The 144,179-nt window shown below is 36.3% G+C and overlaps 1 protein-coding gene across 3 annotated transcripts; it reads left to right on the forward strand.

The window, feature by feature from the left end:
- Positions 1 to 955: 955 nt before the first annotated feature.
- On the forward strand, positions 956 to 104,684 carry LOC149575114 (protein CURVATURE THYLAKOID 1D, chloroplastic-like). 3 transcript variants are annotated; one of them, XM_089814972.1, is made up of 6 exons: positions 956 to 1,267; positions 47,412 to 47,632; positions 47,919 to 48,026; positions 48,261 to 48,332; positions 48,418 to 48,484; positions 104,421 to 104,684. In XM_089814972.1, the coding sequence occupies exons 1-5, from the start codon at positions 1,093 to 1,095 to the stop codon at positions 48,475 to 48,477; spliced, it is 636 nt and encodes a 211-aa protein (XP_089671098.1). In that variant the 5' UTR covers positions 956 to 1,092; the 3' UTR covers positions 48,478 to 48,484; positions 104,421 to 104,684. The 3 variants fall into 3 exon arrangements, with proteins under 3 accessions (XP_089671098.1, XP_089671097.1, XP_089671096.1); XM_089814971.1 differs by lacking the exon at positions 104,421 to 104,684 and adding an exon at positions 48,901 to 49,185; XM_089814970.1 differs by lacking the exon at positions 104,421 to 104,684 and having other exon boundaries at positions 48,418 to 48,663.
- The last annotated feature ends 39,495 nt before the right edge of the window (positions 104,685 to 144,179 follow it).

Below are 144,179 nucleotides of genomic sequence, written 5' to 3' on the forward strand. Positions count from 1 at the left end.
ATTATGGCTAGGTTATGGTTTAGGATTGTGGATTAATTTTTTGTTAGGGTTGGGGCTTACACCATGTTTAGGGTTAGGGTTTAAGTTAGTGTTAGGGTCAACATTGGGATCATGATTAGTACTAAGGTTAGGATTATAATTTATTGTTATGATCATAATTATGTTTAGGTAAATGATTTTCATCACAGTTCTAAGGATAGGGTCAAGGTCAGGGTTAGGGTGAGGATTTAGTAATTTCTCAAATTCTTAATATGGTTGACTTATACCATGGTTTGGGATAGGGTTAGGGTTTAGAGTTATGGTTAGAACTATAGTTAGGCATATGATTTTCATCATTATTCTATGGTTAGAATTATGGCTATGGTATGAGCTTGGTGTTAGGACTATGTCTAGTGGTAGAGAATATGTTTGTGAAGTAGATATTGGAAATATAAGATGAGTGATTGAGAGGGGAGGGGTGAATCAATTACCACTAAAACAATTCCAAATCTCTTAGATGTCAATACAAACTTCTTATTAACTCAAATCCTTGCATAGCTTGGTTAGAACTAGATATTCACTATAACTTGATTAACAAAATAATCTCGAGATATTAATGTGTATTAACCTTTAGTAGTTTAGTTTTAGAAATATAAAGCATTAAACACATATACGCATGTCTACATATACGCATATACGTATGTATACATATACATATATACATATATACATACATACAATATACGTAAAATTATGTATATATGTATATGCATATACATGTCTACATATACGTATATGTATATATGCATACATACAATATATGTAAAATTATATGAATTATATAAAATTAATTCTTTTTAAAAATTAAATAAATAAATCGTTATCATTGATGAAAAACCAATTTATTGATGATGTGTAAGTGAGAGAAGTACTAAGAAATTGAAAATGATATTTATCAAAACCTAATCTTGATTTAAATCACTTTGGCTCCACTTCCATAGGATCATCTCCCAGGTTAGCCAGGTAGCGTGGGAGAGGACAGCATTCCGTTTCTGGCGAACTGAATTCATAACTTAAAATCCCTCAGTTGTGTAGATTATACCAGCGATAGCAATGGCTTCTTGTTCAACTTCTTCCCCAATTTGTTCCCTTTCTCCATCTTCAGCGGGTGCAACTGCAAGAGCAATACCAGTTGTTCAATCCGCCTCAATTTCACTGCACGGGAGGTCGAATAAAAGAGGCCTTTCACTTTCTTTAATGCCCACTCTGTTTTTTCCCTCAAAACCAGGTTTGTATTTTTCAATTTGCTTTAGTACACTCTTTTTCTTCTGACTTGTATTGCTGCTCTTTTCAAACAAAATTAGTCCATGTCAGAGGGTTTCTCGTAACTTTGAAATGAGAATATATAGCAGACTGGGATGGACTGCATTGCAAAGACCCTTGTTATTGTTTAATTAAATATGAAGTTTGAATCTATAAAGTGAGAAACTGAGCAACTATGAATTTGAATTTAGGAGCTTGGAAACTTTTAATGAGTTTTAGGAATCTCGTAATTACAAAAATTAGGGTAATGAAAGTTCATGGGCATCTTTACGCTGTTTCAATTACTTCAGCGATTGCTTATCCGAGTGCCCAATGTTTCAGAGTTAAATGATGAAACTCAAAACAGGCGTTGGTTTCTATATCCATTGTAATTGAAATTATTGTTCGTGTTGGTGTCTAATTTATTTTGGCTATTTCATGAAAGATCTATTTGGATGCAACTGTGCTCAATTCAATTAATTTAGGGGTTACTACAAGATTTCGAGCAAAGAGAAATAAACTTTCTCAAATTGATTTTGGAGCTTTAGAGAGGCTTATTCCTTGTTGGATACTGGCATAACTCTCAGTCATCAAAATGCATAACGAAATGATTGTCTGAAATTTTTATTCTAAACTGATAGATCTTTAAAGATAAAAAGTGGTTCTCAAGTTGGACCAGCTATAACTAAATTAGTAGTTTGAAATGAGGGTGACTGCTTATATGTTTTAACTTTTAATCACTTCAAAAAATGCTATATTAGAGCTATTTATCACAAGAGGCTTAATTAAGTGGCGGCGAGGTGTGGAGTGTGTTAATAAAAACTATTAACTATGGAACTAATGAATGCAATTAGAATACAAAACAAATCAAGTATATGGCCAACATAGAAGAGTTTAATAACAAAATAAAATAATTTTATTATTTTGATGCAAGTGTACTCCACTCACACACATCCACAATCAGCAACACCCGTCTTAACAGCAGCAATTGATGTAGGGTACTGCTTCATAAACACTTTTAAAAATTGGAACACATAGAAACACAAGTTGTTTTCAATGAAACTTTATCTATAAATCTTCAAGCAAAAGGTTATAAATCTGATATTACAGACTAGAAAGGGTCTGAAGACCTCTTCTAAAGTAGCAAGGCCTGTTGTACATCAGAAATTGCAGTCATACATGATTGGGTTGGGACCATGAAGGAAAACAATGCACAACTATGCAACTTATCTTCAATCAAGTGCTAACAATCTTCAATCGGGTGATCCATTGGGTGGAGAAGCTTAACCACTCCAACTTGTAGCAGCCATTGCTGAGGAAGACAAATTCAAGATCACTTTGGTGGTGGTTGAGGATGGAGTGTACACATACAATCAAATGTCAATCAGCCTGCTCAATGCCTTGACCACCTTCTGGAGGATAATATTGCATATCTTCAAGAAGATGTTGGAGTGTAGCTTCATGGCTTTTTTGGATGAGTAGTTTATGTACAGTGGATAGGAGATCCACCTCATGATACTAAGGGAATGTATGGAGAGGTGTTAGAGGACACGGTTGGCCCTCAATCCAAAGAAATGTTGGTTCATGGTGCAAGGCAAATTACTTGGTCATATAGTATGTAAGGAGGGATTCGAGATAGATTTGGACAAGGTAGTGGTTATTATTAAGATGGAGAGTTTGGAGGATGTGACAGAGTCAAAATCCTTTGTTGAACGCTTTATTGTTGGAGATTAATTAAGAGCTTACACAAATTTTATATTAGTTGGACAAATTGACAAAGAAGGGTGAAACAGTTGTGTGGGGAGCAGAGCAAGAGGAGGCATTTAGGGGCTTACAGTCTAGGTTGGTAAGTGCACCTATCCTAGCATATCTTGAATGGGATAAGGAGTTTCCTATATATGTGGATGCTTCCAACTATGCCATTGGTGCCCACTCTGGCACAAGTTTGCGTGTAAGGATTGTACTACCCCATTTTTTTGCCAGTCAACTACTTTCCAAGGCTAAGTGAAACAATAACACATTAGAGAGGGCAGCACTGGGCATGGTATAGTTTATGAGGAGGTTTGGGTATTACTTGTTGGTGGCACACTTTACCTTCTATGTAGACTACTAGGTGGTGATGTACCTAGTAAACAAACCAATTATCCAAGGAGGAGTGAGTAGTTTTTTTTTTGATTGGTAATACATATTTTATCGATTTCAAAAAGATTGATTACAAAGCTACTTACATTGGCAGGTTTTGCTTTCCCACCCCCAAAAACCTACTGAATTTAAGCAAGATTTAAAAAACAACCCAAAAAGCCCATAGTGCTAGCAAGAAACAACATAATGCAAACACCATCCCATCCCAAGAACCATTGACCCATACTAAGCAAAAATGGGCATGTTGAGGAACAAAGACCAGACACTAGACATCAAAGTAACCAACCCGCCACCCCCTCCTTGGAGAAGTTAGGAATGGACAAGCCACGACGAGCCTCCTAAGCATCACCACCACCACCAACCACACTGCCACCCTCGTGAACACCACCATGGCTCGACCGTTTGGAAGGAAATTATCGTGAGGGACAAGATAACCATCATTGCACAAAGGGGTTGTTGACTTCATTGGGGTGTGCTTCATCTTTCTCCTCGTCTCAGCTTCCAATTCCAATCTCTCCATTTCCATTTTTTTGTAGAAAATCTAAAATGTCCCGCCACTCCTTTCGCACATCCACCATTTGCACCACTATTAGACGGGAGGAAGTCCAAATGACCAAGAGTTGCAATTCCTTGACACTACCACCAATTAGTTGCCATGGACCTTGATTCATGTGTAGGCCTACACCCACCTCAGCCCTACCTACAATCTCCACAAGTCCACCAAACCATTTGGGTTCCAAACACGCATGAGCCACCTGTAACGTCTCTTCTTTTGACAAACTAACCATCAAAGCAAAAGCGAGGAACAACGAGGAGATATCCAAGTTGATCCTAGGCCGTAGGTTAGAGTGGGAAACTCTTCTCCCAACATCAAACACATAGCCTCCCAAAACTCCTCATGATCAATCTTGAACACATTCCTAATTCTGTGCACATAAGTTGCCCCCTAGAACTAGACAATTGACTTGAGGATTCCAATGAGAAATTAGCCTCCATACACCAAGAAACCCCAAAACAGGATAGAGCACTGGTGAGAACACAACTCCACCACCCCCACAAACCAACCTTTGAAGGTTAGTGAAGCCTCTAGAAACAATTCCCATCACTAAACGTGACGTGGAGACATCAAATCACTCAATACTATACTAAATGCAAAATCAAAGAAAATCTTGCACCGTACATCACATGTGCTGCCACCTCACCCTCAAGGCCTCACCCATCGTAGAGACAATAAAAAAGTACTCCCCCCACCTCCAAATTCATAAGCCACCCAATGTCACATCATTAAGATGATCGAAAAATGATTTAAAAAACACCCCAAGAACCTAAAAAAGTTCAAATTTATCCACCAATGACCCTTCACCCTGACATTAGCTATTTGTCTGCGATTGTGTTGGTCTCCAAAGAACATGGGACACTTGAAAGTCAACAAATTCATCAAGAAGAGCATGAATCCTTCTAAGTTGCTTATTGAGATACTAACTATACATCTCATCTTTTGCAATGCCACTCACAACAAGTTGTGAATCACCTTCTAGATGAAGCCTTTGAACTCCCAATTTTTTGGCCACGTGGATAGCCTCAATTGCTGCCAAACATTCTGCTTCATTATTTGTACCATCTACCAACCTTTTGGCACCAAGAGCAAGGATACTCCCATTCTCATTGCAAGCTACGAAACTAGACACCAAAGGACCAAGGTTGCCCTTAGAGGTGCCGTCAAAATTAATCTTAATCCATCTCTTCTCTGGTGGATGCCATCTTGGTTTATCTACACCATCTTGTAGAGGTTTAACCCTCTGCTTCCCATTAACGGGCAAGTGAGTAGGTGGTTACTCCAATGCAAAAGTTCACCTTCAATATTTTGGTAAGATCTGGAAAGAGCCATATCATAGCAGAACAACTCTCAAGGATCAAGTCTAGAGAGACTCCAAAAGCGGTTAATAAAGATTTCCTTATTGCCCACCTATTTTGGATAGCTTGTTGCTACCTTGCTACGAAAACACTGGTGAACACCTATCTACCTCCACATGTTGGAGGGACATGCTGCTAAGTGAACAAAAGAAGTTGGCCTAAAAAAGTAAGACCTTTCAACTCATTGATAGGTTGTCATGTAAGATGGGTTTGAACCAGGTGTTACAAAGATGTGTGATGTAGGAGGAGATTCTAGGAGTGTTAAAGGAGTCACACAAAGGGTAATTTGGAGGCCATGTGATGTTGACGTTTCATATCAGAATTGAAGATAAACAATGGACAAAATAACTGAACAAAAGACAACAAATTATCTAGGGAAAAACCTTCCTACTCGAGGGGAAAAAAACCCAGCCACATAGGAACCACTTTATTTATGAAAGAGTGGCAAATATATATACAATATGCCCAAAACTAGGCCTAAATCAAAGCAACGATCATCATCCCTAGGATTTGAAGACAAGAAATGAAATGTGCTTTGATACAATCATTCAACAAAGAATATCAATCTATATCAGCAAATTCCTTCTTGAAGAATATAAAACATTGCTTGACCCTTGATTGTCTTGCCATTACAAAGTGAATACCCTTCGTTGTCTTGACCCTCCACTTTCGTCACTCTTGAGTCTTGACTCTTCAATGTCTTGTCCCTTCAAATTGAAGATCACTTGATGGCTTTAATAAAAAATAGATTTTATATATATATATATATATATATATCAAATTGGGAGAAAGATGTATTTGAAGCTATATGTTCAACACTCCTTAGCTACGGAGCTATCTTTCTAGATATCCATGTCATGAAATCTCTCAACTTGACACCCACAATGGCTACACCTATTTGTGGAAAAGATTTTTATCACAAAATCTCTCAACGTGATAATGTCATAGAATCACTCAACATAACGTTCACCATGGCTACTCCGATGTGTGGAAAGAAATATATACACAAGCTCACATCATAAAGTCACTCAATGTGACATTGTCACGGAATCTCTCAACATGAGTTCTACTGTGACTACTCCCATGTGTGGTGATGGAGCCTTATTTTTTGAGTCTTCTATTATGAACCTTTTATATCCTTTTTTTTGTTTATGTCTTGTCTTTAATACTTGGCAAACAGATATCCTGGGGGACATCAATCTAATAAATGAGTTTCTTGCATTGGGCCTTCCAAAGAAAGGCATACCAGCAATAAAAAGAAGAATAGAAAACCAGTAAAGATGAGAGAGGGCAGACTAGCTCAATTGACAGAAGAGAGGGACTTCCATGTTGTACAGGCAGAGGTTTCTCATGGTGTGGTCAATAGATTACGAATTGAAATGTCCAAGTGCAATTTGACACAAATACAGTGATAGCATAAAATAGATGCAGAAATGAGAGGTCAATATCAAATATCAGAAATATATGTACTCAGATGCAATCCTACAAAACACCAGTAAGCCTTCCGAAGATGAGCATCTGCCCCCGGAGGTGCAAATACCAAATAATATGGTATTGTAGTGTCAAACACTGTGTGTGATTCCAATTTTGCAGAGGTAATCAGACCGACCAAGCCGCTGTTTGTGTATATTATATTGCCTGATCCAATTATAGTAGGGTCTGCAAGTTGTCTTATGCACTTACAAGGATCTTTGATAACAATATTGCTGTGATGTAGAAGTGATAATGAATGCGATCGAATGAGCTTTGAATTTGAATTGTGTGTGTAATTGTGAATTGTTCTGGAGAATAGATGTCTTCATTCTTTTTATCCCAGACCAAGTTGTTCACCATGTATGGATTATGGAAGAATGCAGAAATTGGGTGTCTTACAGTCATCTGCACAGCTCTTGGAATGAATGTGTGATCTAATGAATTCAGTGATTCAGAGACTTGTGGAATGAACTTGACACACAAATATTGAAGCTGATTGATTCACTATGAAAGCATATGATGTTGTGACCTCTTGAGATCAAATGACAATGATGTAATTGCCACTGCTCACCGATCCAATTATTATCGAAGGCACTACAAATATCTGAATAAATATGATTGCGATATCCGATCCGAGTATCGCAATATATGCACAGGGATTGCTGGCTGTAAGATATGTGCTGTTGTCTGTGTATCGATGATAGGATGTGAAGTTGCACCACAAAGATAAACCTGATAAGAATGACGATGAATCTACTGATATTCCAGTTCGTGTGGCATTGACACTTTCTCATACACCAAACTATCCCGACGAACCACCACTTCTTGGTGTGAAAAGCTTGCAAGGCATGAAATCGGATGACTTGAAAATGTAGATGGGAATGTTGAATGAGCACGGTGGATATTGCATATCTTGGATGCTTTTCTTCATAGTCATTCGGCCAATTGAAACTCCCAAAATCATTCACGACATTCACGATAGCAGTAAAATAATTCCGTGATCCATAACATAATATGCTCTCAAGGAAATCAACATTGGATGGAGAAAATAGATGACTTCGGACTAAGAAATTGAGAAAGATCAGAATCCTTGAAGCAACATACTTGCCAGAAGCAAGTATCGTAAATGAAGACATGCATATTTTTTTATGGCATATCTGATGATGAAGAGCCTTGTGACAAAGGGCATGACAAGGAGGAGCAGTATTAAATCCGCAAATCCCTTCTACTTGCACCCAGTGAGGTATTGATGGTTGGAAATGATAAATCGATGACTGTAGATGGGAAAACGACAAATCCCTGATAAGAAAAGATCAAGGAGTTGCTTTTAAAATATTAATTTCAAAAGAAGTCAATTGCCCATTCGGAGAAGACACGATATCATTAGAGAAATTCTAATTTAAAGGAGACAATATAATTTAATTATTAGTAATGAAAAGTCACCTTCACTTATACAATCAAATATAAATAAGAAGTGAGAGAAATATTACAAGAAGAGCAAGTAATGAGGAATATAAAAGAAAAATAAGTAGGAGTAGATGTTTTATGTAGTATTGGTAGATTGGATATTGTAAATGATGCACAGATTATTTGTACTCATTTTTCTAATTTAAATGCAAGAGCCTTGTTTTTCTTATTTATCTTGAAAATTGAAGTTCAAATACTTTGTTCAGATTTGTCCCCTGGGATTATTGATTTTAAATCAATTGCAGCTAATGGTGAAGAAATTGATTTCAATACAAGTCATTTTGATTATCAAAATTTGCATACGAAATGTTGTCTATGTAGATTTTGTCTAATTGGTTCTCCCAAACAAATTAAATTCAATTAGACTAGGGGTTGTGTTGTCAATCAAAGTTTCAGTCTACAGAGTAGTGGATGGTGTAGCATTGTCTCGCAGGGTTGTACATAAGGATCTGGAGAGAGTTTGACTCTATTTTCCCGATGCTGGACAAGGGACTGGTCAGCAATTTATTTCGTAGAAGTGGGTTGATGTTTGAGGCCTTGAAATCTGTGTTCCACGGGGACATGTCCCCTATGGTTTTGGGGTCGTACCCATACCGAGGATGAAACAGGGACGAATTTTGGCCGTCTCCTAAGTCATCCCCTTTTTTTGCGAATTTGGAAACCTCCCCGAAACGACCAATTTTTTTGGGTAGGAAACTTGGGGACAACCAATAGTACCAGGGAGGGTTTTGCCGTCCCCTATCCGTCCTCGAAACTGCTGGCCATCCCCTTTTTTCCAGAGTATCTGGTAAAGGCAAAACACCCCCAAAAAATCATTTCTTTTCTAAGTTTTATTGTCTGCGCGACCCCTAGACGTCTTAAAGACATATTAAAAATATGCAACCCATATTTGGTCCATTAAAACACTAACTCTTCTAATCATTTTTACATTTCACATACTTGCTAAAAGGAAGAAAAAATATAAGAGTAGTAGCAACAGTGAGGAAAGATTGCATTTAGTATTCATGAACTATTTTAGTTGGACTTCTCTTTATTTCATTCTGATTTCAGCATGATAATTGGAGCCTTTAGGCATTTTGATTTTTGCTATATATGTATGTGATATTGTTATAATGGAAGTACTTAGTATTTGCCATTTGATGGTATTCCATGTATTGATCTTCTAAAATGTTTGTGGTGAATGGTTTATCAATGTTATGATATGCACATTTGAATTATGTCTCTCTATATAAAAAAATCCCCTATGTTTTTAATCGTCGTCCCCTAAGGTCCCGTCCCCTAAATTTTGGCTTTGACCCGTACCCGTATCAAGAACACATTCTTGTCCCCTAAAACGTCCCCGTCTTGGAAACTCCATGGAGCATAGCTTGAAATTCAATATTCCACCATATCCATAACTCATAAACACTTTTCCTTTCATTTAAATAATATTCAGTTCACAAGTAAAATACCAAAGCATTCATATAATTTCATTTTGAACAAGTTTTAAAGATTTTGCCAACTTAGAATTGACAAAGTCTAAGTTTGCTATAGAAAAGCTTCGAACCAAGCCACAAGGGTTTAGGGAAGGTTTACCCGCCTAGGTTTAGCGAAGCGTAAAGTGCAGAGGAATTAAATCAAGAGATTATTCCCGTTTGTTGGCCAAAACTGATTGAGTAATCTTATTAGAGAATTAGCTAAGCTCTTGGATTTCCAATCTGTGGTTTTGGGAATCAACAAATTGGCAATTCCGCTGGATAGAGTTGCTCACAATACACATTGTGAAGTTACCTAGAATTTCAGATTTCACAGATCTGAATCAAAGAGAAGTTGTATCAATTTGTTTGGAAGTGAACTCTATTGGAAGCAAGAACCTAGAAGATCAACAAATCAATACATTCCTCGAAAGAGGTGGTGACTCTATGCAATAAGATTTCAGTTGGTAACTCTGTTGAAGGAGAAGACTCAGAAGGAAATGGTAGATAGTTTCATTGCAAATGTATTAATCATTTGAAAGAAAACCTTTTATTCCAGATGGCATCAGGCCGTTGTATCTCAAAAGATTTGATTGTAAACCTAACAAGTTGTTCCCGAAGCTTTCACAACTTGTACCAAAGTTCCATGGAGAATGGGATGAGTCAATACTTCAACATTTGGATGCGTTTTATTATTTATACATTCATAGAAGATTGTGAGATTTGTGTAGAAGATTAGGTGATGAAGCTATTTGCCAGGACGCTAAAAGACAATGCAAGACAAGCATATGAATCATTACCTACACAAAGAATCTCATATTGGAAAGAATTTGAACATTGCCTCCTATATGAATTTTGTGATGTAAGCAAAAAAGATAACATGTGTTATGAACGAGATGAAGGCCAAAATTGCAGTATGGAGGAAGATCCTAACATGTCTCTACTAGATGCATTTTTCAATCAGGAAAGATATGAAGGTGAATCAGCAACACATTTATTCACGAGGATGACAGGCATTTATCTTCAGATACCATCAAACCACATGCTTCCATACCCTGATTTGAAGCTTCTTTTTTCAGATATTAGAAGAATACGATGAAGACTAGGAAAAATATACCAAATTGAGACAAAAACATAATGCTGTTTCAAATTTGAGTGGAGAAGAATTTTTCAATCTACAGGAATAAAAAAGTTAATGGATCAGCACATATTCTGGGGGTACTAGATGAAGGAGATGATAATTTCCAGGAATCAATAGTGAAGATGAAATAGAACAGCATACGACATATGAACAGGAGGAAGTTTCAGATGAAAGCTCTCATGGAGATATGCTCGAGTTCTCTATGTTCTTGAATCCATTGTTTGAAGAGGATCTTCTATGCAATCAAGTCCATCAGCATGATGATGAAGATAGCAGGCCTAGTGATAATTTTGAAGATAATGCAACTAAAGATATGTGTGGAGTGATGTGTTCAGAAACTGAGACATGCATTAATGAGGAGGAGCTGTATCAAACATGTGAAGATATGCTGAACTCAGACAGACACAATGAAGAGGATGTGTTGAAGAATAGTTCTGAAAATTCTCCTACTGTCCCATCTAATCAAATTCTTGATAAAAGAGAAGTACTATTTCCTGAATATGAGTTATCTTCAAAACCTTTTTGTGAGGAGAAACATCTGGAGTATGGAACAAATTGTGTACAAGAGGACAATCAAGCAAGGAGGATTCGTTCTAATGCTTTTGTAATTAATCAAATACATGACCATAAGGATCTTTCATTCAGCAAGGACCACAACACACCTAATGACTTCTCAAAGGCTAAACATAAGTCAGATACCAAACAATGCATTGATGAAGTGGAACCAATAAGTATTATTAATAAGGATGATGCACCTAATACAGGTTTGAAATATGGGCAATAGACTGGGAAGATGAAGGAAAAGCACATGTTATGCAATGGCCATTTTATGGCATTTGCTAATGGATCTGATTATACTAAGGAACAAAATAATACCATTATCAGGAGAAATAAGCTGTTGGAAGATTAGAAATGGGTGTTCGATTGAGGAAAGAGTCAAGGTTCACTTTGGGGGGGCCTGGGGTCAGCCAATTTCACTTTGCATCAGGGTTGAGTAGGGTACATGGTCTGCTTCTCCAGAGATAGCTGGAATCTCATTATGGCCGTAGGAGGTGTATGTCCCCCATAAGAGCCACTGATGGATCCCTATTTTTTGAGTCTCCATTTATGAATCTTTTATATCCTTTTGTTGTTTATGTCTTGTCTTTAATACTTGGCATACAGATATTGTGGGGGACATTAATCTAATAAATGAGATGGTTGCATTGGGCCTTCCAAAGAAAGGCATACCAGCATTAAAAAGAAGAATAAAAAATCAGTAAATTAAAGAGAGGGCAAACTAGCTCGAGTGACAGAAGAGAGGGACTTCCACGTTGTGCAAGCAGAGGTTTCTCATGGTGTGGTTAATAGATTACATATTGAAATGTCCAAGTGCAGTTTGGCATAAATACAATGACAGCACAAAATAGATGCAGAAATCAGAGGTCAATATCAAATATCAGAAATATATGTACTCAGATGCAATGATACAGAACAGCAATAAGCCTTAATAAAGATGAGCATCTGCCTTGGAAGGTGCAAATACCAAACAATATGCTATTGCAGTGCCAAACACTGTGTGCGAGTCCAATTTTGCAGAGGTAATCAGACCGACCAAGTTGCTGTTTGTGTGTATTATATTGCCTGATTCAATTATAGTGGCATCTGCAAGTTGTTTGATGCACTTACAAGGATCTTGATAACAATATCGCTGTGATGTAGAAGTAATAATGAATGTGATCAAATGAGCTTTGAATTTGAATTTGAATTGTGTGTGTAATCATGAATTGTTTTGGAGAATGGATGTCTTCATTCTTTTTATCCCAGATCAAGTTGTTCACCCTGTATGGATTATGGAAGAACACAGAAAGTGGGTGTCCTACAGTCATCTGCACAGTTCTTTGGAGTGATCTAATGAATTTAGTGACTCAGAGACCTGTGTAATGAACCTGACTCACAAAGATTGAAGCTGATTGATTCACTATGAAAGGACATGATGTAGTGACCTCCTGGGATCAAATGACAACGATGTAGTTGCCGCTTATCACCGATCCAGTTAGAATCAAAGGCATTGCAAATATCCAAATAATTATGATTACGATATCCAATCTAAGTATTGCAATATATGCACAGGTATCGCTGGCTGTAAGATATGTCCTGTTGTTTGTGTATCAATGATAGGATGTGCATAAATCTGATGAGGATGATGATGAATCTACTGACATTCCAATTTGTGTGGCATTGACATTTTCTCATACACCAAACTCTCCTCACGAACCAACATTTCTTGGTGTGAAAAGATTGCAAGGCATGAGATTGGGTGACTTGAAAATATAGATGGGAATGTGTAATGAGCACAGTGGAATAACCTGGATGCTTTTCTTCATAGTCATCTGGCCATCTGAAACTCCCAAAATCATTCACAACATTTAGGATAGCAGTAAAATAATCTCGTGAACGACAACATAATATGCTCACAGGGAAATCGACGTTGGATGAAGAAAATGGATGACTCAGTCCAAGAAATTGAGAAGGATCAGAGGTCTCGATGCAACATACCGGCATGTAAAATCTTCAGTCATGTTTCATTGTTTCTGAGTGCATCTATAGTGATGACTGCCAGAAGCAAGTACTATAAATAAAGTCATGAAGATGGCGAATGTATAAGCACCTTATTTTAAACAGCTATCATGTAATGAACCTCCCAAACAAGCATACAGGAGGACCAGCATGGTCGAGATGAAGGGAGAATATAATCAATAAAAGCTTTCAAATACAATAAAAGGATACTTCATTGAAATCCTTTGTATTAAATCTTGTTGTCAAGTCGAGCGGTGAGTGATCAGGCACATAAATTGCCCATCTAAAATCCTTGGTCAAGGTAGTTAATGGCATGCTTGCCACCATGATCACCAGAGGTTAGGGTGCTAGCAGTTGTAAGATAGGCTGATTGGAAAGTGTCCATAGTCTCAACAGCTGTTTAGTCGACACTCTAACACCAAGATGCTTAGTGGCTGGATAAGGGTGTCCTAAGCCAACTCCCAGGGTAGGGAAAGCCTTTCTCAATGGAGATTGTGTGGGGATACTAAGGGTCCGTGGTTGGGAGGTTAAGCCCATGGCAATGCTTCTCCTCTCTTCCAGATGCCAAGGCTTGTTCAACTCAGTGTCATCAACTGCTTATTCTCTGGTAACCTTTTCATGTTTTTCGCATTTCATTTGATAAACATGTTGCTTCTATGTATTTGAATAATTCCTAAAGTCAAGAGTTAGATTAGGAAATGCAAGTGAAATGGTAGTTCATAACTGAACATCATGCGAATCTAGTAGTTAAATGGTTGTTAGTTCCTAAGTATTTGGAAATGTAAATTATAGTTAGCTCGTATTTCCATTTCATGTGGAGGAGTAGAATAACTGATTTAACTGTATCTCTTTTCTTTTGGTTAAGATTGTGATGTTATCTCTTTTATTTAAAGGTTAACTAGTTTCAGAATTTTACCTTGTTACACAGCCGCCCTGTAGGGGATTGGTAGGAGGCAATATAAGCTGTCATCTTGCTGGATAAACTGTCCCTGATGTTCCTTAAGCCTAACTCATTAGATCTTGGGAATGCCAATGGATAGGCTAACGGTCCGCCATACTTAAACTGTAATGTCCCCTTGTAGAATAGGATTTAATAATAAAAAATAAAAAATAAAAAATAAATTAACAATTTGTAATAAATTATAATGTCATTTATTATTAACTATATTATCAAAATAATAAAAAGTTAATATAAAGTCTTAACATAGTATAATATAACATTATATATTGATGAATGAATATAATAATATAATGAATGAAAAATAAACTACTATAATATGATCAAATATTAATGTCGATAATATAATAGTGATCAATAATAATATAATTATAGCATGAGTATAACATAAATAAATAATAATATTTAAAATATAAATAGTTAAATTAATTAGTTATATTGTCATAGTCAATGCATGGTCAAGTAAATGGAAAATTAGTACAAGAATTGTGGTTATAAGGAGAGACATGTCTCTCTAATCAAGAGACGTCACTGAGATATATATTGGAATAGATTCTCACGGGGATGTGATGGCATACCTTGTTACTTATCATGGCTGATAGAATTACTTGGTTCTTAGTATATCTTGGAGACTTTAGTGTTTTGTCTGGGGCATTAAATAAATATTAAATAAGTTGTGTTCTATACCTGTGAATATAAGTGAAGAATATTGTTTATTATTATCTCAAGCTTGAAAATCCTTTAGGTGCCTTAAGTATGAAGCATAAGGAGTTCTTTGTTTGAGTTTTTGATGATTGACAAGTATTGGCATTCCACTCCAACACGTGTCAAATTTGGCAGTTCAAACTATTTCAAATGATGCCTAGCTCTCTTAATGCCATGAGTTCCCAGGGCGACAATCATTTAATATCTAGCAGCAGATATAATGTGAAGGCTCCTGTATTGGTTTTCCTGTGAAGGTTGACTTCTGGCCAAGATACAAAGGATATCTAATCCTTCAGAATTTGAAAGATGGGAGTTGGCTCTCTTCAGACGCTAATGAACACAGTTGGGTTTTGCATATGATAATAAAATCTGTTTAATACAATTAACAGATTTGAACAATTAAATGATTTTAGAGTACCTATTCTTATTATCTGATTACTGTGATGAATTCATAATATGCTATTGTCATATAAGTCTTTAATCCTTAGTAGAGCAATGTGAGCTGAAAGCTATAATACATTCTTGGAATTGAGACTGCAATTACACTTTCATAACAACTGTTTGACAAAATGCATAAGGGAACAACTGTAATTTCTTGTGAAGAATGGTAAAGGATCTTACACCCAACAAGGGTCATTACACTATGCTATTGTTGGTGTGCCTGTAATGTGGTTCTTTCCTTTATCTTGAGTCTCGTTATAAGATGTTCTCTCATAACAGAGGTGTAAAGATTGGGTGGGGCTTTCCAGGTGTTGCTTGGCATCAATATATCACTATATGCATGCTGGCAACCAAGGGTCAGAAATATTCTGTAGCTTCTACTATCATTTTCAGTATGTAATAACAAGATTTTTCCCTATTATGTACGGTGTGTGCAAACTATATATCCCCAATAGCAATGTCCAGAACTGTTCCTGATTTAAAAAAGAAAAAGTCTTTGCATAAATCTGTGAACACATAATGCGAATATTCCAACGCAAAACTGAAACCTCTAATTTCTAATCATCCAAACTGTTGGAAAAAATTCTCTGAGGGGGAAAAAAGTGAAATTTTGGGTCACAATTCAGGGAGGGACATTACATGTAATTGTTAGGAAGGGAACATTACGGTCCACTCTTTCCACAATTGCTTGTTGTTCAGCAATCTCAACTCTGGATGCTGTAGAGTCTACTCATTCTCCCATGGTGCATTCTCCAACTAAAAAAATTCCTTAATGACTCTTTTATAAGTAGTTTTCTCTCTAGAGTTTATAATGGCCTCTAAAATCAAAATCAACTTCCCCTGGTCATCCAGTGACAATTTTGGCGAGGGAACTACATTGTGCCTGAGTGCCTTTTGGAGCCTAGATTCATAAAATGCATTATGTATTTTTCTGCCAGTTGGTATCTGAAGCTTGTATCTGAACTCTCCAATCATCCTGGTAACTTTAACAAGACCATAGCTCCAGGCTTAAGCTTCTCTGCTCCACTCTTCTTGAGAGTAAACTGTTTGCAATGTGAGCTGAAAGCTATAATACATTCTTGGAATTGAGACTGCAATTACACTTTCATAACAACTGTTTGACGAAATGCATAAGGGAACAACTGTAATTTCTTGTGAAGAATGGTAAAGGATCTTACACCCAACAAGGGTCATTACACTATGCTATCCATAGTGTGCCTGTAATGTGGCTCTTTCCTTTATCTTGAGTCTCATTATAAGATGTTCTCTCATAACAGAGGTGTAAAGATTGGGTGGGGCTTTCCAGGTGTTGCTTGGCATCAATATATCACTATATGCATGCTGGCAACCAAGGGTCAGAAATATTCTGTAGCTTCTACTATCATTTTCAGTATGCAATAACAGGGTTTTTCCCTAATATGTACAGTGTGTGCAAACTATATATCCCCATTAGCAATGTCCATAACTGTTCCTGATTAAAAAAAAAAAAAGTCTTTGCATAAATCTGTTAACACATAATGTGAACATTCCAATGCAAAACTGAAACCTCTAATTTCTAATCACCCAAACTGTTGGACAAAATGTTCTGAGGGGGAAAAAAGTGAAATTTTGGGTCACAATTCAGGGAGGGACATTACATGTAATTGTTAGGAAGGGAACATTATAGTCCACTCTTTCCAAAATTGCTTCTTGTTCAGCAATCTCAACTCTGGATGCTGTAGAGTCTACTCATTCTCCCATGGTGCATTCTCCAAGTGAAAAAAATTCCTCAATGACTGTTTCATACGTAGCTTTCTCTCTAGAGTTTATAACGGCCTCTAAAATGAAAATCAACTTCCCCTGGTCATCCAGTGACAATTTTGGCGAGGGAACTACATTGTGCCTGAGTGCATTTTGGAGCCTAGATTCATAAAATGCATTATGTATTTTTCGGCCAGTTGGCATCTGAAGCTCGTATCTGACCTCTCCAATCGTCCTGGTAACTTTAAAAAGACCATAGATCCAGGCTTAAGCTTCTCTGCTCCACTCTTCTTGAGAGTAAACTGTTTGCAATGTGAGCTGAAAGCTAAATACATTCTTGGAATTGAGATTGCAATTACACTTTCATGACAACTGTTTGACAAAATGCATAAGGGAACAACTGTAATTTCTTGTGAAAAATGGTAAAGGATCTTACACCCAACAAGGGTCATTACACTGTGCTATCCTTGGTGTGCCTGTAATGTGGCTCTTTCCTTTATCTTGAGTTTCGTTATAAGATGTTCTCTCATAACAGAGGTGTAAAGATTGGGTGGGGCTTTCCAGGTGTTGCTTGGCATCAATATATCACTATATGCATGCTGGCAACCAAGGGTCAGAAATATTCTGTAGCTTCTACTATCATTTTCAGTATGCAATAACAGGATTTTTCCCTATTATGTACAGTGTGTGCAAACTATATATCTCCAATAGCAATGTCCAGAACTGTTCCTGATTTGAAAAAAGAAAAAGTCTTTGCATAAATCTGTGAACACATAATGTGAACATTCCAATGCAAAACTGTAACCTCTAATTTCTAATCATCCAAACTGTTGGAAAAAATTCTCTGAGGGAGAAAAAAGTGAAATTTTGGGTCACAATTCAGGGAGGGACATTACATGTAAATTTGTAATTGTTAGGAAGGGAACATTATGGTCCACTCTTTCCACAATTGCTTGTTGTTCAGCAATCTCAACTCTGGATGCTGTAGAGTCTACTCATTCTCCCATGGTGCATTCTCCAACTAAAAAAATTCCTTAATGCCTCTTTTATAAGTAGTTTTCTCTCTAGAGTTTATAATGGCCTCTAAAATTAAAATCAACTTCCCCTGGTCATCCAGTGACAATTTTGGCGAGGGAACTACATTGTGCCTGAGTGCCTTTTGGAGCCTAGATTCATAAAATGCATTATGTATTTTTCTGCCAGTTGGCATCTGAAGCTCGTATCTGACCTCTCCAATCGTCCTGGTAACTTTAAAAAGATCATAGATCCAGGCTTAAGCTTCTCTACTCCACTCTTCTTGGGAGTAAACTGTTTGTACAATTGAAGCCTCAAATATACCATATCCTTATTCTCAAAACTGCACCAAACCCTATGCTGATTGGCATATAACTTCCGTTGATTTTGTGCCTATTGTAGGTTCTTCAAAGATTTCATGACATCCTCTCCTGCAATAAATCCCTTTCCTTAGGCACTCTAATATCTCCATTCAACGAATCCATGAAGTTGGGTGCTTCATATGCATACAAAGTCATGAATAGTGACATATAGATGGAAATGTGATAAGTAGTATTTTAGTAATACTCACCAAGTTGCAACCATTTAAACCGAGTTCTCTAGTATCTTGACACAGTTTTTGAGATACCCTTCCACCCCGTTGTTTACCATCTTAGTTGTCAATTTATCTGTGGCTAGTAGCTTGTGCTAGGATTGAGCCCAGGCCCATTCAGTCTAAAAAGCTCATGCCAAAAGATGCTTAGGAACTTGTTGCTCCTATCACTTACTATGCACTTAGGCGTCCAATGTAATCTGTAAAGCTCCTTGAAGAACAAATTGGTTATCTGTGCTGCAGTATATATTGCTGAAATAGCAATGAAATGCACAAATTACGTAAACTTGTCGAACTACAATATATATGCAAAATTTGCCTTGTACCTTAGGTAGCCACGTAATGAAGTCCATGGAGACATATTTTGGTTTCTAATTGGAAAGGGTAAGGGCTGAAGTAGATCAACTGGATAAGTATTTTCATTCTCATTTTGCTGGCAGGGGCACTCTCAATATTCTTAAGGGCTTCATTCTTCAATAAGTGCTCTAATTGAAGAAATCCGAGTGACCAGCCATGGGGGCATCATGAAAAGTCCTCAATATCTTCACATTAAGAGGTGAAGTGGGCACCAAATGAATCATCTCCTTATAAAATATCAAATCATTAACCAGAAGAGTGTAGTTGTTGTCATAAATTGTGCCCTCTATGATTCCTTCTGCCCAAGAATTGTTAGCATACTTTGTTGAAATTAACTTTCTTCAATTAGCAGTAATCTCAACCTGAGAACACTAGTACGCCTCTTAGAAAGTGCATTAGAAAGTACATTCTTTTTCCCTTTAAAGTTTTGCCTAGAAAAATAGAGATAAACAGCAGTAAGGAAGAACAAAAATAGATACAAAATGACACGAGATTATCTTGGGAAAACCCTTCCACTTGAAGGGAAAAACCCAGCAACACCACAAAAATATCAGTTTTATTGATAATAAAATGTTCAAGTACAATGCTTTCACTTGATTGTTTTACAATACACTATGCAATTACATAGATAGATTGCAACGAGACTCTTCAAATTACACCCAAAGATCTCTATAATATCCAAATACAAGACTTCATATTTAAAAACACATGCCTCTTCGCATGTTTTTATATAATGTTATCTCAATATTATCAAAAATGTCTTCTTCAGCTGAAGATGACCCTAACGGTCATAGTTCTATTTCATGGAATCAGGGATAAAGATCTCTATCGCAAGTACAATCCTGAACACTCCCTCCTAGCAAGAAAGAGACCTTTAGTATGGCAGGCCCACATAGTTGCAGCAAAAAATGTGAATGATAAATTCTCTTAAAAAACATGTTACCTCTGCATAACATAATTTACCATAGTTACTTCACAAGCTTATAAAATTAAAATAATGGAGTCACACATGACTTTCCCCATGCTTACTAGTAGAGGGTGGAACGAGGGCTTTCACTCTAGACTTTTCCAGAGAAGAATGCATTTACACCATTTCTACTCGAATTAAAGTAACATATATAAGAATGACTGAGATTCTCTCTCAATAGAGACTCCCTCTGAGCAGGGACGACTTTGATCACCACAATAAGATAGCCGATTACAATTGGACCAAACAAGAAGCAATTACATTACCGCATAAGCTTGCAAAGACATCTCTCTCTGTCACGTAACCTCTCTCTGAAGTTGGAAAAATCCTTCTGCATCATGACTATATACAACATTCTCATATTCATGAATATCTCATCATTTCATTTTGCAATGAAGAGAGATTAATCATAATTCATAAAATCAATCTATCGACAAGAAATATATAGAGATTAATGCTTAAAAGGGGAAAAAAACCACTATTCCCAGTGCTGTAACAGATATTCAATAATCATAGGATACTTATCTCATCACACAGACTTGTTTCCATGTTAATTCACCAATGTTTTTAACTTAGCTATATCAGCAAGAGCTACGTGTGCTGACACATCATATGCAAGATGCCAACAAGGAGCCAAGGCAATAACAATTTAATTATCTTCACCTTTAGAAATTGTCTCCTCGTCACATAATAATGCTCAAAATGAATAATAATAACTCTTAAAATTGTTCCAACTTGAGAATTTTATTCAACCTCTCAAAATAATGGATTGCCTGCACGAAGAAAGTGACATTCGAAGGGAAAATAAACTGGCGCTCACATGAAATGAGTCGATGTGGCTAAAAAAGCTGTCATCATATTAAAATAGCCAAAGATGAGCCAAGACAATAAACCGGTAAATGTAGAGAGAGACTGCAGTGCTACTATCAATCGTGTTGCCATTCCTTTCTTTAATGACACCGAAGAAATCGACATGGCAGGAAGAGGCACATTTATGCTTATGCTATGAAGATCTTTGGAAACATCGATGATATTGATGTAATCAAGGCAGATGGAAGAAATACCAAATCACAGAGCTAGGGCCACAGATATCATATAACTGAACTCCATCAAAAAAAACATTCTGACATAAGAGCTATCGCCAAGGTAGGACTCACATAAGATGGGGCTATCAGATCACTTCCAGCCATCTGCCTCGGTGTCCCACAGCAGCCTGTGAACCATATGTCCCTGTCTAAATCTGACACAAATACACTAATCAATATTTGCTATGGTGATTGCATGATTTGTCCAAATGGAAGAGATATCGATGATACAACCTGCATAGGTGCAAAGAGAAGGTGAATGACCATAATTACTTCATAAAAATATAAACTTGAAAGTACAAGGAAACTAAGGACGACGATTGTTTATCGCTCTTCACCATCTCTAAACGGTGACCAACTTCTTTTAGCCTCTTCCACCGCATTTGTTTTGACTAAAAAATCTTCTGCATTACTAGCAAATTGTTGTCTAATGATGAGCAAGGCAATGCACACAGAATGAAATCTTGCTCTCTGACATCTCAAACACAAAGTTGAAGACTTTATAAGAAGAGTCAATAAAACAAGTGTCACAATCATAATGAGAAAAGAAGACGTCTTCGCGAGCCACGATAAGAGAAAGATGAGGCTCAAATGTAACTTGAGATAAGGAACAACTGCAAGTAATTGATCTTCTCTCATAGCTACATAAAATTAACACTTATGAAAGTTTCATCAGATATACGAACTAGAAGAAAAAAGAAAAAGAGACTTCATTGCTGTTATCAAATGTGGCTTTAGTACCGTTAAAGTTTTGCCCAAAAAATAGAGATAAACAATAATAAGAACAAAAATAGATACAAAATGGCACAAGAGATTATCTTGGGAAAATGCTTACACTTAAAGGGAAAAACCCAGCCACACGACAAAAATATCACTTTTATTGATAATAAAATGTTCAAGTACAATGCTTTCACTTGATTGCTTTCCAATATACTAAGCAATCACATAAATAGATTTTTATGGGACTCTTCATATTACACCCAAAGGTCTCTACAATTCTCAAATATAAGACTCTTCATATTTCCAAATGCGTGCCGCTTGGCATGATACATGTTTCTATATGATATTATCTCAAATATTATCATAAATGTCTTCTTCAGCAGAAGATGACCATAACAGTCATATCACTATTTCATAGTGATAAAGATCTATATTACAACTACAATCTTCAACACCCTTTACAAAATATATAAAAATAATAATAAAAAGAGAAGATGAGTATGCATTATTAAAAGTCATCACAATATTCATTTGAGGGAAGTAGGAGACGTATGGAAGTGATAGTAAGAGTTTGCATCCCCCTTGGTATCACAAACTGACTCAAAAACCGTACAACCAACATTGGGAATAAATAATTAAAGTTGGCACTGTATGGCTAGAGAAGCATACACCATAGAAGCCTACACTGTATGGCTAGAGGAGCATACATTGTACAGTTAACAGACTGTATGCCATATTTTCAAGCGTCTACATTCATATGTATGCCAGTAGCCGCAACTTGAAGGGTCGTTTCTAATAAATTTAAGTGTCATTAGTAATTGATGTGTTGTGGCTAAGACGATGAGGCATTGTTGTTTCTAGAGTTGAAGAGTCCAATTGTGAAAGTAGTCTTTTGGTTTTACCGTGACATGTACTTCGGGGTTATGAAAGATAAAGTGAATGATGATCGTTCTTGGTGACAATACCGTACGAACTGGGTAGAAGAAAAGAGCATCACCGTATAGATACTATACGACATCAACAAAGTATCAAAAGGGAAAGAAATTAAGAAACTGTACGACCCTGAAGCCGAAGCATAGACACTGTACGACTCCTACACAATCATACAAAATACGTTCTAGGCAAGGAAGAACATCGTACGACCAATTGAGGAAGGAGAAATACGCCATAACAAAACACTATATGGACTCTAGGACCGCACAACCATACGTCTCAACGAGCTTAGATAGCCACCATAACATGGAGAGTGAAAGCCGTACCATCGTATGATCATATAGGCACTAGTCACGCATAACTTGGGAAGACAATGCCGTACGACAGTACCAACATTATCTTTATTGCTCTACCATCATTTAGTGCCAAATAAATGCAATATAGTAGAAGCCACTGTACTGAGCAAAGGGGATATGCATTTCACAATGACATCTCGAAAGGAAACATTGTACGAATTGTGCAGAGGAACTAAAGGGAGCCGTACAAATGATATAGCCGTACCATTCAGCCATAAGGAGTTGTACGGAGTTAGGAGGTATGACAAACCTAATTGTTTTTCTGAAAACAAAAAGACAAGAGAGAAGACTGTTACGTAGTCAGCTTGGAAGAGAGTGTGGAAGAAGATTCAACTACTAGTAAGAGGATGTCTTCGAAATGTGAAGACATTGCCTTCAAGCATCCGTGTTGTAGGAGGCACAAGCACGAACAAAAAGAAGGGCAAACAACCAGCATAGGCATTGACTGCAACAATGCAACTCACAAAAACATACCTTTCGAAGGCTTGAATGGGGTAGAGTGTAAGAAATGCTGGTAGGATACTTGCGATAATCACTCGGTAAAGAATAGCATCAGAAAGGCATAGGTAGAATGGGCAATCCGAATGTTAGTTTTTTGCATTCGTGATTATGAGGGCTTTCTGCAAATGATGGTAGACACCTATGATCGGTTTTCTAGAACCAACTCTTTTTGGTACCTAGGGCAAGACTTGGTAATTTCCTTCAGAGCAACAGATTTCACTAGGGTATTTGGCATACTCGAGCATGCACAGGGGGGCAGGAAGATTGATGGCAAATTGAAGAAATTGAGTCAAGAGGTGAAGGAGACATCATTAGATGACACCAGTGAGACAGAGGAAGAGGAAGAGGATATGGAGGATGACAAAGGGGTTGAAGTCATTACGGCAACACTATTGCTATTCCCACGACCTACCCTCTCAACGACATCTCATTTGGCCCCTGTAGGTACGCATATTCCAGGTTTTGGATAGTTCAAACAACCCATAGTGACGACCCTTGTCACAGTAGTGGCTCAGCCAGTACTTGTAGGGATCCCGACCATTCCGGAGGTAGTGGCTACATTACAGATAGTCTCGCCCATCACCTCCTACAACCTTGCTAGACGAGGTGATGTAGATATCAATGTAGGAGGTACCTGGGAGTTCGAGGGCACCTTAGGTTCAACTAGAGGTTGTTGGTTTAGATGTTGTGGTCACTATAGATACTGTGTTATTGGCTACCAATGAGGGTACTAGTAGGTTGAGTGCAACATAGGACTTGAATATGTAGGACTCGAGTGAGCAGGACTTGAGTGTGTATTTGAGTCGGAGGTTTAGCATCAGACTAGTAGTGCCAACATTTAGTATCCTCTCGCCTATGAGAGAAGTACCCCAAGAGGTGGATCCTATAGCTCCACAGGAGGAGAGTCACCTCACTGGCGCAGTTGAGATACCACCTCCACCTCCACGGGACATCATTGCTGAGAGGATGTTAATGTAGACAGTAAGGGCCACACATGAGCAACCCACATCAGGCCCCTTGACAGCCATGGGGGAGGATGTAGAGGCATACCTGGCTGACATGGTGACTCGAGGTCGCCAAATAGCGATTTCTGTGTAGACATGCACTGGAGACAGTGGTGCAGGTTCTATCTTTCATGCGAGTTGGTTGCCTAGTTGCATCAAAGCATATTGTAAAAACAATTGGGAAACCAACTTACATAAAAGATAGAACCTGCTCCAACTCCTGCACCATTGTCTCTAGTGCGCATGTTAGTGTAGAAATCACTACTTGGCAACCTCGAGTCACCATGTCAGCCAAGTATGCCTCTACATCCTCCCCCTTGGTTGTCGAGGGGCTTGATGTGGGCTGCTCGTGTGTGGCCATCGCTGTCTCCATTGCCTCTAACATCCTCTCAGCAGTGCTATCTCACAGAGGTGGAAGTGGTAGATCAACTGCACTAGTGGGGTGACTCTCCTCTTGTGGAGCTATAGGATCGACCTCCTAGGATACTTCTCTCATAGGCAAGAGGATACTAGATGCCGATGCTACTGGTCTGGTGCTAAATCTTCGACTCAAATACGCACTTAAGTCTTATACTGCACTCACCCTACTAGTACCCTCACTGGTAGCCAATAATGCAGTATCTATAGTGACCACAACATCTAAACCAACAACCTCTAGTCAAACCTGAGGTGCTCTCGAACTCTCAGGTACTTCTTGCATTGGTATCTCCATCACCTCATCTAATAGGGCTGTAGGTGGTGATGGGTGAGATTGTTTATAATGTAGCCACTGCCTCCAGAATGGCCGAGATCCTTGCGAGTACTATTTGAGCCGCTACTATGACAGGGGTCATCACTCTGGGTTGTTTGAACTGTCCAAAACCCGAAATGTGTACCTATAGGTGGCCAAATGAGATGTTGTTGATAGGGCAGGCCGTGGGAATAGCAACAGTGTCGCAGTAATGACTTCAACCTCTTCGTCATCCTTTTATCCTCTTCCTCTTCGTTCATGTCACTATTGTCAGATGATGCCCTTGTCAACCACTATCTGTATTCCCATGTTTTGAGCTTGCTTCCAACTCCTGCTTGGGTCACTTTTGCCCGACCGTGGCCTTCTGCCCACTTGGTTTGTCTAAATGCTTCCACTGCATGATGGGTGGCTTGCGTGGAGCGAGTGGGTCAAGCTTGATCTCTAGCCTGTCAAGGGGGATTATCCATGCCGTAGCATTAAGGAACAATCCAATGGGGTAATGGGGCATGTAAAATGTCCTGTGTTGCAGCGTCATGAACTTGTACATGCGTTCCGCAAGTAATGCAACCTAGTCATACACCTTCTTGTTCATGATCCCATTCATCATTGCTACTTGTAGGAAGGAAATATCAGGCGCGTGATTTGATCTCGTGAGCCTACTTGTAACCAAGTCCATGAGGCAGTGCCATTGTCCTTCTTGAATATTAGACTTTTTCATTCCTATACCTTTAGAAGTTTCTATCAATGCTTCTTTTTCTGGTAGACACAGTTCACCGCACAAGTTCTATCAGGCACGCTTTCGCCTCTCAACTCAATTTCTTTGGTTTGCCATCAATTTTCTTGCCTCCCCGTGCATGGTCGGCTACGCCAAATATCCTAGTGAAGTCTGGTGCTCTGAAGGAGATTACCAAGTCTCACTCTAGGTAGGAAAACATGCTGGTTTTGGAAAACCGGTCATAGGTGTCCACCATCATGCCCAGAAAGCCTTCATAATCATGAATGCAAAAAATTGGCGTTTGGATTGCCCATTCTACTTGTGCCTTTTTTATGGTATTCTTTATCGGGTGATTACCAGGGGTATCTTGTCACCATTTCCAGCACTCTACCCCATTCAGGCCTTCGAAAGGTATGTTTTGCAGTATGAGTTGCACTGTTGCAGCCGCTACCTGTGCTTGTGTTGGTTGTTTGCCCTTCATTTTGCTCGTGCCTCCTGCAACACAGATTCCTGAAGGAAATGTCTACACATTTCAATTCATCCTCTTATTGGTAGCTGAATCTTCTTCGAACTTTTTCTTCTAGGCTCTGTTACCAGCCGACTCCATAATTGTCTTCTAGTTTGTCTTTTTGTGTGCTAGAAATGGCTAAGGTGTTGGGCGTTTTGCTTCAACTCTTCCGTACAACTCCTTCAGAAGGCTCCTGATGGCTGAGCTTGTACAACTCCTTTCCCAAAGTACGGACCTTGTTCCTCTGTTTCTTGGTTGTGTTTGGAAGCAAGTGAAAACTAGGACATGTTGGTTATGACTGTATCTCCTTTTCCCTAATGTACGACAGGTATGGTACAGTTCACACCTTGCTTTAGGAATAGAGCTTGTTGTATGGTCTTTCTTTGGACGTTTGCTCGGATATTTCAACACTTAATATGGCCGTACGGTGACCCTTATAGATCATAGGGTGCCTTTAGAATGCCATTGTAAATACCGTTCAGATGTCTTTTGAATTGGCTGCGCAGTGCTATGTCCAGGCCTTATGGTGTGCTCCTTTAGTCCTTTCTACATAATACTTACAACCATTTCTCTTGTTGTAGACAAGCCCTACAGTACACTATTGACCATAAATGATGTTGTACGACCTTATCGACCCTGCTCGTGCCTCTAAACAATCCCGTACAACTTGTAGGCTAGAAGACGATGTTCTTATGGGATCGATTGTTTTGCAACTCACTCTCTTCTGCATATATGCGTAAATTGTACGACCGTACAACCTTATAAACCATGCCTAATCCTTTGATCAATACCGTACGGTATCTACCACACAATCTTATAGACAAGACCTCTCCCTTGGCAACAATATTGTACAACCCCTTTTTTCAATTCTGTATGACAAATACCCTGGATATCATATGTCAATTAAAAGTGAATGTTTCTTCCGAGGCCGTACAATATTTCAAGATGGCCCAATGTTCTCTTCTCTTCTCATTTTGGCTGTACAGTTATACGTCATGAATTTAATTTGTACACTATAATATCTGTTCATTAATCTCGCGCATTTGGTTTCAACGGAGGGACTGAAACTGGAATTTAACTTTCTCCATGAATTCTCTCATCCGGCTAATGATTCTCCTAACACCAATAATCTTTGCCAAATATATAGTATTACAATTATTAATACTGTTTATATATATAAATATATACATGTTTTTTTTACATACTATTTGAATCCTTCGTTCAGCTGTCATCATCTCCCCAAGCTTCATTCCTCTAATGGTATATTTTTAGCTTTGAACCATTTACTAGGTCGGTCACCTCCTTGCTGTTCAACATCTAGAGCTTGATCGCTTTGTTATCACCAACCTCATAGATCTTATATGGTCCAAGCCACTTCACTTTGACTTTACCCAATTTGATCTCATTACGCTTGTTATATTTCAATACGAGTTAGCCTAGTTAGAATTTTTTGAGTTTCAACTGCTTGTCGTGCTAGACCTTGTGTCTAAGCTTTGAAATTTTTGTAGCCCATTGTGCTTGTAGTCTTCATTCGTCAAGCTTGTTTAGGTTATATAACCTCTCCCTGAGACTCTCCATGTCTCCCAACTTGTTTTCAACTGCTATTCGTAAGCTCAATGCCATAAACTCTACTGGTACTACGGCCCCCTGACTATACATTAACTGAAATTGAGTGTCTTGTGATGACCTTGTAGGAGGTACAGTAAGCCCATAATGCTGATGGCAACTTCTCTTCCCAATCTTCACTTTCAACACCGCACGATTTATAGACTACATAAATCAATATTTTGTTTGTTGATTCTGCCTATCCATTCGTTCTTGGGTAGTACGGGCTTGAAAGTGAATGTTAGATTTTAAATTCCATTGTAACTAGTCTGATGACATGGTTGACAAAAGTGCCCTTCATGGTTGCTTGTCGGTTGAATTGATATGCCATACCTTGTACTGATTTGTTCATAGATGAATCTTGTTGTACTGAGTCCAGAGTTATTTGGTAGGGCCCATGCCTCTACCCACTTTGTGAGGTACTTTGTTGCTACGACGATGTATCGACATCTCTAGGCTTTGCTTACCTTCAGGGGTTCAACAAAGTCCAGTCCCTATTGTTCAAATAGTTTTTGCGCATGTGAGGGGTTTAGGGGCATAAAATCCCTTTTTAGTGGCTTTCCGGCTCTCTGACATGTATCATATCCAACGACCCACTCCTTGGCGCCGTTGTTCACGGTAGGCCACCACAATCCTGCGAGTAGTATCTTGCACGCAGTTGTGTTTGGCCCCATATGTCTGCCTATGGGCCCTTTATGTGCTTCCTTTAATACTCGGTATTTCTTCCTCTAGATCACATTGCCGAAGGTTTTGATCAGGCCCCATTTTGTATTGTGGCCCGTTGATTAATTGGAATGTTCGACTTCTTAGTATGAGTTTCTATTTTTTGTTTGGTTGCATTTCCCTAGGGAACTGACCTGTTGAAAGATACTCTCCAATACTTGCGTACCACGATGGAACTACGATGATCTGAAACAACTGTGCGTCCGAAAAGTCATTGTTGACTCTCTCAAGTGGCTCCCTTGACTTGATTTTGGAGAGGTGGTCTATGCTCATATGACTTTTCCTTGGCCGTACGACAATCTTAAATGTGAATTCCTGTAGAAGTAACCATCTACTTATCCGTCCTTGAATGATTGGTTTATTCACCAAATATAACAAAGCCTGATGGTCTACATAATACATGAACGAGTTTACTAGTAAGTAGTGCCTAAACTTTTGCACTACATATACCATTCCAAGAGTTTCCCTCTCAGTTGTGCTGTAGTTCTTTTTTGCATTCGACAAGAGTCTACTTGCAAAGTAAACCGGGTGGTCTAATCCATGATCACCTTTCTTAGCTAGTGTTGCTCCGATGGTGAAATTTGACGTATCAACATGTATGTGGAACTCCTTGTCCTAGTTGGGATAAGCCAAAATAGGTGCTGTGGCTAGTTGTGTTTTCAATCCTTGGAAGGCTTCATCTTGCCCTGCTTCCCATTTGTAGGGTTCTCCTCTGCAAGTTAGTCTGTTGAGAGTGTTAGGATTAACCTTAGATAGAAATAACAATTACATGCAAATATAAACAATATCAGGAAATAATAAATCGCATAGAAGAGAACACAAGACACCAAGATTTAACATGGTTCACCCAAACCGTGGGCTATGTCCACCAAACAAGAAGTCCAATATTATTACGATCCAGTGAAAGTCATCATTGACTCTCTCAGGTGGCTCCCTTGACTTGATTTTGGAGAGGTCGTCTGTGCTCACATGACTTTTCTTGGGCCATACGACAATCTTAAATGTGAATTCTTGTAGAAGAAGTAACCATCTACTTATTCGTCCTTGAATGATTGGTTTATTTACCAAATATAGCAAAGCCTGATGGTCTACATAATACACGAACGAGTTTGCTAGTAAGTAGTGCCTAAACTTCTGCACAACATATACCATTGTGAGAGTTTCCCTCTTAGTTGTGCTTTAGTTCTTTTATGCTTTTGACAAGAGTCTACTTGCAAAGTAAACCGGGTGGTCTAATCCATGATCACCTATTTCTGCCAGTGTTGCTCCGATGGTGAAATTTGATGCATCAACATTTACGTGGAACTCCTTGTCCCAGTTGGGATAAGCCAAAATAATTGCTGTGGCTAGTTGTGTTTTCAACCCTTGGAAGACTTCATCCTACTCTGCTTCCCATTTGTAGGGTTCTCCTCTGCAAGTTTGTCTGTTGAGAGTGTTAGGATTAACCTCAGATAGAAATAACAATTACATGCAAATATAAACAATATTAGGAAATAATAAATCGCACAGAAGAGAACACAAGACACCAAGATTTAACGTGGTTCACTCAAACCGTGGGCTACGTTCACCAAACAAGTCCAATATTATTCCGTTCCAGTGATTACAACTTGATTACAATCCGTAATCCCTTACACCTCAATACCGCTGCAAGAAGCAATTTTCGCATCACACACTATAAAACAATCCATAACCCTAAGCCCTTTTGTACAAGTATTTTTATTGCATTAGGGTTAAAATTAGTTACAACATCGGCCATAAAATGCTGATAAAACAGCCCCAATTTTTTTTTTCTTGGGGGCTTCGTCCTTGAACCCCCAACGGCTCGTCCTTGAACCCCCGATAGCTATGGCCTAACGGCCCCGACAATGTTGGGGTTTGCCGCCCCCAAACTGCCGCTCAAGGCCCAACCTCGAGCCCTGCCGAGGAATTATGGAGCATGTTCAGCACTTCCCTGATCAGTCACCACAATCTAATAGAGAGGGTAAGATATTTTGACATAGTTTTTAATGAACCTTGAGTACCCAATGTGTCCCAGAAATGATTTTACTTTGGTCACGTTCGTCGAAGGTGGCATTTCTAGTATCACTCGAACTTTATCTAGGTCTGTCTTCAAGCCTACCTTGCACACGATGTGTCCCAATAGTTTTCCCTTGTGTACCATGAATTTGCACTTCTTAGGGTTTAGTGCTAATTGTGTCCGTCTGCATCTCTCCATACACTTCTTGAGTACAGTCAAGTCCTTGTCCTCCGCGCTGAAAACTGACCAATCGTCCAAGAAAGCTTTGAAGTTTCCTATTGACATCTTGTCGAAGATGTGCAGCATGATTCTTTGAAACATTGCAGGAGCATTACATAGACCGAATGACATCGGTTGTAGGCGTAGATTCCATCTTCCACCACAAAGGTTGTTTTGAGCTTATCTTCCTCAGCGATGGATAGCTGATTGTAGCTGGAAAATCCATCTATGAATGAGTATATTTCGTGCCCAACAACTTCCTCCAAAATGCTATCAGTAAATGGTATTGGGAATGGATCCTTAATTGTTACTGTGTTCAAACAACAAAAAATCATGCACATTCTTATTTGAGTGGTATCCTTTTTCAGTGATATCACAATTGGAGACACCCACTCACTTGTCTATACTCGAAAGATAATGCCTGCATTGAGCATTTGGTTAATCTCGTTTGTGACCTGTGCGACATAGTTTTTATTCATGCGGTATGGTCGCTTCCGTACGGGCACCGCTCCTTGTACTAGTGGAATTTGATGGACACATAATTCTGGTGACACTCCCTTTAGGTCTTTGTATGTCCATGCAAAAACATCCTTGTACTCTATGAATATTTTGAAGGCCGCTTGCTTTTAGTATAGGATTCCAATCATCTCCCACAAAAATGTATTTAGGGTTGGCCTCGTCTTCTAAGTTCACAGTCTTCACCTTGACTTCTTCATATTTAATAGGTTTCTCATTGCTGAATGTATGCGCAGGTGTTTCATCTATCGGTGCCTCCTCTTCCTTGACTTCTCTGTATTTTGTCGGGAATTCGTTCTTTTCATCTTCCTTATTTGCTTCTTTCATCACTAACATGTGACAACTTGAGAAGAGTTCACAGTCCTCCATTTACTAATGGAGTAGGCCATTCACCGAGTCTAAGTCGTCATCATCGGATCCTCCTAGTTTTAGGATTCCTTCTTCGTTGGGTTCCATCCTTTTCTTTCCTTCGTCGTCTCCTTCGCCTTCAGAGTCTGATTACTCGACATCTTTTCCCACCATCTGGGTGTGTAGGTCAATTATGAACCTGTGTCCCCCTCTTTCCATGGAAAGAGTTCCTTTTCCAGTCATGTTTCACCTTTGCTTGTACCAAGTAGCCCCTTTTGAGGATGGCATCGTAACCTTTCCTTTTTAGTAGAATGACCACAAAGTCGAGTAGGAAGGGTTGTGTCTTGATTGTTATAGTCTACGCCATTAAAGTCGCGAGAGGTTTGATTCTATGTTGGTCGGCGCTAAGCAGTTGGAATGTAGGTGGCCATAGAGTTGGTTGACCCAACTTCTTCCACATTTCCTTAGGTAATACATTTACGCTCGACCCTTCATCTAGGATGGTGTTCGTTAGGATGGTTCCGAGAATACCCATCTCAACTACTGCAGGGTGCCTTCTTGTGTTCAACGTGAGTAGCATTGAGTCTACCATGGTAGTTCCGCTTCTACCGTGGGTGTTCTTCCTTGGTTTGTCCACCGCCTTTGGGGATGGTGTCATGTTTAAGATTGGTGTTCGTAATTGAGGCATTGCAAGGAGAAGGTCGTTTAATTTCATAGGAACCTCAGCTTGCATTACCTGCCATATAATGTTTTGTTCTGCTTGGTTCCTCCTTGAAATACCCCTAGCGTCCTTCATTTGCATTCTTTCAGCCACCGTCTCTTTTTCTATTTCTGCTTTTGCCTGTTGCATCCTTTTCTTCTCCTCTTCAGGATCAAGGTATGTTTCCTTTTTTGCCTAATGTTTCTTCCTCACATCTTTCTATAGTCAATAGGTTCACCTTGGGCTTAAGGCATTTCGAGTCATTGTGGTCTCCAGGACTACACATCTGCACAATAGTTCTGGTGTTCCCTTCGTAGTACAATCTCTAGTAAAGTGGCCACATAGATTGCACGCACAACATTGTATCATTGGCCATCTGGTTGGATTGTATTGTATTCGACTACAAACCCTGTTATTGTTGCCACCTCTTCCGCATCGGTTGTTGTTTCGATACCCTCCTAAAGTTTCCGCATCATTCATAGTCCATATTGTTTCACATATTTTATAGTGTCGAACTGGGTCGAGCGTCCCGTCACCAGTAAATTTAGGTAGTTTCTCCTTCGGTCTTGCCATTGTTATCTTTTGCTTGGTTTCGTTTAACTTATTTGCATGTTGCGCACCTACGTTGTTCAACGCACCTGCGTTGTTTTGCGTACCCATGTTGTTCTATGTACCCTCATTGTTCTGCACAACCACGCTACTCTGGACAATTGTGTTACTTTGTGGTGTGAAGAGTTCTTCTAGAAGTGAGTTTGTTTGATTATTGAGTTGTATTCGTTCGTCTGGTGTATGGGGGACAAAGAGTTCACCCGACGCTTGTGCTCCTTTAGCACTTCGAACCATGCTGGTTCCTTCTCTTCCGTCTAGATTCTCTACCCTTGGCATATATAGGTTTAAAAACTCCTCCCTCATCTCTTCAACCAAATTCAATCTTTTCCGTGTCTCCTTGAGCAAGTCCTCCATACTTCTTGGTTGGTTAGGCAAATGCACTCTGTCAGTCAGTGCTCCTGTGGCACCATCTTGGTGCCTGTTGGTGAGCTGTTAAAATTTCTGCCTTTGTTTTGCCTGTTGTGTGAGGATTAATGCTTCTCATGCTATGCACACATCATCCTTTTATTTTATTTTGATCTTTATTGAGCAAGTTTGGCATTAATCTTTGGAACACATCTTTGATACTAGGTTTGACAGGCAACAATGCCAAATGTTTATCGTATAGGGTAAACAGATAGTTATTGTATTAAGAGACTAGAATATGACACAAAACAAGATAGGTTTTTGTTCATAGAAGTAGAGTATACAAGCACGGGTACAATAATGATTCCTAGTTCAATTTGGACAATGTACATATATATCCCGAAGGGGTGACTCAACCGTCACACAACCTTTTTAGACACTAATTAATCTCTTCACTTGTGTTTAGACTTTATCGACAACATCCTTGATATATACCATGTCAAAATCATATGCCTAGAGCGTACTTACTTTTGCTACCTATCATTAAGATCCTTCTTTTTCATAGGGTACTTGATGTTGTTGTGGTCCATTTTGATAATGAACTTAACAGCAACTAGGTATGGTCTGCATATGGCTAAGGCATGAATGATGGCCAACATCTACCCGTCATAGCCAAAGTGGCTCCTTTTCATTCCTCTCAATTATTTTATATGGGGTGTTTCTCTTCAAGTCCAATCCATTAACTTGAAGCATCACACTCCAAGTCAATAGATTTGGAAGAATCTAGTATTGCCAACACAACATGTAGACATCAACTGTTTGAACTAGTTAAAACACTTCGCCGCTGATTCAGAGATTCAAAAGCGTCCTTCTTGGTCATGTCCCTAAGTGGAGTTGTTGTCTATGATTAGTCCCTAGAAAATTTCATGTAGAACCCACAAACCAATGAACCACTGAAGCCATCTGAGATTTGTTTGATTAGCCCATTCAACAATGGCCTTGATCTTCTCAAGATCAACTCTCATCCCCCTTTGCATTGATTATGTGTCCAAGGTAGAGAATTTCTATCATACCAAAGTGACACTTAACTCCATAGCATATATAACTAACTCTCCAAGAGACTTGAGACCTCCTCAAGATGCATGACGCTCTTCTCAAGTCTCATTGAAAATCAAGATGTCATAAAAAATATCAATACAAACTTCCTTAATCATTTCCTAAATACCCAATTCATGCAACTGTAGAAAGTGGCTGGTGGATTTGTCAAACCAAAGGGCATCATCAAAATCTTGAAATGTCCAAAGTGACATCTGAAAGTTGTCTTCTCTATGTCCTCTTTCCTCTTGTGAATTTTATGGTACCTTGATCTCAAATCTATCTTCAAAAAGCAACGAGCACCATGCAATTCATGAATCAGCTTGTTGATCCTAGGAATGGTATGCTTGTTTTTTACGATCTTATCGAGTTTTCTAAAATCAATTCACATATGCATTGTCTCGTCCTTTTTCTCCTCTAATACCATCACTGATGCAAAAGGATTCTTGCTGGGTCTAATGTGTGTCACTCCAATAATTCCTTAATTGCCTTCTTTATCCTTCCATATGTCTCTTAGAATATCTATAGGGAGTGGCAATTATTGGTTTTGTACCCTCCACCTCTATAAGATGCTTTTCTCCCCTCTTTGGTGACACTCAAGTTGAGATACTCTCAAATACCCTTTGATGCTTGGATAGAAACCTCTGAATATTAGGATGGTAACTGCTCTTTTGCTGATCTGAAATTGTAGGAACTATAGGTATGATATAACAAACTACTACCATTCTACTTGATCATGTTTAACCATTTGTTCCATCCTCTTGAGTGATACACCTCTAGGCCTTCCATTTGATATCCCTCTATCTTCTTTTCACTAGATTTGAACCTCATCTCCAACTTCTGCAAGTTGAAAGGAAATCCCACAAGAGACAGCATCACACTATTTTAATATCACACCATTGTCTCCAATAGGACTACTGTAATGTCCCCTTTTGGAACTTCCTATAAGAAATCCTGACAAAGTATTTATATTCTTAATTTTAGAGATTACATCAGATTTAAATTTTAAAAATAATCTTATCAAACTATTCCACAATCAAGACATGGTTTTGTGTGTCAGAAAATTATTAAAATATAGGAGGAACCATAATAGGGTGCCCTGTTACCCAAGTAGTGGGCCTCACCGTTCGCCCTCATTATCGTTACCTCTCTCCGATCATCATTTCCAAGAAGGTACCTTTGTATGATGTACCCTGGGATATCCCGTCACCGTAGGCCTTACCCGGTACCCGTAGCCTTTATCCGGTACCCTGAGTGATGTCACCCAGTCCATTCCACTGCAGGCCTTATCTCAAATTGGAGAATCATGATCTTGTCAGTTTTTTCAAGAATTATTTAATTACTATTCTAATGCCTCATCTAATAGATTAATCTACTCAGTCATTCTCAGAAATATCAATTATCAATATTAATGTAAATTCTTGCAATTGAAAGATTGATATTAATTCATTTATCAACCTTAATAAAGATTAATTGAATTATCTTAAATGTGTATTTTAAATGGAAGGGCTAATGTTAATTTAATTATTAACACAATGTATATTCTTTTAATAACCTAGCATTCATTCGATTATTAATTTTAAACGAATGTTCCTTATGTAAGCCGTGCCTACTATCCATCACATTGATTACCTTTTTGTGAAATGTAAATCGTATGAAATATAAATCACATCTTATTTATAATGTTGACTAGGTTTTATAAATCGCATCTTCTATTACTATCACTGATCTCCTTTAATGAAGCTGTTATGTTTAATTGCATCTTATTAATAATGTTGATTACGTTTATGAAATACAATTCGCATGTTGATATAACCCACATCTTTATTATCGTTGATTACCTTTATGAAACTATTATATTTATTTGCATTGATCATTGAATAGGATCATTCACCGTACCTGACACAGGTATCTGCCAGCGTACAGTGCGCAGTACCCGGTATCAATCCTGCGCAGGGACTGCAGTCCTTGACTGGTACGCAGAGGACTTAGTGGCCGTAGACGCAATGAATCTTCTGCTGCAGACCTCATGTGAAGAGGGATTTCCTTTTATACTGTTCCTTTTTAATTCCAAACTCTTTCTTGCCTTTTCATTTACCAGCCCTAACCCTAATTAAATACCACATCTTCTTTGGTGGAAGCGACGTAGATGAAAAGGCATAACCATGTGCTTTAATTGCCTATTAAATATTATGTTGTATTCTTTTGTCTTTTTATAATAAAAGTTATGTATCTAATTGGATATAACATTTGTAATATAATATAATATAACATTTAGATATAATATTCATATTTTATCTGGTAATAACATTTGTAATATAATTTATTACATTCTTATTACATTTATAATTTATTAAATTTACATTCTTATTACATTTATATTTTTATTAAATATTTATGAATGCTCAACATCAATGATAAGGTGGTGAATATAATGTATATCAATATCAAACATTTAAAACAATTTACAATTTGACTAATTAAGGGGATATGACAACTACATAGAATGTCTTTTAGCTCATAATCTCCTGACTGTATACCTAGGTTAGAGATCTAACGAGTACAAAGAAGCTTGTACCCATAAACTACCATTACTTTGAACCCATCACGCTCCCTTGTTTGCAAACCTCTCCTAGCCGTAGAACCTTCATCAATAATTATGTGTGGCACCTGTGTCAATCAGTGTAATTACTCGCTACCCCTTTTTTGCTTTTCTCGCCTTGGATGTGACTACTTTTTGGGCACTGGTAAGTTGTGCAATGGTTCAACTACCATTTGGCTCCTCTTAACACAAATTTTCTTCTTCACTGCTGTCCAAATCAAATTGCTGTTATGATTTTTATGAAGTAGATACCTCAGCAGACAATTGCTTTAACTCCTTGGCTTTTGTTTCACATTGCACTTATGAGATGGGTCCCAAACTTCTTTGTTATGGAAGCACAGTTTCCTTGTCCTTCTTATGAAGGAATTCTTTTAACTGAAATCTTATTCTAGAAGTAGAAGCCTCTGCATCTTTAGGCTTTTTGATGGCCTTTGCAAAGAAGGTGGATTGTGAGCCTTGATTCAATCTCTCAGTGGATCCATCAAGACATTCATGAAAAATGTCACTAGCTTCCTTGCTGAGATGTTTGTAACTAGCACAAAAAGTTCATATATATATATATATATATATATAATATGGAAGCACAGTTTCTTTATCCTTCTTATGAAGGAATTCTTTTAACTGAAATCTTATTCTAGAAGTAGAAGCCTCTGCATCTTTAGGCTTCTATGTGTATATATATGTATATATATATATATATATATATATATATATATATGTACCTATATATCTATATGTATGTACCTATATATATATATATATATATATGTGCACAGTTTCCTTGTCCTTCTTATAAAGGAATTCTTCTAACTGAAATCTTATTCTAGAAGAAGAAGCCTCTACATCTTTAGGCTTCTTGATGGCCTTTGCAAAGTAGGTGGATTGTGAGCCTTGATTCAATCTCTGAGTGGATCCATCAAGACATTCATGAAAAATACCATGAGCTTCCTTGTTGAGATGTTTGTAACTATCACAAAAAGTTCACACACACACACACACACACACACACACATCCACATTGCTTCAGTTATGCCAGTTAGTTAAATGCAAGTATGTATCTTTCCTATCAAACCTTTCAATCAATCTCTTTGTGAACTCAACATAAGAAGTGATTTCATCATGTCACATGATGAAATCACCATGAATCATGATCCATCACTCTTGTGCAACGCCATCCAAATGTATTTTTGCATACTTAATGGCTTCTTCCTACAGCGTAGGATTGAACTGAAAATAGGGGTCTTCCTTTTGGACTGCTCAAGATAAAGACTTCCTTCAACCATCATCATAAGGAAGAGTTGACTTCCACACCTTTTACAGATCATAGTTTTGTGTTATACCAAACTGGGTCTACGCCTGATCCTACCATCAATATAGTCTCTCAATGAAATAGCAACTTGGAACTCAGGACTTCCACACTCCCAATCATGCCTAAACTGGTCTTGTAAATCTTCTATTTCGGGCTCATTGTCAACCTGTGGTTGAGCCCTAGGTGGAAAGATAGGTATAAGATGCCTAGAAGTTATGGTTCTGGTTCGTTGATTTACATTCTCACCTTGAATTTAGTTCCCCCCTTGTCCATTGTTTCCTCCATTATCACGAACATGAAGGTCAGTAACTGGGTTGAGCCAATCGGCTCAGTCAACTAGTAGATCTGCCCTAGCTTATGCTGTCTCTACTGCTACTTACTAGTGCCTCACAAACTGCTTGACTTTATAATCCTCCCACCCACCACTACCCTACTATTCTATAGGCAGGTATAAGAGGCTTAGAAGTTATGGTTCTAGTTCGTTGATTTACATTCTCACCTTGAATCTAGTTCCCCCCTTGTCCATTGTTTCCTCCATTATTGTCACCATTGTTTGTGTTATTGACATTATTTGCATTAGTTGTTTCAATATTTACTCCCAACTTCCTAGCCATCAACTCTATAAAAAAACCCAACTGCTGATTTTGTTCTCGTGCCTTATATTTTGTAGCTTGTTGTACTCTAACCAGAGCATCCAGTGAATTCATAAATCATTCTTCTCCTAGTCTCTTGGATTTCTAGAATATGTATCACTCATATTGCCTGTATTTTGTTCCTTTAATGTCCTCTGTTCTTCTGCAACAGAGTTTATAGAAGACCTGTTCTTGTGAGTGTTGTAATGATGCGTGAAAGATTGATGAACACTTTAGGATGGTAGGATACACTGCTTTGATACTGCTGCAGGGTGTGACCTCCTTTTGTGTTTGTTTTGTTTTTCTTGCTTGGTTTGATAGAGATAGATGGGAGGTAGAAAGTGCAAATGTATATTTCACAAGATTTACTGATTGGTAACAACAAATAACAATGAAATAGCTTGCAATAACAACAGTCTTAACCAGCTATACTCTGAAAATACAACACAAAGATAAATTTAAATTTGCCTAGGTGTTCAAATCTTATTACAAACACTTATTTGACATGCTCATTTGCTTGAATTGTGAAACAATGAACTGCAGCTACAATTACCAACGGAAATGGTGTCCAAAAACCCTAGGTGCCTATCAGAAACTACTGCATTTAGGATGACTTGAAGAAGAAAGGCCAATCAATGTTCAGAGTGTCACAAAAAATCAGATTCTCGACACCCAAACCCTGATCACAGAGTCCTATAAGTTTTAAGCCCAACAACGAAGTGGTATGGCATAGCAAAAAGGAAGTACAACCAAGTATTAGTGAGGTATGACCAGCCAATACAAGGCTTGAATGACAATAAAACCCCTCGAAACCTTCTTCAATCAAGAACTACGAATAATTTTGGTAAACTGCAACTCTAAATTGAAAAAGATAAAACAATTTACCATAAAGCTCCGATGTGATTCCTGAATGAGATTACTGTTGGCCATTTTTGCCCTCATTCAGCCCATCACTGATATCCGATCAGAGAAACCTTCAATAGGCTAGGTTCCTTGCAGTGGATAATATCATGCTAAAGTTGGTGGCTAACATTTCATGATAGCTTGTTTTGTTCTTGGTCGGGTGACTTTGTTTGCAAGATCCAACGGCTCGTGTTTTCGTGAGCTATCTGCCCATCTTCCCGAAAGTGCGAGATGCTTCCACACATCGCCTTTCCGGCGCTTCCTCCCACCGCAATGCCTCTGCAAGACCTAGAAGCCTGAAATCGCATAAGATGTTGCCATCTGTAACCATTCTGGCGTTTCTTCATACTGCAGAATCTTTGCAAGGTTCTGACATTCGGAATTGCGCTTCATGGTGGAGGGTCCCACCTTTGACTTAAAGTTAGCCCAACATCCACGCATTGATCGATGGCAGAGATTTAACGGAAGATTAAAAGATTGTCGTACAATCTAGTAAACAGTGAAAGCGCAAGATGCTGCCATCTGTTGCCATTCCGGCGTTTCTTCATGTAGCAGAGTCTCCGCGAGACTCCAGAGCCCAAAATGGCACGACAGCTTTTGGATCCGACTCATCTTGGGGTCTCCTTGCTACATCTCAACTTTTTGCTAGAATGAAGGAGATTTGTATCAATGGTTGCATCTTAATCTCTCATTGGGGAGATTTCCCACGGCATTTGGACCGTCCGTTTCAAAGAGGAGACCTTCATCGACGGCGAACATTCAAATTTGGGAAAATCAAATTCGCCCCCGCGGTCAACTCTGCATGTTATCCTTCTCGATGGCTTTGTTTGCCCATGGCACACCATCAGGGCTAGTTCTTCAATGCCCAACTACTTCTTGGACCTCGATTGGCACGATGCCAATGCACTCCATGCCTCTTTAATGCATATAATGATCAAATTTTAGTGATTTGATCTCTTGCGGCTAGGTGCACTTATTTCGGTCTCATCCTGTCACTTCCAACATCGGATTGCACCCCATGATCAGATTTCTTTCTGATTCTCAATTATTGCTCTCGTCTACAACTCAACTCCACCTAGTTGGGGTTTGATTTCAATGTAAACATTAGAGTTATGCCTGAACTTTTTAAAAGGCACTTGTAAATATTTGTTAGAGGTTCTTCTCTGTTCTTCTATGCCTTTCAGTAATATAATTCTCTGCTTTTTACCTATTCTCCCATTTTGTATCTGTGCATATTGCTTGCCTTATGCTAAATGTTGCTTTTTTCTTATTTTGTCAAGTTTGTATGTTGAATCTATTTTTTTATGGATGTTATGTAAGTGAATTCACATTCCTTGTAGCATCTCATTTGTTCAGATCTGCATACGAGTCTTTAGGAAATAAATTGAAGCTGAGAATTTCTGTATGTTTTGAGAGTTCTATTGATGTGTAGTGCATTCATAGTTAGAGGTAGTAACCACATTTCTATTTGGTGCATCACCCCCCTTTTTCTTTCTGCATTTAATTTCTGTTCTCTCTCTCCCTTTTCCTTCCCAGTGGTAGTGTAGGTGCATCTTGATAGTAAGGAAGCCGACCTTCTCTAAAGATTCAGCCTCAGAGCGCAAGTTCCACACTTGGAGGCTATTTCCATGTTACACAAGGTCGCTTGAGGGTCATATCTCAAGCAAGGGTGCAGACTTTTGTGTCAACAATTACCAAAATGCTCTAGATTGGGTCACTTACTAACATAGAAGATGTTGCTTGTAAGGGATTGTGTTCTCACAAACCTTGAAGAAGAACAAGCTCCCCCAAACAAGAAGAATATCAAATAACATATTCAGCATATTGAAATGAACTTTAGAAGTTTACCTTTATACCACTCCAAAAGGCTACAAGCTTCTCCTATTTTTGCCCTTTTTAAATATTTAATTAAGTTCACTTATCTCCCCAAAGGAACTGCCAAGTTTCAAAAGGGTCCTTTATTAAACTTTATCGCTTAACTTTAATATTGTTAATGTTTAGCCCAGAGATAAACAAAAGTAGAGCAAAAATCGGCACAAAAGACGCAAGAATTTATCCTGGGAAAACCCTTTAAATTGAAGGGAAAAACCTAGCCACACCAGAAAAAAATCTCTTTTATTGATTATAAATGTTCAAGTACAATGCTTTCCACTTGATACGATATATAAACACACAAAGCAATCACATATGTTTATAAAATTGAGATACACTTCTTATCACAACCAAAGGTCTCTTCAATTTCAAAAGAACAAGTCTCTTCATATTTCTAAATGCACGACTCTTCACATTACACGTCTTTTCATATAATTCATCTCAAATAATGTCATAAATATCTTCTCCAGCTGTTGACACAATTTCTTTTCTCAATAGAATAAATCAGAGATAAAGATCTCTATCATGGCTACAATCTTCAATAAATCTTGGCACCCATATAGTCTTGTAGCAAATATATTTTAAATAACAATAATGTTAAATCTTTAATTCAACTTTATAAAGTAATAACTACTCATTATTTACTTAAAAATCACTAGACTATCAAATATCAAGATATTGATATCCACAACTTCCATGTAACACTGTCAACTTGCTTAGTCGTTGTTCAAAACTGACTCACTAAAAATAGTAAATATTGGAGAACTAAATTAAATTTTTTTAGAGAAGGGCATTATACACATCTTAACTGCTGGATCTGAAACAAACATCTGATATTGCCATCCTGCTGGATAAACTATCTGCAAAACTCCCTAACCCTTACTCATTAGCCCACGGGAATCCCACTAGATAGGCTAATGACCCACCATACTAATCTGCTTAGGAATGGGACATTACAATCTAGACATATTGTGCTTTTGCATCCTTTGATGGAGTAGAACTATTCTGAGATTTTGTCTCTCTCATACCTTGTTGAAGCTTTGGAAATGTTGGGGGCCTATATGTGTAGCCAAATGTTGCATGATACCAACTCTTATAAAATCTACCTTGCCAAATAGAAGGGTAACTTCTACTTTGCAGCATCCGGAGGTCCTACAATAGCAGTTGCTAGAATATTATGGTACTTATTCAATGAAAAGAAAAGCATAATGTTATATTACTGATGTGGGTGTAGCAATCCATAGCCAGTTGCCAAAAAAGAAAAGTTATTGACTTGGACCATTTGGAAAATAATCATACACATTGTAGTAGCTGAAAATGCTGCACAATACTATTATTATCATGATTTTAAGGTATTTAAAATTGTAGCAAAGTGGCTATAAATTTTACAAGGTACAGCATGATGTCTTTGGCATCCCCCTTTCAGGGATGTTCCCAGGAGATTCCTCCCAAAGTGAGTGGACGCCCCTCTAACCCTCAAATTTTCAGAAAGAAAGGAGATGGGGTATGGATGTCCTGCCCTCACCCCCAAAAGCATTCTCCCATTTAGAAACTGGAAGAAAGCCTTTGGGGCATGTGCTTTGCAAACATTGGAATGATGATTTATTTTTTAATGCTTTGATGTACCATATGTGTCAAAGACTCGAGCAGCTTGATATCAAATCAATTCATAGGATCTCTTTTCATACCCATATGCCCAACATCTAAGATCATTTTTGTGGCTCACTATTGTAGACACATCAACAAAGAAGACATACATAAGATGTAAGGTGATAAAATACTTTATTTGTAGGAATGCCAATCTGGAAAAAGATGGTAAGCCTTTCGTGTTTATTTTTCATTATACATTACAAATCTAAGCCATATAATGTGATGTCAGGACAGTACTGGAGATAATGTTAGGAGAATATTCTACATCTTTTGGGTGGAGATCTTATATTTAGAAATATATGAAACAATGTTTTCGTGTGCAGACTGTATGATAGAGCTGTACATAATTTATAGTTTGAGGAAGCTCCTGATCATATTGATGGCCTTTGACAACTATAAAATTTCTTCTTTACGGCTATTTTTTAATTGCAAATACAAGTCAGACTTTCAACTATATCTTACCAGCAGAGGCTACTTATGGGGAGTGCTCCTCATTTTCCTTTTGCCCCTCATTTTCCTTTTGATCAACTGACAAAATCTTTGTTCAAAAAACTATCTTAAAACCATTATTATTGCGTTGTTTTCTGACCTACTTATCAAGTTTAATGTCTCCATTTTTTTAATTCTCTTGTAGCATAGTTGGTGTTTGCATGATCAGAGGAGTATATTGATGATACCTGTGTGTTTATGATGAATTATTGGAGAAAAATGACATTTTCTAGAGCAATTTGAGACAACTTGTTCGTACTTACTATTTTTAGTTACTTTGGACACTGATTAGGTCAATTGGGAGTTTTGTCTGACTTACTATGTTTAGTAACTCCCAGTTTTGGCAACCGGTCATAAATCTTTAGTGTCCTCTTTAGCTTCAACGTGCAACATTTTCAGTTTTTGGACTTTGGGAACATTTTTATTTATAGTTAGTGTTGTTTGGGTAACTGGTCTTAGGCTTAGACTTTGCTTAGCTTTGAAGTGCAGATTCTTCGGTGCCAAGCATTTGTGATTTCCCAAGGCTGGGAAGAATATTTATTATTTCAATTAAATATCTATAAAGGGACTATGATTTAGTAAAATAAAGTGTCCAAAGACCCCCAGCCGTGCCTAGCCAGTGACAATTTAAAGATGTCTTTAATTAGAAATTAAAAGGCAAAGGTAGATGTGGGATTTGAGGGAGAAAATTGGAAGATTTGAAGCAATTTTTGTTTTAGCAAAAGTGGACATCCACTTGGGGTGAGGAAAAAGAAATTTAAAGGGCGAAATAATATAATTTTATTACCTCTATGTTGCCCTAATTTCTTGAGTTTCTATATAGTGGAGTTTTGGCCTTCATTACGGATATGCTGAATATTATGAAGATGCACGAATGCTGTTGGAATGAACTTGGAGTTCTTCTGAAGATAATTGGGGTCAAAATCTCTCATCAGAGTTGCCCTAGTTTCAGTGATGAAAGATCCGCTCTTGACAGTTGTGTTCTATAGTTCATGTTCTAGAGATTTTGGGTTGCAGTGGGTGAATTTGGTTTGACGATCACAAGGGCTTTCAAGGTGTTCTGATGTGGGTTTCACTTGTTTTGATGAGTTTTATCCCTTTTGAGAGCGCTCTTCAATTCTGGTAGGGGTTTAATGCTTTTTACATTCTGGTGACATTAATTTTAGATATAAAGGAACCCATTTCATGCTCATATGTCATTGGATAATTTTAATAGTATTCTGGATATTGAGCCATTGGGCTTCTCATAGCTAGATACTTCATTTGCCTTAGCTTTTAGAGGACTGAATTATTAGACTAGATCACCCTTCTTGAGTGCTGTACACCTTCCTTGCATTGGCACATGGGGTTTAGTGAACAAATCTGCATTTTTGGGTTGGTATTTGGTTTGCAATTGAGGCATTTAAATTGGTGAGAGTGGGTACTGTTGTTTGGGACTGATTTGGAAGTAGTGGCTGGTATTTGTGCTCCTAGATGAATTGCCTGTGTGTTCATTACCTGCAGCTTGCTGTTCCACACTTACTGTAATACATTTCTGAGTGATTTGAGCCTTGGTAATTGTGTTTAAGTTTGGTGATAAGTTGAAAACTTCATGGCAGACCTGCAGCTGCTTGCGAGAGCCTTTCGAATTGATTTTGAACGTGTATCAGACCTCTGGTAGTGAATATTTTTAACTTTCTGTAGGTATTTTATGCTTAGACTGGTTATGTATTTACTTGCTTATATTGCAAAGTTAAACGACAAAGGAAATTAGATTTTATGAATAGCATTATTTTTAGTTCTTGTATGATGTTCAAGTTGCTTATCACAAATATATGTTAACTCTGAATGTTTGGGAAACAATCCTATTGGAATATTGCTTGCAAATCCTCTAAATTGGCAAGGCATTGTATGCTAACTTTACATCAGCAAGAGCAAACATTTTTTAAAAATCGGGGGTGGACATTTCATCACGGCTTTTGATGAAAAGATTCCTTTCTTGAAGACATGCCATCAGCTTGAATAAAAATGCATGGAACATAGGTCTTCTTGTGAAAAAATCAACTATTGCAGTGACTGATTATTAATCTCCTATCGTAAACGATTATTAAACTGCCAAAAATAAATTCACAGCTTAATATTGAAAAATAACACAACTGCAACTTCACCAATAAAAATACGGGAAGAAATGCGCGACACATTGAACACAATATTTTCGGACAAATTGTTCCTAGAAAAACCCCTAAGGGAAAACCAGTTCTACAGATGAGGAATTATATTAAACTTCAGCAAATCAAGAAATACAGAATTCCTTGCCTCTCACTGGCAGAATTCCGACAACCTCCTAATCTCTCCTGTTGATATTCCCCACTGCTATTCTCATGCTAACACTGTACCCTTGCTAACACTGCAAGACTGTTTGCTAACACTGCAAACTTACAAACTCATTTGCTAGCACTGCAAATGTTTCTCCAAACTTCTTGTTCTCCAAATGCCCCCTAGACCCCCTTTTATCCTACTCTTGTTGGTAAACCAACGGCCAAGATCAATTTACAATCGACGGCTGAGATATAAAACAACTTACCAACCCTAACAAAATTGGTTTGTAGTTGCTTCTAAAAGAAGTCAATTATTTAATAAATAATTGTCCTTACTCTAACCAATTTGTTAGCAAAAACAATTATATACTAAATAATAGCATATGGACGAACAGCTGTCCAAGCTATCAAAACTAACACTTTTTTTTTTTAACTCAGCTCCCTTGATCCTCTTATGTGATGAGCATAAATTCTGTGTATGTATAAATGACAAATTTAAGAAATTTACATACCGGAAATGCTTTTCCTATGTTGCCTGCTGTCTTTGCTCAGATATCCTAATTTGAAGTTAAACAAGTAAAGCATGCTTATTTATCACACGTATTCATATGTAACGAAATGTTGGAATGAGGGATTAGGATAATGTCTTCAAGTTACTAAAATAGATATGATTATAACTCAATTTATTTTGGAGAGAACTTTATATTCTGGTAGTGTTTTCAGGGTTTGCTTATTTGGTTGCCAGAGCAGCAACATCAAAAGAAACTTCGACTGATGTACCAAACAAGCTTGAAGAATTGCCTGTAAGAGACGAATTACCTAAAGAGGATTCATTGAATGTATCAAAACAGTTTGAGGTTTTTTCTGAAGGAGAAATTCCGGAAGGAAATTCATCTGATGTAACTGAGCAGTTCGATAACACTCTCAGTGACTTAAAAAGAAAGGTTTGGATCAACTTCTTCTAGATTTTGTGCTTTTGCTATCTTGTAAATTCAAGTAACTTTCCTGCACTGCTTGATCAATTCTATTTTTAACACTTTTCAGTTTAAAAAATGCAAAAATATTATTTATTTGGCAGAAACAGTAATTTTTCCTCTGTTTCGATGATACATTAATTGTTTATGTATTCTTCCATTCTAATTTTAATCCTTGATTAACTGCTGAGTTTATAAAACTGTAATAAGTCAATGACAAATGTGGAATCAATGTTACCTTTTCTGTTTCTTGTAGTTTGATTCAATTGAGAACAAGCCAACAGTATTAATCTACGGAAGTGCTGCTGTGGTGGCTTTATTGGTCACATCAGCTGTTGTTGATGCAATCGAATCCGTTCCTTTGGTACATAGCTACAAACATTTTGTTGTTTCCCATAACAAACTGTACATTTTGATTGTTGTAATGAAAGTACTTTTTGTTGTTTTCCATAACATACTGTACATTTTGATCATCATAATGAAAGTAATTGATTGCAGTTCAGGGGTACATATAAAAAGCTAAGAATTGCAGTAGCCAAAAATCAAAACTTCAGAAATTAAATTGATAATTTATGTTCCATTTGAATTTGTACTACAGTTCCCAAAAGCTATGGAGTTTGTTGGTTTTGGCTACACAGTTTGGTTTGTGTACCGTTATCTACTTTTTAAGGTGAATTCTGCCTTGCTGACATGCTTAATGCATATAAGATATTTTTGGAAGGATGGAATATGATATACTTATTTGTGTTCTACAGAAGAGCAGAGAGGAACTAGCAGCAACAATTGAGGAGCTCAAACAAAAAATTACAGGGTGACAAAAAGGTTTATTATCTAATGTTCAAACTTATTGATGTTCTTTTCATCGCTATGTACCATGGTTTTGTGTTGTGTTCTTGTATGAATACTTAGGAGTTCTACTGCTGCTGCTACTGTGTGTAAATATTTTTGTTATACATTGATGGCCTAGTTAAAATATTGAATTTTTTTTTGGTTGAGGATCATGGAAGATCATGTGATTGATGTCATCTCATTTTTCCTACCAAGTTTCTGATTTTATAATTAGATTTGTTTTACTTGACATTTTCTTCATTTAAAATAAAAATGTCTCCCACACTGCAACTTCTTTTGCGGTGGACATCTTTGCATCATTAATTTTATTACTTTGCACAAACCAACTGGGCCATGAGATTCTAGCATCAGTGAGAATGACTATTCTTTTTTATTATGATTGCCATCAGCTCTAACAGTCGCATCCATGGGACCTGTCTGCAGCTGGTCCAGAGAGAGCCTATAATTTTTTGATTCTTCTGAATGTAATTATTCTCTTCATTTAAATATGTATAACTAATTAGTTGGCAAAGGGCACTTAAAACATTTACTTTATATTAAAACGGCTCACTTGTAAAATAGCATGTAAGACAATTCAAAATTGGACCATCACTAGCAATTTGGTGGTTATAAGCATGTAACATTCAAATTCTCTATGGATTAGGGGTATCAGAGCGTAAGATAATTTGAAAGAATGGGTGGATGTGGTATACTATTCAGTAGATTGAGTGAAAGTGAGAATCGTGAACCCTACATATTTAAAATTGTTTCTATAAGAAGTCATGGCGATTTAAGAAGTTTGAAAATGATGTAGGCTTTAGTGTTGGGGAAAAAACAGATTCATTGGAATCCACTTCTACTTTCTGTAATGGTGAGGTTGGGGATGGAGAGAACTTCAGAAGGGAAGGAGCTAGAAAAGTTTAAACAAGAACAGGAAGGATCATCAAAGAGTAAAATCTTGAAGGCTGAAGCTAATATTAATATTCTAAACATACGGTGGGTAAAATTAGTGTATATTTTCTTTTTTCTAATGGGTTTTGCAAATAGAAGTCTGTTTTAGTCTTCGCCAACTCACACAACACAATAAATATCCGATGCACAACCCAAACTTTGCTGGTCATGTATTGGCATGGTATGAACATAGCAAATTATGCTTGGAATATTTAATGCCAAATCCTGTCCTGTTTACCATGAGGAGGAACTTGCAATGTAATGACACTATTTTTGTCAAAGGTAAGGATGAAATGTACATGAGCACATAAGCAAATTTGGAAGCAGATTGTTCAATTGGGAAAATATGTCACAGATTGAGATGCATTTATGAAAACAAATTGGAGGATGATGGGGGTACCTTAAACAAAAAGGTGAATAGGGACATCAAGAAGGTAGCGACAAAAGTAACGAAAACCCAAGAAAAAGGAAAATACTTTGATCCAAGATATTGATACGGTCATGGATTATGGGAAATTCTATTGTGTTCTCATTTAGACAAGGATGATCATTTTGTTGGTATATTTGTTAAAAGTTAGAAAAAGTTGTTATAAGGTCTGTTATTATTATGTAGACTATTATAATATGTTAGGTAGCCATATATATGTTTGTTGAATTGTTACAACTCATATATTTAGAAGATTTGTTTCCTCTAAAATAGGATGTTTAAATCCTATAAATATGTAACTTATTTGGTTGAATGATAATGTCAATAAATTTTTCATAATATTAAAACAACATCACAAATTTGCATCAAAATCTCTATTGCAAGCTTTGTCACACATGACACTTAAACTCCTATCACTCTTTATATAAAGAGCGTGATATTGATGTAGGTCCAATTTGTAGCAATCATTTAGCATCTAGAGATTATATTGCTTGTCAGAATGAAACTCTTAAACAAGTGAGGGATTTTTGAAGAAAACCAAATAAAGGTGTTGTCATTCTTCAAAAAGGCTTGTGACTACTTCAACACAATGATGTGTAATTTCTTTTGAGACTTCTTTGGTGTGATAGAGGCTCTTATGAATGTCCACAGTGTAATAAACCATTATTGTCTTACTACTGAACAACTTGATCTTAGACTTAGTGTTAGGTATTTGTCATTGGGTACCTTTGTTTTCATAGAGATGCCCCCAATTAACATAGATTTGGTCAAATCCAAGAACAAATTGTCCATGCTCAATGATGAGTACAATTACTTGTCAGAATGAAACCATGCTCAATGATGAGTGCAATTGCTTGTTAGAATGAAACTCTTAAACAAGTGAGGGCTTTTTGAAGAAAACCAATTATAACTGTTGCCATTCTTCCAAAAGGCTTATGACTACTTCAACACAACGATGTGTAATTTCTTCTAGGACTTCTTTGGATTGATAGAGGCTCTTGTGAATGTCCATAGTGTAATCAACCATTATTGTCTTACTAGTGAACAACTTGATCTTAGACTTAGAGTATTAGGTATTTGTCATTGGGTACCTTTAAATTTCAATATGAGCGAGAGATTAATTGGATTTTCATTAAAATTGTGTCAAGAAACATAATGATTATGTTTTCATAGAGATGCACCTAGTAAACATAGATTTGGTCAAATTCAAGAACAAAATGTACATGCTCAATGATGAGTACACATGTTATTGATTTAGTCTCTAGTATTAGCTTTTAAGTAAATAAGAAATTAAATCTAAGTTGATCATTTCCAAGTAAGTAAGAGTACATTTCTTTCCTTCTTTCATAAGTTAATAGTTGGGGAGGACCAATGTTCATTGTATTAAAATAAAAGTAAAGTTTGTACACCATATTTTGGCCTGTAGCTGAAAGTATCCATAACAATATTGTTTATCCAACAAAACACAACCTATACGCTTTGGCCTAGTCCCCAACTCTAAATCCAGTAGCTATAAAGATAAAGGGCTCCCCTAATAGTTACCCAAAAAACTAGAAGAGACCATATGATGGCATCATTTGTCTAGGTCGCATACAAGCTCGCCTCACTTCAACAAGCTCTTGTTTCTCTTTCATACTGCCTTGTCTGGCCTTTCGGGCATCGAGGATGAGAGGATATTTGATGCCACAATTGGCATGAACTTCCCCATATGCTATGTCTTCCATAGCCTACCTATCATTAGATATCCATTCCTCGTCTTGCCCTGCCCTGCCTCACCTTGCTCCACCCCACCTGCAGCTCCCCAACCATTTCTGTCGCATCCTCTTCATTAAACTAATCTTAAATTAGGTCTTGAGTAGTTAGGTAGTCCCAATGTCAATCATCCACATGGGACTCCTTGATCTAGTCACATACAAAAGGAAAATTATATTTCTATCTATCTCTCCCAATATACATGTTACAGTTCCACATTTTGTGTTTGCATAATTGGAAATTTTTGTAAGTCTTTTCTCCAAATGCAATATTTTTGCGGTAGGGGAGTGAGAAGGTTCTCATCCTCTTTGTCAATGAGGACATTAGTGTTGCTCAAGTACACACACTCAAAGACCCTTTGGATGGACTTTTCCACCTAATTCTTTGGAGAACGTTGGTATATTAGAGCTTACCTTGTGCCTATGGTATGCTAATGAAAACTCCAGACCTAGCACTATTTTGATCACATGCATTATGTATGGGTAATCAATAGCCAAGGCAACCCTAAGCCTTTTATTTGTGTCTGCCCCCTTAAATGCCACGTGTGGTTTTGTTGACTCAAGAATCATTGGTGTGTTCATCTCTCCTTGTTTAGTGTTTCCAAATTTCTCTATTGAAGTGGAGGCACCTTACTACTCCATTTATAAGAAAATGATCAAACACACATGACACCTTTGTTATCTTGAGCATGTGAGCCTTTACAATGAGTCGCTTTGAGTGATGCAATAAGTTTTTGAGGTTTGGAAAACTTTCCATTTTATAATTGGGGAAATCATATCACCTCGATCCTTAATGAGCAATCTTGTAATCGATTTTTCTACTGTGCTCATTTGCTTCATTGTACACTTCACCTATCACACCCATTAGTTTTTGCCTTTCTTGTCTTCCAATTCCTCAATTAGCTTCTTTATCTACATAATCCATCTATTGAGTTTCCAATCTAGTTCGGAGTTTTGTCAAACTACATTAGCCATTATCAGTGAATCTCCTTCAAGGTGTTTTGTTTTCCCTAACTTATTTCCCTAATGCTAGTCTTTTTAACATAACCCTAAATGCTGCTACAGTGTTGGTGGAGATCCCAATGTATTTAGATCTCTTTACTATGATTGCTTGCATCTCCTCTTGCACTATCCATTTGATACCACTAGGGTTTGGGTTTCCATTAGATAATATTGAAATTCACCTTTACCCATCTTGCTTCAAGGCGACACTAGCATGCCTCATTTCGTGATTTTATTTTTTGTATATCATCCATGTTGCCGACCATTGTAGGTACTATCAATCTGTTGAGGCCTTGGACTTCTTTAGTGTCCCATTGAGTGAAGTTTCTAGTCATTCTGGATCTTGCCATTGTGTTAACTACCTCGATATCAAAGTCCACAATTTTATTGATAAATCTTTCCCTAGGCATTACTTATTCCTTAAAGATTCTTCTATTCTCAAAGGTATGCCCTGCCCTAGACTTCCACACATTTTAAAGATTGTACTGGCTACATACAGAACCAATCTTTGAGATTTTTAGGCTTTGATGTTTGCAAATTGACTTTTTGTAGAATTTTTTTCCAACAATTATCTGCATGTGGGCACAATAGTAGCTGACAATTTGCATCTTCATGTTTTTGGCATAGAGGGCATCCACCTAGGTCTATTGTATCAATTCTTGTCAAATAGTATTGGGTGAGACTTCATATTCCACAATTTTATTGGCACAAGAGAAATTAAGATGATATAACAAAGGAATAGGCTTCTTTGATGGTGATACTAGGACGACACTCACACCAAAGCCAATTGTGCACCTAGACCCATCAAAGTACAACTCCCAAGTTTCGTTAGTTTTGATTGGTAATCGAAATCTATCAAGAAATAAAATGGAATTAGAAGGAGCTTCAATGATGTGAGCTGTCAAAGCTTGTTCCTTGATTGCCTTTTGAGAAATGAACCTCAACTCAAACTCACTTAAGAGCATAACCCATTTAGCTAAACATCTTGATAAGTCAACTTTAGATAAGATATGTTTTAAAGGATAAAATTTGATAATGACATATATCTCAACATTAAGAAAGTAGTGGTAGATTTTTTCACAAACCAAAATTAAAGAAAGACATTGTTCCTCTATTGTAGTATAATGTGTCTTATAATCCACCAATGTCCTACTGATCTAATATGTTGGATATTGTTTCCCATCTTTGTCATGTTGAGGTAGGAGAGCTCTTAAAGCATTTGAAGAAGCTAAGGTGTACAAAAAGAAATGTTTATCAAGTTGAGTTGGTTATAGGATAGGAGGATTAACAAGATAGTTTTTAAATTGATCCAAAGATTGTTTGCAATCTTCATTGTAAGAGAAGGTAATATCCTTCTTTAACAAGGAATTAAAAGGAATAATATGATCCATCAAGCTAGAAATAAACATACGAATAACTTGTATTTTCTCTTAGAAACTACAAAGTTAAGAAACATTTTGTAGAGGTGGAATATTAACTATAGCAGCAATTTTCTCATTATCCACATCAATACCTTTGTTAGAGATTATAAATCCAAGAAGTTTTCCATTATCTATGCCAAAAGAACACTTACAAGGATTCAAGCACATGCTATAACTACTAATATGTTCAAAGATTTCTCATATAACAAGCACATTATCCCTGCGAGCAATGGACCTAGCGAGAATGTTATTGACATAATCTTCAAGGATTTTTTGAATGTAACTATGAAAGATATGTGTCATAGCAATTTGATTATAGACAGAGAAACAATCCATGAAAGATAACATAGTGTGCCCCACTCTAGATGTTAAGTTTTGCCTAGAAATAAAGATAAATAATAATTAGGAAAAACCTAGCCACATCACAAAAAATTCTCACTTTTTTGATAATGAAATGTTCGTACAATGTTTTTCACTTGATACTATATGTATAAAGAATAAAGAAACTCTTCATACATGATTGAAGGTCTCTTCAATCTTCAAATATAAAACTCTTCATATTTTTATATGCATGCTCCTACGCATGATGCATGACACGTCTTTTTATTTAATAATATCTCATATCTCGTATTCAATTGAAGATGACCATAATGGTAATAGCAGTTATATTTCTATTTCTAAGATAAGAGATAAATATCTTTATCGTAGTTACAATCTTCAACACTCCTTAGCAAGAGAGAGATCTTTGTTACACACATAGCTACAACCAAAATTCTCAATGATAAATTCTCATCACATAGATTCTCATAAAAAAACATGTTATTTCAAGATAACATAATCCTCATAGTAACATAAAATGGAGTCACACATGACTTCCACCATGCCTCATTGTAGAGGGTGGAATGAGGGCTTTCACCTCAACTTCTACTAGAGAAGAATGCATTTCCACTATGCCTCAATGCAGAAGGTGGATCCAAGGGCTCTCATCTCAGACTTCTCTTAAAGAAGAATGCATTTCCACCATGCCTCAATGCAGAGGGTGGAACAAGGGCTTCACCTCAAATTTCTTTCATAGAGAACTTATTAACAATCGAGATTCTTTCGACAAAAGCTCGTTATTAGCAGGGACAACTTTGTTCACTACAATAAGATTTTTGATGTAATCTCTCTTTGACGCTAAAACATCTCCCTCTGAATATGTATCATCAAGGCAACTTCCTCATCTCATTACCTCTTGTTGCATCTTGCAACCAAGATAGAAGTAAGACAATAACAAATGCAATACAATAAAACCATATGAGATTACACAAGAATGCATACATCAATGACAGGGATTTATATGTTGAAACCCAACCCTCGATGTGATCATGAAAACCATGTTGACAGTAATATATCCACTGGCCTTTCCTTGCAAGTAAAAGGGTGCCCTGTTAAAGGCTCACATTTGTTCCTTTTGAGAACTTATTCTGTTGGGAATGAACATACTCTATTAGGATTACAAAACCTTGCTAGGGGTACCTTGTGAGAGGATTTAGATCCCTTTTTGAGAGATGCATTGTTAGAGGATTTCAAAAACTTACTTCAAGTCTACCCTATTAAAGGTTTACAATAGTTGCACTGGTAAGAAAGCAAACTCAAGATTAGATCTAAGAGTATGACACACCTTGCCTTCAAGATTGGATCTAAGAGTATGACACACCTTGCCTTGTAGATCCATGTGATAACCTACAATGATTTTGTGATCTCCTTCCTTTGTTTTGGCTTTACTCTGTGAATACCCTTTGATCACTTCTTTCTTCTGCATGCTACTGCACCATTTTCTTGTTCTGCTCTTTGTTCTACCTATCTCATCTCTTGTGTCTTTTTTGCAGATCTTTGAGCAACAACCAACAACTTTAACAACAAAGTTCAAGTGTCCTTAATTACACTCCTATAATTTGGGTGCTGAAACCCTAAAACTACCCCGCTGAAAACATGTATGAAAATTTGAAATCCATAGGTGAGCTTAGTCACAAAATGCATGTGGTTATCTTTACATAGGTGCCTATTCACGTAGGCTTTCTTGTCCTCTTGTAAGTCTTTATCTATACTTGTGTCCTTGCTTTCTTTCGTTGCTTCCACCGCTTCTCTTTGCGTGCATGTCAAATCGTTATTAGGTTATCCTTTAGTCTTGCCAAATCATTTGTGACTCAGCTTAGGTGATCTGTGATCAACTTTCTATGCCATTTCGTCGGTCGTAGTATTGTCTATACCATATCTGTTGTCATGGCTGGTATGCTAGTGTATTGGTGATTGCACTGTCTTGCAATGCTTCTTACTCTTGTTAATCGGTTGCTAATCAATGACAACACTCCAATATTTACACAATGCCTAAGTCTTCATGATCCAACAATTTAGTCATCACCATTTCGCTGGTCTATCATGCCATTATGCCTACTTAAGTCCAACACCCTATTCCTAGTGTTTTTAACACAAATTCAAGGTCAATACTTATCTCTTCAGAGTCATCCAACTCTTATCATACTAATGCAAGCATCACCTTTCACACACAATGTTTAAAGTCAGCGTCTCCAAAAAGTTTGCATGATGTTCTTGGTCGTAGACTTAACAAAGGTTGTATTTTTACTCACAACATAAGAAAACCCTCGATGAAACCATATGACATCACACAAGAATGCATACATCAATGACAAGTATTTAGACATGGAAACCCTCAACGAGAGGATGAAAAATACAGTGGGAGTAATTTACCCACTAGCCTTTCCTTGCGAGTAAAAGGGTTCCCTATTAAAGGCTTACATTTGTTCCTTATGAGAACTCATCCTATTAGAAATGAACGCAATCTTTTAGGACTACAAATGCCTATTAGGGCTACCTTGTGAGAGGATTTAGATCCCTTTCTGAGAGACCTTATTAGAGGATTTCAAATACTTATTACAAGTGTGACCTATTAAAGGTTTATAATAGTTGTTGTGGTAAGGAATAAAACTAAAGATTATATCTAAGAGTATGACATAACTTGCCTTGTAGATCCATTGTGATTATCTACAAAGATTATGTGCTCTCCTTCCTATGTTCTGGCTTTGCTCTGTAAACACCCTGTATTGACTTCTTTCCACAAATCAATGTTGCATTGCACTCTATCTCCATGAGTCCTTACAACTTTGCGACCATACTTTACATCTATCATTTACCACGATTTAGACCCAAGCACAACTTATTACAACCTTCTTCTTGCCCTTAGCTTCAGCTCAAGGTGTGAAGCGACCGTACAATTTCTCTAACACAGGCCATTCTAGATCTGTGAGACCCCGCCAGGGATCTCTTCGCTAGTGACACTCCTTTCATAATACTCAGCCTCACCACAGGGCCTTTGGTAGCCGCCCAAATCAATCGATGTTGGACTTTTTCCTTGTGAGGACAGATATCTAATTTTTCTGTGATGTCTCTTGCTTTCTTATTCATTTGTTGTACTTGTTCTTTTGTGGACACCGATTGGTGCTTCGTTTGTTTGCTATCTTCTTGGTGTAAGCTTCCTGTCCCATAGACCCAAGTTGTGATCTTTTGCTGGACATTAATAAAATAATCTTATCTTATCTTATCTGTGTGCTAGTGCACTGATCTGCTATTCTGTTCTTCGTTCATCCTATCTCATCTCTTCTACCTTTACTGCAAATCTTTGTACAACAACCAACAACTTCAACAAGAAGTTTAAATGTCCTTAAATACACTTCTATAATTTTAGTGTCAGAACCCTAAAATTATCTTGTCCAAAACATGTATTCAAATTTTGAAATCCCTAGTCAAGCTTAGTCACAAAATGCCCGTGACTACCTATACAAAGGTGCCTATTTATGTAGGCTTGCCTGTCCTCTTGTAAGTCTTTATCTAGACTTGTGCCCTTGGTTTCTTTCGTCGCTTCTGCCACTTCTCTCTTCGTGCATGTCACGTTGTTATCAGAAAATCCTTTAGTTTCGTCGCATCATTCTTGACTCAACTTAGGTGATCCATGATCAACTAAGTTCTATGCTTGTCTTCCAATCATAGCCTTATGTGTCACATATCTCTTGCCATGACCAGTATGCCAGTCTACCAGTGGTTGCATTGCCTTACAACACTTCTAGCTCTTGTTAACTGGTTGTTAGTCAATGACAACACTCCAATACTTACACAATGCTTACGTCTTTGTGATCCAACAACTTAGTCTTCACCATTTTGTCACTCTATTATGCCATTGTGGCTTTTTAAGTCCAATGATCTCCCACTTTGGCATTGATGGAAAGACCTTTTCAAAAACAATTTTTCCGTTAACAAAACTTGCTTCTATTCATAGGTTACTTTTCTCGTGTATATCCACTTGAGTCTTATATTTTCCCGTCTACAGCCTTAAGACTTTATTCTCCTTCTCTGTGCATTGATAACTCTGTTTCTGTTTTTGTAACCTTCTTTCTGGGATTCTCCCCCTTGTTCTTTATCTTTATATTTCTCTTTGTTGTTTATGTTCTCTGCCTTTGCATATTCTTTATTCTCCCTTCATCCAACTCTCCTTGCTCAATTGTCTCCTTTACTTTGTTCTCCCCCTTTCTCTTTCGTTGTTACTTGCCCCCTTTTCTCTATTTGTCTTTTTTCATTCTCCTCATTTTTGTCATCAAATGAAAAAGTGTATGGGGTTTTAAGGGATTAGAACTTGTCAAATATTTCTTTGTATCTGTCTCAAGCTATGTTTAGGTGAGTCTCCCACGACTCCTTCAGGTGAGTGAACTCAAGTACTCCACTACTCATCTCTACCTGTTACGTGTTGATAACTTTCTCTATGTCTGTTGGTGGCTTGACAATTTGTACTTATTTTTCTTTCAAATGTTCTATTATGATCCCAACCAGTGGGGATAAGCAACATTACAGTTCCATCAATCGAATTGCCCTACTCTCTTCTTCTGCCCTCAACTAATTTACCAAATCTTGGTGGTGTGCTCTGGTCCTGATACAACCAATGAATGATAAGCTTGGATGGCTTCATCAAGCTCTTGTTGAACTTTTTCTCTTCTCCATTCTAGATCACCGGTTAGGGTGTGCGTCATGCATGGCTTTAAGAATACAGGGTTGATATCATTTAATGCTTCTGACATTTCATTTTTGAGTGATTTTAGTTCTCCTTTCTTGTCTGGAATAAGACATTTTCTTCTTAAGATTTTTTTTCTAAAACATGTTCTACGATCTTTGTTATCTTATTTGCCTTCTCATAGAGATGATATACAAGAACATAGATCTGACTGATCAGATCACCATCCTTCTTATACAGGTCTTGGGCGCCAATTTCTTGATGATGTTTCTGGCCTTTACTAGTGCACTTTCCCTCTCACGTCTCTTGACTTTTCCATGAGTTTTGTATACATACACAACTCTTTATCATCAAGATCATCAGATCGCTCTTCCATTTCAATTTTTAAAAAAATGTTCTTCATTCTGATTGCTTCTTCGACATTTGCATCATACTGTTTGTCTTCATCCTCATATGTGGATAATGGGGTTGGTTTCGAGGACTCGTCTCCCTCTGCTTCTCTTCTTGTTTTCTGATTCCTCTTCTGAATCCTACTTCCTCTTTCCTTTGTTCGGCTTCTTCATGCTTCTTTGTCCTTTAGACGGGGCACTAGATAGTCTTGTCTCGGTCAGAGACTTTTCCTTCTCTGATGATGGCAACTTAGCTTGACTATGTTCTTGTTTTGTTTCCTTTGCTTGTTTTCCCTCTTGATTAGATTGTTCCAATGTGTCATCTGGAATCTCCACCATAGGTACTTGTTGTTTTTCAGGGGTGACATCGGTGAGTTGATTTTTGTCTTTCGTATTCTCTTCTTTCTTTTTAGCTTCATCTTTCTCCTTTGTATCACTGGTTAGAGTTTGACCTTTTTCCTTCTCCGTGTTCTTCTTCGGACTTGAGTCCATCATTGTAGCATCAATTATTTTTGGATGACTATCACTTATCTATGTGTCATCTTTACGTTGTGCTTCCACCTTTGGTGATGTTGATATTGTTTGTTCCTTTTGCACTTCTCCACTCTTCGTAGGTTCTTTGTTAAGATCTTGACTCATTTGAGTAGTTTTCTTGGTTTGTGCAATAGTCTATCCTATTGTCTTCTTTTCTGAGCTCTGCTGAGTTGGTGCTTTTCACTCGTTAGTTCTCTTGAGACTTGTTGCAATTGTTTTGGATCACATTCCTTCTTGAAGCTTGATTCCTCTTGACTTATAAGTTTTGTCCAAAACTTTCTAGCATTCTAAAATGCTTCCTTTCTTATGACCATGGTTACGAGGGCTATATTTACTGGTATGTCAAAATCCTTCTTGCATGATTCTACTAGTTCTTTTCTTTCATCGTCATCTATGTCAGAGATTTTATCTTAGCTAAGGCTTCATCTAACATGCCCTTACACACAAGGATTCTGTTTGTCCATTTTTCATAAATGATTGTCTCAAGTTCATTAGGCACCAGTGGTTTGATGGCTAGTGGTGTTCTGTTGAATATTCTCATACTTAACAATACACCATTTACAACTTCATCCTTATTTTCTTTGATAAATTTTGAAAATCTATTCTTCAGTGTAATATAATTGCCATTGTGCTTAATATCGTCTAAAATATTATGAAAGTATAGCTTCTTACCTCCCTTTGACAATTTGAGAGATTTAGTCTCTCTTCCCTCATTTGACTCTTCTTCCTCTAGTGGGGTTGGAGGGTTCTTTTTGTTTTCTGTAGCCTTTCTTCCATATGTCTCTACCATTGGGGGTTTAACTGTCTCGAGTGTAGACTCTCCTCCCCTCCTCTGACGATCTTTTGTTGTTCTTGGTAAATTGGCATTGGAAGTAATCATTCAATGTGTTTTCTCGTTAATCCTTTATCAACCTCATAGGGTGGTTCGGTTAGCTAGTGGGTTTGAGATTGAACTATTTGCACAATGTATTTGTCAGTGCTTGCTAAGAAACATATTTCTCACCTGTAGTCCATAAAGAGACTTAAAGGTGTCCTCTTCCTTTGTCACATTTCCAACTGAAGTTTTTTGAAGTACCCATCAAGTAGATTAGGGGCTTCATTTCCTAACTTCAACATATTGGTTATCTGGACTATAACATGATTTCAAGTCTCCCATTGGAATGTCAAAAATCTAGGGAACTCATTACTAAAGAAAAAGAATATACTAACTAGTATTGTACCATACTTGAAGATATGTGCACTATTATCCCTCTTTATTTCCCTTAGATTCTCCATTAGTTGCACGTATAGCCATGCACTTAGATTAAGTGTAGTTTGTTCATTAATAATTTGGTGTGCACCATACACCACTTTGCATGACACACACTTACTTCTGCTAGATAAAGATGGTTTGCAATCACCATCACTATCAACTCCACCTCATCAATAATGTCCTTTGTTGAAAACATGCATCCATCATGCAAGCATCTAGTTAGTTTGGCTTCTTCTTTTGGTGTACATCTTGATTGTCAAGGCACTTCTAGTTACACTGAACCCTGTGGCTCTTATCGATGACCTGCTTTGTGATTCTGTAGGGTTTGTTGAGCCACATGTACTCGTTATTCACCCTATTGAATACGAACCTAACCCAATCATCTTTAAAGAAATTGGGGATATCAGATGCATGGTGTAGGGTTGTCATTTTTAGATGATCCAATCTTGGTTTCCATGCATTATCATGATGGAACGATCGATCCAACACTCGGATTTCCTTGTCACCCAACTTGCATATCTTTGCCTTCAGATAGACACTTTAATTCTCAACAAGGAGAATGTTGCCTAAGATTGAGGATAGGGCTCCCATCGTAGTATCAAAATGGCCACATAGACTGGTGCTTCACTTTCCTTTCCATCTACCAGCTCAACTTCGTATTGTTCTAAGTATTGTTCCTCTTCCATTGTTAGATTGATAAACTGGTTTGTTTCTTCTCACACTTGGCTTCTCTTATCTAGCTCTTTGGTTACCTTTCACTTCTTGCTCAGGTTTGCATTAAAATCTCATTGTAATATGACACTTCGATAGCTAGGGTTTCATGAATATGAAAGCTTTAGAGATTTCAAGTTCGCATAGTGATATTCATTATGTGATGTGCCTATCAATAGATCGAGAAAAAGGAACATTGAGGTTCTAACAATAAACACGTCTTTTACCTAACTCTAGCAGTGTGCAATAAATGCTTTTTGACATGTCGTCTGACGGTGAAGATTTTGAGACAACTTGTATTATCTTTACAAGTAAAGCATGTCAAATTGGTGATCATTTTTGAGTTTTCCAAGGCTTCACACTTTGTGACCTATCGATTTTAATGCGGGAACTTGTGCAAGATTTTTTTTACTTGGGTAATAATGCAGTGCAAGGTAGGAGAATCCCCAAAGGAGATGTCCTAGCCCCCAACAAATAACCACACAACGAAAGATTAAAATAAATGCAAGATTTGAAGCCAAGTTACAATAATATATTTATAGATGTAACTGATTACATGCAATGTGTCGAGCTGTAAGGCCTTTTCGGTTATGACCAAATTCAAAGCAAGTAATAGTTCTTCAAGATCCCTCAAGATCCAATCCAAACCCTAGCTAGTCTAGAACCACACTTTGGCAGAAACCTTGAAGGACGATCCAACTGGTACTTGCAAGCCCACCAAGCAATCTCCTTGTTTCCCAAGCCTCAACTACTAGCCTTTCTCAAAATTTGCTCCTCTACCACCTCCTCTTTTCCAAGATGGAGGAATAATGACTAAAGAGTTCACCACAACTCCTACTTATACCCAACTAAGCCACAAATCGGCCCAGTAAGCTCCAAATTAAATATCCCTTACATTAACTACTTGAAGAGCCACAAGTCGGTCTCCAACAAAAAATAAATACCAAATTCCCTTTAAAGCTTACTATACTAATTAAATATATCAAAATTAATTACCTAAGACCCAAATAGGTCCACTCTACCCTTCTAAAATCCCTTAATTATTCATGATAGCCAACAACCCCAGGATGCTCCTGCATCAAGTTTGATTCAAAAGTCTCATCCTGAATATTGAATCTCAAACTATTAATGTACCAAGCTACCTTTTCCTTTGACAATTTCTATGCCCAGATCAAATAGTCAATTTGTAGAACTCCTCAGTATAATCTTTCATACACATATCTTTCTGTTTCAGATTTTGCAACCTCTTAAATAACTCAGTTCATAATCAACATGAATGAACTTAGCCTTCAACTTAGTCACCATCAATCTCCATCTAGTAATCTTCATTTCACCTTCTTCTTCTCTGTCTCTTTGCTCTTCTTTCCACCAAAGAGTAGCATGTCCCTTCAACTTAGTTTTTGCCAACCTTACTTTGAGTAGATCCTCAATATCCTCAAGCTCAAAGTAGTCTTCCAATTCACCAATCCAATCAATTAGGTCTTTAAGATTTAAAGTGCTTGATAAATTATAAACCTCCATCTTAGGCTTCAACTTCAACTGAGATCCAGGTCTAGCAAACTGACCAACCCTATTTCACATAGGTATCTCCACATGATTAGTTCTGGCTTCACCACTTGATTTAACAACTTCAAAGTCTTCAACAACTTCCTCAAAACCATCTTCAGTACCCATATGCCGAGGTACACCACTTATAACACTTATGATCTTAACGATCATATCACTCTTCATCAACGCCATCTCATATCTGAAACTGGCTTTAACCTCCTCTATTTCAAATCTAAAATCTTCTTTAACCTTCTCTGAGATCCTTTCTTCCACAACATCACTAAGATCATCAATCGCCCTAGGATCCAATCTTCTTGGAGGCATCTTCCAAGATTTTTGCAAACCCTAATAAATCCACTTCACAAGACCCTGGTGCAAACTGTCTCAACTTTGGTGCTCGGTCTACACACTCAGGAACAACCTCGATCTAATACCACTTGATGCAGTGCAAGGTAGGAGAATTCCCAAAGGAGATGTCGTAGCCCGCAACAAATAACCATACAACAAAAGATAAACAACAATGCAAGATTTGAAGCTAAGTCACAATAATATATTCATAGATATAATTGATTACATGCAATGTGCTGGGCTGTAAGGCCTTCTTGGTTACAACCAAATACAAAGCAAGTAATAGTTCTGCAAGATCCCTCAATATCCAATCCAAACCCTAGCTAGTCCAGATCCACACTCTGGTAGAAACCTCCAAGGAAGATCCAACTTGTACTCACAAGCCCACGAAGCAATCTCCTCGTTTCCCAAGCCTCAGCTACTAGCCTTTCTCAAAATTTGCTCCTCTACCACCTCCTCTTCCCTAATATGGATGAATAATGACTAAAGACTTCACCACAACCCCTACTTATACTCAACTAAGCCACAAATTGATCCAATAAGCTACAAATGAAATATCCCTTACATTAACTACTTGAAGAGCCACAAGTCGGCCTCCAACAAAAAAATACCAAATGCCTTTAAAGGCTTACATACTTATTAAATATATCAAAATTAATTACCCAAGACCCAAATAGGTTCACTCAACCCCACTAAAATCCCTTAACCATGCAAGATAGCCAATTACCCCAAGATGCTCCTGCATTAAGCTTGATTCAAAAGTCTCACCATTTGCTCGTGAGCTCACAACCTCTCCAAGTTTGACTTCAGCTTCTTCCGATTTCTTCTTGGTCAATATGTTGGCAAAATCCTCGCTGGCTTGCTTAATGTCTATGACCTTTTCCTTTTCTTTCTTGCCATGATATTGTTGTTTAGGTTTTCTTTTGGCCCATTAATGCTTGGCAGTATGATCAATCATATGACATCCGTAGCATGTCCTGCTTGAGTTGTTCCATGGTCCAATGTTGTTTGTAATGTCTCCACCATTAGGGTTAGCTTGGGACAAGTAATATTTGCAAATAATTGTTAGAATCATAACAATAACATATCTAACTATACTATTCTACCCTCTAATTAAACCCCAACCTTAATGATGCCTCCAAATTAGGTTTCCTAACCCTTAGCTATTTTGTCGTCTTTTCAGGGAGTGGTCCCATTAAGGTTCTTCTTGGACGAGACATCCTCTATCCAAGGCCAATTACATATGCATATGTTGATATCATGAAAATATTTTGGCACATGGAGATTGTCTATTAATCCGACCCATTGGTGGTCAGATGTGGACCTTAACGTCTCACATACCCCATAATAGGGATCCCATTAATCTCCATGGTGTTGGACTGACACAAAAGGATCAACTACTTAAGAAATCATATTTCATATCTCACCAAGATGAATTATTCAATTCAAATACCATTCTTTTCATTTAACATATTACTTTAACATGTCACACTATAGTTATTCAAAATACAATGACTTTTATTAAATAATACCTTATAACATGTCATACTATATCATTCCTTATATTCAAATAATGTATGAAGATTCAATTAAAACATCACATACCTTGACCCCAGTCGTGAGGTCTACTCCTGCTTACTATCCACTTAGTCGATGTTTGAGCCTTACTCTATTGTTTATGCTTGCATCATGATTGCCGAGCACACTTCGCTTAATGGTCTACGGTTTAACTAATGTGGATGCACAAACATTTGTCCACGTCTCCCACAGTCTATTTGGAATTGTCCTTTATTCAGGGTGATTATTTTTTGCTTTCTTTGATTGCCTTGTTTTTATATATCCTTTGTACTTCCTATCCATCGGTCCATGTTGGATGTCATGGCAAATGCCATCTTTTTAATATTCCAAACTCCCTATTTCCCTTGACGTTCATCGTTTTCTTTGCATATTTTTCGTTCCTTAGTCTCTCCTCCCCTATTAAATGATGAGATATGGCCTATATATATACTGATAAACTCTCGTCAGGTTGTGACATATGGTAGGGTGAGGTAAGTAGTTATGACCCCTTTGTTAGGTAACTAGTACTGTATTTAAGCACTTAGTTATTACTTGGGTGATTTTATTAATTGCTATTTACTATTTAGTGATTTCTTACATCAATCATATATTATTTATATTAATGAATTTAGAGTCAAGCTGTTTGTTAAATAATTTGTAGTTTCACATTTAATATTTCATTTGATTTTAATCATTAAGTAGTTAATATATTTCATATCGAAGTATTTAAGTTTATTTATTTATCCTATACTTTATTATAGAAATATAATCAAGATGTCTAATAATCATTCTATTTTTTGATCAATTATTTAGGGGTATCGACTATCATGATTTAATATTGAGTTTGATTATTGGAGGGGGATATTACATTAGGTGACTATAAATATAAATATCGATTGTCTTGCCAAGGTGTTGCTGTTTAGGTTTTCTTTTGGCCCATCAATTCTTGTTAGTATGATCAATCTTATGACATCTAGAACATGTCATGCACATGTTGTTCAATGGTCTAGTGATGTTGCTATGACTGGTCCTTAGCTTGCAGTGGAATGCAAGATGACCATACGATACTAGAGTGATGGTGAATCTAGGGGGGTAAATGCTCAAGAAAAACACTATGTTGGTCCCAACAGTACTAGAGGGTGGGGGTGAATCAGTATGTGTTAGAGTAAAATGCTAATTTAATTTAATTTATTAAATTACCTTTACTCCCTTGTTAAGATTTCACTTTATGCACTTTGCATTTCCATTTAATAATTAATTAGTAATTATTAAATGCCATTTACCTCTTAGATTTTCCCTTTTAGGTTTTTGATCTCCTATAAGGATTGATGTTTTGTAAATATCTCATATTCTTTTAGTCTAATAATATAGTTTGCATATACTTTGAGCAAAACCCTTGCCTCTTCTTTCCTTTTTCTTCTTTGTGACAGGTTCTTGCATGCATGTATTCTTTGGGCTTTGTGGATTTGTCTTGCTCAAATCCTTCATGGTATCAGAGTAAGATCTATTGTAGCTTGTTCAATATTTGGAGAAAAAGGAGGGTTTGACAGAATAGATTTGGTGTTTTTCGGGTATTTTCTGAAAAAATAAGGGGGGGGGAGATGTCTCTGATTTTTGGAACACTTCGAGGTCAAACAGACCTCACGGTTGGATTCAGAAGGCATCAAAACTCCTATTTTCATATAAGGTTTGTCGATTTTGGACAACATGGACATAGGAGGCAATTTTTTTTGCATACCAGGGTCATATAGTGTTTGACACACAAAACAAGACGAAAATAAAAAAGAAAAGAAGAAGAAGCATTTTTTTGGAGGTTTTTAGTGCAAGCGGTTAACAAATAACCACAATAGTTATAGAAACCGCTAGTGGTCCCAACAACCATTGTGGTGATCGCAAGTGGTCACCTTGACCACTGCGGTCTCTCTTCCTCAGGTTGCTCCAGCTTAGCCCAAACGTCGCCATCGCTACGCTCTCGAACCGCCATCGCCTCACCTTCATCGGTGGCTCCACCGCTGGGACTCGCAGTGCCTCCCCGTCCAATCCATGGTCACGTGGGGGGCCGAGTGCCAGTTTTTAAGCCTATGCTCAATTTTTAAAGGGCTTTGCAATTTTTTTATCATTATGGGGGCCCTATCAGTTTTTTGGCAATAACTTGAGCATAGGGGGTTCTTTTTTCGATCTGAAAGAAGCGCCAAAAAGATGTTTTAGAGACAGAGACAATGGTGGAGGTTGTTTTTGGATTTTTTTCTAGTTTGATACTTGTTTTTGCGCTTGAAGTTCAATGATATGTTCCATCTGTCGGGGGCGTAACTTGTTCATTATAGTTCCATTTTTCAATTTGAAAAAAGCGCTAGAAAGCTCTTCTCAAGCACTTTCCAGATCCTCTGTTATTTCTCCAGTATTTTATACCAGGTATTTGTGATTCACATATGAGGCTTTTTTTCAGTTTTCTCGTTTACGCATTCCTTCTACAAGCTGGGATTCAATTTTTTGCACTGTGGGGGTGTTTTTATATTACTTTTTGTTATAATATTAGCATATCAGAAAAGTTCAAAAAACCCTTCTTAAAACATTGGCCGAGACCTCTTCTTGTTTGGTACTTCTAAACCCACACAACTGTCACACATGAAAGTCTCATATGCAACGACTTCTCCATTCAAAGGGTTTGTGGTCTTGTCTAGATACAATGCAACCAGTATTTCAGAGTCAATATCATAATTTGCAACATATGAATAAGATGGATGAAGGCATGGGTTTGATTTTTTTGAGTTTTTCAAAAAACTCACAGTTTCATTGTAATGAGTGTTCCACTCCTCAAGAAATGTGGGCCATGTTTAATGACTTGTTTGGTACCATTAACCAATTTCAGAGCACTTTAGATTGAGGCAAAGCTTACTTCTCTTGTACCCGATGCTTTCCCCTCTATTGATGACTTTCTTATGAGGTTCAAACAATAGAGGACTTTCTTACAAGGATGCAAAAAAGGCAAGACATAAGAAATGCATCTATTTGATTCTATCAAAGCTTTGAGGAAACTTTCAGATTTTCTCTTCTACCTTCCATTTCACTATAGATGCCTTGGGTCCTAGATTTGTCATGCCCACTTTTGAGGTCCTTTGTGATCGCTTGACTAGAGAGCAGTCTAAGCTTAAGCAGTTGCATACTATCATCAACTCAAAGACATAGGCATTGGTTGCTCAGACATCTACTGGGAAGCCGAAGTAGAAACCGAAGCACAAGATAGATTCAACAGGTAGTGAGAGTTCCTCCAAGCCTACTCCTAAATTAGATGCTTGGAAACCCTCTTAGAAGGGTAAATCTTCCAAGTCTGGCGAGTCTTCCTCCAAGACTAAGAAGTACACAGGTGATCCTTGCAGTTTTTTGTGGCAAGGAAAGATGTCTAGTTTCCAGGTGTTGGAAACGTCTTGAGGCTTTAGAGGAGGCCATACAACAACACAATATTGCTTCTCTGAAGCCACTACCTTCTCCTTCAGGGAAAGGACATGCTTTTTTTGCACAAGCATTGTCTTCTACAACTAACACCATATGACACTCACCCGATTTGGTTACCTCACTTGCTCAGAGTGTTACTACATAGATTGCAGTTGGTGATTCTACACAACTTTCAATTATAGGTTCAGGAGCTATCTCTTTAGAAGGTGGTTCACTACAACATGTTCTCTTGGTTCCTGCCATTTCTATGAACCTCCTATCAGTCTTTCAAATTTGTCATTTTGGCTTTGGAAAGACAGTTGAGTTATCACTACTTGATATGATTATTTGAGACCCCCATGATCCTGGCTTGGTTGTTGCTACTGGAAGTGTTGATCTTTAGTATCACTTATATCAGTTTGATGGCTTTGAGAGCTCTGATTCTACAGGTGTTTCTCTCATTTCTTATGCAGACACATTGAGCAAGCTTTGGCATGAGCGTTTTGGCCATGTCAACTACAAATATCTACAACAGATGAGTACATGGAGCTAGTGATTGGGCTACCTCAGATCTCTGATACTGACGGTGTGTGTCAAGGTTGTGCACTTGGCAAACATCACAAAGATCCATTTCCAGCAGGGAGATCCACACATGCTAAGGCACCATTGGAGTTGATACACAATGATCTTATGTCATTTTCGACTCCATCTTTTTTAGGTGCTCAATATGTGTTCACCGTCATAGAGGACTTCTCTAGACGCACATGGGTGTACTTTTTGAAGTAGAAGTCTGATGTTTTTGATTCATTTCGAATCTTTAAGACATTTGTTGAGAAGCTGTTTGGTCTTTCTGTCAAGTGTATACACACTAACAATGGGGGGAACATTTGAATCAGTATTTCATAGATTTTTGCACTGAGCATGGTTTACATCGTCAGTTCACAGTTCCCCATACCCCTCAACAAAATGGGGTTACAGAGAGAGAAAACGATAGTGTGGGAGATGTCCAATTGTATGATGGGAAAGCCACACTCCAACAAAAGTATGCTCTTGATATGCTTTAGAGATTTAGCATGCTTGATTGCAAGCCTTTTCCCACATCTTTTTAGTCGGGTTTTTTTTTATCTACCACTCACACTACTCTTATAGTGGATTCCATTTTATATAGACAACTTGTGGATAGTTTGTTGTACTTGACACACACACACATCTTCATATTTCCTTTGCAGTTGGACTTTTCTCTGGATTCTCCCATGATCTACACGAGAGTTATTGGCAAGTTTCCAAACATATCTTGAGGTACATTTGGGGTAGTACATGTTATGGCATTCAGTATACATCAGGGGATCCTCACATCGTTGGTTACACAAACTCAGATTGGGTTGGTGATATTGATGATCACATGTCTACTTCTGTTCCTATCACATGGTCTTGCAAGAAGCAGTTGTTGATCTCAGATTGGTTTTGACAAGTGAGTGTTTACACACTTAAGTCATTTACTTAGTTCATGCCGAACAAGTAGTACATGCTGAGCACAACATGTATATAATAGAGCATGCCGAGTCCATACTGAGTGCCAAGCCACTTGTGCCAAGTCACTCAAGTGCCGAGCAGACAGTGTCTGCTGAGTGATTCAGGAGCCGAGCAAGCAGTGCATGCCGAGTAATATAGATGTCGAGTCTCAGTAAAGAAAATAGTAAACGCCGAGCATCAGCGACTTTAGATGTCGAGTGAGACAGTTTTAACATAGTTGTTTGTAATGGCACAAACTACTATGTAAACCATTTTTGAGCTGACTTAAAGATTGAATTACGATATTATGGAGATAAGAACAAATCTTAAGGTGGATTCCCAATGCATTACATGCAACCAATCATAAAAAGGGAAGGTTTAAGTGGCAAAATGGATGAATCATAGTTGTTGATTCATACCTACCCCTAAGTCACCTAATTCTTCTTAAGGAGGACAAACCCTAAACTTTCTAAGGTGTATGAAGGAGCGAAGAGAGAAGTTTGCATGCACAAACAAAGCATTCATGGTGGTTAAGGAGTTATGATCTAAGATTGCATTACAAAATCAGCTAAAGGAGAATAGAGGAAGAGAAGAGCATACAACAAAGCGACATTTGATCAAGAAGGACCAAGAATACATCAGTTTAGAGGTGATTGCTAACTGCAGGATCATTGCTGAATCATTCTAGCAGGTGAATTAGTTAAATCTCTTAGCAGAGTAGTCCTAATAGGTTGTATTGAAATCTTTCAACAAGGTGCTTGCTTAATTGTGGATTGAACTCCTTTAGCAAGACACACTTCTAACAGGGTGTTGAAATCCTTTAACAGGGTGAGATCTAACAGCCTTTGTAAGCCTTTAACATGGCAGACCTTTCATTGGGTAGATCATGTCTCATGATCAAAACATTGTAACCTTCATTGTATACACTTAATTACTGTAGTAGTGAAGATTTGTGGGCGTCATCCCCACCCCAGTTTTACCTTCTCATTGGAGGGTTTCTAGGTGATCATATCTAGTGTCACACATGTGTGAATGTTTACTTGTTTACATGTTTTAGATGTATATTCTTTTCATGTTATTTCAGTTTACTTAGTGAATGTAAGAGATGGATGTGTAGTGAATGTTTTATGGGTCAAACTTTAAACTACTAATTCACCCCCCCTCTCAGAAGTTTACCTTTCCTATTGTAATTCCAACAACAACATGCTCACAAATTATCATCTACAGAGGCAAAGTACAAAACAACTGTGCTAGCTAGTTAGGAGGTTTTGTGGCTTCGACAATTGATGACTAAGTTTGGATTTCTCCCTGATAGTCCCACCTTTTTGTGGTGTGACAATCAATGTGCTATACACATTTTTTGCAACCTTGTTGAGCATCAACAACCCAAGCACATTGAGCTTCACATACACTTTACGAGGCATCTAATTCAGGATGGTGCTCTGCGCTTGGAGTACATTCCCATTGCTGAGCAGGTTGCATAATCTTCACTAAACCTTTTGCATCCCCGTCATATCTTCAGTTGCATTCTACGCTTGGGTTGAAGGAAGATGTCCTTGTAGGGTCTTAGTGATGAGTCCTTCCTTCCTTCTTTTCTTGCTATCTCTTTTTGGAGTAGAGTTTTTCCCACTGGATTTTCTCTTTTTCTCAATTTCATAGAGATTTGGTTGTGATTGGGTACGCCATTAGGCTCAAGTTTGCTTTCAACATTGCTTTGTAGTTTCTTTACTTTTTCTGTATTGTTGCTCATCTTAAGGGGGGTGTTACAGTAAAGTGTTAATTTACTTTAATTTATTAAATTACCTTACTCCCTTCTTAAGATTTCACTTTATGTACTTTGTGTTTCCATTTAATAATTAATTAGTAACTATTAAATTTCACTTACCTCTTAGGATTTCCCTTTTAGGTTTTAGATCTCCTTCTATAAGGATCGATCTTTGGTAAATATCTCATATGCTTTAAGTCTGCTAATACAGTTTGCATATTCTTAAAGCAAAACCCTTGCCTCTTCTTTTCTTTTTTTCTTTCTCTGTGATAGGTTGTTGCATGCAGGTATTCTTTGGGCTTTGTGGATTTGTATTGCTCAAATCCTTTAGTATGAACTTTTATGCTAGTTATGAAAGCAATATTATTCACAAGACTACCCATCCTCTAACAAGTAAGATGATAAAAAACACAATACATTAAAACCATGTGACATTGAATGCATGCATCAATGACATGTATTTAGGCGTGAAAACTCTTGATGAGAGGATGGAAAACACGATGGGAGTAATATACCCACTAGCCTTTGCTTGCAAGTAAAAGGGCACCCTATTAAAGGCTTACATTTGTTCCTTCTGAGGACACATCCACATAGAAATGAACATAATTTGTTAGGACTACAAAAGCCTGCTAGGGCTACCTTGTGAGAGGATTTAGATCCTTTCTGAGAGACACCTTGTTAGAGAATTTCAAATACTTACTACGAGTGTGCCCTATTAAAGGTTTATAATAGTTGAAATTTTAAGGAAGAAAACTAAAGATTATATCTAAGAGTATGACACACCTTACCTTGTAGATCCATTGTGATTACCTACAAAGATTCTGTGATCTACTTCCTTTGTTCTGGCTTTACTCTATGAACATCCTCTATTCATTTCTTTCTTCTGCGTGCTAGTGCACTGATCTGCTATTATATTTTTCTTTCTTCCTATCTCATCTCTTGTGTTTTCTTTGTAGATCTTTATCAAAAATCAACAACTTTACAACAAAGTTCAAGTGTCCTCAAAAACATGTATTCAAAATTTAAAATCCATATGCGAGCTTAGTCACAAAATGCATCTGACTCCTTTTAGGCTTTCTTGTCCTCTTTTAAGTCTTTATCTAGACTTGCGTCCTTGCTTTCTTTCATCACTTTCGCTACTTCTCTCTACATGCATGTCACATCATTCGTGACTTAGCTTAGGTGTTCCGTGATTAACTAACTTTTATGCCATTCTATCGATCATAGTCTTATCTGTACCATATCTCTTGTCGTGCCCAATATGCCAATCTACTGGTGCTTGCACTGCCTTGCAATGCTTCTTACTTTTGTTAATCGGTTGCCAATCAATAATAGTTCTCCAATATTTACACAATGCTTAAGTCTTTGTGATCCAAAAATTTAGTCATCACCATTTTCCCAGGTGTTAACATAAATTCAAATTTAATACTTATCTCTTTATAGTCATGAAACTCTTATCATACTAATGCAAGCATCACCTTTCACACACAATTTTTAAAGTTGGTGTCTCCAAATAGTCTGCCTGATGTTCTTGGTCATAGACTTAACAAAGGTTGTATTTTTACTCATAACATAAGAAAACTCTGTGTTCAAATTTATAGCCAAATTTAAAGTAGCAGACACATGAAGGAACAACCAAATTTAGACCATTTGAATACAATGAGGTTTATCAAAAAATGGTGCCTATTTTTACTCCCTACTCAAAATTGAACTTCAGACCTCCCTACTCAACATAAAGCTCTTTAAAAATAGAATTTCTAGGATTTTTTCCAAACACAATAATCAATTCGTACAAGATATTTTCACAAACCAAGAGCAATTTACAGGCTCCAAACATGACAATGAATAACAATCCCATAATTATTCTATAACTTCCCTACTACAAGGTTTTATCCTTAGTTGACATGCCTTTGTAGTGCATAAGATTCTATTAAGATAGTGATTTTAAGGATTGCCTACACTAATATGTTAAACCTCTTAGAAACATATAATATGTAATAGTTACTAAATGCTTTTCATATTACCTTTTAATTTAACATAAAAGAGATATTACTAGATTTTAGTAACGTGTACTTCATAAAGTATCGACATAACAACATTTCAAGAGCATGAAAAATGGATTGTGATTAATTTTACAAAAGTAAGAAATCAAGGGTTACAATTAGTTCTAAAGTACAAATATTTAGGCAAGCCATCTAGAACAAATGATAATGTAGAAATGGATTTAAAAAATGGGACAAGTTCAAGTAATAAAATTATCAGAATGTATCCAAGACAACACAAATTTAACTCAGTTGAATAAAAAAATTACGACAACAAGCGAACAAGTTGAGCAATCAAGAACCAAGCACTAGGGTGAATGTGAAGAAAAAGAAACCCAAAACAAATACAAGTGACACAAAGTGTCATAGTTCCTATGAGTAATGTAATTGCTGTAGTGTTGTGGGTTAAGAAAATGTAGGGTTGAAATGAAATTGGAAAATAATAATTTGGATAAGTGAGAATGAGATTTTCATTAAGAGTTGTGAATGCATGAAAAGAGAAATTTATTTTATTTTGCATTCGTAATTTTTTTCATGATTATATTTGAGTCTTTAGAGAACATTGAACAATACGTATATGTTGAATAGTTGAAAATGACATGACATTTATAAATGTACATGCAAAATTTGGATACATTTTCCTTAATATTGGCACTAAAAATGACATTAAAAATAATTGGGAATTTCTAAATGAAGCGAAGTAACTTAAACTTCATTTTCATTTATGAGAATTGTGAGACGGAAAGCAAGAAATTTAAGTGAATAATAAGCCTCTAACAACCAATAGAATTCTGTCTTAGGCTTTTGCTGTCACTTCCTCTTTTGAGGCCTTTTCTTTGGGGGTTTCAGGATCTGGCTGTGATGGTACTGTTTTTCAGTGGCAGAAGGCTGCTGGTTTGGTACAGTAAAAGGTAAAAAGGTCAAGCCCTCCAATCCCTCTTTTGATATGGCATTACGGTCTAAAAAGAAGGGTTCAAAAGGGAAAGTCTGATGTGGCTGTCCTTTTTTGGCTCCCCTAGCTTTTGGCCTGTTGTTCTCTGTAGGGTCCCTTGGCTCTTTTGGCCTATAATTCTTTCTAGTGAGTCTCACCATGGGGTTTTAGGAGCCTGGTCAAAACTTGTTTTTGTGGCTGTAGTGTTCTGTGTTATATGTGTTGCCACCTTGGTCATCTTTTGTTTGGTGACTTGTTTCATTTTGAGGAGTTGTTTCATTTAGGGTTTCAAGCACCTTTCAAAACCTGTTTGGGGTTTCAGGTGCCCGTTCAAAACCTATTTGTGTGGCTGATGAGTACTGTGGTATTTGCGATGCCACCCTAGTCACTATGTCTTGTTGGGTGACCTGTTTCACCTTTGGACTATAGTTTTGTTTGTTTTGGGCTTCTTTGAAATTTTTTAATGATTTGTAAAGGGGTTTAGATTCCCTTCAAAACCTATCCTTCTTATAAAAAACAACCAATAGACTCAACAAATAATAAGCCTTTAACAACCAATGCACTCAAGTAGTAGATCAAGGTAACTATTGAATCCTTTGTCTTTCTTGATGATACAACTCACTCATTGTAAAAATATATCATTTATAACTCCCTATGGTAGTGAAGATGTTTCTAAAACTAGAAGTATGGGTACCAAGAACAACTATCCTAATATATGGGGAAAGGTTCCATTTGAACAAGACAAAGCTAATTATAAAAATCGCAAATGATAAGATTGAAAACATCAAAATCTTTAAAGGAAATTACTTCTTAAATAATGTAACAAAATAAAACAAATTAGAATCAAGATTGAAGGAGTATATGGATTTATTGGCACAAAAGCAGAGATAGATCAACTTTAAAAAAGGGTGTGTTGTCGAAATTACAAATAAATATTGTTTTTCATTACAAACAAATATTGTTCTTCATTGCACTTTTCAATGAAGGTTCAATAAAACATATATATGAGGCAGAGGCATTATTTCAACCTACTAAATTGTTCTTTCTTGATAAATGATACAATTCCCTAAACATATGAATTTTGTTAGGTACCCAATTATGGTTATAGTCTAACAAAATTAGATAATGCTGCTGAAAATTTCCTAGAAGAACACCTTTTTCTCCTCTGAGGCTTCTAGCACATTTAAGTCAATTGCATACATTTTAGTATAATAACATTGGGTAGTGCCCAAGTGGATAGACAAACTACCAAGTCCGGTATCCATTGTGACCCACACATGAATGTTTTCTTGCCATGATTAATGTTGTGGTGATCAGTCTATGACTAAACTCAAAGTAGAACATATCTTTAGGTTGAGAATCCTTTAATAATAAAAGTCAAATGCAAAAGAACACAAGTTATAATTATATGTACATTTTCTAGTGCAAATTGAACCTAGTAAATGAAAAATTCTTATAGCATTTGAAATAATTTCTCCTCCTCAAATGAAACCTTCAAGTATTATAATTTAGTGTTTTTGGATTTCCCATTTTGACGCTTCAATAATTTCACCCCTGAAATAAGATCTACGTGAATTACTTTAAAAAATAATACATCAAAAAATAGTTTATACAATAGATTGATTAAAATCAATGATAGAACTACATGACAAAGACCCATTTCTTGCTATTTCCATTGGTTATATGCCATGGTTGTCAAAAAGTATATTGTCTAATATAACGCTTACCATAGTTACCAAATGGAATTTAACTCATTCTAAACAACAATATGGCTAGGAATTAGAGCAACAAAAGCACAAAGGAAACATATTTATATTGTCTCCTACTACATATATTGTTACCACTTTCAACTTATATGCCCTTTCTCTCTCATCTCTTCCTTCCCGTCAATTAGTAATTTATTAACCCTTTCTATTTGTGCACTAGTTAAAATAAAACCTCTATTTTTATCAGGCTTTTGTTTAACCTCCTCAACCACCCGCAATTCTTGAAATAAAAAATTCTTCACTAAGGGTTGGTAAGTGCTTAAATGGCTGAGCCAAGATGGAGATTCCATTACTTATGCTCTTAAGAATGGGGTTCCAACTATTGTGGCCTAGGAAACTTTCATTTGAAGAATGAATCAAATTTGCATATTACATAAGAAGCATGGACTATAATAAGCTCAACATTTTGCAATTGACGCACAAAAATGGAAAAATACAAAGTAAGAAAACTTTGAGACATGCACAAATTATCTCACACTAAAATATTAGCTACAAATGTCTACAAGAAATCTCTCTATTTACGATGAGTTGCCACTCGAATTATATAGCAAGCCTATTTGTCAATCAAAGTTTACAAGTTGCAAGATACTTATTATAAGAGGAGTTTTATTTATGAAATGGAAAGCTAATGTAATAATCAAAGTATTAAAATTTTTTGGAGCAACAATTTTAATAGAATATATTTTTATCCTTTGCCAATGTATGGGGACTCAAAAATTCCCTCATATATGTTCATTACCACACCCTGTCTATGCTAATATTATAATTCATTATATGTAAGTCCTGTTCAGCCCAACTTGCAAAAAGAAGTAAGAGTATTTGAATTATTTAAGGAAGATAGTTTGGGAAGATGAACTTTGATTGGGTGGTCTGTTAGAAGAGGAAGGCTATTTACAATGGTATGTTATATAAAAAAGTGTATGTGCTTGTGGTGAAGTAGAATTGTAGAAGAAGACATATATTTTCAATTCATAGGCAACCAAAGGTAGAAAGAGAGGAAGAAAGTAAGAAATTAAGCACATTGTTCTAAGTCAAATGAGGTGTACGAAATTGAGGTTTCCATTTGTTCAAACGAATCAAAGAGTGGGGCCATTTGCAAGGGCAAAATATTTCCAATGCTTTTTTGTACCAGAAGGAAGAGCTATAAAGGAAGGCAATGCCCTTTCGACCATGGCATGGTCTCGCAAGGGCGACCATGGAAAAATAAGTAGAAATGTGAGAACTTTCACATATGCTTTATTAGACTGTCTAAAACTAGCAAAGGGTGAAGTTCAACGCATTTAGAGCACAAAAGAGGTGCTCTATGGGTAGTAGTTGCATAGGATGTTGTCTGGAACGCCCATGCTCAATAGTTAAAATAACATGGGAAGCTCTACACCCACAAGCTTTAGAACAATTTTTGTTCAATTTATCCATGATATCATACACCATAGTGCTAAAATTTGGGTTTGAAGAGGGCACTAATTTCTTGATGCAAAAGAAAGAATTCCCCAAGACATTTATTTATGGAGGTCTATAATAGAGCTACCAAGGAAAGAATTAGACAACATTGAGTGCTAGAAAAATGGAAACAACACAAAAAATTGTGTAAGCACTACAAAATGTGTAGATTCAATCCTAATAGTAAATTAAAAATGGGTTGCATTGTAGGTTTCTTCACTAAAAATACTAACACAACTATTGTTTGCTAGAGTTGAAGCATACTACACTTTGAAATCCTTATCAAGTATCTTACATTTTCCATCTTCCCTTGACTTCTACCCAAAAAAGAAAATCATTGACTAGATTCCTAATATGATGGACTGGAAATCTATTGCTCTCACCTCAGAAAACCTACAAATTCAAAAAACGCAAGAACGAGGAACCTCTTATCGTTTATTTTCTATATACCATATTATTCTTTTAACAATCAAATCATAAACATTAGAACTAGGACAAGGAAGTAAAGAGCAAAAAGAGGAAATTCATAGTTTAGAAAAAGAGAAAAGCTAAATTCCTATTGCCCAATCAACTTTTTATAAGGACCACTATATACATCTTTCGAGTGCCATTATGCTCAAATTGTCCTAAATTTTTTTTGTGCTCATTGATCTGCCTAAAGGACAAAATTTGTCCTCCTTTATTTTTAGTCTAGAAAAGAACCAACTCAAATACCCAATAAGCCCTCAGAACCACTCTTAAAGTATTGCTTTCAACAAACAATTTAACACAAACCCTAGCCCATCAGTTACATCGCATTGAAAAACTAAAAAATACAACTAAAAAGATAATGAAAATGCTAAGATACCCAGAAGACACAAACAATCTAAAGTGTAAAAGATGCATAAAATTTACCTGCAAATTGCCCATTAGACCTTGCTCTCTGACTATATAGATAGACAAGTTTTGGTGTGATTAGAATGTCACCCGAAACTACCAACACCTTGCTGCGTTAATAGCTAACCAAAAGTTGCAGGAAAATTGTAGCTGAGAAGTCTAGAATGCTCAAAGAAGAGAATGCCAAAAAAGTCTTAATTCTTCCATGCTAACCTAAACAATTGATGAAGACAGAAACCACAACCGGAATGAATGCAACAGGGAAAAAGGGGAATATTATTATTAGTAAAATATGCTACTACATTAAATACATGTAAAGAGACCCAAAGACATGCCCTATGGGCTTACAATGGTTAGATCTTGGAGAATAATCTTCCTAACAGTACCTTCTCTCAAACTCCACCAAGAATTGCCTTTATAATGCCAAATATGTTCTTAAATAGAACCCAATTAGGTTTAAGGTTAGGAATACATTCTAGAATATGCCATTTGGCATCCACCGCCAAAACAGAAGGTTCTAAAAATCACGTTAGAAGCCGATGTAAATTTAGAAGAATCTAGAAATGGTCGTCCAACTTTCAGTAGGCATAACTTTTGATCTCAGACTCCGATTAACAAACCATTTGTATTTTGTGGAAAGCTGTTGAAGTGCTCTATGGCCCTATAGATGAGCTTTGCTCGTACCGCATTTTTTGGGCCAGTACGAGGTCATTTAAAGCCTCAAATTTGACTCGGAAGCACTCTTAGGAGGTCTCCATGCAACTTAAAACTGCAATAACTTTCAAACCGTAAAGCCTTTTGACCTGATTCTTTTTTTGAAATGTTTTAAATTACAAATATAACCATCCCTCCAACTTACATCCTCTAACTCATCATAATTATAGCTGACTTACAAAATAGCCCATTTTTTACATTGACATGTATCCCAAGGTGCTCAAAAACTATAACCCAGAAAACCAATAGTGGAACTATGAGAATTGGAATTTTTATTTGACCCAAATGGGTATCTAGATATGAAAACACTTTAAACAAAAACTAACACTAAGCATATTTTTGGGTAATACAGGATTGCCCTTACACCACTGGATGCTCCTGTGTTAGACACCCAGGGTAAATGGAAAAGTGACCCTGTCACTTTATAGTTGGTAGAGGAAAACCCAAATGGGCAACTTCCACTATGGATATCCAAGTTGAGTCTTCTATTGGCCATCCTTTCCACTTCACCAAGTATTCTTCATACTGCCTATTTTCGGTACTCCACCCCACACGACTATCCAGAATGTCTTCAATCTCTTCCTTCACCTAAGTAGGAATTGGACATGGCTCCAGCATCAACCCCTCATCTGCGCCATCATCATGATATTCTGTTAAGTCTGCAATATTGAAGATAGGAGAAATGTGAATCCCATCTGGCAACTCTACCTCATATGCATTTCTTGAGTCATGTTTCTTCAAATTTTTTCAGGGACCAAATTTTTTCATCTTCAACTTGTTGTAGGTACCCACTGGAAAGCATTCCTTCCTCAAGTATACCATAACCAGATCGCCTACTTGGAACTTTTTATGTCTCCTCTTTTGATCTGCCCTAGCCTTATACTGTTGGTCCATCTTGGTAATATGTGCATGTACCTTCTCATTTAGATTCTTGACATGTTCAACAAATCTTCTGCCTTAGCACTTGTCCTCTCCCCTTGCTCCATCTTTCTCAGCTCTAATGCAATCGTTGTACTATTCCCATACACAATTCAGAATGGTAATCTACTAGTACTCTTGTTTACAGAATTATTGTAAGCAAATTCTGCTTGTGGTAGAATTAAATCCCATCCCTTGGGCTTATCTCCCACTAAACACCTTAGCAAATTGCCGAGACTTCTATTCACCACTTTTGTTTGTCCGTCAGTCTGCGGATGATGCATATAACTAAACTTCAATTCCGTCCTCAACTTCTTCCACAAAGTCCTCCATAAATACCCCATAAATTTAGTATCTCTGTCAGAAACAATACTCTTTGGGAGACCATGTAGTCTCACCACTTCTTTGAAATACAAATCTACGATATGTACGACATCATCAATCTTATGGCATAGAATGAAATGCGCCATCTTGGAGAAGCTATCAACCACCTGAAATACTGAGTCATTACCCCTTTGTGTCCTTGGCAATCCAAGAACAAAATCCATACTTATGTCCTCCCAAAGCTTCGATGGAACAAGAAATGGTTGATAAAGTCCAGTATTGTGACTAAATCCTTTGGCTACTTGACATACTTGACAACTCTGCATAAACTTTTTTACATCATGTGACATTTGAGGCCAAAAATAATGTTCTCTAATAATGGCAATAGTTTTATCTTGACCAAAGTGCCCTGCCATTCCTCCACTGCGTTTCTCCTTGATCAAGTTCTCCCTCATAGAACTCCTTGGAATACATAATTGACTGCCCTTGAACAACATACCATCCTGAATCAAATAATCTAGCCACTTGGTCCTGTCTAGAGTAACAGGTTCTTTACAAGCCTTCCACTTTTCAGCAAAATTAGGATCCTCAAGGTACAAATTCTTGAGTTCATCAAACCCAACCACTTCAACTTGCATTATTGTCAGCGACAACTGTCTCCTACTCAATGCATTTGCTACCCTATTACACCTTCCACTTCTATGTCTCAACACAAATGTATAGCTTTGCATGAACTCTACCCATTTCAAATGTCTCTGGTTCAGTTTACCTTGGCTATTTAGATACTGCAATGCCTGGTGATCAGTATACAAGACATTCTTTTGGCAATAAATAATGCCTCCATTTCTTTAAGGCTTGAGCTATTGCATAGAACTTTTGATCATAAACAAAATACTTCTTCTTTGCATCATTCAGTTTTTCACAAAAATAGGCAATAGGCTTATCTTCTTGGCTCAATACATCCCCAATAGCACCTAGCATCGCAATCCACCTAGAACACTTTATTGAAATTAGGAAGTGCCAACATAGGCTACTCTATCACCTTCTTCTTCAACAATTCAAAACTCCTTGTAGCTCCTGTAATCCACTTGAACTCTTTTGTATCCCCACTCATTGTTTCAGTCAGGGGTGTACATATGACACTGAAATTTCTAATGAACCTCCTATAAAAACTAACCAGACCATGGAATGACCTCACCTCAGTAGCAGACCTTGGAGTAGGCCATTCCAGGATGGCCTTTACCTTCTTTGGATCCATTTCGAGACCCTCAGCTGATACAAAAAACCTCAAATAGACTGACTCCTTTTTGACGAAGCTACACTTCTTCAAATTAATCATCAATTTCTCTTCCCTCAACCTTTCAAGGACACTACGAATGTGCAATAAATTTTCATCCAAAGACTTGCTAAAAATTAAAATATCATCCAAATAGACATTAACAAATTTTTCGAAGAATTTCTTTAATACCTTATTCATAAGCCACATGAAGGTGCTTGGTGTTTTGGTCAGTCCAAAGGGCATGACTAACCACTCATATAGACCCTCCTTGGTCTTGAATGCAGTCTTCCACTCATCTCCCTCTCGTATCCATATCTGGTAATAACTACTCTTGAGATCTATCTTTGTGAAGTACTAAGCTCCAAGGGAATCGATACTTGATGGTTATTCTATTTATAGCTCGAGAGTCTGTACACATTCTCCACTTTCCATCCTTCTTTGGTGCTAGCACTGCAGGTATTGCACATGGACTTAGGCTCTCCTGAATCAAACATTTCCTCAACAGCTCTTGAACTTGTCTGTTTAGCTCTTCGGTTTTAGTAGGAGTTGTCGTATGAGCAACCTTGTTAGGAAAACTAGCTCTAGGGATTAAATCTATTTGATGACTGATTTGCCTTACTGGTGGCAACCCTTCTGGAACATTATCAAAGATGACATCTCCATACTCACTTAATAGGCTTGAAACTTCAAGTTGAATTTCACTACTTCCTTCCTTATCTTTTCTAGGAATAAAAGCATAACACACACGTTGATGTTTTATGCCATCCAAAAATTTTCTTCCATCAACAAGATACACCCTAGCACTAGTGCATACCTTTGCACCTTCCTTTATCAAGGCCTTTAGTTTGTGGTGAACTCCATCCTTTGTCAGAGAGTATGTATTTGCATGACCATCATGTACAACATGCTTATCAAACTGCCACGACCTTCCCAACAATAAATGGCAGACATCCATTGGAATTATGTCACGGAGAACCTCATCATGGTAACTCCCAATGTTGAACTTCACTAGACATTGTTCACTAACCAGAACCTTATGATCATCCTTCACCGAAGCAATCCAATAGGGTTGGGGATGTTTCTCCCTCTTGAGCTTTAGCTTTAAGACCATCTCTTCTAACACCAAGTTGTCAGTGCTTTCATCATCAATAATCACATGACAACATTTACTCTCGCACTTGCACCTGGTACAAAACAAACTCCTCCTTTGTCCAGGTTCAATCTCACTGCTTAGTAAAAACCTGTCATTTACTATAACCTCTCCTCTTTCGTCATCCTCTGAATGTGATGACTGTGCATCCTTATCCACATGAGCAACCTTTACTTGTCCATCAACTCTCCTATTTGTCCTTCCTTGGCGTTGAGGGCATTCAAAGGCATGATGACTTTCTTCATTGCAATGAAAACAGGTACCACGAAAGCCTCCTCTTTTGGAACCTTGTCCACATCCTCTACCTCTTCCTCTCTGCTCTCCAAAGTTTTGATCACGGGAGTGGTTGAAACCCTTGTTCCTTTGGTTTCGGCTAGTACCCATATCTTCATTTTTCCTCTGGTTCTCATTGTGGCTTCCAAATGACTTGCCACTGCCCGTTCCTCCTTGACTACACCCTCTTTGCCTTCCATCAAACCTTTTGTTCTCCTCAACTCACAGGGAAAACTGGTATGCCTCTTCAATGCTAGTTATTCTAACTAGACTTAACTCCTCCTGAATGCTAGGTCTTAACCCACTAAGGTAACGAGCAACCTTCTACTTGTTTGCTTCTGCATGCCCTGCTCTAATAAGAACTTGTTAAAATTCCTCTGTATATTCTTAGACATATTTTCTTGCTTGTTTTAACCCTTGCATTTTCTTGAACAAATGAAGTTCGTAATCAACAAGAATGAACTACTTCTTTAGTTTGTCCACCAAGTGATCCCATCTTGTGATTTTCTCCTTTTCTCTTCAATTTCTTTCCAGCTGAATATCTTGCCACTAGATTTTGGCATGGCCTTTCATTGTGGCCTTCACAAATTTAACCCTATTTGGATCCCTAGTATCCTCATACTCAAAATATTCCTCTAGTTCATTGATCCAGTCGATCAACTCATCTGGGTTTAAACTTCCTGAAAACATACCCATGTCAATTTTAAGTCTTTTTTCAAGCTTAGCAATAGCCCTAAAAAGCCTCTGCTCTGCCTGGTTTAGGACTTTTGTGTCTCCTTCCCCTTCTGGCCCAATATTTCGTTCTTCATTTTCTCCCTCACTTTCATCGCCTGCGGTAACATTCATTCCTCTACAAATCTCCTCCTGCAATGCTTGGACTTGTCTTTGGAGGGCTCTAAGCTCAAGAGTAATAATTCCAGCCCTTCCACCACAATCTTTGCATGGAGGCATCTTGTTGTCTCAAACCCACAACCACACAGTCTTGGTGTAAACTGCCTCACAATCGACACTTTATTCACACACTCAGGAAAACCTGGCTTTGATACTACTTGACGAAGACACAAACCACAACCATAATGAATGCAACAAGGGAAAAGGGGAACATTATTATCAGTAAAATATGCTACTATATTTAGTACATGTAAACAAACCCAAAGACATGCCCTATGGGCTTACAATGGTTAGATCTTGGAGAAAAATCCTCCTCACAATACCTTTTCTCAAACTCCACTAAGAACTGCTTTTACAATGCTAGAAATGTTCTTAAATAAACCCCAATTAGGTTTAGGGTAAGGAATACATTCTAGAATATGCCATTTGGCATCCATTGCCAAAATAGAAGGTTTTAGAAATCGCGTTAGAAGTCACTGTAAAATTAGAAGAATTTAGAAATGGTAGTCCAACTTCCAAGAGGCATAACTTTTGATCTGGGACTCCGATTGACGAACCGTTTACATTTTTGGAAATCTCTCGAAGCGCTCTATAGCCTGATGGACGAGTTAGCTCATCTCCCATTTTTTTGGGCCAATATGAGGTCGTTTAATGCCTCAAATCTGACTTGGAAGCACTCTTAAGAGGTCTTGGTAACTTAAAACTGCAATAACTTTCAAATCGTAAAGCCTTTTGACCAAATTCTTTTTCTGGAATGTTTTAAATTACAAATATAATCATCCCTCCAACTTACACCCTATAAATCATCATAATTATGGCTCAATTACAAAATAATTGATTTTCTGAATTGACACGTATCCCAAGGTGCTAAAAAACTCTAACCCAAAAAACCAATAGTGGAACTATGAGAGTTGAAATCTTTATTTGAGCCAAATGGGTATCTAGAAATGAAAACACTTTAAACAGAAACTAACACTTAGCACATTTTTGGGTGATATAGGATTGCCCTTACACCATTGTATGCCCTTGCATCAAAAATAGTCTTTAATGCATTAATTGCACAATCAATGCTAGTATTCGTAGAAGTCTTGTCAATATTTTTTTGGAAACTTTCATTGTGAAATTTCATTTTTTCATTGTTAATATTCATAGGGGATATTAGATAAATGATGTTTTTCTATTTTAATAAATGTGATAAAAATGTGATAATAGTTTAAACTTTGTAAGACATTATAGACCAAAAACATGTGAAATCTGATTGGTCAAATTATTTGCTTTTTAGAACCTAATGGTTCCAATAGTTTACTTGCCTATGACAAAAACTAATAACTACAGAAATAAGATAAGAATCAACATAATTCAAAAAAATAGATTTTGAAGGAAAGAGGTTAAATTCTTTGGATATACGAAACAAAAAATGAGGTTCAAATCACTCCCCCATTCACTTTATCAGAAGCAATAACATATACTTTCAACAATAGATTGGAAAAAGGGGAATTAAAAAAATGCTTTCCAACTTAACTCGATAACGAGAAACGTTTAAGGATTTCATACCATGTTTGGTAATCAAATTGTAGAACAAGTAGATGAACTATAATATTTTTTTGGCAAGAGATTAAAAACTCTTTTATACAACTCCAACAAAAAAATTTGGACTTGATTAGGGACACCACATGCATCTTGTTCATCACAACTTCAATAATGGCAAATGAATCCCTCTATACATTCATGCCCACCGTGCAATCCAACCTCAATGCAAGCACCCCTCCTATGTTCGATCTACTAGCTGCTTTCCTCGAATTTGACGAGAAAATCCTTACTTGAGAATGACAGGGTGCAATGCAACAACCAAATGTGCGATTGTCGCAAGAACATGTTTAAAAAAAGAAAAAGAAACGAAAAAGACTATTGTTACCATATGAACAATACAAAATTAATTAAAATAATTGCCAAAAAAAAAAAGAATCGTTAGAGAACACATGAATCCACCATCACAAACAAATAAGATCATCGATAGACATGGTGAAGACTTTTGGCAATATCAAAGTGACACAAAGAAACACAAGCAACACATAAAAAAACATGTGTGAGGACTCTACGTGAGTCCAAAAGAAACAAAGCCACAAGTAGTAGAAAGAAAAGTCGAAGAGCTGACAATGCACATTATTTTGAGTGTGTAATGTAAGGGAAGTGAAACATGGGTATATAGACCTCTCCAATCCAAAAAAACATAATGACAGAACACAATACTGCAATACGAAAGTGACAGAGAAGTGAATGATGTAAAGGAGCAATAGAGAATTTCAGAGAGAAGTATGAAGAAGCATCATGTAGTTACAAAGAATTCAACAGATATAGGCTTCCTTGTGAGGACTCTAGGTGTGTCTAGAAGAGACAAAGCCACAAGGAATAAAAAGAAAGGTAGAATAGCTGACAACGAGCATTATTTTGAGCACAAAATGTCATGGAAGAAAAACATAGGCATATAGACATCTCGAATGCAAATAACACAATGACAAAACACAATATTGCAATATGAAAGTGACAGAGAAGAGGGTTATGTAAAGCAACAATAGAGAATCTTAGAGAGAAGTATGAAGATCTATTACATAGTTACAAAAATTCAACACATAAGGCTTCCTTCTTTATCGTTATCAAACTAGGCTCTGATACCATGTTAAGTTTTGCCCAAAAAAATATAAACAATAATAAGGAAGAACAAAACTGATACAAATGACACAAGATTATCTTGGGAAACCCTTCCACTTGAAGGGAAAAACCCAAACACACGACAAAAAAATCACTTTATTGATAATGAAATGTTCAAGTACAATGTTTTTTGGTTGATACAATATATATAAAGAATAGAGGGATTGTTCATTACATAGTGGAAGGTCTCTTCAATTTCCAAATATAAACTCATCATATTTCCATATGCATGCCTTTGCACATGATTCATGAAACATGTCTCTTTATTTAATATTATCTCAAATATTATAAAAAATGTCTCTTCAGCTAAAGATGACCATAACAATTATAACGATCATATTTCTATTTCTTAAAGTCAAAGATAAAGATCTCTATCACACCTACAATCTTCAACACTAGTCGACAATATTATCAATATTTGAGACGGGGAAGTCATCTCTCAAAGAAGCTTTGTTTAAATCACAAAATTTAGTACACATCCTAATCTTATTTTTGGCCTTGGATAATGCAACAATCTTTGTGATCCAACACAAATGATCAATACGATGTATAAAGTGAGCATGAAGGAGATTCACAATTTCAACTTTCACATGGAGAACGATAGTAGGACTCATCTTGCATATCTTTTGTTTGATGGGCTTTAACATTAGGAGTGAGAATGATGTTGTATGACAATTTTAGGACCAATGCAAGGCTCATCAAAGTAAGCCCAAGCAAAGATGCCAAGAAATCCAAGTAGAAGAGAAGTTCTTCTCATTCATCCTTATTTTTTTTTAAAACAAATTTGATAACTTTCTCAACATCATCAAGATTCATTTGCATATCAACGGTGTTAGTAATCAAGAGATTAGTTTTTGGGGAACCATGCATGCACATAGGCAAATGGCGATATTAAGAACCTGTCTTGTTCCCAAAGTATGCTTCGATATACAAACAATAAGGCATCCTCGTATTGTGATGAAAAAGGAGGAAGATCATCACATGCCCCCAAGAATTCAGCCAAAAACATCATCGGTACTAAAGATGTGAAGAGAAGATTTTAGATCAAAATTAATAAGATGATGGTTCACAATTGGAAATAAACCAATATAAATGTTATTATCATTTATAGTGATAGATGGTTTCTTATAAGGATTAAATCCTAATCCATAAGAATGCTTGTGTGCTTCATTTTCTAAAGGATCTTGTATTTCCTATTCAAATTTACCACAACCATTGCCATTGAATCTCTATTTTGTAAGTAAGTGATAACAAAGACCATAGAGAATAGCCATATGTAAACTAGTTAATAGAGTTTAATAGGTCACCATGTCATAATATTTAGACTTAATACTTTTTATAGTCTTATTAGTAGAAGCAACAAGAATATTTTTTTACTTAACTCACTAGAAAGAGTTGTAGTAGTTATAGGTTTCATGTTAGTTGCTTTCTTAGATTGCATGAAAGGAAGATTAGAAACTTTGTATTCTCCAGTGTAAGTTGGTGTGAAATCTAAGGATCTTTAATCATGATTAGAAAGAAAACTAGTAGGAGGATTGTCCTTAGTTTCAAAATCAAGTTGTGAATCAATTGTAGATGTAGGTTCAAGTTGAGGATTAGATTCTTGTTGTTCCTAATTAGACATATGGGTATTTCTTGATTCGACATTCAAACAACTATCTAATCTATCATAAGCAATAAAAATATACATCACATTTTTATATATGAATTTGAATTTACAATGAACAATTAAAGGAACAATAGGCATACTATTAAGCAAGGTCTACCCAAAAGAAGTTTGTAATCAAGGGGTTTGGGCATAACATGAATAGGAGTGTCTAGAATGACTAGTCCAACCTTAATATGTAATGTTATGATACCCAATATTGTCTTAGCAACATTGTCAAAGCTACAAATGGTAATATTATTAGGTTTAATAGTTGACAAATAAACTTTGATTTCTATGAGTATGTCAATGCTACAAACATTTAATGTGGAACCATTATGAATTAAGGCCATTTGAGTAAGATCTTCATTGATAAGGAAAACTACCATCAAGGCATCATATTGATTTTGAACTTCTTTTGAAGGAAAACCATCTTGATTGAAGACAATATTTGGGTAGGAATAGGTGTGGTATGAATATATTCAAGAAAGGAATTGATATTAACTTGATTAGGAGGTAGAGATGAAGAGAAGTTAAAGCAATTTTGTAAAGCTTCATGATATGTAGGAGAGGTTTGGAGAAGTTCCCATAAGGAAATATTATGAGTAGTTGCAATTATTCAACTAAATCATACTCCTTTCCATGATTAGACAAAGCACTGATTGGGAAGGTGGTAAAGAAGTAGGAATAATTAGATTAGGGTTAAATGTATGATATGTGTGAGCAACAACATTATCATCTTGAAAGTAGTCCAAATAACTTATAGGTTTCCCTTTGGTTGTTATGATAGACTTGTTAGGAGTTTGAGAAGAAGCTTGAGGATTGTTTCCTTTAACCAAAATCACAAATAAAGTAAATATTTTAGGATTACTTTGTTGAGAACAACCTTTAAGAGTGATGACAGGTTGGTTGGGAGGTTGAATAGGATTAGGATTACTTTGTTGAGGATATCCTTTAATAGTGATGACAAGTTGGTTGGGAGGTTGATTAGGACATCCTTTGATAATTATCATAGGTTTAGCATGGACAACTACTCTAGGCGTTTCAATGTTTAACACAAAACCACAAAAAGGAAACAAAGCAAATAATTGTTGGCAGAGGTTTGGTTAAAAACATGTACAAGAAGATTGAGTAGGAATGGGATCATGAGAAACCTCTTTCAAAGTGACAAAATCTTCATTGGTAGACCTCTTATGGGGGTCCTTAAAAGAGCATGTGTAATAAAGGAACAATCAAAGTTTTCATGAACAAAAAAGCCATATATATTTAAAATAAACTAGATAACAACAAGGTGCACTTTATTTTGTATTTTGAAAAGTTAAATAATATGCAAGAAAGTAAAGGAGAATAATGGTTTGTATTATTTTCTATATAAATATAGTGAGATCTAATTACCAAATGAGATTTTTTTGTTATTTTTGATATATTAGAAATGCACACAAGAAATAACACTTGGATGAAAGGAGGAAATGTCATAAGATGGCTTCACCAAAAAGTCCATGGGAAAATGGTGATCTATGGTAGACCACAAAATTGGCCATGTACATTGGAATCAAAGAGAGAGATACAAAACCCTCACCAAGATATGATAAATCCAACAAACACAATTGAACAGACACAAGCATGTGACCTAAGCCCTATAGACTCATATTTCCTTTTCTCTCCCTTTATGCATGGGATTTGATTCCTAAATGTAATGCAAAATAAATCTATATTAGATCTAAGAAGGTAGACGTAAAAGAAGATATATGAATGTGTGCACTTGAAAATGGAAGACGGATTGTTTGAAGGACCGATTCTAGATTGTTGAAACCTCAAAATGTCTAGACTTTTGAATTATGAAACTGGTAAATAGAGGATCTACAAACTATAGCTTTGTATTCGATCTCAAGAACAAGTTGACTCGGGGCAACATGTACTAGGTATAGGTTGAACTTGGCAACCTATACATGAATGTGTTTAAATATAAAATCTAAAATTGGGTTTGGAACCTCTAAGACCACCTTTCTATTCCTACAACTTGATCTACGATTCTGGTTGCCATTATAGGTTGCCCTTGGCAACCTATACCCTTTTCTATCAAATCACGCAACACAAACTATATCTATGCCAATCTCCCAAATGAGTTTCTAGATTTTAACCTATAACTATGCTTCTGAAACCCATAAATCTGAAAAAGTGTGTGTGGGTGGATATATAGGGGTTTTCCTTTTTCAACCCACCATTTTGGTGATTTGTATCTCCTCAAATAACCATTAAGATGTAAACTGTGATTGTGTTTGTGAATCTAGATTTGTATGTCTAGAATGTAATGAAGCTAGTACATGTAAAGGTAATTTAATGTAATACTAAGATCTAACCCTAAGAGTGAAACCCTAGGATGTGAGTGCTATGAAATATGAAGTAACAAATCATATATATGAAAATAACAAGGAAATCATACCAAGCCCCCAAGGGAAGAAGTACTCCTAGCCATCCTCACAATCTATTTGCAACTCCATGGTGTATTAAATTGATTGCTTGCTTATAGATACTTGATTTGAATGCTTGATTGTTGTAAGAATTTGGCTTAGGCAAGAATTCACCCAAGACCAAGGAACTCAAACACAAGCACAACAGGAGACCAATAGAGAGAGTATGATCACAATGATGATATTCATTCAATATGCCAGCTTGAGAGTACACTAGGAGTGCTTGTATATAAAAGCCTCAGGAGAGCTTCTAGAATGCATAGAAGTCAGTATCATGATAAGTCATACAACCAAACACATGTCCACCAGATATGGGTTATCCTCCATTAAGCACGAAATTAAGTGCGATGATGTGAGGATAAGCCTATAATGGTGTATCGTGCAAATCAGTGGTGTAGACAACATGTGCTAAATAAGGAGTGTGAATAATTGTGTTGTCAACATGACAACTCAATGAATGATGCATACTCCTATGTTGTAGACATCATGTGCATAACTCATGAAAGTACACAAACTCCTAAGTGTGTCACCTAAATAAAATAATAAAATAATGCATTAACCTAAGTAAACTTAAGTAAGTGTAATAAGTAAATACTTATCTACACCAACATCCCCCCTTAAGTGCAACTTAGGGGAATGCCCTTAAGCTTACAAAATCTAGGATGAAGATGCAGAATGGGTCCCGACTACTAGGCCATTTTAGGTACCCATGTACATAATGATATGCAATCTCTCATAAAGCAGAGAAAGTGGGAAAACTTCATGGGAAACCCCCCTCCGAAAAAAGAAGAAGAAGAAAAGAAAAGAAAAAGAGAGATGAATAGGGATGCATGGATGGATGGAGTAATCAAGACCCCTCCATTACGACATACATCCAGTATATACATAAGAGAATGATGAGAAGAGGAAGAGAGACAAGAGTGGCTCCCCCCCCAAAAGAATAATGCCAAACAGTGACTGCTCCGATGAAGAAGCTGATCCAAGACTACAAAATGGTGTTCCTCCCCTTAGGAAGAAACAATGCCAAGGGTACAAATGAGACGTTTCTGCTGTGCGTGGAAAGAATCCCATGGATAAGTGATGTCTCTAAAACTTGCTCAACTAACTGAAGAACTTGTCCCAAAGAACTGTCTGTCTCTGCAACTGTTGAAGAACCTTGCTGCAATTGTTGATCATAAGTATCCAAAATCACTTCAACCTATAATGATCGATCATGTAGAGAATGAACAAAAGAGTCGAATGGAGCCCTCGTGACAACTGAAGAAGGTGCTATGGCATCAAGAAGAAGAGGCAGATCATCAATACTATCCCCCAAATCTGTCACCGAACTTGTAGTTGGAAGACTAGATGTACCCTGCTGTGTTGGACCTATCACTATGGCAATGTATGCATGTGGACTAAACTGATGTAGTGACCTCTCGATGCAATTTTCAATAGAAACCCACATGTCTTGATCTGTTGAAGCACCATCACTGGTGTCACTATCAGTTTCCACACTATATGATGTGCGGAGAGGAGTAGAGGACAAACTTGGTGAACTTTCCTCAAAGTATACATCCTTCTCCACAAAAATGTGAAGTGTCTCTGGATCTAGAAGTTTGTATGCCTTCACACTGTCTTCATAACCAATGAAAGTACAAGGCCGAGTTGACTATGCCTTGCAACCTTTGGAAGATATCTTTGCCCATGCAAGGCAACCAAAGACTTTGAAGTGTGTCACAATAAGTTTTCCATGCCTCACAAGGAGTCTTGCCATTTAAGGCTGGATGAGGAGATCGATTAAGAATGTGAGTGGCACTAGAGATTGCTTCGACTTCTAATGATGGATCTAGAGACTTGGCCTATATCATGTAACTTGCCATAGACTTAAGAGTTTGGATCCTCAACGCTGCAACATCTGTCTTATGTGGACTGAATGCTGGCGGAGTCTAAAGATCAATTCCGTTGAGTCTGCAAAAGTCCATAAGTCTTCTGTTCACATACATGCTTCCATTGTCCATTTAGAGTACTTTGATGGCCTTTTTGGATTTTCGTTTTACATGAGTCTTGAAATCAAGAAACTTGTCCAACACTTCATTCTTGTTATGAAGAAATAGACCCAAGTGAACCTTTAAAAGTCATCAAAAAAGGTAAGTATGTAGCAACCCTGGCTAAATGCAAAAGGACCTGCTAGTACCATGTGAACCATCTATAGATCACCTGGTGCTCTTGAAGACTTCCCTCTCTGTAACTTCCCTTCTGGATGCATATCCATTGAATCTGTTGAACACTCACCCTTAGAAAAGTTGATTTGAGGTATACCTTTGACCATTTGGTATGTGCAAAGTTGTTGAAGATAGCGGTAGTCAAGATGACCATACCGCTCATGCCATAATTGCATGTTTGAATCGGATTGAGATAACAAGGGCGTTGAAGGAGACTTGGGCACAAAATGGGAGAAAGAGTACAACCTCTTGTTATGATTCACTTTCCCCACTACAACCAACAAATCCTCTTTAAGACTGTGCACTTTGACTGAGTCTGGAAGGAATTCAACTCTATGTCCATCTCCAAGGTGAGCGATTTGGTAGATTGATAGGAGATTTGAACTTACATTTGGAACATAGAGAACATCTTGAAACTCTCCATTTTCCATCTTGACATTTCCTTTCCCTTCAACTTCCATTTTGCTATCATCTCCCATGAAGATGTGTGGTACCTTGGACTGCTTCATTGAAAAAAAATCTTCCTTTGAAGAACCCATGTGATAAGAGGCACCTGAGTCAAAGATCCATTCCTTTGAAGAGTTTGAATTAGCCATGAGTGCTTGGCCTTTGTCCTTTAAATCTGAAGAAGACCCTTTCTCCTTGTAAGCATTAGCCAATGGAACGTTACGTTTCTTCATGATGTTGGTCAATTCATCAATCTTCTTAAGATAACACTCATGCTCTTCATGACCCGATTTCTTGTAGTAAGCGCACTTCTTCTTCTCCTTATTGTTGTCCCCCTTCTTGTTGGAATTTGAGGACTTGCCTTGTTGATTAGATTGTGGTGTTGTCTTTTCTGCATCCTTTGATTTGTTCTTCCATTTCTTCTTACTCTTTCCTTTATTTGAAGATTGTGCAGCTGAATTTTGAGAACCCTCATTGTTGGCCAGCAATGCTTTAGACTGAGGTGATTTGAGAATCCCCATTGATTTCAACTTCTTTTCTTCATCATCCAATAGTTTAGCATATTCATCAAAAGTGACTTTCTTGTAGGCAGACCTTAAGGTAGTCTTTGAGGTGTTAAAAGAAGATACAAAAGTAGAATATTTTGATGGCAGCTTGTTATGAATAAGATAGATCAGTCTGTCATCTTTGATAGAACTCCCACAATTAGTAAGCTTTGTCCTTAGTTCATTCACCTTGATGATGAAATCATGTATTGAATCATATGACTTAGGATCTAAGGATACAAGCTCATCTTCAATTTTGAAAACATCCTCTTCAGACACTTTACCATAAAGGCATTCAAGGGTATCCCGAACTTCCTTGGATGTAGAACACTTGTTAATTTGATACATGATCTTATCATCAACCCCCAAACATATATCACCTAGGGCTTTCCTATCCATTGCTACCCAAGCTGAAAAATCACTTTGTAATACTTTATCACCTGCTGGTTTAGGAAGAGTACCATCTACATATTGTGAAACTCCATTATGTATTAAGTGATACCACATTTTGATGGACCATGTAGCATAGTTATGAGGAGTTAATTTGGGAAACTTAAAGTTGCCCATAATGCAGAAAATGAAAGAAAAGTGCAGAAAAGAGAACACAACACCAAGAACACCCCTCCTTTTCACTAAATCAAGAAACCCCCCCAAAATAGATGCTTTGGGCACTTTATTAGTAGTGCAATTACAATAGGCCGCTTGCCAATTTTGGCCTTCGTGAAGTTTTGATTTTGCTTGTTACGACCTCTTAATAGATTACAAATTTGGATTTTTACACTGTGCTACAATTCTGAAGCATTACAAAGCGAAGAAAGGCCCTATTGCTGAGAGTGACACTTTTGTCCACACAACCCTACAATCTGATAGCAGATCTAGAAAGTAGATGAAAAGTAACACACTTTCAAAAAAAAAAAAACCTGTGTTCGACTCCAGATGTGCCCGTACAGAGCATTTGAAGTTGCAAAATGCAGAATTATGTAGGTACAGTCGCCAAAAAACTCAATTTCTAAACAATCCTTGCACCAAAACTAGAAAAGAGCTACACCACTAAAAATTTTAGGAAATTCCACCCAATTTCAAAAAAAATTGCACCTGATTTGGAGTCTAGATATCCGAGTTATGGTCTCTCGAAGTTGGACTGCAAAAACCAAAATCAATGTGGAGACGGGTTGCATCAATGAATGACGGGGTTAAATTTAACGATCATATGACCATTACAACAGTTGTATTTTGGCCAAGAATAACGATCATACATCCATTAATTTTAGGCTTAGAAGTAGGATGATGTCAGTATACTTGGGCTCTTTGATGACGTCAGCCGTACAGACAATGACATCAACATACAAAATTGTATGACCATACTGTATGAACTGTATAGACAAGGGAGGCAAAAAATGATGTGTCCTGACTGGATTGTATGGAATGATGACATGGGCGACAACTAGCATGTATAGTCAATGCTGACTACGGCTAGAGGGGTGCCGACGATGCTGCCAAGTGCGATGACACATGTGCTGATTGTGCAGTCCAGTCACTGCTGATTGTGCAAATGGAGAAACCCCGTGTATCCAAGGTTCAATACTACGTGGCATGGTTGGATTGGAGGTTCGCTGTCCGCGTGTCGTTGTTTATTGCAGATGTGTAGCTATGCTGGTGGACACATGGAATGATTAACCCTTGCCACCTGTGCCGAAAAACACTTAGCGGTGGCCAGAGCTACTGATTGTGACACCAGAGTTTTTGATTGCGACCACCAGTTTTTGCTCTGCGCACCAGAGATTTCCGTAGTGTTTATGCAGAATAATCCGACATTCATGGGGCGTGGGCTCAAGGCATTGTTTAAAAACAATGCCACGGGCAATGTAAACAAAGGCTGCTAGATTTTGGGCTTGGCTGTCGCGGTAAGGCCAGAAGTGATGCCGAATTTCTCTTTGAAGAGAAGCCCATAGATTTATGTAGTACAACTGAATTTAATGACTCGATTTGAATATTGAACTTGCAGATTTAATAATGTCTTGCAAATATAAATACAGAATATTCCACCAAAATTATAGAGTCGAGCCAGGGTGTCACTGCTCGGTTTGGTCAAATTTTTTTTCTCTGCTTGTGTAATAAATTCGAAAATACCAAATTCAGAAAATAGAGAGAAATAAAATAATTGTAGATCTGAAATACAATAACCTGATCAATTAAATGATCATACCCAAACTGCAAATTGGGGCCTCCGAGTTTCGATTTGCAATTTTTTTTGCCTCATGATCAACTTTCACCCATTATAGGCAAATTTATAGTTGATCTTCACTGAATCAATGCTCCAGACACAACGGTGATGTTAGATTTGGCTGTAGATGCTCTCAATTTTTGCAGATCCTCTGGATTCAGGTCAAGGTGTTGAAGCATGAACAATCTCAAACGACTATGTATAGAGAATCTCCCTCAGAGCTTTGATACCATGTAAGAATTTGGCATAGGCCAGAATTCACCCAAGACTAAGGAACTCAAACACAAGCACAATAGTAGACCAATAGAGAGAGTATGATCAGAATGACGATATTCATTCAATATGCTAGCTTGAGAGTACATTAGGAGTGCTTGTATATAATGGCCTCAGGATAGCCTTTAGAATGCACAGAAGTCAGCATCATGATAAGTCATACAACTAGGCACATGTCCACCAAATATGAGTTATCCTCCATTAAGCACAAAATTAAGTGCGATGATGTGAGGATAAGCCTACAATGGTGTATCACGCAAATCGGTGGTGTAGTCAACATGTGCTAAATAAGGAGTGCGAATAACTATGTTGTCAACATGACAACTCAATAAATCATGCATACTCTTGTGTTGTAGACACCATGTCCATAATTAAAGTTGCATAACTCATGAGAGTATACAAACTCCTAAGTGTCTTACCTAAATAAAATAATAAAATAATGCATTAACCTAAGTCAACTTAAGTAAGTGTAATAAGTAAATACTTATTTACACCAACAATTGTGATGATAAACTCTTGCTTCAAATGGATAAGATCAAAACATGGGCTTCAATTTTGTGAAAATGCTCTATATGCTTGATGTTGATACTCTCCTATTGGATACTTTGCATGTCTATCTCAAAGTGAGGAAGTAGGTTGCCTTTTATAGTGATACCATATCTCACATTTGCGAGAGACGACTCCACTGGACCAGAAAAGATAAAGAAACATTGCATCAGGCCCGCAACCCGTGAAAGTGGCCTTAGAGAGTATAGGTCACCCCTAGGTGACTCATACTAGGAGGGCACTATTTCTAAGACATCTGTGTGAGGAGCAATAAAGTTTAAAGGGGTTTAGTGTGATTTAGAAAGATGCACAATGAAATTTCTTAAAAATATATCTAAATCATGAAATTACCAAGATAGGGCCTAAACGAAAAGTGGATTTTGTGATTGGAGGGGAAAAAAGACGAGGGTGCATAAAGATTAGATCCTACCCCAAATTTTGAATAAGTTAGATAGGGAGAAGTAAAGGAGGATGTATTAACTTTGAATCCTACCTCAACTTTTATAACAATGAGAAGGAAATTGAATGTATTTGAATTAAATGTTAATTAAAATGCAAATGTATGATGCAAACACACTAAAGAGTGTGTTAAACAACCTTTAAAGTGTAGATCACATAGGTGCTTACAATTTAGGACAATACACTATTTAAACCCCAATGGTTTGGAATTCTTTGTGTCAACTCTAGATAAAATTAACATTATAGTCTTGGTGCATAAAAATGATCCAATATTTGTAATATTTTCACTATTCTCCATAGATGTACCAGAAAGAGCATACCATCATATCCAGGATACAAGTTTAACATAAAAAATTCACAACCATAATATACTTTATCAGATAGTGTTACTACAGCTGATATTGATACCCAAAATGATGTTGATGATGAATAAGGTTAATTAATTGAGCACTAAAATGAATGTAGGAGAATTGGATTAATTGTTGTTGTGTCATTGATGTCAAGCTTATTGATTTACTAATTTATATAAGTTGTGAAAGCATCCGAAGGATGTGCTGTTGAGAAAAGAAATGGTTGGTAAAGACAGAAGATGAAATGAAGAAGTAATACTAATTGTATGAGCTTAAATTGGCAATTAATGAATTTTTCTTTGACAAGGTATTATTGTTTTGATTGTTTTACATGATTTGATGAAAATTTAGAAAGATGTACAAGTCAGATATATTTTTTGTTAAGAAAGGATCAAAGTTGTGAAGTGAAAAAATAAGGAATGAGTGAGTGCTACTAAGCTGGAAATGTTGGCTAGTAATGAAAGGTATTTATTGAGCATAAGTTGAGTTTTAATGGATGTTTCAAGATTCAAGAAAAGTTCAAGTTCCAAGTGTTAGAAATAGGGATTACTAAGAGGAGGGAGAGGGGGGAGAATCAATAATCTATAAACTTTGGTCACAAACTAGATATTATTACCTACTATAAACCATGCATAACAAATCAATAGAGTAATGCTGAATATTAATAGTAACAATGCACAAAGATAACTCATAACACCATATTTTGTTAACTAGGGGAAACCTAGCCAAGGGAAAACCCCGACGGGGATGATACCCACTAGATAATATATTGATATATAAGTTTCTTGTTAGAGTATGGACCCTGTTAGGAGTCAATGAGCAAATTCAGTATAAGCAATCCTTGTTAAGAGAATCTAAATCCTTGTTAGGAGACTCCAACCTTGTTAGGAGTTGTGGTACAGTAGATGCAAGATGATCCCATTGCCAAAACATGAACTTCCAATCACAAGAGAGCTCACTACTCAAACAAGTAATCAAACTAGATACAACCACTGTATCTTCTTCCTTGACTAATCTCTGATCTTTAGCTTGATCTTGGATCAACAAATAGCTCATATAAAACTTTGCATATATTGCTTTCACAGAAGTTCGCATATAATCACAATTACAAGATAACACTTGTAATTACAACTACACTTCTTATCACAAAAAATCCTTTGCATAAATGCCATGCCTTTGGAAAAATTACTGTTGGGTCAACTAAGACCACAATTCAATTTTCCAAGTTAGAGTAAACATCTAGGATGTCGGCCCTAATTGGACAAGTAATTGTTTTGTAAACAAAAAAAATCTTTCCTTCAAATTCGCTGTCTCGGTTCATCAAAAGACAAATATCTATGTTTTGTATAGTTTGTACAGACTTTTGAGGTTATACACGTCATCACCAACATGTATATTATCTCCATGTAACTTCTCTAGTCGTAATATGATGTCAACAACAAGTTATAAATGGAACAATACATTGCTGTAAACCAAATTCTATACTTAAACAATTTTTCTATTACCAAACACTAAGTATCTTTATTTCTGAGGTTTCATGTGAACATGTACATCATGTGCTGCCATAAATTACATCAATTACATATCACTATTAGCCAATTTTCAACAATCTCCCCCTTTGGCATTAATGGCAACAAAATAGGGAAAATTGGCTAAGTGACAAAAACAAACATATAAACATTACATCTATTACAACATGTTCAACTTTACATATGCTGCCACTTACAATATACTTTACACTATTATCTTCTCTATACATTGTATCTTTCCCCTTTTGACATGTAAACAATTTTCACATGTATCTCTCCCCCCTTGACATCAATGAAAAAGGTCAAAATGTCAAGATTTTGTCCAAAAACTGTCCAAAATTGCTGTCCTTTCTTATGCTGATATGATCTTCATACAATCATCAAAATTATCTTTCAAAATATCCATACTTTTGGTCCATGTCTCTTTGCTAGACTCAGCTAATGTTAGAATTGCACATAAAGAATATGATGCAATCTCAATTGCATTAATGTTTGAATACCAAAGGTTTGAAGTCATGTCATTGGCCTTGACACATTCTTCTAGCTATTTCTCAACAAAAGATAATTTCAGAGCAATGGATTCTTTGAAATCTGAAGTCCTCTTCACAATTTATTATTTTTGAAGTTCCAGTTTCTTGATGTCACTATGAATACTGGCAAGTTGTCCTTCAAAGTCATCTACTTTGCAAGATGGATGTTAGATTTGGATGGATAAAGCCTCTAGCTTGCTCATCTTTAACTCTATTTGACTATCCATGTCTTTAGTTAGTTTGTATGATAGGGCACACTTAATATACAAAGTTTTCCCATCCTGCTAGCATTTCTGAAGTTCTTTTATACAAGTATCAAGATTAACTAAGTCATTCTTGATATTTTGACAGATGGTACTAAACAAGTTATCATCATGGGAAATTTGTTCCTTCGCCTCAGCAACATTCAACAAATTGGAAAATTCTTCATCAAATGATTTTAGCACTGCTTGTGCCCACTGCTCAAGATTTGATTGTGTGTGTTGAACTGCCAATGTACTGTGCAGTCTGTGAGTCACTTCCATTAATGTTCTCTATAAACTGTTCACTTTCCTATTGTTTTGTATAAGTTTAGATATGGATGAGATCAGATCTGTTTGATGATCATCATTAGTAGCTAAATTGGCAAGAGAGAGTGGAGTAAATGAACTAGATGTTTTAGTATCATCTTCCCTCTGTTTCTTCGCTGCTTCTTTTGTTCTTCTCTCTTCTTCTTCTTTCTTTTCCTTTTCCTCTCTTTCTTTCTTCTCTTCCTTAGTTTTCTTTATCTTTTCTTCTTTTGCAATTCTTCCCTTTTCTTCCTCTTCCTTGCTTTTCTTATCTTCCTCAAGCAGTTTCTACTTGGCTTCCTCTATTTTCTTCTTTTCTTCTTCCAGTAGCCTCTTCTCTTCTTTAGTTTGTTTCAACTTATCCTCAGTATCCTCAGTGTTTGGTTCATTTGGTTCAGAACCACCAAATGGATTGTTATCATCAATGTTAAGGGTAACATTGGTTTGATCAATTTGCATGGTGTCACCACTTACTGACACTTCTGAGGTTCTAGGAGCTGGAGGAGATGCTATCTCTGTCAACATTTGATTGATTACTGCTGCAGTCTCTCTTTTTAACATATCCTTTTAACCAATCATAAATAGAAATGGTCTCAATTTATTCCTCAAGTATGGTGTGAAATTATTCAGTAATCTTTTGATTTCATCTTCATCATTAGTCTTGCAAATAGTTCTAAACATAGACTTCCGAAGTTCAAGGTCTTCTTCCCTTGTAGGAGCCTTCTTCTCAATGAATCTCTCATAGACTTTTTGGTAAGTAATGCTGTCAAGATCCTCCAATTTCAAATCATTTGATACAATATATCTCATAGTAGATATATCTATCTGATCTTTCTCAAAATTGCTATACAAATCATAAAACTTGTTCATTCGAACAAAATTACCTTCATTTGCAATAGCTATATTGATCTTTTCTATTTTTGGCTTCCAAGGTTGTTGAGCTTTGCTTGCTGCTTGTTTAGGTTGAGTCACCTTTTCTGCTTGCTTGGTTTCTTGTTCCTTATTTTCTTCACCACTAGAGTTAATTGTCAACAATATTTTCTATCTTTTACTAGGTCTGTGGCTTTTTGTTTGACTCTCTTTTCTTAATAGATACTACTTCCACCAATCTCTCAGATTTTCTTTTTTGTTCACTGGGCTAAACATCAGATGCTGCTACATACAAAATGCTCTATTTCGAAGATGTCTCAACAACTGATACTGACAAAGGTTGTATGTTCAGTATACCTTGCTTCATTTTTTGTCTCACAACCTTATATTTACTCTCTATCATTCCAGTCTCTGATAGTGCCTTCTTCATTATAGATTCAACCTTCTTGTGTGATGCCTTCTCTAAGGTTGCTTGATGAGCTTGCTGAGCGATCTCATCATATGTGCCAAATCTATATTCTGCTTATCTCTGTCTATATTCAACAAGCCGTGAATATATCTAATTGCAACATCATCATTCACTTCATAACTCAAGGGATCAAGAAAGGTCTCCTGAGGTACCATTATTTGAATATGTGTATGATCTGTATCAAACAAAATACAAATGTCTTCCTTGAATATTTCCATAATTGCAGGTGCAATTCTAAATATATGTTTCATTTCATTCCAAAATGTCCTCATTATTAGATTGCCATTGTCTAATTTCTTTTTTGTAGGATGCCTTCTCCATTTTGCATCTGTCACTACTCATTGTGTCTATGAGTGATAAGTAGGGAAATCTTTTAAGTACATGAAAGAATATGTGATTGATCAATGATTGAAATCTAAACACATCATTCTTGGTTCTGTTAATTTTTTCCAAGTTTTCTAGGAGTTGCATACTCAAAATTTCACTCAGATTCACTTGCTCTTTCTCTACACATATATTATATGCTGCATATATGAATCCTGTTGAAAGTTCATCAATCTTAGAACTTGCACAAATAGAATAAGCAATAATTCTACTTAGAAATCTCACATCATCTTGGTTGATGGTGTTGATCACCATAGCCTTTGCATTGTATACTGCTTTAGTATAGATTTCAACTTTCTTCTTGACCATCTTCTCACCTATAGGTACACTAACTTGTTTACTTAGACCAGTTACCTAATGAATAAGGTTGGTAGAAATGTCAACTATATTGTCTTGCATCTATAACTTACCATCATGTATCCTACTCAGTATTATTTGTGTCCATTCATCTATATCTAAGTCATGGTAGAAATGATACTTAAACAAGTCTAATTCCCTTAGATGTTGAAATCAGGGCTTCACTTTCATGTCGTGGTTGAAAACTAATTCCATATCTTTGTTCGTGAATTCACTACCAATCAACTCAAACTTGCTATTCAAATAACTTCCTACATCTTCAAGATAAACTATGTTGTTGAGAGTGATAAACAATGCTAAGTTAGGGTTTCCTTGAGTATGTTTTATGGAAGCAATCTTAAACTTAGGTCTATCCTCGTTCTCAACACTGTGTACTGCTGACATATCCATGATCTTATCAAACAATATCTTTTACCTAACAAATTTGCAGAAAAATAATAATATATCTCTTTCCAAAAATAGGGTTTGCTTCGAAATCACTTTGACAAGTTGCTTCTGAATGCTCTTCTCTTTGGATGTGTTTGCAATGAAGTGAAAATCAATTCTGTACTTCATTTATTCCATCAACTGGAACTTGCATTAATTGCATACTTTGCAAATATGAAAAAGCTGTTACTTATGTTCTGTAATTAATTAACTATTCAAGATCATCTATTCAATCTTTAGATGTCACCCAAAGTTTATTATAGCCTCCTTCCATCATGGCAAACATCCTCAAGACTTCACATCACGAAATCCTCTACAAAAACATACTTTTCATCTTTTGCTACAAAATCAACCTTTACTGCAATACTAGTAACTCTGAATTCCTTCATAACTTGTTTAGATAAGCTCCAAATTACAAGCGAGCTTAGGTACCATCTTGTTACATGCCAATTTTTTACCTAATTTGAAATATAGCCGTTGAGATTCACATGAACTTAGTTGGCAGTTTAATTTGTTATAATCTAGTGAAATGGTAAGATAGTTAGTCGTTATGATTTCAAGTGAAGATAACATTATAGTTGATTGTTAATCACAAATTCATGGAATTGAGATGAAGGTTAACCATTATGATTATTTATGATTAAATAATTTATAATTTAACTACGGAGAATTTCTTTGTAGGAAACATGTCGAAGGGGTGGAAGCATTGTTAGAAAAGAATTAGGCAGGAGCATCACCATCACTGAGCAAATGGGTTGAGGACCTGGTGACTTGAAACAAGATACATATGCAAGACCCACATGAGTTTTTTAAATAAATAATTTAATTAAAATAATTGGGTTAAAATATAAAATGTATCTCAAAGGATTTTAATTTATTTTTCATCACATTATTTTAATAAATATTTATATACGTGCATATAAATATAAAAATGATTTGGCATCATTGTATTTCAATAATTTAATAATGTGATGTTTACATGTACATTTATAAATATAAGACAATAATAATAATATTTGAAATATAATAGCATTTGAATTATAAAGTTCAAATCTTAATAATAATGGAATTATTATCTTCCAATTCTATTCTTTCCATTTTAATATTCTTTCTTTTAATCGATTTAATATTTGGCAATTCGAATTGTTTTTCAATCTTTCGAACTTCTCTCCCAACGTTTTTATTTTTCTTATCTTTAAATTTGAATTTTGATGTATTCGAATACTCATCTTGGAATTCGAATAGTTTATTATCTTGAAATTGCTGGTAGCCAATGGGTCAGAGCTGACCATTAAAAAGAGTATCATGTATCGTGTTTGAGATAACTCTTTTTCTTCCTGCATTGTGTCTACTTTTTCGAAGTCGAGTATAACCTTTTTCAGCTTAACAATCATTCTGATTTTCATAATCCATTATTGGCTTGTTTTTCCCCTAATCCGTTAGTTAAAGAAATCTGCAAATAAGTCTCAAGTTAATGGGTGAACTGGAGTTCCGGCTAGGGCAGGAAGAGCCACATTCTTTTCTCAGGTCATAGGACTTGTTTTTATTTTCTTTCTCTTTCAAGGATAACCCGACTGTAGTCGAATTTCTCATTCCAAGATTGGAAACCATAGAAGCATTGTAATTCCTGATTCATTTTTCATTGAGTATAATATCTATTTTCAGTTACATAATGATAGGTCAAAGAATAAATCAAATATGTTCCAAATCTTTTCTTTTCGGATTGAATATCAATTCTCAGTTGGCTAGGTCAAGAGAGATTAATAGTAAAAGTAGAATCATTATATGAATACTTGCTATTGGCTTTCATGAACTCCATAACAATAGATTGCAGGTTATATTCAATTTTTCTATAGCAGTCGGCTCGACTCAGAAAAGTTCCTTCTTGTTCAACTCACGTTATAAACTTTGCTATATAATCAATGTAATTGATAATGATTTTCTTCAGAACTTTCATAGTTTTCTAGAATCATCATAAAAAGAGTTAAATATTATCTCTTGCAAGGAGTTTTCCAAATGCAATAAAACTTGAATTAAAAAGTAAAATAACATTGAAATTCATAGCAACAATTCTCAACATTTATCATGATGATATTTAGTTCGACATTTACAGATTGACCAACTTGAAATTTAACCTTGTTCTTGGCAAGTGGAAGTCAAGTAACCATGGTATGGATCCATTAATTATTATGCCACTGGAAATTAGAAACAAATTCTGGAATCCCTTAAGAACATCACAGATTGTGAAATGTTGGATGCATGTAATTTTCTTGTATATTTGACAGAACCAGTTGTTCTGAGAATTCCGAACACCTAGGACTCACCTAGCTGTGTAGCCAAGGAGAGGGGTGATGAGGTGAGAAAAATGAATCATCAATAACATGAATTAGTATCAGTTATGACATAACAACTTTTATTATTTTAATATGAATTAATTAATAAGTCTTGCTTGATCTTGTTGTTGTAATCTCTTGTTGCCAAGTCGTATGGTGTGTTAAATATCAGGATGCCCAGTGGATGGCAAGATGACCCCTATCTATTCCTGGTAGGGAGGACCTTTCTCGTTAGAAATTCTGTGGGGATAAAGTTGTGGTTTGAGGTTGGGTGGTTAAGCCCTTGGCAATGTTTCACCTCTCCCCAAGATGCCAGACATACATCAGACAAAGATAAGATATACATTCAATTGTTTATCAAAAGTAGGTAATATCACTTTTATGAATAATATGAAAGAAGGTAAGATTAATTGAGTTACTTCTTCATTACACCTAGATGCAAGAGATAGATTTATGGATTGTTTTTCATTTATATGAATATCAAATATGAGCATATTTTCTAATCTTGAGTTACTGCCATAGTTAAGTAATCAGAAGGAAAGGAATTTGAAGCCCTAATTGATTGAGTGGTAACTGGAACCCTAAATGATATAGTGGTATTAGAAGCCTTAATTGAATCTATGGTATCAGAAGCCCTATTTGAATCCGTGGTATTGGAAGCCCTAATTGAATCTGTGGTGTCGAAAGCCCTATTTGAATTAGAGGTATAAGGAAGCCCTAAGTGATACAATGGTATCAGAAACCCTAAAAGATTCCAATGGTAATCGATGCCCTAATGATTATAGTGGTAAGTGATGCCCTAAATTCTTAAATAAGCTTCCTGTAAAAACTAACCAGACCATGAAATGATCTTACCTCAGTAGCAGACCTTGGAGTAGGCCATTCTAAGATGGCTTTTACCTTCTCTCGATCCATTATAAGACCTTTAGGTGATATAACAAACCCAAAATAGACTAACTCCCTTTTTGCAAAGATACGCTTCTTCAAATTAATTAACAGTTTCTCTTCGCTTAACCTTTCAAGGACACTACGAATATGCAATAAATGTTCTTCGAAAGTCTTGCTGAAAATTAAAATATCATCCAAATAGACAATAACAAATTTTCCCAAGAACTTCTTAAGTACCTCATTCATAAGCCACATGAAGGTGCTTGGGGCGTTCGTCAATCCAAAGGGCATGACTAACCACTCATAAAGACCCTCCTTGGTCTTGAAGGCCGTTTTCCACTCATCTCCTTCTCGAATCCGTATCTGGTGATAACCACTCTTGAGATCTATCTTTGTGAAGTACTGAGCTCCACTCAAGTAGTCCATAAGATCATCCATTCTTGGCAAAGGAAACCGATATTTAATGGTTATCTTATTTATAGCTCAAGAGTCTGTACACATCCTCCACTCTCCATCCTTCTTTGGTGCTAGTACTGCAGGTACTGCACATGGACTCAGGCTCTCCCAAATCAAGCCCTTCCTCAATAGTTCCTGAACCTGTCTATTTAGCTCTTCAGTTTCAGTAGGAGTCATCCTGTGAGCAGCCTTGTTATACAAACTAGCTCCTGGGATTAAATCTATCTGATGACTAATTTGCCTTATTGGTGGCAATCCTTTTGGAACATTATCAGAGACAATATCTCCAAACTCACCTAGTAAATCTGAAACTTGAAGTGGTATTTCATTACTACCTTCTTTATCTTTCCTAGGAATCAAAGCATAGCACATACGTTGATGTTTCATTCCATCTAAAAACTTTCTTCCATCAACAAGACAAATCCTAGAATTGCTACATACCTTTTCACCTTCCTTTTTCATGGGCTTCAGTTTGTGGTGAACTCTATCTTTTGTTAGAGAGTATGTGTTTGCATTACCATCATGTACTGCATGCCTACCAAATTGCCATGGTCTACCCAACAATAGATGGCAAACATCCATTGGAATAACATCACAGAGAACATCATGGTAACTCCCAATTTTGAATTTCACGAGACATTGTTCACTTACCAGGACCTTATGATCATCTTTCACTCAAGCAATCCGATAGGGCTGGGGATGTTTCTCCCTCTTGAGCTTCAGCTTAGAGACCATCTCCTCTGATACCAAGTTAGCAGTGCTACCACCATCAATGATCACATCACAACATTTATCCTCACACTTGCATCTGGTATGAAACAAACTCCTCCTTTGTCCTGGTTCAATCTCACCACTTAGTAGGACCCTTTCATTTACCAAGGTCTCTCCTCTCTCTGCATCCTCTGAATGTGATGACTGTGCATCCTCATCCACATGAGCAACCCTAGCTTGACCCTCAGCTCTCCTATCTATCCTTCCTTGTCGTTGAGGGCATTCAAAGGCACAATGACCTTCTTCATTGCAATGGAAACAGGTACCACAGAAGCCTCCTCTTGCTTGTCCACGTCCTCGTCCTCTTTCTCTCTGATTTCCAAAGTCTTGATCACGGGAGCGGTTGAGCACTCCTTCCTCTGGTTCCTACTAGTACCCACATCTTCATTTTTCTTTTGGGTTTCATTTCGGCCTCCAGATGACCTACCGCTTCCCCTTCCTCTTTGACCACAGCCTCTTTGTCTCCCTTCAAACCTCTTATTTAGCTTCTTTTCAACTCGTAGGGTAAATTGGTATGCCTCTTCAACGTTGGTCATTCTTACCAGACTTAATTCCTCCTAGATGCTAGGTCGCAACCCACTGATATAATGAGCAACCTTCTCCTTATTTGTGTCTGCATGCCCTGCTCTAGTGAAAAGTCTATAAAACTCCTCTGTATATTCTTGGACTGATCTTCCTGCTTGATTTGTTTAAAACAAGCTCGTAGTCCACAGTAATGAACTGCTTCTTCAATTTGTCCACCATGCGATCCCACCTTGTGATCTTCTCTTTTCCTCTTCTGTTTCTTTCCAATTGAACCTCTTGCTACCAGATTTTGGCATGGCCTTTTAGTTCGGCCTTTGCAAACTTAACCCTATCTGGGTCTTTGATATCCTCATACTTAAAGTATTCTTCCAGTTCATTGATCTAGTCGATCAACTCATCTGGTTTCAGATTTCCTCAAAATACACCCACATCAATTGTAGGTCTTTTCCCAAATTTAGTAATGGCCCTAAAAAGCCTTTCCTCTGCTTGATTCAGAACTTCCCCATTAAATTCCCCTTCTGGTCCAATTTCTTGTTCTTCATTTTCATCCTCACTGTCATCACCTGCGGCAACATTTGTTCCTCTACAGAGCTCCTCCTGCAATGCTTGTACCTGCCTTTAGAGGGCTCTAACCTCCTCAGCATTAACTGTTCCGGCTCTTCCCCTGCGCTCTCTTCGTGGAGGCATCTTCTTAACTCAAATCGACAACCACACAGTCCTGGTGCAAACTGCCTCACAGTCGACGCTCTATCTACACACTTAGGAAAACTAGCTCTGATACCACTTGATGGGGACACGACCCAAGCACATAATGGACACAACGGGTAAAGAGAAATTGTATTAACTATGAAAATAAGCTAGTACATTCAGTATAGAGATAATAGACTTCAAAACATGCCCTAAGGGCTTACAATAGCACAAAATTGGAGATAATTTTTTCTTTTGGTACCTCCTCTAATACTCCACTCCGAATTGCCTTTTACAATGCTAGTAATGTCTTTAAATAGACCCCGGAGGGTTAAAGACTAGGAGTACATTCTAGAAAGTGCTAGTAGGCATCCATCGACCAAGTAGAAGGCTCCAGAAGCCGCATTAGAAGTTGGTGCAAATCTAATGGAATCCAAAAACGGTAACCAAACTTTCGGGAGGCATAACTTTTGAACCGTAGCTCCGGTTGACGAACCGTTTACATTTTTGGAAAGCTCTCGAAGCGTTCTCTAGCCCTATGGATAGCTTTTCTCGTCTCCCATTTTTTGGCCCTTTTCAAGGTCATTTAATGCCCCTATCCTTACTTTGAAGCATTCTTAGGAGGTCTCAAAAAATAAAAAAACTGCAATAAATTTCAAACCGTGGGGCCTTTTGACCTGATTCTTTTTCTGGAATGCTCTAAATTACAATTACATTCATCCAGCCAATTTACACCTTATAGTTCACCAAAATGATGGCTGAATTACATACTCCTATTTTTTTGGCATTTACACGTATCCCAGGGTGTTCAAATACTCTATCCTAGAACATTGATAGTGGAAGTATGAGAGTTGGAACCTTTATTTGACCCAAATGGGTATCCAGAAATGAAAACACATGATATAGAAACTAAGTCTAAGTACATTTTTTTTGGGTGACACAGGATTGCCCTTATACCTTTGGATGCTCCTACATCATGCATAATTGACATATAGGTGCTCTTCTCTAGGATTTTGCTGATCATTAGGTGCATGACAATTCTGAGCAATGTGTCCTAAGTTGTTGCACTTATAACCTATGATCTATCTTCTGTCTTTATAAGATCTCCCTTCTCTTGATGTCCTTTCATTAGATCTTCTTCTATCTGTAGGGTTAGTATTTCTAGACATTCTACTATTTCTTCTATCACTATAATACTTAGGTTTGCTATAATCAATTGCATTATGACCCATACGATGACAATTATGACAATAAAAGTCCTTAACATGGTTAAATGACTTATTTGTACAATCTCTTTTCATATGACCTATTTCATTACACAAAAAGCAGTTACCTCTAAATTTATACTTGGTTATCTTAGGAGTTTCCACTTGCTTTGGTTCATGCAAGATTTCAACTTCCTTGTTTTGCTCAACTTCTTTAGGTTTTTCAGAAGATTGACTAGATTCAATCTTCGCATTAGATTTATATTTTTCTTTTAGATATGATCTAATCTCAGGTTTCTTTGCAAATATGTTAATAAGATAATCAAGACCAATCTTATCATAAGTAGGTCTTTGTATTGACATTGAATCATCAAGCTTTTCTCTACTAAATAAAGTTTCTCAAGCTGCTGTTTGCACTATGTCACTTCACCTTTGACAATAGTATTGTACTTATGGAGTTCTTCATCATCTTCTATTAATGTTTCAAACTTAGATATTCTCTTTGCCAGACTTTCTCTTAGATCTGCATTTTTAATCTTCAAATCAAATTCAACTTTGCTAGGATCATTTCTCAAAGTCAACTTTAGATTTGTAATCTTCAACTCATGCTTCAAGATCTTGTACTCTATCTTCAACTTTGAATAATCATCATCACTAGTTCCAAATTTAGTAGATTCAGGTTTGGATTTGAGATGTTCAATGTTTTCCTTCAATTGACCAATGTATACTTTGGAGTCTTCATATCTGTCCTTCAGCTTATCTTTTTCTTTAGTAAGGAGATCAATTTGTTCAAGAGCTTCTTCAAGGTTCTTCATCAACTGTTCCATATCAATAGGGATCTTACTTAAGCTATTAAGCCTTTTGAAAAAGTAACTATTCTTTGATACCAATTGTTAGAAATAGGGATTATTGAGAGACGGGGGGGGGGGGAGGGGGATGGGGGCAATAATCTACAAATTTTAGTCACCAACTTGACATTATTACATACTTTAAACCATGCATAACAAAGCAATAAAGTAATGTTAAATATTAATCGTAACAATGCACAAAGATAACTTATTACACCATATTTTGTAAACTAGGGAAACATTGGTCAAGGGAAAACCCTGGTGGGGATGATACCCACTAGATAATATACTGATATTTAAGTTCCTTGTTAGAGAGTGGACCCTGTTAGGAGTCGATGAGAAAATTTAGTATAAGTAGTCCCTACTAGGAGACATTGAATTCCTATTAGGAGATTCCAACCCTGTTAGGAGTTGTGGTATAGTAGATGCATGCTGAGCCCACTGCCCAAACATGCACTTCCAATCACTAGTAGAGCTCACTACTCAAACAAGTAATCAGATTGGATATAACCACTGTATCTTCTTCCTTGACTGGTCTCTGATCTTTAGCTCGATCTTAGATCATCGAATAGCTCATATAAAACTTTGCATATATCGCTTTCATAGAAGTTCACATATAATCACAATTACGAGATAACACTTGTAATTACAACTACACTTCTTATCGCAAAAAGTCCTTCGCATAAATACCATGGCTTTACACAAGTTACTACAGGGTTGGCTAAGACCACAATTCACTTTTCCAAGTTAGAGTAAACATCTAGGATGTTGGCCCTAATTGGGCAAGTAATTGTTTTGTAAACAAAACAATTCTTTCCTTCAATTCCGCTATCTTGCTTCATCAGAACATGAATATTTATGTTTCATATAGTCCATATAGATTTCCAGTGTTATGCACATCATCACCAACATGTATACTATCTCCATGTAACTTCGCTAGTCATAATATGACATCATCAACAAGTCATAAAAAACCAAATTCTATACTTAGACAATTTTCTCATTGCCAAACACTAAGTATCTTAATTTATGAGGTTTCCTATGAACATGTACATCATGTGTTGCCATTAATGACAACAATTATATATCACTATTAGCCAATTGTCAACACCAAAGTGAATTACAACTATCATGATGCATAAAATATTTTTTTGAGTGTCAGATACAGTAAATGTAAGTTGAAGTATGATCAAACAAATGAGTGGAATTCAGGGAAACCATAATGAGTGTGATTAATTGGAAAAACAATGTCCATACAAAACATGAGCAAGAATGATGTTTTTGGTGATAGTCCAACATAACTTAAGGGTATATTGAGGAGAAGTGTGACTCTGGAGAAGGAAAGTAAAAAGTACAAGAGTCTGTGTTGATTAACCAAGTGAAGAAGCATGTGAAGAAGTGATAAGAGAAGAAACAAGATCTGAATAGGCAAAGGTAAATGTTATTCTACATATCATTTCACTGTTGCTTTCTAACCACTGTAGCAAAAAATATATTAACTTAGTGGATTTAACAATCCTTTTTGTAAATCCTTTGTAAGGTGTCATTCTCAAGAATGTACTAGGCCTTTAATAAGGCCACTCATTGAGGAGTGACAAATCTAGTTGATCTTTGGTAAAAATTCCCTAATAGGGTTGCATTTTAATAAGTGTGTTTGTAACCTTTAACAAGGTTGGCTCTTAATCAAGCTCACTTCATAAGAGAGAATTTCTTGGTGGGTGACAATTGTCATAGTGGCTTTTACCCAAATTGGGTTTCCACATTAAATATTGGTGTTAATATGTGATTGAATATATTTCTTCTTTTTTCATATTTTCATATTCATAGTATTGTAAATTGTCGTTGGTCGGCTGGATGCTTTACCGAGTTATTTGCTAAAAGGTTATATAAGGTGAAATTTGTTTTAAGGGACTTGAGATAACATATTCAACTCTTTTCTCAGTTATCCAATAGATTAACATGTCTTAAACCTTTGTCTGGGCTCGCTCAACCAGATTCCATCTTTTTAAGGAGATAAAATCCAAATATCAGTACCTTCTTTCTACAACATGGTCTAAAGCAGCCTTCACTAAAATCTGCAAAACTCTGTCCACTCTTCATATTTTGTACGTGCTCTTAACTGTATCATCTAGACATACTCTAGAACATAATCCCAAGTGCGCATAGGTTGAGCATCAATCCTCGAACCGCACTAAGGTTGAGCATCTATCTATCTATAAGTTGTTTTAAGGGACTTGAGATAACAGATTCAACTCTTATTTGCTAATGTAGTTGGAATTGTGGCAAGATTTTAGGTAGATCTTAGAGAGACACATTATGTGGTAGTAAAAATATTTTTCCCATATTTGAAGGGTACACCTGATTATGGATTATGGCATGACATATCACCTGATTTCACTTTATGTGGATATATTGATGCTGATTGGGTATGAAGTGTAGATGACAAAAAATCGTTAGTTGTGGAACATTCTTTTTGGGAGGAAGATTGGTTTCTTGGATAAGTATGAAATGTGATTGCATTTCATGGAGTACGATAGAAGTAGAGTATGTAGCAGTAACACATAATTGTAATCAGATTATTTGGATGAAGCAAAAGTTGAAAGATATTGTGATAGAATTGACTGAACCATATCATACATTATAATCGAGTATTACATTTAGAGACAAAGCATATATCTATCAAGTATCACTTTTTAAGAGAGAAAGTTGCAAAGAAAGAGATCAGATTGGAATATGTCAACACAAAGGAGTAGATAGAAGATATATTTTTGAAACCTTTGACGAAGGATAGATTTGAGTATTTGATAGATATGCTTGGGTTATGCCCCAACTTATTTCAAAATAGATGATGCAAAGGTTGCATTAGTCTAGATGGTAGTAGTGTAGAACAAGATTTAGTATGCAAAGAACATTAACAAATAAAGTAAACATTCACAAACCAAAAACTAAATTCACATATATGCTTAGACAAAGAAAGCAAACAAGAAGTGCAAACCTCACAAGATAAAACACTCCATGCTTTTTTGATTCTGTAGATGTGTCCTTTTGCTGTGGATGTATGCTCAAGATGCTCAAAAGCTTGCTTCAATGGAGATGGGTAATGGCAAATTGGTAGCTTTGTGAGCTCTCAATTTGGCATTATAAGGGTAAGATTGATGGCTTTGGTTCTCAAAATAGCATGGTAACTTTAGCTCAAAGATTGTTGATGAAATGGCTTGGGATGGGATTCAATTTATAGGCTAAGGGGTAGAGGGATGGAGGGCTTAGGTGCAAGGATGGATGAAGGCTTAAGGAGGGCTAGGATGCACTCAAAGGAGAGCACATGGATTGTGCTTGTTTAGCACCAATGGGAAGGTGACACTTGTCACAAGGAGGATGAGTGTGAGAGGGTAGGGTAAAGGGTTGGTTAAAGGCATGATGAGTGGGGTTGAGTATGTAAGAGGGATGTAAGAGGAATGAGTGTGGAAGAGGGAAGAGTGTGGAAGATGGGTGTAAGAGTCATGAGTGGGCTTGTAAGAGTCGTTATGTTTTGTAAGAGCACTCATGACTTAGTGGTTGGGTTTTTTGAGGGGAGACTTTGGTTTGGATAAGGAAAGTCTTAAACTTGTTTAAGGAATGTGACAAAATTAGGGGGTGGATTAGGCTTGGGTTTAGGATTAGCTTAGGGATGTTAGAGATGTGCAAGTGGATGGCATTAATGAGGGTGGGTGAGTTAGTGGCTAAGCTTGGTTAGTATGGGTGGATGGGGTGGATTAGGCTAAATGGAGGATTAGAGATAGGTTAGGGGTTTTTGAATTTGAGGATTTCATTTATCAAATAGATTTATTTAATAAATGAGGATTTTTGGAATTAGATAGGAGAAAAGGATTTAATTGATAAATAATAGATTATTTGATTTATCAATTAGGACTATAGATGATTAATTAAATTAATCAACTAGGGATGGCAAAGGATTAATTAAATAAGAATTTAATTAATGATGCCTTTAGAGATGGCTAAATTAGATTACCAAAGCAGTGTAATCAAATTTAGGTGTCTACAAGTAGAACACTATTTCTTTACTTAGACTAGATGCTTGATGCTTCCTCTATGGGGGAGTATATGTGCTTGAGATGAGTCATTAAGGACTCTTGGTATTGGCATTCTATAGTGTCTTTTTTCACTAGAGCTTGAACATATTGGTTTGGAAATGATTGAACTTAGAGAATTGACATAATGATACCTTTAACATTGATGTCAAATGGGGAGAGATGATATATACATGAAAAAAATCCTTTCATAAGTATGTTTGGGGAGAAAGTAGTATTATTATCCTCTGGGGGAAAGATACATTTTTTTTCCAGAGATATGTCTTTGATTCATGAAGATGATTAATAGAAAGATGTTGATGTATGTGGGAGATTAACACCTTCGTTATGCATGCTGGTTATTGTATGGTCATGGTTTGAACATGAAAAGCTCTCTACAACCTATCTGAGACTGAGATTTATGATGCCATTCATGAGCAACATGAATGGAGGAGAAAATCCAAATGAGGAGGAAGCATATTTGGTATTCCTAGAACTTAGATGTTTTTCATCTACATTGACATCAATGCCAAAAGGCGAGATTGTTAACATGAATGTTGATGATATTTTTATGGGGGAGTATATTAGCATTGTTAGAGACATGATTTTGAGCTTACGTGTTTCATTCATAACAATGTTTTCCATTGATGTCAACATACTTGTTATTTTGTGAAGATTGACATGACAATAGAGAGAGATTGGTTTCGCATGGTTCGAACATCAAGTTCAGCCTATGCACACTTTGGATTCTATTCTAGAGTATGTCTAGATGTTAAAATTAAGAGCACGTACAGAAATATGAAGACATGCAAACATTTTTGGAAAGAAGGTACTATTGTTTGAATTTTATCTCCTAATAGAGATGGAATCTGGTTGAGTGAGCTGAGATAGAGGTTGAAGATGAATTGGTTAAGCTAACATAATCAAATGTTCATCACATGAAAAATTATGAAGATTGTGAGCTAATAGATTGATTGTAATCTTGGTTAACGTATAAAATTGTAATGTAACATGTATGGTTCTATATTATTATAAATTGGGAAAGCCTCAAGGAAGACTCAATAATTTGTTTTAGAACTTGGTATAAATGAAAGATGTTTTCCTTCGTTGATCATTAGTGAGATCATTTTCATGTTATGTGAACTTGAGAGTGAGATCCAGTGTGTATATTTTGTAATTAGTGAATATGTTTATAATATCTACTATACAAGCTTGGTATGTGAAGTTGTGAAGATCATAGAAGAGTTTGGTGCAATTGAGGCACGATGAGCTGAATAGGAATTGTATTTGGCAAAACAAGTTGCTAGTTGGACATTTGTTGTTCTACATTGTATTATTCAGAAGGAATAGTGCATAGGCTATTTGGATAGTGGGATTGGTGGTCTTCCTTTCAATTTATAATAGGGTTGGAATCTCCTAATAGGGATTCAAAGTCTCCTAACAAGGACTCATATGTATTGATTGTATTTTATTGACTTCTAACAAGGTCTATCCTCTAACAAAGAAATTTTATATTAGTACATCACTTTGTGGATACCATCCCCACTAGGGTTTTACCTCTAATAAAGGGTTTCCCTAATTAACAAATTTTGGTGTTATCGTGCATGGTTATCTTTCTATAGTCGTTGCATCCACTGTTTCCATGTCTCAGAATTAATAAGGATATTGAGAGTTGTTTCAATTGCATAACTGATTCATCCCCTGCCCCCCTTAGTTATCTTGGTGGACTTTACTTTGTACCATGGAAACCCTTGATTAGAAGGAAAACCCTAGTGGGAATGATGCCCACAAGATGATTTACTAATATAGAAAGTTTGTTGTGAAAGGAAGTGACCTTGTTAGGAGTCAAATGAAACACAATCAACACATATGAGTCCCTATTAGGAGACTTTTGAAACCTTGTTAGGAGATTCCAAGCTTGTTTGGTGCTATGACAACTTTGTTAGGAATTGAAAGGAAGACAACTGAATCCACTATTCAAATTGCTTTAGTCTATCTTCATAAACAATCTTCAGGATAATGTATCCATGTTCTTGAATTGACTAAACAACAACTCCTTTGCCAATACAATTTCTTTGAAGCTCACGGTACATGAACAACATAAATCTTTGCTCACATAACACAACATATGATCTTAGTGATTACAAAACATCTGCACTGGATCCATGTCACACTTACAACCAAGCAAACAAATTTTCCTATATACCAAGTCCTAAAACAAGTATTGAGTCAGCCTTGAGGTTTTCTCAATTTATGATGAATAATATAGGACTGTGCTAAGATACTACATTACACATTACATTACAAATAACACTTCCCATAATGATATTAACAATAGTTGGCCTCCTGCAAAATAACATGTTGAACACACTTCACAACTCATTACATAATGAATATTTGATTCCACCATGTTAACCATAGCATCCTGAACATGTCTTGTACCATAATCCAAGCCAGGTGATCAATATTCAACATTACCAAAATGATACAATACAATTACCAAAAGCTGCTTACCAAAACCTCACCTTGAGATTAATCTCCACCAATTCTTCTGCAACTCATGCAATTCTAGATATCTCTTTTTGGGAACATATACACAACATAAAAACATGTTCCTAAATACTCCTCTAACTACACATAACATAACTCTCTAATTATGAATCTTGCCAAACAAATCTTCCTCTACAATTTTGGCTGAATTGTCCAAAAAAATGATATGTTGACATCAATGACAACACAATGATGATTGCAACACATAAGCACTCAAATATCTCTCTAACATACTAAAAATCTCTCCCATACAGTCATACCTCGAACAACATCAAGCATTCATGCTAATGAACAATACCAACATCTTAACAATATCCCCCTTTAGCATTAATGAAAAAGACAACAAAGGTAGAACAAATATTCTAAAATGACCAAAAACACTAAACATAAAAAAAAAGTGAAAACCAATAACTCCCCCAAAGTTAAGTAGTTCCATTTGCAACTCTTCTTCTACATTTCCTTGCTCTTTTTTTTCAACATTGGAGAACCACCAAACATTATGTTGGAAAATAGGTAAAAGTAATAGATTTTATAAGAACATATTTCTTGTACCTTTGTTTTCTAATTGGAAGACCCTTGTTCTAGGCATCCATTGCATAACTTATCCTTGCAAATCAACTTCATGTAGAACAAACAAATCAAATAATGATGTCTAGTCCAGAGATTGAGACATGTCACTCATAATCCCTTTCTTCAAAAATGTTTTTAAAAATATGTTCTAAGAGGGCCTTAACAATTTCCTTTACCAACCATAAAGTTCTAATCAAATCTTCTCTCAGTCTCTTAATAGTCAACAAACTCCTACTACAACTCACCAACTTTGGTTCTTAGTTTACCAAACTTATCTTTGAAGATATCAAAAACCACACCAATCTCATTTATCTCAAACTTGTTAGCCTCAATATTACAATAGAACTTAGTAATATTAGCATATCACATTAGACAATGTTGATAAATATTAGACTATTCTTTTATGCACTCTCTTATCTCACCAATATGTTTAGACAGTCATTGTTTTACATTAGCCCATTTTCTCTCAATCACATCTTTGAACATATGTCCTTAAGAACTTTCTTGCAATAATCTTTCCTAGAGAATGTTCACTAGATCATATGGAAAGACATTAGAAATAATAGAAACATCAATATGTTTATTGAGAAAATGATCAACTATAGCGCTTCAAATTTCAGGCTTACCTAATCTTTTTCACTAGATCATCTGGAAACACATTAGAAATAATAGAAACATCAATATATTTATTGAGAAAAATATCAACTATAACACATCAAATTTTAGGCTTACCCGCCAAAGAGTGGACACATCATATTTCACCAATCTTATTCAGATCACATTCTTTCAACATAGTGTAAACAATATCCAAATCAGTATAGCTAAATTATCTTATTTCTCCCCTTCTAATATGGTAATGATTTAATTCCCTTTTTAGACTAGCCCTTCTTCTTTTAGGTTCAAGAGGGGAATAAACAATCTCTAATTCCTCTTTATCGGAGAAGGAACCCTCCTTAATATAACCAATAGATATACACTCAAACACTACATACTGGAGAACTAATTTATTCACAGATATGAGAAATAAGCTTTTCTTGCATCCATTTAGTTTTTGACGTACACTAAGTACCTATAAATTTATTTCTTAATAGGGATGCCAAGCCTCCATTCCATAGTTTCTCTTCCTAGTAGGAAACTCAAAAAGTAAAATGCCAAACACATAATGTAGACCCAAATTGGAAGGGGTAACCTTCGACCAAAGGAATTCTAACATTTTCAAATAAATTCTCTAATAATAGACAAAATAAATACATTTGTATAGTTTTTTTTACTATCTTATGTCCAATATCATCCTAAAATGTTAGCACTTTTCGTTGGATGCTATATTAGGATTTATTAGATCCCATTTGGTGATTTCAAGGTCTAGATGCTTGTATGCTTGATCCTAGCAACCTGTCCCTTTGCCCCCAATTCTTTTAATCTATCCTAGCATCACCTTAAAAATATAGCCCATTTCCTAGGTTATAGAGTGACACCAACATTCTGTTCGAGGCATTTGGGGCCCAAATTTTTCCTAGGGCTTGATATTGTGTATTAATGAGTGTTTTGATTTTGTGGTTGGCCTTGATCTTTTTTGAATAAAAAAATGAAGTATAAAAACACCATATATTTCCTCATTTTTTAATATAATAACCTACTCGAACATTTGTAATCAAACTATCAAGATAGTCATGAATCAAGGGCAATTGAGGAATTGGATTTACTATTGGAAGGCAAGCATCCAAGATCAAGATCTCCAAATGTTTAGTTTTTCAAGATCATTCAAATCAAAGATAATTTTATGCAATTTAACCAGGTTTCTCTTCCATGATGGCCAAGTAGAGGAATTCTCAATAAATGATTATCTTCCTTAATTATTCTTCTCTCTCCTTCATTACAAGACATTTTCAAGCACATCTATATTCAAGATCTAAGAATGACATTCATAGATATACGCATTTGTGAGGGAATATTTGATTCCACATTATATTTTAAGGTTTTGGATCTCAAGCACATTCAAACATCTTCATGGGTATGAATGATTTCCACATCCATCCATGAAGGTTTATGCAAGGTGAATCTAACATTTATATTTTCGCATACTTTCCTTTGTTGAATTTATTCTCAGTTTTTAGGAGAGTCTTTTTCCCCAATTTTTTGTGTGGGAATAGGTTACAAAATTAGGAGGGAGAATGAGAAAGATCCAACACAATCACAAAGACTTAGAAAATATTCAATTAAAATTGCTAGTTACATAATGCCATCAATGTTGTCACCTAGGTACAAAATGAGTTTTGTCTTGTACCCTACATTTGAGCCAGAATTTTACATAGAGGTGAGTTTTATGCTTTGCTCTTTTTTTGTATTGTTTTGCTCATTGTCAATTTGTATTAGTCCACTTTTCTAAAATTTTTAGTAACTTGTCTATTAATCACTTGAATGACATTATTACATCATTTTCATTTTCATCAATCACATATTCTAGTAAATAGTCATTGTACTAGTTAGCATTTGAGTCTCCTCTTGAATCTTGTAGGGTATCTTTGTTCTGAAATTTGCAATTAATGAAAATATGAAGTAACTTACCTATCTATACACATTGCTCCCCTTTTCACCACTTACATTTTTGGTAAACCCAAATATAACATTTCAATTTTGATTTTTGATAGTTAGATCTCTTTGTATAGCTAGATCTACCTTGCTTGGTTTACATTAGATCTTTATATTTGATAGTTGATGTGTTTTTCATTAAAAAATTACTATTCTGCTTAATTTGAATTGCACATCTCTTTCAAATTCTACGTTTACATTAGATATATATATTTCTTTCTCTTGTACACAAGTTTGATTAATTTGTGTCCTACTTAAATCATTCTTGTTAGGGAAAGTTGTAGACTCATGAGTACCTTTGATATCGAGCATTCTGTGTTCCCTAAGAGTCTTAAGGAATCTTGTGTAATATCTCCCATCTCATTAATAACAATGTCAATCCTATCAAAGATTGTGTTCAAGAGATAAATTTCATTCCACCTCCTACTATTGTTGAGACTTCTATGCCTATCTCTACCTCCATTCCTAGTGTGCTCACTTATGCACCACCTAGTTAAATATTGAGAAGATGGTGGCATCGTTGTAATTTATGTGAAAATTGTTGTATCAAGTGTATGTCTATATCAATTAACGGTTTTTGAGTTTTGATTTGGTATTGTATAGATCATTTTAATTTCATGTGGTTTGTTTTTGGTGTTGGATTATCATGATGAATGTTTTGGTTCCTATTATTGATTTTTTTTTGATACATCTATTATATTTAGTGATTTGAGTAGTATGAAGTCTTGGATGGTTATATATGATTGCTCTGCATCATGGTTGTTTTGGGTATCCCTACTAATTCGACATTCATGTAGTATATCAAATGCTTCCTTGAATAGTTTTTGGATAAGTTCTATCCATTAGTTGGTTCATACTAATTGTAGATGAAGTCAGACTTGGTTGTGGAATTCTGTTCAACCAAAAATATATTTAGCAGTCAATGTTTTCAGTATGTGAGCTTATATGATATGTGACTTATCTTTAGGTCTAATGGTATCCTAGTGTGAAGTTTTCATATGTATGACCCATTCTTTTGGTTTAGTGCTTGTGTGTTAATTTGTGATGTAATATCTTCTATATAAGAAGATGACATATTTTGTGGCTAGGCCAAAATGTCATTGGAGAAAGAGCTAAGGTTTACAATAGTTTAGAAATAACTAATTCACCCCCACTCTCAGTTATTTGGCTTGTTTAACAATTGGTATTAGAGCTTGGCCCCTTGTAGATAAAACTTGCTTGAGGGCGATCTAAAATGTTTGAATAGATGGAAGGAGATTACATGTTTTATGAAGATTGGTAGATCGTGATGGGTGACATTGGGAACTAGATCAATGTAAAAGCATTGAGGAGAGCCTCAAAACCATCATCGAGAAAAAAATTAGATGAAATTGAGAAACTAGATCAGGAATTGGGGAAGATAACATATAAAGCCAAGGTTTGTGAGAGCATCACTCTTTTGATCAGATTGCAACGCCATAGAAAAGTTAGAAGGACAAATAATGTTAGGTTTTACTGACGAATATTCAAGTTTGAGAAATACAAGCAAAAAAGGAAGTTTAAGCAAAATAAGAGCTTGAGGTAACAAGGTCAAGAATCCATGAACATCTATATGAAGAGCTTTGGTTCGAAAATGAAATTATCAAAGGTACTTAAGTTTTATTGGTTATTGTTTCATAGACAAAAATATTAGTCATAAGGTTGTTGAATGCAAAATTGATAAGGAACATAATGCTCAATGTTTGAGCTATCATAAGGAAAATCAATGCAGAGTTCAAGTTTATAATCTAGTTAAGAGAAATGGGATGAACAATATTTTTCATGATTTTTTTAAATATATGTTACAATTATCTTCAACACTAGTCAATGTAGCTCTAGAGTTTTGTTAGTGAGATGGAAACAAAGGAATGTCATTTGTTTTACTTGTGGAAAGACTAGTCATTATGTTGACACTTGTAGATCTCATTATACTCGGGTAAAGTTTGGGAATGATAAGAATGCCGTAGTTTCTTATGGATCTTAGAAGAAAAAAGCTAATGAAGAGAATTTTGTGGTACTATATATTGACAGTATATCTTCTAGTAATCAAACTTAATTTTTTAGCTTAGAGGGTGTATTAGAATGATAAACATTTTAGTTCCTCTTCTTAGGTGTGATAGTGATTACATCTATCACATCTTTGTAATACAAGAGCATCATGGGTGTAAGGGAAATCTTGCATCATCCAAAAATTATTTTGTTTGTCTTTTCAATAAGGGTTGTTTCAGTGTAGAGTTGTTGTTTATGGAAACCTACTATTTTTGGTAAGTTGGTTAGACAAGCTTATAATGTTCTGATTTCAGAGGTGGAGGTTCACTTTAGATCTATTAGCCATCTAGTTCAATATCGTTGCCATATGATATGTATTGGTGAAGTTATTGACAATTTCGATATAAATTTTTGGTATAACAACTTTGAGCTCAATCGTGAAGGCTTTAGGGACTCCAAAATGAGATCAAACCCCAAATGATAGATGCTTGCGCTATATAATGTTATAGATCAAGAGCTATCATTTTTTAAAAGTGGTTATAATAGCAAAACGAAGCTACGGTAAAAAAAGTTATGGCCTTTGAAAATTGGGCTACCTAAATTATAATTTGTAATTGTTTTGAGTCGACTCTAATGAAATGAAATGTGGAAAATAATATAATTTGGGGTTGGTCAGCCTCAAGGGTTAGGGCTAAATTTCTAGAAGCTTCTTGGGTGATGGAAAATTACCTGTTTAAGGAAGACCTATAGGGTTGTCTAGTGCAGTTTCTGGTGGTTGTTTGTAGCTCTAGCTTGCATAATATTGTAAAAATAACTCTCATGTGGCTTCAAATATTGTATTTTTGAAATCTGTAAATATGTAGTTTGGAGATAATAAGAAGCCCACTTTTTGTTCTTTTTCTATTTTTGTTGTGTTTATGGTATTAGCGGGAGTACCTTTCATCAAGTGGTATAAGAGCAAGAAGTCACCGATTATGAAACAATTTGCACTGGGACTATAGTTTAGGGTTTAATAGTAACTGCAAACATTTCTCCATGAAGAGAGTGCAACGAAAGAGCCATAGGTGTTACACCTAAGGTTACAACCTTTTGGAGATGAGTGCAACCATTATAGGAAGAGATTTACTAAGGGATGAATCTTTCAGTAAGCGATGAAATAAAGGATTAATTTGAGAAAGAAGGACAAGTTGATCATGAAGGAGGAGATGATGCTATGAACCAAGTTGAAGAAATATATTTTTAAAGCAACTTCCATGATTGGGAAAATACCTAAGATTGAGGTCCCCACATTTTTGGAAAATTTTATCCTAGAGGAATCGATCAACCGAATCAATGAATTAGAAGAATATCTTGAGCATGAAGATATTGAGGATCCTAATAGGGTCAAGTTTGTGAAGGCTAGACCAGAGGGTCATGCGAATATCTGGTGGCAGGAGATTCAATTGGAGAAAAATAAAATAGAAAAGGAGAAGGTAACAAGATGGTAGATAAATTGAAGAGATAATTCATTCTCGTTGATTATTAGTTTGATCTATTAAAGAAAATGCAAGGGTTGAAGCAAGCAAGAAGATCTATTTAGGATTACACAAAAGAGTTCTATCGAATCCTCATTACAACATGCCAGGCAAAAGAAAATACGAAGAAAGTTGCATGTTATTTTAATGGGTTGAGACCAAGTTTTTAGAAGGCGTTGAATCTGGTTAGAATGAACAATATTGAAGAGCATACAAATTTCCCTAAGAGTAGTGGAAAAATTGAATAAGATTTTTGAGAGCAAGCAAAGTGGAAGATGTTGTCGTGGAAGATCTAATGGACGGTCTTATGGAGGCTGAAATAAATATAAGAAGAAAGATGAGGCCAATGGTAACCAAAATCAGAGGGGAAATAAGTTTTTCCATGATAAAAATGGTAAGGGTCAAAGAGGAAGAGGACAAGGACCTAGCAGAGGAGGTTTTTGGATCATGTTTTCACTACGAAGAAGATAGTTATAGGGCTTGTGAACATCCTCAATGCCAAGGAAGGACATATTGGAGAGATGAATGTGAAACAAGAGTTGCACATGTAGATGAAAATACCAAATCATTACATTTTGAAGATTCTGGAAGAGAAGTTCTAGTCAACATAAGAGTCCTACTTAGTGGTGAGATTGAACCTAAGCAAAGGAGGATCTTGTTTCACAATAGGTTCAAGTGTCAGGATAAGTTTTGTAATGTGATTATTAATAGTGTAATCACTTACAATTTGGTGTTAGATGAGATGATCATAAATTTAAAGCTAAGAGGTAGAAACACCCACACCCATACTAGATTGTCTGGGTGTAGGATGACCACACGATCATGGTCAATGAACAATGCTTAGTTAAGTTCAAGATTGGGAGCGACCATTATGAGGTACTATGTGGTATCATACCCATGATGATTGTTATTAGTTGTTGGGTAGGCTATGATAGTTTGGTAGGTGTGTTGTGCATGATGGTCGTGTGAATATTTATTCGCTAACAACAAATGGAGTAAGAAAAGCTAAAGCCCTCAAAGGATATAGAAGAAAATGTATGTAATGCTATAATATTTTTTTTTGATGGAAGGAAGTTCCTAGAAGTTATGAGACATGAGCACATGTATTTTTCTATAATTCCAAAAGATGGTAAAGAAGAAGTAGAAGATGCACTTGCAGAAGTTGTAGATTTGTTGGGTGAGTTTCAGGATATTATTGCATTCAATAATTTGCTTGATTTCAAGAGGTAGTTTTCCAAATAAGACAACATACATAATGAAACCAAATGAAAATGAAGAGTTGAACATGCAAGTACAAGAGTTGTTGCAAAAGAGGTTGATTCAAGACAGTCCGAGTCCATGTGTTGTACCAAGAGTATTAACACCAAAGCAGAATGGAGAATGAATACTGTGTACGTATGCTAGGGTTATCAATAAGATCACAATCAAGCACATATTTCCCTTGTTGAGGATGGATGATATTATGGATTGTTTGAGCAAACAAAAGTCTAAAAATAGACCTAGAGAAGGTGAAGGATATCCTTGAATGGCCTACCCCAAGGAGTGGTATTGAGGTTAGATCTTTTCATGGTTTGGATAGCTTTTACTTAAAGTTTATTAGGAGTTTTAGTAATACTTGTGAATCCTTGATTGAAACAATTTGAAGGGATAGGAAAGAGTTCAAGTTGACCACTTGAGCAGAGAGGAGTTTTAATTTGTTGAAACAAAATTTTATAGAATGACCTATTTTATCACTTCCAAATTTTAATAAGGTGTTTCAAGTAGACTATGATGCTAGTGGTACTGCAATAGGAGTTGTTTTGAGCTAAGAAGGTAGACATGTTACTTATTTCAATGAGAAGTTAAATGATGCCATGAAAGTTGAATAGTCAAGGAAAGTTGAATCACAGCCATTTAAAATGGTTGATTTTTTGCAGAGTTACACATTTATTTTGAAACACAAGACTAGAAAGTCCAACATGGTTGCAAATTCTCTTAGTAGACGACAAATATTGCTGACAAAGATGCAAATTGAGGTAGTTGGTTCAAGGAACTTGAGAGTTTATATCCAAAGTATCTTAATTTTTGTGAAGCTTAGAAAGATTGTATATAACCTATTACACTTGGCAGAACAAAGTGTCTTGATTTCATCATCCAAGATGGACTGTTAGAGGAAGTCAATTGTGCATTACAAGGAGTTCTATGAGGGAGAATCTCATCAAGGAGAAGCATAGTGGAGGGTTTGTTGAACAATTTTGTCAAGATAAAACTATTACTATGGTCAGTGAGAATTATGACTAGCCACATTTGCAATGAGGTGCCAAAACATTTGTACAAAGTTGCAAAGTGTGTCAAATGACAAAAGGTGCATAGTGGAATAGGTTTATATCAAACATTACTTGTACTAGAGAAGTTGTGTGAGGATGTTGAGATGGACTTTGTTTTTGGTTTACCAAGGACTCAACAAGGGCCTAATTCAATTTTCGTAGTGGTTGATAGTGTAAGAATTTTCCTAAGGGCAAAATTCACCCAAGAACTAAGAACTCAAACACAAGCACAAATGTAGACCAAAGTAGACATAGTATGATCAGAATAACAATGTATTAAATACTTGATGCTTAGAGTACACTAGGAGTGCCTGAATATAAAGGCCTCAGGAGAGCTTGTAGAATGCATAGAAGTTAGCACCATGAAGTGTCACACAACCAAGCACATGTCCACCAGATATAGATTATTCTCCATTAAGCACGGAAGTAAGTGCGGTGATGTGAGGATAAGCCTACAAGGGTGGGACACGCAAACTAGTGTTGTAGACACCATGTGCTCAAATAAAGTTGCATACTCCTGTGTTGTCTACATGAAAAATCACAAGGTGTGCAAACTCCTAAGTGTCTCACAAATAAAAATAATAAAATAATGCAATATAATTAAATAATGCATTAACCTAAGTAAACTTAAGTAAGTGTAAATAGTAAAGTACTTATTTACACCAACAATGTCATGCCCCAAACTTTGAAGGCAAAAACACACACAAATTTTTTTTTTTGAATTAATAATTAAACATGCCCTAGGTTTGAAATGATTGATAATAGAAGCTTTAGTACAGGTTCTTTACATTACAATCCTGAGGTTTTAAACATGAGGATGATAACATCATTAAGAATTTTGAAGCTTGCGTTATTAGATTAATATCGATAAAATTATGATATTTCATTAACTTATAAAGATATGCAATAAAACTTACTTAAATAACAATGTACATGAATTCGGATCTAAAATTTCTTGCAATAACAAATCAATCAAAAACTACCTTAAAATTTATTTAAATAGCCAATTAATCGATAATTTTAATCTACTTAATGGTTAAAACAATTGGAGTACATTTAAATTAAAACTAGCTAAATTAGTATTTAAACATAACTAAGTAACAAAAGAAATATTAACAATTACAAACAACGTCCTTAATCAAACATAAGATAACCTTAAACTTTATTAATTCAACTAATTATTCTTTAACAATTTAAAATTTCATTTTAAACTAACTAGATATGTATATATATATATATATATATATATATATATATATATATATATATATATATATATATATATATATATATATATATATATATATATATATATATATATATATATATATATATATATATAAAATAATATTAATAAAGAAACTAAGATCAAATAATTAAACAACTAACTAATCTAAGACTAAACTTAAAGTTTAAAACTAACTAAACACTATCTCCTAATCTAACTACAACTTAACTAAACTTTTAACACTCTAACATATTTAATAACATTTAAAAAAAAAAACACAACTTAAAATAATTAATAAACTAACTAATCATACTAATTACAAACTAAAAGAAAACTTAAATGTGAAATTACCCACAACTAGCCCCCTATTCTAAGCCTTTCCCCCCCCCTCACACCTACTAACTCTACCAACCCCCTAAGCCCACCCTACTCCTAGGCCTGCCCCACCCCACGAGGCCCCCACATCCCAAGGCTGCGCACTGCCCGAGTCTGACTCAACACGTACTGTCCCCAGGCTTGAGTCTGGCCCAAGTGGGAGGTCAGCGCTACAACCCAGCTCCAGGTTGGACATAAGCAAGAAATCTGCTTGCTACCATGTCAAATCAAATAAATTTAAATGGTTTCCCCCAACACATGCGTCCATTTCCAAATGATGAGGGGGAGGGATGGGACAAGGGTTAGAATGACATTATCCCATGTGATGACCCAAGACTTGCAATCCACTTTAAAAAAAAACCCTTTAAAATATGCATTTCTAAGACTGACACCCAAGGAGAGAAAGTTGGACATTGATGACATAAAGTTTTTATGGTAAGAAAGGATATTTAGGATATTAAAGTTATAAAGGTTTAATAACTTATGCATTGTATTAGATATCATATATATATATATATATATATATAGTTTTATTTCTAATTTTAAACACTAATAGATTCTTAGAATATTCCCTGTTACAAAACAAGGATTATCACATTCTCTCATACAAACTCCAGCATCCTGTAGGTGGATTATTTGATAATTTGTCTACTCTCTCTCTCTCTCTCTCTCTCTCTTGAAACTCAATGCATATTTTTCTTTTGCAACTATATTACCACACTAGGTGTATGCATTCTCTTATAAATTTCTAGTTTATTATTTCCATGAACATCAAATGGCCATGCATTTCAATGAAACCACATTACATGAAATAACCATCTACGTATTCATTTAACTATCTAATAAAACTGATGGATCAACATTGGAACAACATAATGACTAAACTAGTCTTAAGGCAATTGAGAAAATAAGAGATCAAAACGATAATGCTCCATTCGTTTCGAAGGGAGTATCAAAATACACAAAGTTATTTCTCTATCATGTTTCAATTTTAGCTTGGATCTCTTGACATAATTCTTCCTACATGTTCTTGCAAATTTATTTTCAACACAATCAACCATGAACTAAATCATTTCGAACTTGATAAAGACACCATACATTTACATGGATTAGCAACATCTCTCTCTATAGTCCATATGAATAGAGGCATCACCACACATCACAACTTGAATCATGTATAATTGAACATCATTGTTGCATCTTATCTTTGATACACATTCATATGACAACATAGAATACGAAAATTTTAAGAGAAGTAAATTTACTCAATCACTTATTTTATTATCAACCTGATTCAAGACTCAGCCGGGAAAGAATCAGGAAGAAAACCCGGCTTCGTAGCCATACATAATAGGGTTTAAAAAAAATACAATTTACAATAGGATCTCAATCACAACTTTCAATAATTTTATCAAATTTTCTTCATGATCAAAATCAAGGAGTTTGTAATGTCTTCTGAATCTTATTTCAAGAACCATGGAGGAAACCAATAACTGATCGGGTGACAACCAAGCAGAACCAAAAGAACATCAAGCATGCATAATCATACATGGTTTATACAATAAGATTCACAGTGAATCAAGACTAGGGATAGGTGGATTCTTCCAACTGGAGAAGTCAAGCACAACACCAATTCAGATGCCCAATCGGGGTCAATAACCAAGAACTTCCGTTCTTCCATTTAAACTTGCCATACTCATACCAGGTTTGTGCTGACGGGTAGGGGCCCATAACACCCTACCCTTTATCCCTCTTCTCATCCCGAGAAGAGACTCTACACAGGTTGGAGTCCAACTAAATAGACCTCTCCCAAAATTGGTCACTTCTGCCCTCTCCTAGGGTGAGTAATACCAAAACACCCATGCAAGGAAACTCAGAATTGCAAACATAAAAAAGAAAGGAAAACAACCAAAATAACAAGGTTTACAAATCTTCCCAACATACCCACAACCATACAACAGTAAAACAACAACAAGGTAACAAGAACATGAACCAAAACATAAAAACTGAATAAGGGAGATGGGAGTTTCCTACCTTCACAAAGAGGTAATGACAATGAACCAATTTGAGTAGAGTATCCCTCCTTCCTTAAAGCTTCAAGAAATCTTCTCTAAATGTAGAGATTGGGTAACCAAAAACCACTAGACCAAGGGAGGCCTCTAAATAAGCCTCCAACTCAACCACCCAAAAAGGAGCAATAACTATTTCCACCCACTAGCCACACTAGAAACTCCTAACTCAACCTACACCATGGTTAAACCCTAAGAGGAGGTGGGGTAAGACAACTCATGACAACCACTTGCAATTTTCGCACAAAGGCAAAAAGGGGCTTTTTGAGTGCCCTCAAAAGTCAAAGCTAGGGGCTTAGGGGTTGGAAAAGACCCCTAACCCATACCCATACCCTTTGGTTAGAATAAAAACATGTTAAAAGCCTTAGGAAAGAGGTTTAGAGACAAAATAAAATCTAGGAATAAAATAGGTCCATCTAACAACTCTAACTAGCGAATTAAGCACATAAACATTTTACGAGTGTCAAGCAACACTGAAAGAGCATAATTATGAACAATAGGGTTTCCAAATTTTAGCACATGCAGATCAGTTTTGTTCCTCCGTAGGGTTTCTCGGCTAAATATCTGCACACTCATTGCACACATCAGTAGTCCCGTAAAATCACATGTATATAAACGTATATGTATAAGAAATTTTCATAATTTAAAACATACATTAATAAAGTTTCTTCTCCCTTCATAATTCTTAACCATTTGAAATATCGTAAATCAAATCTCAATCCTACATCTACTGATTTCGTCAACATACATATACATGAACATTAAATGACAATCATCAAATATATCTGGAAATAACATCACACAACATGAAATAATAAAATATGTTCTAAGCATCAGATAATGTCTCGACATCTCGAGTCGTGAATAACAAAATAAGGGTAATGTATCACTATGCTACGATGGGTCGGGGCGAGGCCTCACAAACAGATAGAAAGATGCCACATTTTGTTCCCTGCAAGAAGACTAATGTTGTTATTCATGTGGAAAAATTATTTTTCATAAAAGTGGTGAGACTGCATGGTTTACCAAAGAGCATAGCTTTGAATGAAGACACCAAGTTTGTTGGGTATTTATGGGGCACATTGTGGAAGAATTTGAGGACAGATTTGATGTTCACATCATCATATCTTCCACAGGTTGATGGAAAAAAAAATTTTGTGAATATGAGTTTGGGGAATTTGATGAGATGTTTGGTTGGAGATAAATCAACAAGATGCAATTTGATATTACTATTTTATCAATAGGAGCATTGGTAAATCACCATTCTAGATTGTATATGGAAGTACTCCTAGAAATGCTTCTAAATTGAGGAAGTTAGACAAAGGGGAGATAAGTAGTGCTCAAGTTGAGGGTTTTACAAAACACTTGAAGAATATCCACGAGGATTTGAGGAAGCACATCATAATGATGAGTACACAGTACAAGGCTAAGGCATATGCAAAAAGGAGGCATAAGGAGTTTTGTATTGGTGATGAAGTCATGGTTCATTGAAGGAAGGAGTGATTTTAGTAAGAACATATAATAAGTTGAAAATGAAGAAGTTTAGACCATGTAAGATATTGAAGAAGCGTGATTCAAGAAATGTCTATGGACTCACTCGCCCCTAGCACCTCACTTGTTGTTAGACTCACACTCTTCACATCTCCTTGGGATCTTCTAGAGTGGGATCTCACTAGCTACATATTTGGACTAATCACTAGATCGACAGGGAGGACAAGATCTATTGGCTTTGTCACCTCGGGGAGGTTGAGATCGAGTCTCACTTTATTTTTCATTGTCCCATTTACTATGAGATCTGAGGGAGATTCTACTATTTGTTCAGAGAGTGTCAGTCTCTTCCCTCATTCTTCAAACATATTGACCAACACTTTCTTGTACTCTACCTTCAAGAGACTATGTGACGTCATGAGCACACTATACGACTCTAGCTTTGCTTGACATGAACCCCTACGCAACTCATCACCTCTTTTTTCAGTCCTACAGTCCCTACCCAAGGATTGAAGTGACCTCCTTGTACTATCTCGGTTTGCTCTAATGCCCATGTTTCCATTATGGACTACTTCTCGCATGTGTGAAGTTCTTAGTTGTTATTTCTTTTCTTGGTTCTTTTAATGTTTTTCTTTAACGTTCTTTCTGCGGACATTGTTTGGTGCTGCCCTTGCTAGCGCTTGCCCTTTGTACTGTTTCCAATCTCTTAGACCCTTGTTGGTCTCCTATTCGACATTAACTTTTTTATCTTATCTTATGAAGTAGAGTTTCCTATTGAATTGAATATTTCAACATTATTTAAAATTTCACATTTGACAGAGTATCATGAAGGAGATGTTGAAGATGAGGACATAGAAGCACAATATTTCAACAATTACTTAAGCTACAAAGGAGATTGATGATATATTGGACAACTGTATTGATAGAAGCACAAGGAACATGACATATGAAGAATATCTAGTCAAATAGAAAAGACAAGCTATAGAAGACTCATCATGGTTGACAAGAGTGGATGTTAACCATCTTGGTTTTTCCTTGAAAACCTCAGACATGATGTACTCACTTCTACAATTACCCTGCGCATCTAATGCAGGAGCATCCTAGGGGGTAAGGGCAATCTTGCATCACCCAAAAATAGATATATCTATTTATGTCTTTGCAATAAGGGGTTTAAGTGTAGAGTTGTTATATGTGGAAACTTACTATTTTTAGTAAGTCAGTCATATGAGCTCTAAATATTTTGATTTAACAAGTGGAGGTGCATCTTAGATAAATCAGTTTATTAGTTGAGTTTCATTTCCATATCTTTTGTAGTGGAAAAGTTATTAAGGATTTTTGATATAAAAGTTTTGAGCTCAAATTTGAAGGCTTTAGAGGCTCTAAAACAAGGTTAAACCCACACTGACATATGCTTGCACATTCAAGCATTGTAGATCGAGAGACGTTGTTTCCTGATAAGTTGTTATAATAGCCAATTGAAGCTAGAGTTAAAAAGTTATGGCTTCCAAAAGTTGGGCTACTTGAAATTATAATTTGCAATTGTTTTGAGCCATTTTAATGTAATGAAATGTGAAAAATAATACAATTTGGGGTTGGTCACTCTCAAGGTTTAGGGTTAAATTATGTAGAACTTTTCCAATCAATGCAAAATTGCCTATATAAGGAAGGCCCATATGGTTGTTTATGGAAATCTTGGGTGGTTATGGTTGGTTAGGGTAGTTTTGGGTGGTTGTTCATAGCTCTGTCTTACAAAAAATTGTAAGGAAAACACTAATGTGGTTTTGAATATTGTATTTTTGAAATCTGTAACTCGATGCTTTTGGAGATAATAAGAAGCCCACTTTTTGTTCTTGCTAATTGCTATTGTTTTTCTATTTTTGTTATGTGTTTGTGGTATTAGGGGGAGCACCCTTCATCACTTTGGTATATTTGGAAATGGAATCATTAGTTCTTTTATTTCAGTTTGATTGATGTGCATTGTATAACTAATTTTGTTAGAAATATTAATTCTTAGTGGGAAGAGCAATCATGAGGAGTTAATGATAAAAAGATATAGTTTCAAATTATGTCACTTTTGTGAAGAAGATATTTAGGATTTTGGAGAGCTTGTAGGTGAGTGGTGAATTTTGTAAGGAAACTTGGCAATAAAGAATATAATTGTTTCCACATAACCCATAATAGATCTAAAATAAATACGAAATTGAAATCCACATGCAAGAGAATAGATAACATACCCACAAAATGTGACACAAGATATACCCTGGGAAACCCTCATTGAGTAAAAAACCCAGCTTGCAAAAGCATCCATCACCATGTATTATTCAGCAAAAATACCATTGCCATACAACCATGGAAGCCTTCATGGCCATAGCCACAACCGAGCAAACTATGTGAACAAGCATGAATCCACACATCCCATGCCATGCTTTCAACCTTCACAAATGCTCCCTTGGCTAACTTGTCAAGCCTTGTCCTGCTTGACTCTTGCCTTTTATCTTCTCCTTGTTACTCTACAACAACTACCCTTGTGGCTGCTTATATAGTAGCAAGTCCCACAAAACCACTAAGTGGTATTACATAAACCGTGCTAAAACCATGTGCTACCTAACCCATTGACCCCACATTTAATATTGGGCATTTAATTCTTTTCTCCAATATTAAATAATTACATGAAATATTATCACAATGTTACAATACAACTCATCAAGAATATTCCATGGGAATCTTTACATGTTGCACGTCCATCTAGGTACAACATTACATAATAAAAATAAAATGATAAAATATAACAATATTATGCAATGTGTGCAACATCCATTATCTCAACAATCTCCCACTTGTTGTATACATTGCATAGGGTCAATCCATAGCCACATAAATGAACAAGGGAACAATCCCTCCCAACACATCCACCATCATGGAGCAAAATACACCAAGTGCTCCATCCTAGTACCCGCAACAAAATCAAAGTATCCAGCATCTCGAACATGAATGATCTCACCTCCTATTATGCCACTCCCACTGGACATACATAGAAGCCATCCAAAGAGAAAGCTACCCAACCCGTCGCATTAGAAGATCATAAAATCCTGTACCAACTAAAATTCCAAGCACAAAAATCTGATCCAAAGGTAATCACATGTATCCGTAGTTGTAAAAAAATATCCATAGCTGAAATAGCACCCACAGCAAAGTGCCAAACCCATCCAACTATCCATACCTCAAAGGTATAACAAGTGAATCTCATATCACCAACATATCCAATCTATAACCTGCAATCACAAGCCTCAAGAGCAATACCTACCACATATATACCAAGAAGCTCCCACTGCAAAAGATAATGTCAAATCTATAACCAATCCACTGAACACATCTCAAAGAAGTGAATCCATGTAGTATCAAGGACATCCACAATACATAAATTGATATCCTCCAAGAACAACTCTCATAACAAGTCTCCAATGCTCTCCGAAGTTCACCACAACCAACAGAGGAAAGAGAAAGAAATAACCATGTCATCTCTCACATGACATACATGAGCACAAACCAGTGATCACAATCTCTAACCAATCTCAAATCCAATGTAGGCAAAACTGAACATTTAGGAAGATAACCAAGACCAGAGAAACCATGCAAATCATAACCTGTATCATGTCCTTCTACACACACCTCTAGATGTAAACTGTGCAAGTATGATCTCCTCCATAAAACCCCAACAAGAAGCCTCAACAACACCCAAACCATACCATATAATTCATCATGGATGTAAGCCTCTCACAAGAAGATCAAACTCAATAAAACCATTCCTAAACCAAAGAAAATGCCCAATATAAAACCATCTCCCAAATTCAACCAGCATAACAACATATGCACATGGAGATAACCAATGCTAAACCATCTCTCAAATGAACCCTCCAGAACTAACTCATGTACCATAACTCAAGATCCATATCCATGAAAGACAAGCATAAATATAATGCAACTGAAAAATAAATAATGGGCTATACCTCTCAAGTAGCAAACCGCCGAGTAGACCAAGAGTGGGGAATGAGAATGCTCATCAAGATACCCAATTCTCCAACCAAGACTCATCTAAGAACAATCTCCTCTCAAGTCCATATCAGGTGATTGCCCCTCGGAATTCCTGCTGAAACCATCAACCATCCCAAAAAATACTTCTCTAATCCAAGAGAAATCAGCATCACCACCGTCTCCAAGTATCCATGAGCACCTGTAACCAATCAATCCATGCCAACTCCAAATGCAACATAGCAATATCATGAAGTATCCAGCTTATGATCAGTGTACTCAATACCAAGAAACTAAACCAAGATCAATGTCAAAGTTCCAACCATGGCCTTAGGAACATAATTATGACAACATGATCTTACCATCTCAACCAAAGAGATAACATGCTCCATATGAACACACCATAACATGTCACAACTCTAAACGTGTATTAAGAGTATACCATGACATAATAATGAAACCATCCTCATACCAAGGATAACATGCCAAATAAAAATATAAACCACACCTTTGCCAAGAACCCTGTGAGACCTCAAGATGCAACCATCTCCACACACCATGAAGAAAACCATCTCCACATACCATGAAGAACCATCTCCACACACTATGAAGATAACCAAGAACTCCATGAGTCCCCAAGATCTAACCATCTTCATACACCATGAAGATAACAAGTGCACCATGCAAATGTCAAAGACGCTTCTGCAACAACAGGATCTAAGACAAACCTCCAACATCTGCAAACACTCAATAAATATATCAATGCCAACAACTCCCACTCAACCGTGGTACCAAGTCACCTATGGCATCATAAAATCCATATCCTATATGAAGATCCAAATCAAATCAGGAACTAATCCTGCACTGTCACCTCATCACCGTCACAAGCTCCCACTAAACCGTGTATCCAAGCTATCCATGACATAATGATGAAAAAAACCATCCTCTAACCATGAGAATCAACCAAGGCATCAAACCATCAAAGAACTCAAAGTGCACATCACGAGCTCCTTAAAAGAAACCAAATAACCATGATCCTCAACCAAGAAGATATACCACCATAACCAAATCAAAAAATCCAAGCTAATGAACATCAAGGATGTACCTGTATAACCAATCATGTCATGCCAAAATCCATGACACCATGATCACATCCATGAACCGAGCATCTAGCTCTCAATATGTCCAACCTGTCAGCATAGTCAACCACAATCCTGCACCATGACTGTACCTGGTAACAACATCTCATCCCTTCTACATGAAGATAAAATCATGTGACTTAGGGCATAGACAAGCCAAATCCAAGCTACCAATCTGAATATGCATCAATAATGAAAGATCAATGGGCAAAGACAACCCATAACCAAGCTATAAATGCAACCTGTAAGTATAGACCGCTTACAACATTGCACAACTTGTAGACCCAACAAGTCATCATGCCTATTCAAACCAAACACTGATAACCATATCATCATGAGACCAATCTGAATATGAATTGAGTATACAATGACATCAAAACTTAAATCTCCAATGTCATAAACTCACAATGTTACCATAGTCAAAATATACCTATAAACTATTCAGATCAATACATCAACAAATAAATCATGCCAAACCTGCACCAAATTTGAACCAATGTGTAGAGCTCTCCAAGAGCCTTCCGTTGACTACTCGAAGTCCAAAATCTAACTCCGTATGCCCAAGTTATGCCCTAATCCGTGCTCAAAATAAATAACATCTGACTTTAGGGCTCTTAAAACCTGACAAAATCTCAAAATCATAGAACCAAACCTACACCATCTTGTAGTGCTTTGAATTAGCTTTCCAACGCCTATAAGAACTCTGAAATTCGATATTCTGAGAGAAATTTATGGCTGTTTTACTAAGACAATCTTTTTACCATTTTCAGTACGATTTTTCATTTTTTATTTTTTCAGTGACGAAAATTTCGACGGGACTAAATTTGACGGTCATCATGGGCTGAAATCAAAAAACTCTTTCATTTCCTCTAAACATTGCCAAACTAGGGCATATTATATATCAAAATTTTTGGAAATGTGGACCCGGATCGAATGGTGAGGTCTGTTTTTTTACCCAGGAGGTCATTTATGCAAGCTACCCCCCAAAACCCTCATTTAAATGAAACATCCGAAAAAAAATCATTTTCTCCAACTTTTTCACATGCCCAAATCTTTTAACATCCCATCATAACAACAAATCCAAAGCCCTTAGATCTGCAATAAATCATTCATATATCTTGCCCTTTCTTTTATCCTCTCATGCATTCCCATGGATTCAATCTAGGATTACAATAAAAAAACCTGTTTCTGATACCACTTGTATGAAAACTTGGCAATAAAGAATATAACTGTTTTCACATAACTCATAATAGATCTAAAATAAATACGAAATTAAAATCCACATGCAAGAGAATAGACAACATACCCACAAAATGTGACACAAGATATACCCTGAGAAACCCTTATTGAGGGAAAAACCCAGCCTCCAAAAGCATCCATCACTATGTATTATTCAACAAAAATACCATTGCCATACAACCATGGAAGCCTTCATGGCCATAGCCACAACCGAGCAAACTATGTGAACAAGCATGAATCCACACATCCCATGCCATGCTTTCAACCTTCACAAATGCTTCCTTGGCTAACTTGTCAAGCCTTGTCCCGCTTGACTCTTGCCTTTTATCTTCTCCTTGTCACTCTACAACAACTACCCTTGTGGCTGTTTATATAGTAGCAAGTCCCACAAAACCACTAAGTGGTATTACATAAACCATGTGCTAAAACCATGTGCTACCTAACCCACTGACCCCACATTTAATATTGGGCATTTAATTCTTTTCCCCAATATTAAATAATTACATGAAATATTATCACAATGTTACAATACAACTCATCAAGAATATTCCATGAGAATCTTTACATGTTGCACGTCCATCTAGGTACAACATTACATAATAAAAATAAAATGATAAAATATAACAATATTATGCAATGTGTGCAACACCCATTATCTCAACAAATTTGTGCTAAGATGGAATCAAGACTATTCAATCATTAATCCTATGATGTCCCATTTCTAAAGCCAACATAATTCCCATATGGACACTACCAAAGAAAGCATTAAATGCACTCAGACAAAACCGAAAAGGTCAACCACCATATCTAATCAATATAACTTTATAATAGAATTTGGTTTAGTTGGATAATGTTCATATAAAAATCACAAGTATTTAACAATTTAAAAAAATCTATCATATTCTTTTAATTCTTGAATATTCTAAAATAAATCTACAGTTTAAAACGCAAAATTGGAATCATATAATCTTTTGTTTTCTAATAATGAATTGTTCATTTAATTTGTTTTTTTAAAATCATAGTGCAATTGTAAATAACTCCACTTACATTTAAATTTTCTTATAATTACACTTGCACTAATAAACATATAATGAAATTATACCCAACCAACATTTTAACTAGACTTGTATAAATAAAAGCATTAAAATTAGAACTCACTTATAACAAAAAATACGTAATATTTATATAATTTTTGAAATAAATAATTTTTTAATTTTTTTTTCAAAATTTCTAAAATATATAAGTAGACATAGTGTTTACAATTTTAATAATTAAATTAAATTTCTTAAATTAAAAATAAGCAAGCATATTTTTGATTAAGGAAAACAAGTTTTGAAGGGTGCCTGAAACCTTTACAAAATAGATTTTCGATGGAGCCCAAACAAGAGAAACTACAGACAAAAGAAGAAACAAGTCACCAACCAACAAAGGGTGACTGAGGTGGCCCTACAGATAACATAATATGTTTCTGCCACCAATTATAACTCAAAACAGTTAAGACCTACTCCCAAAAGTGTGAGATATGAGAAGACAATCTGAGGATTGTTGGGAATGTTTGTATTTTTTGCCTTTAACTTTTGTCCAACCTTCCTCCACCCAAGAAGCCTCCTTCTCCCAAACCAAAGCCTCGCCGTCTAACCCAACCAGAGAAACAGGTAAGATCACATCCGAACCTTTGACCAATGAAACCCAAACTGCTGAGGAAGGGGAAACCGTTGGCACCATATCCATCAGTGAATCAAGATCTAGACTAGTCGGTGCAGGGCAACTATCACCCTTAGCATCCATAGACTGGGGGGCATCCTTAAGAGCATCATTTTTAAGGCTAGAGTAATGCTGAACCAAAGCCCAAGACCACCAAGAGGGTCTTTTCTTTGGTTTCCTAACTTCTGCAGGGCAGTGCACAACAACATGACCAATCCCGAAGCAAACCCTACAATGGAAAGGAATTCCTTCATAGTCAAGAGTATGAATCCAGGAACTATTAGGCACATCACATTTGATCTTCTCAGGTAGTCCTGCGATGTATCCACGACCACAAGGATGCAAGCATAAGTAGAATGTAGGATATCAGAAGATTTGGAGTCCACCATTTGGAAGTCACTAATGACATCTCCCATAGCTTCAAGAATTGAATCCAGCCACAGGTGAAGGGGAAGATTAGGGAGTCTAACCCAAAGAGGCATATGAGAAAAATATTCCATTGTAGGATTGAAACCCTCATGCCAAGGATTGGCCAACAAAGGGTAATGATCCTCCTAGCTGAAGTGGCTACATAAATTAGCCCTCCTATCATTAGCAACATCAAATTTTATGATGAAAAAACCCCTAGCCACAGGGAAAATCTGGATAGATTCCAAAATCAGGGAGTCCCGGTGCTTGGAAATCCAAGCATGAAGAGCCTATAGTGAAGGCCAAAAACCATGAAATCTAAAGATAGCGACCCTCCGAGAGAAGTCCTCAGCCATGTGAGAAATTTCATCTGCAATATCATCATTTAAAACCAAACAAATTAGATGGCTGACTGCAACATGATTTATTGCCGAGGACAAGATCAGACGTTCCACAACTGGAATCCCTAAACCATGGATTGCAACGTCGAAAGTTGCGACATTAGCAAAAGATTTTCCCCCAACATAACGAAAGCTAGAAGCCAAGCAAGCATATAGAGGATCCCCCAAGAAATTGGTGGGAGGGGCCATGATCTGAGTGCAGAGCACCGAATAGAGCAACAATGTCTAGTGAGAACAGGAGTTGAAACACGTTGAGTGGGAAAAAATAAATGAAACAAAGCCTCCTTGTTGATCAACAATAAGTTTTGAAATAATTTCCCCCAACCTAAGTAAAATAAGTAGGCATGTTATTTTTACATATATGAATGTATTTGTTTTCACATGTGCATACACACACATATGAAAATTAATTATAACAAACATATTTTAATTTTTTAAGTTTTTTCAAATAAATTTTTGCAACTAAGTTTATTTAAAATATAGGAAAGAATATGTATCTTTATTTGAAAGTTTAATAATAATTGCATTGTTGTAATGGTAGTATTTTCTGGTCAAACCCTAGCTAACCCTATTTTTCATTTCTTAAATTTTATATTGTAGAATTTTCACTGAAAACTTAGGATTTAAACATATTTAACGAAGAATAATTTTCTTAAGTTTTTCAAGTGAGAGTTTACCAAATTTGACGATTCTATAGAGTTTTCTATTGAATCATTTGACAAAATTTCTTCGCTCAATATAATGAAAATGAAGAACTAACTTATCTTTCCAAAACTCATAAAATAAACTATCCTTGATTTTCAATAATCAAATACACTCAGCCTGAGAGATATCAAGCAAACAATCTTTTAGAAGAAGAAATTCTATAGAGGTTTCTTAATTCTCGAATTTCTGAACAATCAGGCTAAATTACACAGTCCAAAATACTCCTAAGTTTTAAAAGATATTCGTTGATGCCAATTTTATCAAAACTTTTATTTTGCTCCCTAAATACCTATCTATGCTTAATGACTAGAAAATATTCTAGTAAAGAAAGCCTCTCTCCTACGGTTTTCTATTTTTCTCACTGAAGTTAAAGTAATATAATCAAATATTTTAATCCTCTCGTTTCTCTTATTAATTTATTTTCTATTTTCACTTTATCTTTTAATGCAGTTTTGCATGATAGGTATAATTAAAATTTATAGCATGCTTATTAACTGCAACTTATAATAAATTTACATTAAATTAATTATGCATTAAATTTTGATTTATCTTTATTATTTAATCAAATTCTCCAACTTCCCCAATTAGAATTTTGAATTAAGTCTCCAAATTAAACAAATGTATTTAATTATTCCTAATTAATTTAAATATTGACATATTTTAATATTCTAATAAATATAATTATTTAACCTTTTAATTAATCTTAATTACTTTTCTTAGTTGATTAAATACCACAACAAGACACACCAAGAAGGAAAAAAAACCCAAAAAAAACACACACACTTATTGGGTAATTTCACGAATTCACGTCACCTTGATGAATTAAGCTAAGTAGTTAGTCATTGAGATATTGTGGTAGGCACATTTTCCTAGCAACTTAGGAAAGTTATAAGCTTCTTCTAGGATGTGCATGGTTATATGTTATGTGTGTTCTTTCAACTCTTTATCACAATGTGAATTTCATCTATAACAACATAATGAGCACACTTCATGTTGATGATAATCATAATACTTCTTTGTGAATTAAATTTGGTTCCTATAATGGATCTATGAATTCTCCTTTAGATGTTGATTGGTGATCATCTTGTATGGGTGAACACAAGCGTCCTAGTGACAACTAGGATCTTTCGTAGAACTTGGTATGCCAATCATCCCACATGATGCTGAAATGAATTCAACTCATACTTCAAAACATGGTTTAGGGTGTGCAAAACAAAAAATTATGAATAGTGAGAAACATATTGAAGAATCTAGTTTTGACTTTCCTTACTTGTCGACATCCTATTCTTTATCCATGTCTACCTTTAATTAAGATATCATGTTTCGCCTAAACTTCTTCATTCTAACATGATTACTAGGCCTAAATACAAAAGGAAACAGAGTCACAAACTTATGAATATTCCATTTTGCATGCATAATAGGTATCACGATCATTTTACTAATGAATGTAAAAATTTACAATATAAAAGTAAACAACTCATTGATATCAATTTAATTCATGTATCTTGTCACAATGAGTTATACTTGAATCCTACTTTCTCAAGATAACATCTAAAGCTCTATTATATTACTTCACACCATGTCATATTTAACCTATTCCTTGAGGGCTTACTATTATGTGTGGTCTTCTTTGTGAGTAGTATATAGGTCTCACTTACCCTTTTTCTCACATTTGAGGGGCAAGGGCATCATTTCAATCTCTCATTCTCTGAATGATTTGTTTTTCTCTTGGTCAAGTGTTACTTGTTTATCATGTGACATTCAATGGTACATCAACATGTTGGTTTACATTAAGGATACACATCCCATATTGTAACCTTGTTCATTGTAACATGTCATCCTTCATAAGGATTTTGTTTTGCACATCTTGCAAGATCTCTATGCATTCCTTCCTTGCATGGTGTCATATGAGTTGTGACCTCTTTGATTTGGGTTGGGTGTATGTTGGGTGTGGCTTGTGGATATCCTTTTGTACTTATTTTTTCACCTTAGGGTGTTAGGATCAAAGAGACATAAATAAAAATTATATGCAAATATAACCAATATGAAAAAAGAATAAAACACATCGAAGAGAACAAATACAGAAAGATTTAACCTAGTTCATGCAATTCTTGGGCTACGTTTGCCAAATGAGTCCAATATTGTTATTATCTAGTGATTACAACTTGATTACAATTTGCAACCCCTTATAGCTCAATACCGCCATAAGAAGCCACTATTTTCATCACACATCATAAAATCCCAAACATTAAGCCATTTTATACAAGCCTTTTGTCACTTACAATATTGGGCTAGAATTAGTTACAACATGTCAGTCATAAAATAATATTTCATGTTGA

The sequence above is a fragment of the Cupressus sempervirens genome, chromosome 2, assembly GCF_028749045.1.
Source record: "Cupressus sempervirens isolate cs-2001-9-10 chromosome 2, ASM2874904v1, whole genome shotgun sequence".
Taxonomy (NCBI): Eukaryota; Viridiplantae; Streptophyta; class Pinopsida; order Cupressales; family Cupressaceae; genus Cupressus; species Cupressus sempervirens.

Bases quoted from the DNA above. Each gene is read 5' to 3' on its own strand.
- LOC149575114 (XM_089814972.1), top strand. From the start codon at position 1,093: ATGGCTTCTTGTTCAACTTCTTCCCCAATTTGTTCCCTTTCTCCATCT. The intron at 48,027-48,260 runs GTACATAGCTAC...TTTGTACTACAG, and splicing joins CAATCGAATCCGTTCCTTTG to TTCCCAAAAGCTATGGAGTT. The intron at 48,333-48,417 runs GTGAATTCTGCC...TGTGTTCTACAG, and splicing joins ACCGTTATCTACTTTTTAAG to AAGAGCAGAGAGGAACTAGC.